Source organism: Bufo bufo, chromosome 10 (assembly GCF_905171765.1).
Source record: "Bufo bufo chromosome 10, aBufBuf1.1, whole genome shotgun sequence".
Taxonomy (NCBI): Eukaryota; Metazoa; Chordata; class Amphibia; order Anura; family Bufonidae; genus Bufo; species Bufo bufo.
The window spans coordinates 105088042-105232220 of NC_053398.1; the positions used below are offsets into that span (position 1 = coordinate 105088042).

The 144179-nt window shown below is 43.8% G+C and overlaps 1 protein-coding gene across 1 annotated transcript; it reads right to left on the reverse strand.

The window, feature by feature from the left end:
• Positions 1-27342: 27342 nt before the first annotated feature.
• On the reverse strand, positions 27343-84590 carry LOC120980071 (5-hydroxytryptamine receptor 3A-like). Its single transcript, XM_040408939.1, has 11 exons — positions 84512-84590; positions 81995-82144; positions 81776-81817; positions 71425-71570; positions 68065-68109; positions 65819-65928; positions 49692-49864; positions 45377-45537; positions 39588-39795; positions 29144-29353; positions 27343-27623 (listed from the first exon to the last, which is right to left on the reverse strand). The coding sequence occupies exons 1-11, from the start codon at positions 84588-84590 to the stop codon at positions 27343-27345; spliced, it is 1605 nt and encodes a 534-aa protein (XP_040264873.1).
• Positions 84591-144179: the final 59589 nt, after the last annotated feature.

Consider the following 144179-nt stretch of genomic DNA (forward strand, 5'->3'; position numbering starts at 1 on the left):
CCCCCAAATTAATACAGACCTCCAGAACGAGATTCCATAATTAATACAAACCTCCAGACAAACCACAAAATTAACACAGACTTTTAGACAAACCCAACAGTTAATACAGAATGCCAGACCAGACCCCAAAATTTATCCAGATCCCAGATAAGTCCCTAAATTCATATAGACCCCAAGTCAGCCCCAAATTCATCCGGACCCCAAATCAGCCCCAAAATTTATGTAGACCCCCAAATCATCCATTAAATTTATACAGATCAGCCCACAAATGTATACAGATGGCAAATTTATACAGACCCCCAGATCAGACCGCACATTTATAAAGATCTGCCTACAAAATTATATAGACCCCCCCGATCAGACCCCCAAATCAGACCCCTGTCGCTCCCTCAAACAAAACCTCACTCTTCAGTCCACTAAATGCAGTCCTCAGACCAGAAAAAAAATATATACTCACCGCTCTGCTCCTTCTCCAGTTACCACTGCTCCTGGTTCATGTCCTATATTGCACTGTGTCCTGACGTCACACAGCCAAACCAAAATGAAGCTATCTACCGCATAGTCAGAAGGGTGGCGTCAGACTATAAAGGTAGAAATATGACCACTGAGCAACAGCTGAGAAAAGGGAAATGGTCATTAAGCCTATCAACACTGAATAAAGAGAAATCAAGGAGGCAGTTTGATTCCTCCACGGCTCAGCCAGTCTCTCTGATCTCCTGACACCAGTCACCTGAGAGACCGTGACACCCCATCCTCCACAGCATCTCCTCTGATACACTGAGCACCCCCATCCTCCACAGTATCTCCCCTCATACACTGCGCATCCCCATCTTTCACAGTATTGTAAGGGTCAGCCCCTAGAATAACTGTTCTTTGCACAGATATCTACAATATGGTGCTACATAGACTGTAATGACTTATTTCAGCCACTAGAGGCCACTGTGGCTCTGAGAATGAGGAAGCTGAACTTTTTCTGAGCTACACAAGAGGTAGGAGGAGCCAAAAGTTCCCAGGGTTTGAGTCCTGGCTAGAGGTGGGAGTGCCCTGAGAGCTGTGAGAGGATGGCTGTTATGTTAGGAGCCAAGTAAAGGCTAGTGATGGGACATGGAGCCTGACTGATCGAGTCCTGAGAATCTGGCTGTGCTGGAGACAGGCTAAGATAAACTCTGATGAAGTGCTGCAGCTGTGACCCAGAGAAAGAGACTGCACTGTGTGTTCCAGAGTGGGACCGTGTATAGAGACCAGCCGGATCCTTCCTGCCAGAGCTAAAGATCTGCATCTGCTGTAACCAGAGAGAGAAAGACAGACAAGCAAGCGACCGGACCTGGAGCCAGACTGCACCTTATTGGATCCAAGAGAATCTGCAGAACTGTGAGTGGCACCGGTGCTTATATGTGATAGGTTATAGAGTCAGGGACTTAGTCAGTGCGCTGCAGAAGCGTCCCCTGGGTAGCAGGGCTAGATAGGGGTATACTAGCTGAGTGTAGCCTGGACTCTTATGTGTATACTGTGGAACGCATTTATTCTAACTCGTGTTCATGTAATCTGTGTAAACCTGTTTATACCGTTAATGCAATTTTCCGGCAGTTACATCTGGTTCTTTAATAAAGCTGGTTTTTGCTTCAGTCTCCTTGTCCGCTGTACTGTACTTGAATCCTGCTTGGCGGTCTCTCCCTCCTCTGACCGCTACAGTATCAGCCCTCATACACTGAGCACCCCCATCCTCCACAGTATCAACCCTCATACACTGAGCATCCCATAGTATCAGCCCATTATACAGTACATTGAGTACCGCAGTGTGACTCACCCGTGCGTGCTGCAGCTGAAACTCCACTATGGACTGCTGCTGCTCGCACAGTCCCTCCAGCATGTGCAAGGTGGAGTTCCACCTGGTGGGCACGTCGCATATGAGGCGGTGAGCGGGAAGGCCGAAGTTAAGCTGTAGAGCAGACAGCCGAGCGGCAGCAGGATGAGAACGCCAGAAGCGCGCACAGACGGCCTGCACTTTATGCAGCAGCTCAGACATGTCGGGGTAGTTGTGAATGAATTTCAGCATTACCAAATTCAGCACATGCGCCAGGCAAGGGATGTGCGTCAAACCGGCTAGTCCCAGAGCTGCAACGATATTTCGCCCATTGTCGCACACCACCAGGCCGGGCTTGAGGCTCACTGGCAGCAACCACTCGTCGGTCTGTTGTTCTATACCCCGCCACAACTCCTGCGCAGTGTGGGGCCTGTCCCCCATACACATTAGTTTCAGAACGGCCTGCTGACATTTACCCCTGGCTGTGGTGAAGTTAGTGGTGAAGGTCTGTCGCTGACCGGATGAGGAGGCCGGTCACAAACATCGCAGGTAAGTATAATGCTTCTAAAAATTGCTAAGTAACCATGGCGACCAGGACTGCAGAAGCGTCCTGGTTGCCATGGTTACCGATCGGAGCCCCAGCGATTAAACTGGGACTCCGATCGGAACTCTCCGCTGCCACCAATAATGGGGGAAGGTGATTTTAATTAGGGGGGGGAGAGGGGAGGCCGCACTGGCCACTAATGATGGGGGGGTGATTTTAATTAGGGGGGGGAGAGGGGAGGCCGCACTGGCCACCAATGATGGGGGAAGGTGATTTTAATTAGGGGGGGGGGAGAGGGGAGGCCGCACTGGCCACGAATGATGGGGGAAGGTGATTTTAATTAGGTGGGGGGGAGAGGGTAGGCCGCACTGGCCACCAATGAATATAATACTGGGGAGGGAGGGAGGGGGGCCGCACTGGCCACCAATGAGTTAAATACAGGGGAGGGGGGTCTGCCCCCTCCTGCCTGGCAGCACCTGATCTCTTACAGGGGGCTATGATACGCACAATTAACCTCTCAGGTGCGGCACCTGAGGGGTTAATTGTGCGGATCACAGCCCCCTGTAAGAGATCGGGTGCTGCCAGGCAGCAGGGGGCAGTCATGTACACAGTTCTTAGTATATTCTAACTTGAAGCGTCTCCATCACCATGGGAACGCCTCTGTGTTAGAAAAAACTGTCGGATTTGAGTTTTCACGAAGTGAAAACTCAGCTCTGAAAAAGCTTTTATGCGATCCGTCTGTGTGAAAGTAGCCTACGGCCACGGATCACGGACGCGGATGCCAATCTTGTGTGCATCCGTGTTTTTTCACGGACCCATTGACTTGAATGGGTCCGTGAACCGTTGTCCGTCCAAAAAATAGGACAGGTCATATTTTTTTGACGGACAGGAAACACGGATCACGGCCGCGGATGAACAACGGTGCATTTTCCGAGTTTTCTACGGACCTATTAAAAGTCAATGGGTCCGCAGAAAATCACGAAAAACGGAACAACGGCCACGGATGCACACAACGGTCGTGTGCATGAGGCCATAGCAAGACTGTCCTAGGGTACATTTGCAATACCAGTAGGAGGTTCTATCTGTATATCTCCAACAGAGTGAATAGAATCAGGCAGTCTACACACCCAGATGAGTGGTTCTATGTATCTACAGAGCAAAACCCTGCAGATTATGCCACTAGGCCTACTCAAGCAGCATGCCTTCAGAACTCTATATGGTTCTCAGGCCCATGCTTTCTGTACCAACCACACTGTGAGCAGAAAGACACTGCTAATGTTTTTCCACTCATAGAGCCTGAAGCTGACCCTGAAATCAGATTTGAAATTACAAGCTTCAGCACCAAAGCTTCTGAAGCCACACTTCACTCACATTGCTTTGATAGATTTTCTTGCTAGAAGATATTAGTTAAGACCCTAGCCAGACTCATCCATGTCGCTAAAACCTTCCGGAGGGAAACCAGCAGCAATCAGGTCAGAAGGTGGGAAAGTTTCCATGAACAAGTCAATCTAGAAGAACTTGCTCAGGCAAAGTCTGTTATAATCTCTTCTGTTCAAAACAAACATTTCCAGAAGGAAATTGACTGCATTAAAAAACAAAAGACATTCCCAAAACTAAGCCGTCTTAGGAAGCTTAGCCCCTTTTTAGACAAAAATGGGTTGTTGAGAGTAGGTGGACGTTTGTCTCTTGCAGAACTTTCAGAGGAAGAGAAACAGCCTGTCATTATACCTTATGATCACCACATTGCGACACTGCTTGTTAGGTACTATCATGAACAAGTAGTTCACCAAGGGAGACACATCACAGAGGGTGCTATTAGATCCGCAGGTTTCTGGATTCTTGGTGGCAAACACTTGGTATCAGCTGTTATACACAAATGTGTCATCTGTCGCAAGCTGCGAGGAAGGTTACAAAGTCAAAAGATTGCAGAGCTACCAGAGGACAGAGTAATTGCTCAACCACCTTTCACCAATGTGGGCTTAGATGTATTTGGTCCGTGGTCTGTTTTAACCCGCCGCACTAGAGGAGGCAGCGCAGACAGTAAACGATGGGCAGTCCTTTTCACTTGTTTGTCCACCCGAGCTGTACACATAGAGCTACTTGAAACCATGTCAACATCAAGCTTTATTAATGCCTTGAGGAGATTCTTCTCAATTTGTGGCCCAGCAAAACTGCTCCGTTCTGACAGAGGAACAAACTTTGTAGGAGCCTGCAAGGAACTTAACATTTGTGCCAGCGAATCACAATTGCAAGACTTTCTTCAAGACAGAGGATGTACATGGGTCTTTAATCCTCCACACTCCTCACCCATGGGTGGTGTCTGGGAGAGACTTATAGGTTTTGCCAGGCGAATCTTGGACGCTATGTTGCTACAAACTAAAACTGCTCACTTGACCCATGAGACTTTAAGCACCTTTATGGCAGAGGTTACAGCTATTATGAATGCCAGGCCTATAGTTCCTGTGTCCTCAGACCCAGATACACCTATGGTCCTTACTCCAGCAATGTTGTTGACTCAAAAGGTGAACTCTTTGTCTGCTCCATTCGGAACCATAAGTACAACACAAGTTCATGCTAAACAATGGAAGCAAGTACAATGCTTGGCAGACACCTTTTGGAAAAGATGGAAGAGGGAGTATCTGTCAAATCTGCAACGCCGTAGGAAATGGACTGAGGATCGCCCAAATGTTAAAGTGGGTGATGTTTTTCTGTTGAAGGACAGCCAAGAGAGCAGGAACGAGTGGCCTGTAGGACTTATTGTCAATGCTCTACCAAGCAGGGATGGCAATGTTAAGAAGGTGGAGGTCAAGATTGCAAAGAATGGGACTTCCAAAATGTATATTAGACCTATAACTGACCTCAGAGTTTTAGTTTCAGATTAGCTAGGATTCCATTTCCTGTTTATATGTTTTTTTCTGCATAGCAGTAGTTATTTAGGTAGTTACATAATAAATTATGCCAGACAGGGAGTGTTCTGCCCATTTTGTGCATAATAAATGTATGTAATGTGCTGTAAAGATTATACTGAAATGTTATGTTTGACGTTGCTGCCATCTAGTGGTTAAAGTTAGTTTCTACTTTGCCAGAACTTTACAGGAAGTGTATTTTTCTCAGAGTCAGAGGCAGTAACCTTTAACCTGAAACTGTATTTCCTCCATTTCATGACTGCTCCTGGATCTAGCAGGCTGCATGCAGAGGAGCTCTTGATCTATTCCTGGACTTATGATGGAATTGTCTGTGAGTACTCTCACTGATGGAGTGAGGCTGCTGTATTATGTTTAATGTATTGACACATATGTTTTGTTTATGCTTATATTGTAGTTTTACAAAGTTATTCAGAAAAAGAATACATACAGATCTGATGTCTCACGTTTCTTGACTTCTGAATTATTGTTAAGCTGTCTGACTAGTGTTATACAACAGTTCAATAACGCGAAGCAGAACAGTGACAGTCACTTATGCTTTTCTAATCCCAGATGTGCAGTATAGTAGAGGGTTTTTTCACCCCAGTAACCAAAAAGCCATATTTCTGGCCTAAATGTGACAGTGACTTATGCTTGTCTAATCCCAGATGTGCAGTATATTAGAGGGTTTTTTCACCCCAGTAACCAAAAAGCCGTATTTCTGGCCTAAATGTGACAGTCACTTATGCATGTGTAATCCCAGATGTACAGTGTATTAGAGGGTTTTTTCACCCCAGTAACCAAAAAGATGTATTTCTGGCCTAAATGTGACAGTCACTTATGCACGTGTAATCACAGATGTGCAGTATATTAGAGGGTTTTTTCACCCCAGTATGCCAAAGCCGTATTTCTGGCCTAAATATGACAATCACTTATGCACGTGTAATCCCAGATGTGCACTATATTTAACAGATGTATTCTTTTAACCCCAGTAAGCAAAAAGCTGTATTTTTGGACTTGCAGACATGCAGATAGCCTGTGCTGGTGCACTATCGTTGCATAAAATGGCTGCCGATTATGCATTGATATTGACAAACTGAAGAAAAAAAAGTTTGTTTTCAGTAGTAGTTGGCTCAGGGCAGGCTTAAAAAAATTGTGCACTGCACCCACAAAATACATTTGCTGTAGATCGCTGAGTACAAAAAACAGTTCTTGATAAGATTTCTCTCTGATCTCTCCCTCACAGCAGCTGCAGCCTCTCCCTACACTAATCCGAGCAGAGTGACGGGCGGCGCTACGTGACTCCAGCTTAAATAGAGGCTGGGTCACATGCTGCAGTTGGCCAATCACAGCCATGCCAACAGTAGGCATGGCTGTGATGGCCTTTTGGGGCAAGTAGTATGACGCTTGTTGATTGGCTGCTTTGCAGCCTTTCAAAAAGTGCCATAAAAATCGCCGAACACCGAACCCGAACTTTTACGTAAATGTTCGGGTTCGGGTCCGGGTGCCGAAAACCCTAAAGTTCGGTATGAACCCGAACTTTACAGTTCGGGTTCGCTCAAATCTACTCTATACATATTTATTTTTTTGCAATATTTGCAACAAATGTAAGCTTATGTATATATTCAGAAATTTTGAAGAAGGTTATGCAACTGAAAATGTATCTGCATCTGAATGTGGTTCTTTTGGCAGCAAGCGTTTGATTTTCTGCTAGCCCCACTGAGATGAATAGGACAGTCACAGAAATGTTGGCAACAAATACTTTGGATGAACGTGTCCTACTTGTATACCTCAGGTGGTGATTTAGTATAATGATTTTAATGGTGTCTTGAGGCTAAATATTTATATAAAGTATAGAAAAGAAATATAAATACACATTTCAGGTATAAACTTAATGACTCACAAGTACTGTTTTCCTATAAATGTATACATTTTGCAGAACACATATAGAATTTGCCTGTACATTATGTCACATTTTTGAAACTTTTTAATTTGACCCTAGCGTCCCCTGGGGATTCCCTTATGAACTGAAGTTAATGTATTGTATGTAACTAGTATGCCAAGTGTGAATTATCTCATAGTCAATACTATAGAGCCCATAATGATTTGTAACAATAAATATAAAAGAAAAACAATAACAGCGATAAAAACATTTACCTATTAAAAAGTGTACCTATGTAAACCTGATGGACCTGTATATAACACTATTAACCTATTGAAGTTCTCACAAGGGTTGTTATTCAGCTTTCCTGGACTGCAGGCATGAAGAGGAGAGGGCATATACTCTTACAAAATTAGGCAGCATTAGCATTCAGAAGTCAGAGATAACCCAGGTGACATTCTGAGGACACCTATCCCCCCAGTGTCTACCCCTCTTATACTGGGCACCCCCATCCTCCACAGTATCTCCCCTCATACACTGAGCCCCCCCAGTACCTCCCCTCCTACACAGAGCACCCACATCTCCCCCAGTATCTCCCCTCATACACTGAGCACCCCCATCTCCCCTAGTGTCTACCCCTTATACACTGAGCACCCCCACAGTATAACCCAGAGATAACCCGGGTAATATGCTGCACCTATGGAAAATTTAAGGTGTGTCTTCAATTATAAAACAACTTTTCATAAATGGTGAATGTGGATAAAAGAAACTTTGCAATATACTGTATCTTATTAAAGAAACAGGCTTCCATTTGCTTTTATCAGGCTGCTTTGCTGTTTCCTGTTTTTAACATTGAAGTCTATGTAGGGAGGAGGTTGCTTGATGAAAGATGAAGAAAATGCCGGTTCTTAGCTCTGCTACACTTAGCACTTTTGACTCTCCTATACCTTTTTTTCCCCTTTTATTTTAACAACCCAAAACACATCAATTCAACAATATAAAAGTCCATATTACAAATTGGTAAATATTATTTGTCTTATCCCAGATACCAACCCACCACCCTTAGGGAGAGGGAGGGGGACGGAAAAAAAAGGACTTCCAGCCCTAGAGTAACCATTTTTTCCATATTTCATCAAGTTTTTCTGATTTTTTGATATAGCACTCAGTCACCCGTTCCAGTTCAATCAAGTTAACGACTGCTTCTCGCCACTGTCCCACTGTCGGAGGATCTTCCTTTACCCATTTCCTAAGTGTAAGGGGTCTAGCTTGAAATAGTACTTTACTCAGTACCAGTCGTGTCTCTTTGTTTAACTTCAGATGTTCAGTTGCCCCTAATATGCACATTACTGGATCTTCAAATATTTTAACCTTCAAAAATACTAATACTGTCTTTGCTATTTCTGTCCAATATCTAAACAGTCTAGGGCATCTCCAAATACAGTGTATTAAGTCTGCTTTCTCTCCCCTACATTTTGGGCACTTGTCTGTAGCTCTCACGCCCATTCTCTTTAACATCCAAGGGGATCGATGTAGTCTATGCGCTATAAAAAACTGTGATATCTTATGTGAACCCCTATCCGACACCATAGCATAGCTTCTAAGTGCATCTTTCCATTTCTCTTCTGTAAAAGATTGTAGTTCTTTTTTCCCATTTTTTTCCGGCAAGTATTGTAATCCATTTTCTCTTTCCCTCCATCAAAATCCTATATCTTTTTGCAGTTGTTCCTCCTTTTTCTCCTCTATTGGTAAATTTATGTAATCTATCAGATTTTTCCCTTCTATATTTGTCTACCTGCACCACTGTCCTCAACGCATTCTTAAGCTGGAAGTATTTATAGATATCCTTTTGGGGGATCCCAAACTCCCTAGCCAGTGTATTAAAGTCCTTCAATTCTTCTTCCTCAAATATCTGGCCTAGATACTTCATCCCCTTTTTTTCCCAATCTATATACGTCCTAATCGTTTGCAATTCCTTTAAATTGACATTTTTCCAAATAGGTGTATAGTGCAAGAAACCTTTAATCTCTAATATTTTTTTAACTTCCACCCATATATACTCCAGTGAATTTAATATTCTATTTGCTATAGTATTTTTCCCTAATGTGCCTGATTCCAATACCTCTAAGTGATTCCATTCCTCTCTCCAACCCAATTAGTTTACTTCCTGCCTTCCCACTAAGCCGTTCAAGCTACCTTTTATCTGGCCGTATTGTATTGTTAAGTAGTAGAAAAACCAGTTCGGAACAGCTAATCCACCCTCTCTTACTGGGAGCTGAAGCACTTCTTTTTTTATCCTAGGGATAGCGCCTTTCCAAATAAAATCCCCCATTAGGCTATCAAGTAACTTAAAAATATTCTGCGGTAATCTCAATGGGGCATTTTGTAGAACATAGAGTATTTTTGGGAGGAAAACCATTTTTTATTAGATTTACCCGACCCTGTATTGACAGCGGCAATCTTTTCCAAATATGTATTTTGGTTCTAAGTTCTTTTATTACGGGGAGTACATTTAGTTTTTCATATTCTTCTATATTTCCGGAGATTTGTATACCTAAATATTTAAAACTTTCATGTTTTTCAAGCACATGCACCCTTGAATCTCCCTGTGATTGCACATCTCCTAATATCATCATATGGGATTTCCCCCAATTAATATTTAAACCAGAAAAAAAACAAACGTATCTATTATATCTATTACTCTATTAAACTGATCCACAGACTCTCCTATATCTAGTAGGATAAGGCTCTACCACTGTTCAGAGTGAAGTAATAAATCATTGACTAGCTGGCTGCAGCCTACTTATCCCTCTTCCTCTCTCCATAGACTTTTATTTCCCAAAAGGTAATTATATTCCAATAGAAGGGTTAAAGGGGTTCTCCAAGACATGAACTGTGGATGTCATCTCCTTAACCACCTCCGGACCGCTGTACGCACAGACGCGTCCTGGAGGTGGTTGATTCATTCCGAGTGGACGCATATACGCGTCATCTCGCGAGACGCGAGATTTCCTGTGAACGCGCGCACACAGGCGCGCGCGCTCACAGGAACGGAAGGTAAGAGAGTTGATCTCCAGCCTGCCAGCGGCGATCGTTCGCTGGCAGGCTGGAGATGTGTTTTTTTTAACCCCTAACAGGTATATTAGACGCTGTTTTGATAACAGCGTCTAATATACCTGCTACCTGGTCCTCTGGTGGTCCCATTTGTTTGGATCGACCACCAGAGGACACAGGTAGCTCAGTAAAGTCCCACCAAGCACCACTACACTACACTACACCCCCCCCCCCGTCACTTATTAACCCCTTATTAGCCCCTGATCACCCCTAATCACCCCTGATCACCCCATATAGACTCCCTGATCACCCCCCTGTCATTGAATACCCCCCTGTCATTGATCAACCCCCTGTAAAGCTCCATTCAGATGTCCGCATGATTTTTACGGATCCACTGATAGATGGATCGGATCCGCAAAACGCATCCGGACGTCTGAATGAAGCCTTACAGGGTCATGATCAATGACTGTGGTTATCACCCCATATAGACTCCCTGATCACCCCCCTGTCATTGATCACCCCCCTGTCATTGATTACCCCCCTGTAAAGCTCCATTCAGACGTCCGCATGATTTTTACGGATCCACTGATAGATGGATCGGATCCGCAAAACGCATCCGGACGTCTGAATGAAGCCTTACAGGGGCATGATCAATGACTGTGGTGATCACCCCATATAGACTCCCTGATCACCCCCCTGTAAAGCTCCATTCAGATGTCCGCATGATTTTTACGGATCCACTGATAGATGGATCGGATCCGCAAAACGCATCCGGACGTCTGAATGAAGCCTTACAGGGGCATGATCAATGACTGTGGTTATCACCCCATATAGACTCCCTGATCACCCCCCTGTCATTGATCACCCCCCTGTCATTGATCACCCCCCTGTAAAGCTCCATTCAGACGTCCGCATGATTTTTACGGATCCACTGATAGATGGATCGGATCCGCAAAACGCATCCGGACGTCTGAATGAAGCCTTACAGGGGCATGATCAATGACTGTGGTGATCACCCCATATAGACTCCCTGATCACCCCCCTGTAAAGCTCCATTCAGATGTCCGCATGATTTTTACGGATCCACTGATAGATGGATCGGATCCGCAAAACGCATCCGGACGTCTGAATGAAGCCTTACAGGGGCATGATCAATGACTGTGGTTATCACCCCATATAGACTCCCTGATCACCCCCCTGTCATTGATCACCCCCCTGTCATTGATTACCCCCCTGTAAAGCTCCATTCAGACGTCCGCATGATTTTTACGGATCCACTGATAGATGGATCGGATCCGCAAAACGCATCCGGACGTCTGAATGAAGCCTTACAGGGGCATGATCAATGACTGTGGTGATCACCCCATATAGACTCCCTGATCACCCCCCTGTCATTGATTACCCCCCTGTCATTGATCACCCCCCCTGTCATTGATCACCCCCCCTGTCATTGATCACCCCCCCTGTCATTGATCACCCCCCCTGTCATTGATCACCCCCCCTGTCATTGATCACCCCCCCTGTCATTGATCACCCCCCTGTCATTGATCACCCCCCCTGTCATTGATCACCCCCCCTGTCATTGATCACCCCCCCTGTCATTGATCACCCCCCTGTCATTGATCAACCCCCTGTCATTGATCAACCCCCCTGTCATTGATCACCCCCCTGTAAGGCTCCATTCAGACATTTTTTTGGCCCAAGTTAGCGGAATTATTATTTTTTTTTCTTACAAAGTCTCATATTCCACTAACTTGTGACAAAAAATTAAATCTCACATGAACTCACCATACCCCTCACGGAATCCAAATGCGTAAAATTTTTTAGACATTTATATTCCAGACTTCTTCTCACGCTTTAGGGCCCCTAGAATGCCAGGGCAGTATAAATACCCCACATGTGACCCCATTTCGGAAAGAAGACACCCCCAGGTATTCCGTGAGGGGCATATTGAGTCCATGAAAGATTGAAATTTTTGTCCCAAGTTAGCGGAACGGGAGACTTTGTGAGAAAAAAATAAAAAATATCAATTTCCGCTAACTTGTGCCAAAAAAAAAAAATTTCTATGAACTCGCCATGCCCCTCATTGAATACCTTGGGGTGTCTTCTTTCCATAATGGGGTCACATGTGGGGTATTTATACTGCCCTGGCATTCTAGGGGCCCCAAAGCGTGAGAAGAAGTCTGGTATCCAAATGTCTAAAAATGCCCTCCTAAATGGAATTTGGGCCCATTTGCGCATCTAGGCTGCAAAAAAGTGTCACACATCTGGTATCTCCGTACTCAGGAGAAGGTGGGGAATGTGTTTTGGGGTGTCATTTTACATATACCCATGCTGGGTGAGATAAATATCTTGGTCAAATGCCAACTTTGTATAAAAAAATGGGAAAAGTTGTCTTTTGCCAAGATATTTCTCTCACCCAGCATGGGTATATGTAAAAAGACACCCCAAAACACATTCCCCACCTTCTCCTGAATACGGCGATACCAGATGTGTGACACTTTTTTGCAGCCTAGGTGGGCAAAGGGGCCCATATTCCAAAGAGCACCTTTCGGATTTCACTGGTCATTTACCTACTTACCACACATTAGGGCCCCTGGAAAATGCCAGGGCAGTATAACTACCCCACAAGTGACCCCATTTTGGAAAGAAGACACCCCAAGGTATTCCGTGAGGGGCATGGCGAGTTCCTAGAATTTTTTATTTTTTGTCACAAGTTAGTGGAAAATGATGATTTTTTTTTTTTTTTTTTTTTTTCAAACAAAGTCTCATATTCCACTAACTTGTGACAAAAAATAAAAACTTCCATGAACTCACTATGCCCATCAGCGAATACCTTGGGGTCTATTCTTTCCAAAATGGGGTCACTTGTGGGGTAGGTATAATGCCCTGGTATTTTAGGGGCCCATATGTGTGGTAAGGAGTTTGAAATCAAATTCTGTAAAAAATGACGAGTGAAATCCGAAAGGTGCTCTTTGGAATATGGGCCCCTTTGCCCACCTAGGCTGCAAAAAAGTGTCACACATCTGGTATCTCCGTACTCAGGAGAAGGTGGGGAATGTGTTTTGGGGTGTCATTTTACATATACCCATGCTGGGTGAGATAAATATCTTGGTCAAATGCCAACTTTGTATAAAAAAATGGGAAAAGTTGTCTTTTGCCAAGATATTTCTCTCACCCAGCATGGGTATATGTAAAAAGACACCCCAAAACACATTCCCCAACTTCTCCCGAGTACGGAGATACCAGATGTGTGACACTTTTTTGCAGCCTAGGTGGGCAAAGGGGCCCATATTCCAAAGAGCACCTTTCGGATTTCACTGGTCATTTACCTACTTACCACACATTAGGGCCCCTGGAAAATGCCAGGGCAGTATAACTACCCCACAAGTGACCCCATTTTGGAAAGAAGACACCCCAAGGTATTCCGTGAGGGGCATGGCGAGTTCCTAGAATTTTTTATTTTTTGTCACAAGTTAGTGGAAAATGATGATTTTTTTTTTTTTTTTTTTTTTCATACAAAGTCTCATATTCCACTAACTTGTGACAAAAAATAAAAACTTCCATGAACTCACTATGCCCATCAGCGAATACCTTGGGGTCTCTTCTTTCCAAAATGGGGTCACTTGTGGGGTAGTTATACTGCCCTGGCATTCTAGGGGCCCAAAGGTGTGGTAAGGAGTTTGAAATCAAATTCTGTAAAAAATGACGAGTGAAATCCGAAAGGTGCTCTTTGGAATATGGGCCCCTTTGCCCACCTAGGCTGCAAAAAAGTGTCACACATCTGGTATCTCCGTACTCGGGAGAAGTTGGGGAATGTGTTTTGGGGTGTCTTTTTACATATACCCATGCTGGGTGAGAGAAATATCTTGGCAAAAGACAACTTTTCCCATTTTTTTATACAAAGTTGGCATTTGACCAAGATATTTATCTCACCCAGCATGGGTATATGTAAAATGACACCCCAAAACACATTCCCCAACTTCTACTGAATACGGAGATACCAGATGTGTGACACTTTTTTGCAGCCTAGGTGGGCAAAGGGGCCCACATTCCAAAGAGCACCTTTCGGATTTCACTCGTCATTTTTTACAGAATTTGATTTCAAACTCCTTACCACACATTTGGGCCCCTAGAATGCCAGGGCAGTATAACTACCCCACAAGTGACCCCATTTTGGAAAGAAGAGACCCCAAGGTATTTCGTGATGGGCATAGTGAGTTCATGGAAGTTTTTATTTTTTGTCACAAGTTAGTGGAATATGAGACTTTGTAAGAAAAAAAAATCAAAAAAAAAAATCATCATTTTCCGCTAACTTGTGACAAAAAATAAAAAGTTCTATGAACTCACTATGCCCATCAGCGAATACCTTAGGGTGTGTACTTTCCGAAATGGGGTCATTTGTGGGGTGTTTGTACTGTCTGGGCATTGTAGAACCTCAGGAAACATGACAGGTGCTCAGAAAGTCAGAGCTGCTTCAAAAAGCGGAAATTCACATTTTTGTACCATAGTTTGTAAACGCTATAACTTTTACCCAAAGCATTTTTTTTTTACCCAAACATTTTTTTTTTATCAAAGACATGTAGAACAATAAATTTAGAGCTAAATTTATATATGGATGTCGTTTTTTTTGCAAAATTTTACAACTGAAAGTGAAAAATGTCATTTTTTTGCAAAAAAATCGTTAAATTTCGATTAATAACAAAAAAAGTAAAAATGTCAGCAGCAATGAAATACCACCAAATGAAAGCTCTATTAGTGAGAAGAAAAGGAGGTAAAATTCATTTGGGTGGTAAGTTGCATGACCGAGCAATAAACGGTGAAAGTAGTGTAGGTCAGAAGTGTAAAAAGTGGCCTGGTCTTTCAGGGTGTTTAAGCACTGGGGGCTGAGGTGGTTAAAGTTGGTACCTGCTCCTGAGCAGAGTGAGCGCTATAGCCACTGGTTGCCTGCTGTTTCACACAGCAGATACTGGGGCTATTGTCTAGACTCTAGGCTATGCTCCCAGGACTGGAACAGCTCCCCCTAGTGGTGATTGATTCCCTGTGTCAAGGCTCCATAGGTACACAGCAAATCTCTTATAAACTGCAATGCTAATTGATTGCAGTCTATGAGAGGAGCTGTCTATTGATAATATGTTCAAGTTTCCTTGAGGATCTTTTAAAAAGTATTAAAAAAAAGAATTAAAAGGTTTAAAACATCCCTCATAAAATATAAACATCATAGCCTTTGCCATTTACCAAAACGCTTGTACTATTAAAATATAAAAATATTTATCCCATATGAGGAATGACACAGAACAAAACATACAATGCAACAGCTCTCTGCAAACCAAATAAAGCACAAAAATGAATATATTGCTAATGCTATGCTTATAAATTAGAGATGCTTGGCAAATCATTTTGTACAAAATTATTTGCGTCCGTCTGCCGCACATACTTTATTTGGTTTGCAGAGAGCTGTTGCATTGTATGTTTTGTTCTGTGTTGTGTTTTCAGCCACGTGCACCTGCGCATTGGGATGTGCTGACTGACCCCCTTTTTTTCTTTGCAATATGAGGAATGACGTAATGGAAAAGAAAATCAAAATGGCTTTTTCAACCTCCCCACAAAAAATTGAATAAAAAGTGACCACAAAGTCGTACACACCCCAAAATGAAAAGTACAGATCCCCCCTCCCAAACAAATGAGCCCTCACACAACTAGACATAAAAATAAACAGTTATGGGGGTAAGAATATGGTAATGAAACACAAGAAAAACAATACAAATGTGGTATTGTTGTAATCATACTGACCCAGAGAATGAAGGTAACAGGTCAGTTTACAAAGTAGGGATGCTGTAAAAAGAAAACCGTGGTGGAACTGTTTTCTATTTGCAATTTCACCCCATTTGGAAAAAAAAATCAGCTTCTCACTACATTCTATGAAGTATTAAATTGTGACATTATAAAGTGCAACTTGTCCTGTAAAAAAAAAAATAACTGATACATCTATGTGAATGGAAAAATAAAAAAGTTATGGCTCAGGAAAGGCAGGGAGTAAAAAATGAAAACACAAAATTGCAATATTGCCATGTCCTCAAAGGGTTAACAACCTGGCACAAGAAAAGGGACACAATAAAATAACAAAATACTATAAATATTACTCAATAACTATCTCCAGGATAGATCATCAATCTCTAATCAGTAGCGGTACGCCTCCCACCAACCCCGCCGATCAGCTGTTTGAAGGGCCAAAGCTCTCAGGCGACCAGGGCCTCTGATAGGCTGCAGGCACTAGCCCGGCAGCCTATCAGAGGCCGGCACAGGTGGCGTGATGACGCCTGAGCCCTGAGCCGTACAGCACGGGACACAGGCCGGAAGAGGCCTGCATCACATCGCTGCCAAGGAGGTAAGTATAAGTGTTTTTTTTTTGTCAATACTGGTGGCTACTGGCACATGATGGGGGGCTCTGGCTACTGGCACATGATCGGGGGGGCCTATGGCTACTAGGACATAATGGGGGGGCCCTATGGCTACTGGCACATTATAGGGGGGGCCTATGGCTACTGGCCCATTATAGGGGGGCCTATGGCTACTGGCACATGTTGATGGGGGGGCTCAGGCTACTGGCACATGATAGGGGGGCCTATGGCTACTGGCACATGATAAGGGGGGCTCTGGCTACTGGCACATGATAGGGGGGGCTCTGGCTACTGGCACATTATAGGGGGCCCTATGGCTACTGGCACATGATAGGGGGGCCTATGGCTACTGGCACATGTTGATGGGGGGCTCAGGCTACTGGCACATGATAGGGGGGCCTATGGCTACTGGCACATGTTGATTGAGGGGCTCAGGCTACTGGCACATGATAGGGGGTGCTCTGGCTACTGGCACATGATAGGGGGGCTATGGCTACTGGCACATGATAGGGGGGGCCTATGGCTACTTGCACATGATGGGGGGCTCAGGCTACTGGCACATGATGGGGGCTCAGGCTACTGGCACATGATAGGGGGAGCCTATGGCTACTGGCACATGTTGATGAGGGGGCTCGAGCTACTGGCACATGATAGGGGGGGCTCAGGCTACTGGCACATGATAGGGGGGCCTATGGCTACTGGCACATGATATAGGGGGGGCTTTGGCTACTGGCACATGATATAGGGGGGCTCTGGCTACTGGCACATGATATAGGGGGGACTCTGGCTACTGGCACATGATATAGGGGGTCTCTGGCTACTGGCACATGATCGGGGGAGGCTCTGGCTACTGGTACATAATCGGGGGGGATCTGGCTACTGGAACATGATAGGGGGCTCTGGCTACTGGCACATGATAGGGGGTCTCTGGCTACTGGCACATGATATAGGGGGGGGGCTCTGGCTACTGGCACATGATATAGGGGGGTCTCTGGCTACTGGCACATGATATAGAGGAGCCTATGGCTACTGGCACATGATGGTGGGGGCTCAGGTTACTGGCACATGATAGGGGGGCCTATGGCTACTGGCACATGTTGATTGGGGGGCTCAGGGTACTGGCACATGATAGGGGGGGGGCTCAGGCTACTGGCACATGATAGGGGGGGCCTATGGCTACTGGCACATAATGGGGGGGCTCTGGCTACTGGCACATTATTGGTGGGCACTATAGGGGCATCTACTGAGGCCACAAAGAACGGTTATTTTATATGGGGCTCTGTATAGGGGCATTTTATACTGGTACACATTATGGTGGGCACTATGGGGAAGGTGGGAGAGGAGTACTATGGGGTCATCTACAGGGGCACTGAGAAGGGGTATTTTATACTTACAAATTTTGGGGGACACTGAGGGCATCTACTGGGGCACTATATATGGGGCATTTTATACTGGTACATTGTGGGGGGCACTAGGAGGGAGGGGGGAGAGGAGCACTATGGGGGCATTTACTGGGGGCACTATATAGGGGTATTTTATACTGGCACATTATGGGGCACTATGGGGACATTAGCTCAACTGGGGCATTACAAGGGGGTATTTTTTGCACTGTCACATTATAAGGAGAATTATTTCTACTGGGGGGGTATTATGGTGGGCTTTATTACTCCCCCATGGTATGAGCCCCCTAGTAGCAGCACCTATACACATATAGCCTACACTGTGCCACACAATATACAGTTTTTTCTGTAAAAGTCATCAAGTGTCATGGGGGGGGGGGCCCTTATTGTTTTTCGCCCCGGGGCTCCATTTCACCTAGAGCCGGCCCTGTCCACCACCATGGCCACAGTGTACCAATCTGACTTGGCATTATTCATATATCTAGATAGGGTAATGTCCTAATCGATTAGTAGAATTTCTACCAGCAGTTTTACTTCTGGTTAATTTTTTTCCCTCTTGGAGATCCTTATTCTCCTGGGGGTCAGGAGTATTCTCATCTTCCTTTTCATCTCCAGTGTCATCTAGGGAGAAAGCTACAATTGGTAAAAAGTTAGGAGCTGTGGCTACTGGCATCCATGAATCTGTGCTCACCATGTTCTGTAAGTTTGATAGAAATCATATAATTTCTGAGGGGCTTTAATTTAAAAAAGAGAACATGTGCTAAACGTCTCATGATCCATATTTCTATCCAGGCTGGAACGCTTGGTTGAGAATCAAACAGCATTAACATGTAGGAACAATTAACATGCAGAACCACTTGTATTGATCACCATGACCGCTAGACAAACAAGGCAGAATATCCCTGTACTATGTGAGACACAGAAAGGCACCAAAAGAAAAAAATTAAAGGGGTGGGCTTTATTACTCCCCCATGGTATGAGCCCCCTAGTGGCAGCACCAGCCTCTCCCTGCTCTGCTATCCCTCTGCCCCTTCTCCAAATCCTTATTATGAAATCTTTCTCATTAGGATAAAACAAGGGGTTGGAATAAGGGGTTGTGTCTGACAGGAAATGATCTTAGACAGTATACAGAGTCACAAGCAATACCACTCCTGAGACATCTGTTTTACAAAATAATTGTGGGAAGAAAGGGATGCAAATGAGTTCTTAATAAGCTCTGTCTCTGAAGCCACCGGATTTAAGGCAGCTATCCTATATGTCAATGTTCGACTCTTTAAAGGGAACCTGTCACCGGGATTTTGGGTATAGAGCTGAGGACATGGGTTGCTAGATGGCCGCGAGCACATCCGCAATACCCAGTCCCCATAGCTCTGTGTGCTTTTATTGTGTAAATTAAACAATTTGATACATATGCAAATTAACCTTAGATGAGTCCTGTCCCTGACTCATCTCACATACAGGACTCATCTTAGATTAATTTGCATATGTATCAAATCGTTTTTTTTACACAATAAAAGCACACAGAGCTATGGGGTCTGGATATTGCGGATGTGCTAGCGGCTATCTAGCAACCCATGTCCTCAGCTCTATACACAAAATCCCGGTGACAGGTTTCCTTTAAATAGGCCTTGAGACATGACTTCGATATTAAATAAGCCATCTGCAGACAGTTGTTTCAGGGTGATTGCCCCTTATCATTGCAGAGCAGAGAGTACTGGGTTAACTGAGTTAGAGGCCTAGGTCAGGATTTGGTGGTACTCTATTATTCCTACTCTAAGGTCCCTTTCACACAAGCGAGTTTTCCGCTCAGGTGCAATGAGTGACGTGAACGCATTGCACCCGCACTGAATCCTGACCCATTTATTTCAAAATTAACAACTGAACGCAATCGCAGACAAAACTGACTGAACTTGCTTGCAAAATGGTGCGAGTTTCACTGAACGCACCCTGAACGCATCCGGAGCCAATCCGTATCGTTCGTGTTGAAGAGGCCTAAGTCTAAGAATAAATTTACATCTGGGCTTTACGAGTTGGGGGTATGTACACAGTTGAGTTCATTCATAAACTTCTAGTAGGAGTAATTTAAAACCTACTTTTAATGATCTAAAATAAAACCTTGTTCTTTCAATACTAAAGTGAGAGTGGTATATAATACAAGGAGCCAGCAGGGATCCATAGCTTTATGCTCTGGTTTACAGGTAGCGTCAGAAAGGGGTTAGTTTCTTACATAGACCTAGTGCCCTAAGCAAGATATAGGCGGAGCACCCACCCTGATAAAGGTGACCACTGATCTGGCGCTGTAAACTCTTCCTGGACTTAGCGCTGTATGGCGCAGGGCAAGGACTGTTTGTTTATATTTTTACACTGCTAGGCAGAGGCTTCCACCTAGCAGTGTTGACTGTGAAGTCACCGGAACTAATGGACGGGCTTTACCGCTGCCCTAGCCTGTTGCCCATTAGTGCTAGTGAGTCCGTCACCTGGCTCACTGCTAGGCGGAAACATCCGCCTAGCAGAGGCCCGTTAAATCACCGGATCTAACAAAAAAAGCCCATTAGAGGACGAAATGCTCAGATGCTCATATCAGAGGGGCTGGCTGGGTGAAAAAGTACAACCCCTTTAACTAATAACTTGGCTCTTCTAGTGTAACAAGGAAAGTGTGGAGAAAGAATAGAAAGAAATAATTGAGAGAAAGCAGTTTGAGGGAGTGAGGGGCTGGGACACAGTGCTTAATAATACAGCTGCTGCAGAACCTCATTCTTTGTGTTTTGCTCTACAAAACCAGCCACCTGCAAGAAAAAAATATTATTTTTTATCATTTGAATAGTCTCAGGTTTCTACATATTATTATGATCGCCAGCACAGCACCACAATAGCATTCTGCTGCTGGGAAATTGCACTTTTTTTTCGGTGCATCATATCTGTCTGGTGTTATTAAAAGCGTTGCATTATAGCAAAAGCAATAGCGTAATTTTTAGACCAGTGAAATTAAATGCACTTTACACTGTAGTCACAAATATTACTGCCTTTCCTGCATCATTATATTTTTGATGTGGTGGGGATAATAATCGTATTACAGGTTTGCAACGTGGGTTTTACAGTAGAGAGAAAACAAAATTTTTGAATGCAACCAACACAGTATTAAAATTTTACACAAGCCTTTTCTGCATCTTTATATTGTTTTTGTTGGAATAAGGGGTTGTGTCTGACAGGAAATGATCTTAGACAGTATACAGAGTCACAAGCAAGTATTTTTTCTAGCGTAACAGGGACAGGGTAGGGAAAGAATAGAAATAAATAAATAGAGAGGCCTTGATCAGGGAAAGCATTTTGAGGGAGTGAGGGGCTGGTCACAGTACTTAATAATACAGCTGCTGCAGAAGCTTATTCTTGCTTTTCTGCTCTACAAAGCCAGACACCTGGAAGAATAGATATATCTATTTTTTTTCATTCACAGATTGACAGCAGTTTTTTTCCAGGAGAATAATCACATAGCAAGTTTGCAATTTGTGTTTTGCAGTAGGGAGTGGTCTTTTTTTAAGCTGCGTTTTCAGACGCAAATAACACAGTAGTCAAATCTTACATTAGCCTTTCCTGCATTGTTATATTGGTGTTGTAGGGTAGAATAATGGCATTACAAGTTTGCAATGTGTTTTTGGCAGTAGAGAAAGGAGAAACAGAGGTTTTAAAGGCAAATAAGACTGTAGGCAGAAAAATAACTGGTGTCAATACTGTATTATTGCCAAAGTAAATTGTCAATAACAGTATTCACTGTGTTTGTAGAAGGGGAAGCACATTTAATTACGCTGCACATAATGTCCCTCTTCCTTCTTTTCAAAAGTTGGGAGGTATACCAACCCTACATCTGTTGATCCAAATGTCTACCATGCTTAGGAAAGCAAATGATTGTATTTATTTAGTTATACTATAGAAATAATTAGTAGACATTTATAATGGTGATAAAATGGCTAGACATGTATAAAACATTCAGAGGGTGGTATCTGATTGGTTGCTATGGGCAACTAAGCCAGTTTTTCGTTACACCAATTTTGATAAATATCCCCCTCAGTGTTTTGTTGTATCATCTGTTGTTAACCAGGTAATACAGGTGATGGTGTCAGAGGAGACTTGTTAGGTTCACATGTTATTACATAAAGCCTTCTAGCTTACTGAAAAATGTAAAACTGCTGTACTTTTCCACCATGGTATCCACTCAACTGATGGAACAAGGGCAGGTCTGACCTGTCAGACTCCGCTTCAGATATGTAGGAGGGTGTCTAGCCTGCTTGGAGAACAGCACATATGGAATTGAATGGTTAGTTGGAAAAGGAGAATATCATGAATAATAAAAATATGGAAGGAAAGGAACTGGGCTTAGGGGGAAATTGATTGTCCATCCAATAGCTATCATGCTTAACTTCAAGGAGCAATGGAGACGGATTGCATTCATTAGGGGTTGTCTAGTTTAGAAAACCCCTTTTAATGGCAGTGTGAGAAAATAGAGGGGGGTCCCTTGTTCGAGAGCCTTATTTATTAGCCATTGTACCATTGTTTGTAAGATAGACAAGAAGATGGGTGTCTCATTGCATTTGGAAATTGTAGGGTTCACTTTCTTTCTTCTTCAGTTCGCCAACTCAGTTTTCAGTGTTGGAGACCACAAACCTATTTCTAAGCAGTTAAAATTCCTTGAAGGGGAGGGGTGTGTAAACAATGTATTTCTTGGACTATTCTTTGTATAGTCAGGTGGATTCCGGAGCGGTTACAATATGCTCCAGGCTCTAAAGGAATAGTTAAAAACTGACAGATCATTACCATGTCTGAGGCACTGAGTCATGATTGAGCCTTCTGACATAAGATCTATGTATCTGGATGTCTTCTTAATTTAATACAGTACCTCATAATGCACCAATACATTAAAATTAGTGCTCCATGAAATCAATGAAACCCAACAGAGAAAGGAATTTTAAATTGTACTTATAAAGTATGGGTTGGTAGTGCATATGTAGAGGAGAACTTTTCCATGAGGCTCACATTGTTGTTTCATGGGTTACTGATGATAATTGCATGGTTTATGACGCCAGACATTCAAATCAATTCATCTTTTATCCGTATTCTCTCAATTCCTTGCACTGCGGCACCATTTCACTCTGTATTTGGATAGGACTTATTGCATTTAGGGATTGTGATGGGGGTGTACGAAACAAAATTTTTATGATCTTCTGGATCTTCTTGGTCTATAGGAAACATGTTAACAGAACCTAAGAATACTGTAATGGCTGCCATTGGAGGTTGTAACTCAGTCTAGAGCTGTGATGGCTAACCTCCGGCACTCCAGCTGTGATAAAACTACAACTCCTGAGATGCACACTTGCATAGCTGTTCTCAGAACTCCTTAGAAATGAATGGAGCATGTTGGGAGTGGTAGTTTCACCACAACTGGAGTGCCGGAGGTTAGCGATCACTGGTCTAGAGGAACACAATAACACACAAAGGACAGACCATTAAAGGACATCCTTTAAGGGCATCATCATGTGGATAGTCGAGCTTGACCCTTCAAGCATGTACTCTAGTAGTGTTGTAGCAAGGAGTTGTACACGTAGTTACATACAATGAGAATAAGAAGACTCCAATTACATAAACCTTTTCTTAAAGGGGTTATCCCATGATTAATAAAAAAATATAAAATAAAACAGACATCATATAATATACATGACAATATCTTTCTAACAAGGCTAGAACTTGTCCTGTACCTCTCATGGATCCAGAGCTCCCCTCATTCCTTGCTCCATTTGCTCTGCCATATCTATTTAATCTGGCAGCTCATGGGCGTGTCCTTACTCAGAGGGATGTAGTTTTAGCTGCAGTTCTATCCCTATCACAGCTCAGGGGTCGTGTTCTTTCGGCTATATCTCCCTGTAAGTGTCACAGCTTCTAGCAGTAGACCATGCTGCTGGCAGGTGAATGTTGGAAATGAGCATTAGCGTCCAGCTCAACAATGTAACTGAGGTGGACAGAGAAATAAGGAAGAAAGCAAACTGTAGGTGGCGCTCTACAGATAGATTTTATTGAATTAGTGGCTATACTAAATTTGTAATTGCATGCAATTACAAACATATTCACATCCAGGGTCTGGTTTTAAAAATGTAGAATATTTTTCACAGGACAACCCCTTTCAATCAGAATTGTAATATAAACAGTAGCCTTTAAGATGTAATATTTGCTCACTGTAAACACATTTCTTACATTTCTTTTTAGTTAGCACTTGGAATCCATTACATGCCTTGTATTACAGTAGTATTGTATTTGTAGTAGTAAGGACATATTGTATCTCTTGTAACAGTCAAATTGAAAAAATATACTGTACTTCCACAATTAGTCATATCTCACCCCCTACCCTTAGTGTGTGCTTCTTCCTCTCATGCAAGACCACCACCAGAGTGGTAAAGAGGCTAAACTGCTGCAAGGCCGGTGATTGTGTCTATGGCTCGATTAGAGCTCACAGCTTTCCTCCTGCTAAGCCCAAACCCTACTCACTGTGCTGCAGATCCTCCCTTATACTCCCTTATACTGCTCTGCTTCCCGCTGCTCCAGCAAGGCTTTTTTACTCCAGGACCTGCTCAGCTATGCCGTCTGACCTTCTACAACCCCTCAATGCCCACTGAAATCCTGTACAAAACTCTTCACAGGCTAAGGGGGCATCATTATTGAGTAAGTGCACAAGTACTGAGTGGGGGGCACTAAGTTGGCAACAATCCTGGCAGAACTTTTTCTCTCTGTGGGGGCTCTATTACTCATAATTGGCAACTTTAGGATGTTGTCCTCCAGAGGTCCTTGGGCTCCACATAACCATGTCCCTTTCCATCAGACCACACACCATTTCCACACTGATGTGCCATGTCCTCTGTACATTGATTCAGTTCCAGGGTTAACTCTAATGATGCAACGTGCCGGTGCCTCATACAGTTAAAGTTCATGGAGGCCTGCTTTTTGGGATAAATCAACCCTACATTTGGTTCTCTGGAAATTTGCCATCTCATCCCTGTGGTCTCTTCTTTTCCAGGAATCTCCTAGATGATGGGTATCATTAATGTGTGAAATTGTCATGGCTGTATGTGAGCAACAAGAGCATACACATTAAATAGAGCTACTGACCGGACCCAAACTAGGGAGGATAAAGGGTGACCCCTGTCAGACCCTCAAAGCTCTCCCTATGCTGCTAAGCACATGCCCGGATCCAAATGGTGGAACGAGGCATGCCCGCGTACCTAAAACTGATGACCACTGTAACCCCTACAATAGTGGAAGGGGCACGGCCACCGGTGCCCTGCTCAGTATATGGACGGCCCCGGGGTCGCCTCGGATCCAGTCAGAAAACAAACAGAAACACTTCAATGTCTGCACACTTAGCTGAAGGAGCTGCAGCAGCCGTGAAGACAGATCCAAAGACAGCTGGCAATATCCGGAGTACTTGCTGCAGCAGAACACAGGTCCAGTGAAATGATAGCCCACAAGTGAAGATACTCAAGCAAGAGATACAACTCAAATGAGAAATATAATCCGCTCCCTACAAAGGAGGAGGGGTGATTTAAAGGCAGAGAGATCAAACAGAGGAGGAACAGCTGGAAGGAAGGAAACAGAAAGTAAAGACCTCATCACAGGGGCGGAGAAACAGAGCAGTGAGAACTCCTCCAAGCTCTAGTAGTGACATCATCACAGGGGTGGAGAAACAGAGCTGTGAGAACGTCTCAAAGCTCTGGTAGTGACAGAAATAGAAAGTTAGAGGCACTAAGGAGCAACTGTGAGGAGCACGAAGGAGCAACTATTATTGCATGGGGCACTTTGAGGACATCAAACTTTACACAAATGAGTTGTGGTCAGAAGACATTGTCACGGTTGTCTGGGTCGGATAGAGAAGAGAAAGTAAACAGCTCCAATCAGAAGAAATCACTGGTGAGTCACTGGATTTTACTGTACTGTATGCACTTATGTATGGTCTACTACAGTATGATTATGCTCCGCTACATCCTGGCCACATCCTCAAAGCACCATGACCATGATGTGCCTGGAACGAGTGAACCCATCCTTAGCAGATTTAGCAATTTCCATTTGATTCAATAGCGTCAGAGCATTCTAGAGTGTTAAGGGATAAGGGAAAATTTATGAAAGCAAATCTGTCAGTCTTTCTGTCTGTTTTAGTATATATTAGCGTTTTCCATTATGTTACAATTCTGGACTATCTTTACCTAGAACTGTGCCTTGTGTTGACCCCCTGTAACTCCTTCTGAAAATGTAAAAATAGTGCACAGTATATTGACAACTATGACATAAGAGTCCAAACTTGCATAGACAACTTTTCAAATGAACTTCCTCAATGTATAAGGACCTGTTATGGACTGGGATCGTCATTTCTCTCAGGATGCATACAGTACATTTCCTTGACAGGCAATTACATAGCGTTTTTGCCCTCATAATGACAATAACAAGAATACAACACTCTATATTGTGCATTTAATACATTGTTTTAATCAGATTTTGATAATAAATATTTAGCAGTGATTTTTTTTTTAGAACTATGTACATTTAAGGATTAGCAACTGCAGCGATCCCCTGAGGAGCCTGTGGAGAGGATGAGATTGGTAGTAGCCCTGATGTTGTGTCACGGTGTACTCCCTGGGGATCGGCACAGTGGAAAGGAGGTTTAAAGCATCAGGGCAGAAGTAAAAGTCTCTTTTTAATTATTAAAAAGTATACATTCTGGTACATCCAACAGTAGTAAGTACAGAGTGCAGTTTCTGTCACCAGATGATAAGGTATGATGGAACTTGTGGATATAGGTGTCCACTAGGCAATACAGGCTTGGGGGTAGTCTGGGCTGGATGTCGTTTAAGTGGATGGGTGTCCGAACTGTATTTCCCTCACCTGCAGCAGGGCCTGTAACGCTGCAATTTGCTGGTCACTCTGCTGACTAACTGTGGCTTCTATGATGGAAGCTATTTCAGTTCTAGGAATCTCTCTGGAGTCGTGGTCTCACAGGAGAACTGGATGTGGTCCCTTGAAAAAGGATCTCAAGCATGTGCTTCTTTCCTCTTCTCTGTCTAGACTGGAATTATCCCTTCTAGCAGGAAATCGGACCAGCACACTCCTACCAAGTGAGGAGGAATAGGGTGGTTAACCCAGTCTCTGCCAACCATACCTCTGCTGGTGTACAGAACAGAATATAACTTTAATAACACATAACATTAACACACACATGATTGCAGAGAACCCCAGGTCTGGAGACAGCATGGATACTGTAGACTCATAAGCCTGTAGTAGCTTCAAAAGTAAGAAGAGTGTTCTCTTGCTCTGTGGTAATCTCTGTCATGAAGCCCAGACTATGATGACAACTAAAAACATAATAATTACAATCAGCAAATAGACTATAAAGACAAGCCTGTCTACCACGGCTGCAGCAAAATGCCAATCGGACTTGACATCCTTCTGTTCCTTTGAGTACTTAATTTCCTTGCGGATCTTGAGGACTTGTTCCAATAATCTCCTTAACAGGTTCACCTCCACAGGAATTCTTATATCACTTTGTGTGGACATTTTACTCATCTTGATAGTCGTGCATGTTTTAGTTTTCCTATCATCTCTATTATCTGAAAGAAAGAATGATACGTAAGACCCTGTTCATTTTGGGAGTATACCTTGCCTCTGACACATACCGTACAGTGGCATCCATTAGCAATTAGCCACAATACAAAAATATATACCATACTTTTATTTTAAAGTGGTCCTCTATAGTCTGCTGCACTTAAAGAGGACCTTTCACTAGTTTAAAAACTAAAAACTAACTATATCAGTGGGCAGAGCGGCGCCCAGGGGTCCCCCTGCACTTACTAGTATGTCTGGGCGCCGCTCCGTTCGCCCGGTATAGGCTCCGGTGTGTGCAGCTCCCTCTTTTGTACGGGGCAGAGTTTTTGTATTAGGGTTGTCCCTTGCTGCAGCGCTGGCCAATCGTAGCGCACAGCTCATAGCCTGGGACACACCGGAGCCTATACCGGGCGAACGGAGCGGCGCCCAGACATACTAGTAAGTGCAAGGGGACCCCTGGGCGCCGCTCTTCCCACTGATATAGTTAGTTTTTAAACTAGTGAAAAGTCCTCTTTAACTATACAGTAGGCTTTTGTCAGGTGAATTTTTTATGGTTACATTTGGCGTTGATGCAAGGAGCTTTCCTATCACATACACCAAATGTGTTCACCTGTTCGCCTTACCTGGAATATTATAACGAGTGTTGAGTGAAGCGCGCTTCAGATCCAAGATCCGGACTTGCGTAGTTCAAAACTTTGTTGGAATGCTGTATAGAGACCCTTCTCCGCACAACATTCAAATGTATGGGCTCCGCCGAGGTGAAATTCGTTATCTCCAAAGTCTTGCGCGACTTCAGTAAAGAACTTTGGTCTTTGATTGCACAACTTGAAACCCATTTTAAAACAGCAATCCTGAGTTGGCTTTGGTACCAAAGCCGACTTCGCAGGGATGTAACAATCGCAGTCGCAGAGGGTGCGACCGTGTCCGGCGCTCATCATATGCAGTCCAGGCCTCCAGCATCAGGTTCCGGTGCTGCCCTACTAGAATTAGTCACAAATTAAGCAGATGGGTGGAGCCTAACCAATGTTAGTCAGGCCCCACCCACCCATTTAATTTGTGGAGTCCCTGTAGCTCAGGACTATGGCGATATAGAAAAACTGCGTGCCACCATATGGTGCCCCTATATGGCATCATATTAGAGAGGTGCCTCTGTAGTACAGCATCATAAGATAGATAAAAGTCTGTATGGCTTTGTAAAAAAAAAGACAGCATTCAGAGGTGCTGTAGAGACTCCTGTGAGTACTACGATATATTATGCCTCCATAAAACAAGGTGGTTGTAGGAATCACAATAGAGCTGGGGACTATAAAAGTGGTTTGAGGAACATATGGCTTCAAAAGGATGAGATCCCTGATACTAGGCCTCTATTATGCGAATAAGGACCAGCCCCTTCCCTCTTTTCCGTTAGCAGCCATTTATATTTTGCATAGCTGGTGATCTCGACTTTCCCTATTTTAGGCTCTCATTGAAGGATAACTATAAGTTATACATCTTATGGAAAACTCACTTTAATATTTGGACTCACCATTTTCCGCAGACTCTACATAAACCAGGTTATCATTTGTGTTTTTTTCCAGTTTGAAGAACAGAACACGTGCTAGATGTTTCAAGACCCAGATTCTTATCCAAGGTGGGATTTCGTATTGGTTTTCAGATAACATTAACATATAGGCTGTTGCAATTGAGGTGAGTATACTGCCTACCATGACTCCAAGGCACACGCAGCAGAAAATACCTGTTAAAAGCCCAAAAAAACAACATAATAATATGTAAAATCAAAAAAGAAGGTACACATCTGTATATACATTATGCTTCGAACTCCATTTGGTACTGTCCACATGCAGGTATAAATTCTAGTTGCAGCATGACGCATTGATTTTGCAATGTCACATTCCACATGTCCAATGAGGTGACCACATTGTCTTGCACCAGGTATTGTATAGCACAGGCAGAATTCACAGCCAATGCACCTTTTGGAACTTATTCCTTTACTTTATGTAGGGTTTTGACCTTTTCATGTTTTTAATTTTCTGAAAAACTATTTAAATAATATCTACTGTGGTATTTACTGTTCCTACACCCACCCAGCTTCTTCTCTAGTCTACTTCCTGTCAGTGCAAACAGTCGACACTGACATTTATATTGTCTTAGTTATCAAAACCCTTGTCTACTGCCGTCCATGCATCTTTTATCTTGGAGACCAATTATTTTAAGAGATGTTTTCAACATTTCTAAAGAAATGCAATATTTTTTTTGTATAATGAAACCCTATGCCTCCTGTAGGGGTGCAACAAGTAACAAAGGGCCCGCTGTCTCTTGACCACCGTCCAGAGGAAGTGAAAATTTTGGTCTCTAGTCAGTTTTCTTCCCTTTCACTGCTTTTTAGGGATTTGCATTAATTTATCTTCTACCTTTTCTGTTCTTTTTCTGAACATTTTATAGATCCTGATAACCTATCCAAAAGTATGTCTTCTTACATAGAAACATAGAAACATAGAATGTCGGCAGATAAGAACCATTTGGCCCATCTGCCGATTTTTTATGTTACAATTTCTGTCTAACGTACATTGAATAAAGAATTTTCTATTTATCTATATGGAGGAGCCTTAGGTCAATTTTTTGTGTGGATTAGTGGAGGCTCATCTCAGTTCTACTTTAATGACCCGGTGTTAAATTTTGGTGGGTGTTTATGTAAAGTCCTGTCTAAAGCCCACGCTCCAGGAAGATATAAGTGAGGGACATGAACATGTGGAGTCACTGTGGGTAGAAATACACGGAGGCAAAAACAATAATAAATTACTAATAGGAGTTTATTATATACCACCTAATATACTAGAGTCCACCTGAAAATCTACTACTAAACGAGATAGACAAGGCGGCAAATCATAATGAGGTGGTTATTATGGGGGACTTCAAATACCCAGATATAGACTGGGAAACTGAAACCTGTACATTTCATAAAGGAAACAGGTTCTTAGCAATAACCAAAGACAATTACTTTTCCCAACTGGTTCAGGTCCTGACTAGATGGACGGCCATACTGGACTTAGAATTAACCAATAGGCCTGACAGAACAATAGATGTGCAGGTCGGGGACACCTGGGAAATAGTGACCATAAAGTAATAACCTTCCAATTGTCATTCAAAAGAGTGTTTCTTCAGGGAGGAACAAAAATACCAAACTTACCAAACCTCAAAAGCAAAATTTGACTAGCTAAGAGAGGCCATTGGCCTGACTATCTGGGACAATGTCCTCATAAATAAAAATGAAGCCACAAAATGGGATATTTTTAAAACCATCCTGAACTCCAATTGTGATAGGTACATACCTTCTGGGAATAAAAGGATAAGGAACAAGAAAAAAAACAACAACCAACCCTTTACAGAGTGATGGGGAAGGGGGGGGGGGGTCAGTGTTGAGGAGAAAGCAAAGCTATTAAATATTTTTTCCCCCCACTGTATTCACTGAGTAAAATAAACTGTCAGATGATATGCAGAATTTAAATGTAAATAAAAGTAAATTCTACATTAAAAGTAACCTGTCTGACAAAGGAAGAAGTGCGCCGGCATCTTAAAAAGATTAAAATAGACAAATTGCCAGGACCTGTTGGCAAGGGCGTAGCTAAGTGCTCTTGGCCCCTGGTGCAAGAGTTCTGCTTGGGCCACGCTTCCCTTTGTGGCAAATGGCAGGGGAGCTCAAAGTATTCCTGCTGCCTGAGGCAAAAATTGAAACAGCACCCCCCCTATGCCTAATTCTTTGGGCCCCCCTGAGGCTCCTGGACCCAGTAGCGACTGCTACCTCTGTATCCCCTATAGCTACGTCCCTGCCTGTTGGCATACACTGCCGTAACCTAAGAGAATTAAGTAATGTCATAGACAGGGAGTGTTCCACAGGATTGGAGCTTAGCAAATGTGGTACCAGTATTCAAAAAGGGGTCTAAAACAGAGGCCAGAAACTGTAATCTGGTAAAATTTACATCTGTTGTGGGTAAACTGTTTGAAGGTTTTCTATCTTGGAGTACCTCAATGAAAATAGGCAAATAAATGCCATATCAGCATGACTTCAAGAGGTATCAGTCATGTCAAACTAATTTAATTAGTTTCTATGAGGAGGTAAGTTCTAGACTTGACAGTGGTGAATCAATGGATGTCGTATATCTGGACTTCTCCAAAGCATTTGACACTGTATCGCATAAAAGGTTAGTATATAAAATGAGAATGCTCGGACTGGGGGAAAATATCTGTATGTGGGTAAGTAACTGGCTCAGTGATAGAAAACAGAGGGTGATTATTAACGGTACACACTCAGATTGGGTCACTGAGGGGTCCTATTCAATATATTTATTAATGATCTTGTAGAAGGCTTGCACAGTAAAATATAAATTTTTGCAGATGACACCAAACTGTGTAAAGTAATTAACACGGAAGAGGACAGTATACTGTATATATACTGCAGAGGACAGTATACTGTATATATATACTACAGAGGACAGTATACTGTATATATACTACAGATGGATCTGGATAGATTGGATTCTTGGGCACATAAGTGGCAGATGAGGTTTAACACTGACAAATGTAAGGTTATGCACATGGGAAGGAATAATGCAAGTCACCCGTACATACTAAATGGTAAAAAACTGGGTAACACTGACATGTAAAAGGACTTAGGAAGTTAAGTGGACAGCAAACTAAGCTGTAGAAACCAGTGTCAGGCAGCTGCTGCCAAGGCCTATAAGATAATGCATCAAAAGGGGCATAGATCCCGTGATGAGAACATAGTCCTACCACTTTACTAATCACTAGTCAGACCACATATGGAGTACTGTGTACAGTTCTGGGCTCCCGTGAACAAGGCAGACATAGCAGAGCTGGAGAGGGTTCAGAGGAGGGCAACTAAAGTAATTACGGGACTGCGGGGACTACAGTACCCAGAAAGATTGTCAAAATTAGGGTTATTCAATTTAGAAAAAAAGACAGGGGAGATCTAATAACAATGTCAAAATATATCAGGCGCCAGTACAGAGATCTCTCCCATCATCTATTTATCCCCAGGACTGTGACTGGGACGAGGGGACATCCTCTGCGTCTGGAGGAAAGAAGGTTTGTACACAAACATAGAAGAGGATTCTTTACGGTAAGAGCAGTGAGACTATGGAACTCTCTGCCTGAGGAGGGGGTGATGGGGAGTTCACTAAAAGAGTTTAAGAGCGGCCTGGATGTATTTCTGGAGTGTAATAATATTACAGGCTATAGCTACTAGAGAGGGGTCGTTGATCCAGGGAGTTATTCTCATGCCTGATGGAATTCGAGAAGAAATGTTTCCCCCCTAAAGTGCAGAAAATTAGTTTCTACCTCAGTTTTTTTTTGCCTTCATCTGGATTAATTTGCAGGATAACAGGCCGAACTGGATGGACAGAAGTCTTTTTTCAGCCTTACAAACTATGTTACTATGTTACTTATACCATGAAGAGGTTTTCACAAGGGAATGTCACACTGGTCTTACTCCCAAGATTATGGTGAGGGATGGCATAATGTATGATAGCTGGACCCCTCTAGACTTAATATCAGATATACTAACAGCTCAGCATTACATTGATTTAGTCACGGAACCAGTGGTACAGCCATTTCTCTAAAGTGTCCCAGGAGTTGTTTTTTAACAGGATAATGTCAGGCTACTGTGGATAGCCTGCATGACCTAAAAATGCTACCACCTGCATGACCTAAAAGTGCTACCATGGCCTGCAGTGTCTCCAGACTGGTTTCCCATTGAGCACATCTGGTAAGCCAAAATTACGAGGTGAGTGACACTTGAGCTACCGTGCTATTCTCTCTGCAGCCGGTGTTTCCCCCAGAAATGCCGCTGCCTGGTATTGTGGGTGAGTGTCCAGCCTGATCTCACCGGTTGTGGATATTAAACATTACACATTCTGGTTGAATACCGGCGCTGGCACCGAGAGGGATAAAGAATCATACATATATACAGGACCCTCACTAACAATTTCCCAATGTATAATATCAAAGTCTCTACCTGTGTACGTGGACGGTCGTTCAGTGGTTTAGTCCTAATGTTTCAAGTAGCGCTAACAGTTCGTCCAGAACACTTCTGGCTCTACTCACACTTTGCGCGCTGCTCCGGCTGGCAGCTAGTGCATGCGTGGAGGAGCCTGCAGGGATGAGTCCAGGAGCTTCTTCGTGTGACGTCACAGCTTTACTCTGGATGCCTCCAAGGGACAGTTTTCCATCCAACGCATTTCTGAACCTACGGGTTCCTTCGCCAGGGTAGGTTCAGAAACACGTTGGATGGAAAACTGTCCCTTGGAGGCATCCAGAGTAAAGCTGTGACATCACACGAAGACGCTCCTAGATTCATCCCTGCAGGCTCCTCCACGTGTGTGCTAGCTGCCGGTCGGAGCAGCGCGAAGTGTGAGTAGAGCCAGAAGTGTTCTGGACAAACTGTTAGCGCTACTTGGGACATTAGGACTAAACCACTGAACGATTGTCCACGTACACAGGTAGAGACTTTGATATTATACATTGGGGGATTGTTAGTGAGGGTCCTGTATATATGTATGATTCTTTATCCCTCTCTGTGCAAGCGCCGGTATTCAACCAGAATGTGTAACGTTTGACATCTGGTAAGCCATTGGGCGACAATTGCAAATGGAGCTCCTAGCAGTGGATCTTGATCATTTGTGTGCCCAAGGGCATTCAGCGTTTTCAGAACATTTCTTAGACAACCACTAATAACCTCACTGTTGAATGCCAGGGTGTGTAAGTGCTTGTATTTCTGCGTGTGGCTCTTATATTCACTGAATAAATGGATGTTTTGAATATTTGGTTTCCATTTTTTAATCAGTTGCATATCATTAACATGTCTATTCGTCCTGTGATTCCCATAAATCCATGACTGTTCCTTTTTGATGTTCCAATTTCAATGTTGAGGAGGATGTATATACATAATTTGATAGATTATATTAAAGGGGTTGTCCCACAAAAAATATTCTACAGTTTTCAAACCAGCATCTGGATCTAAATACTTTTGTAATTGCATGTAATCAAATAGCCTTAGCATAGCCACTGAGCTATTCAATAAAATGTATCTCTATAGCTCCACCTGCTGTTTGTTTTTTTCTTATTTCTTTGTCCTGCTCATTGAGATGGCCGCACATACTCAGTTTCATCCTACAACTGCCTCCTGAGCTGTGATAGGGAGAGCTGAGACACACCCCCTGAGCTGTGATAGGGAGAGCTGAGACACACACCCTTAGTTGCAGCAGAACAGACACTCCCCTTGAGCTTTCAGCTTGATATAAATCTAGCAGAGCAATGAATGGGGAGATCTCTGGATCCATGTGAGGTACAGGGCTGGTTCTAGCTTTGTTAGGAAGAGATTGTCATGTACTATATGATGTCTGATATTAATTTTTTACATTAGTCATGGGATAACCCCTTTAACCCCTTAGGGACCCATGACGTACCGGTACGGCATGGATCCCGAGTCCTTAAGGACCCATGACATACCGGTACATCACGTATAGTTCCGATCACCGCCGCCTGGTGGGCGGTGATCGGAACCTGGTGCCTGCTCAAATCATTGAGCAGGCACCTAGGCTAAATGCCCGGGGGGGTCCCGTCAATTCAGACCTGCGGTTTGCGGCTTTTTATTGTGCGGCGGCGGCTGGCGGAGGTGCCATCGGGTCTCCATCGGGCTGTGGGGGGGGACCCGATGGCATGGAAGGCAGCGCGATGCCTTCCTGAGGCATCTGCGCTGCCTTCCGGCGACGAGCCTGTGAGATCCAGCCCCCTGGATCTCACAGGCCGGAAGCTGTATGAGTAATACACACAGTATTACTCATACAGCCAATGCATTCCAATACAGAAGTATTGGAATGCATTGTAAAGGATTAGACCCCCAAAAGTTCAAGTCCCAAAGTTGGTCAAAAAATAAAGGGAAAAAAAAAGTTGAAAAAATAAAGTTTTCCCCCCCAAAAATTTAAAGTTTCAAGTAAAAATAAACAAAAACTTCATTTTCCCCAAATAAAGTTAAAAAAAAATTGGTAAAAAATAGGGGGGAAAAAAAGTATACATATTAGGTATCGCCGTGTCCGTATCGACCGGCTCTATAAACATATCACATGTCCTAACCCCTCAGATGAACACCGTAAAAAATAAAAAATAAAAACTGTGCTAAATAAACAATTTTTTTGTCACCTTACATCACAAAAAGTACAACAGCAAGCAATCAAAAAGGCGTTTGCCCACCAAAATAGTACCAATCTAACCGTCACCTCATCCCGCAAAAAATGAGCCCCTACCTGAGACAATCGCCAAAAAAAAAAAAAACTATGGCTCAGAATATGGAGACACTAAAACATGATTTTTTTAGTTTGAAAAAAGCGGTTATTGTGTAAAACTTACATAAATAAAAAAAGTATACATATTTGGTATCGCCGCGTTTGTATCGACCGGCTCTATAAAAATCTCACATGACCTAACCCCTCAGATGAACACCGTAAAAAAATAAAAAATAAAAACTGTGCTAAATAAACCATTTTTTGTCACCTTACATCACAAAAAGTGTAATAGCAAGCGATCAAAAAGTCACACGCACCCCAAAATAGTGCCAATAAAACCGGCATCTCATCCCGCAAAAATCATACCCTACCCAAGGTAATCGCGCAAAAACTGAAAAAATTATGGCTCTCAGACTATGGAAACACTAAAACATGATTTTTTTTGCTTCAAAAATTAATCATTGTGTAAAACTTACATAAATAAAAAAAAGTATACATATTAAGTATCGCCGCGTCCGTATCGACCGGCTATATAAAAATATCACATGACCTAACCCCTCAGATGAACACCGTAAAAAATGTAAAATAAAAACTGTGCTAAATAAACCATTTTTTGTCACCTTACATCACAAAAAGTGTAATAGCAAGCGATCAAAAAGTCACACGCACCCAAAAATAGTGCCAATAAAACCGTCATCTCATCCCACAAAAATCATACCTAAGTTAATCGCCCAAAAACTGAAAAAATTATGGCTCTCAGACTATGGAAGCATTAAAACATGATTTTTTTTGCTTCAAAAATGAAATCATTGTGTAAAACTTACATAAATAAAAAAAAGTATACATATTAGGTATCGCCGCATCCGTGACAACCTGGTCTATAAAAATATCACATGATCTAACCTGTCAGATGAATGTTGTAAATAACAAAAAATAAAAACGGTGCCAAAACAGCTATTTCTTGTTATCTTGCCTCACAAAAAGTGTAATATAGAGCAACCAAAAATCACATGTACCCTAAACTAGTACCAACAATACTGCCACCGTATCCTGTAGTTTCTAAAATGGGGCCATTTTTTGGGAGTTTCTACTCTAGGGGTGCATCAGGGGGGCTTCAAATGGGACAAGGTGTCAAAAAAAACAGTCCAGCAAAATCTACCTTCCAAAAACTGTATGGAATTCCTTTCCTTCTGCACCCTGCCGTGTGCCCATACAGCTGATTACGACCACATATGGGGTGTTTAAATAAATATTGAGTTTTGTTTGGCTGTTAACCCTTGCTTTGTTACTGGGAAAAATGGATTAAAATGGAAAATTTGCCCAAAAATTTTAATTCTGAAATTTCATCTCCATTTGCCAATAACTCTTGTGGAACACCTAAAGGGTTAACGACGTTTGTGAAATCAGTTTTAAATACCTTGAGGGGTGTAGTTTCTTAGATGGGGTCACTTTTATGGAGTTTCTACTCTAGGGGTGCATCAGGGGGGCTTCAAATGGGACATGGTGTAAAAAAAAACTGTCCAGCAAAACCTGCCTTCCAAAAACCGTATGGCATTCCTTTCCTTCTGCGCCCTGCCGTGTGCCCGTACAGCGGTTTATGACCACATATGGGGTGTTTCTGTAAACTACAGAATCAGAGCCATAAATATTGAGTTTGGTTTGGCTGTTAACCCTTGCTTTGTAACTGGAAAAAAATTATTAAAATGGAAAATCGGCCAAAAAAGTGAAATTTTGAAATTGTATCTCTATATATTCCATTAATTCTTGTGGAACACCTAAAGGGTTAACAACGTTCGTAAAATCAGTTTTGAATACCTTGAGGGGTGTAGTTTCTAGAATGGGGTCATTTTTGGGTGGTTTCTATTATGTAAGCCTCGCAAAGTGACTTCAGACCTGAACTGGTCCCTAAAAATTGGGTTTTTGAAAATTTCAGAAAATTTTCAAGATTTGCTTCTAAACTTCTAAGCTTTGTAACATCCCCAAAAAAATAAAATATCATTCCCAAAATGATCCAAACATGAAGTAGACATATGGGGAATGTAAAGTAATAACTATTTTTGGAGGTATTACTATGTATTATAGAAGTAGAGAAATTGAAACTTGGAAATTTGCAAATTTTTCCAAATTTTTGGTAAATTTGGTATTTTTTTATGCAAAAAAATTAACTTTTTTGACCCAATTTTAGCAGTGTCATGAAGTACAATATGTGACGAAAAAACTATCTCAGAACGGCCTGGGTAAGTAAAATCGTTTTAACGTTATCAGCACTTAAAGTGACACTGGTCAGATTTGCAAAAAATGGCCAAGTCCTTAAGGTGAAATAGGGCTGAGTCCTTAAGGGGTTAAAGGGATTCTGTCATCAGAAATGAGCCCTATAAGCTAAACATATGGCGATGTCCCTTGTAAAACACAGAATCCTAAAGTGAGTTTATCAAATGCCCCTGTGTCTCTATATTCATAAAAAAGCGGTTTATATCACCTGTCAATCACTTCAAAATGTGTCCAAGGGGACGTCTTATGGTGAAAGGTGCCCGGCTGCAGCTATGTCGTTTAGGTGCCCAGCGCCGCCTTCTGAGCTGAAATCGCCGCCCTCCCTTTCATGCGATCCGCCTACCTCACGTCATCACTGCCTCTCTAACCACCGCTCGCTTCATCCAGATCCCGCGAGCTTTGAACCAGGCTGTAGGAGGTTGGATGGCTGGGATGGGCTGTAATAGGGCAGTCAGTGGAGGTTCGAGCAAAGTGCGCCGGCCGGCGCATGCGCACTTCGCTATACGAGGCCGCTGCCAGTAGTCCGCACGGGCGCATCAGGATATACCTAGTGCGCACTCGCAGGATCTGGATGAAGCGAGCGGTGGTTAGAGAGGCAGTGATGACGTGAGGTAGGCGGATCGCATGAAAGGGAGGGCGGTGATTTCAGCTCAGAAGGCGGCTCTGGGCACCTAAACGACATGGCTGCAGCCGGGCACCTTTCACCATTAGACGTCCCCTTGGACACATTTTGAAGTGATTGACAGGTGATATAAACCTTTTTTATGAATATAGAGCCACAGGGGCATTTGATAAACTCACTTTAGGATTCTGTGTTTTACAAGGGACATCGCCATATGTTTAGCTTATAGGGCTCATTTCTGATGACAGAATCCCTTTAAGGTGAAATAGGGCTGAGTCCTTAAGGGGTTAAAAAGGAACTTTCACCACTCCTGACATGTCTGTTTTATTAGCTCCATGCATTCCCCATGTAATAACAATTCTGGAGCATCTGTTCTTATGGCTCTATGTTGTGCCGTTCCTTTATTATTTCTACTATAAGTTAGTAATGAATTGTTATCAGTCTGCAGTAAGGGTACAGAGGGTGGTAACCATTTGGGGGGGGGGGGGTGTACATTTACAGATTCACTCTATCCAATCAGTGCTGCCATTTTCAGAAAGTGCAAGTACACACCCCAACTTGTTACCTCCCGTCTGTACCCTTACTGCAGACTGCTAACAATTAAGTTATAACTTCTATAACAAAAAATAGAGGAATGGCGCAACATAGAGCCATAAGAATTATTATTACACAGGGAATGCATGACACTATTAAAACTGGCATGTCAGTAGTGGTGAAAGGTCCTCTTTAAGATCTCAGAACATTACATTCATTTTATAACTTGAAAACAGACGACATACCAAGGATCGGAGTGTTGTTGGAGGTGGGGAGCATGTTGTTTAGAATCAGCAGAAGCACGGAGAATCCCAACACCAATGTAATTTTGAAGCCAATTCTCTCTCCGGTTTCTATTTGAATAAACATACTAGCAATGTCCAATATCACCATGAAACATGCTGGGATGATGAGGTTTATGATGTAAACCACAGGAGATCTTTTTATTTTTATCTATAGAAATGGAAATGAGATTGAAAATGTAGTTAGCCATATACAGTCCTGATCAAAAGTTTAAGACCACTTGAAAAATGGCAAAAAATCATATTTAGCATGGCTGGACCTTAACAAGGTTCCAAGTAGAGCTTCAACATGCAACAAGAAGAAATGGGATTGAGACAAAACATTTTTTGAGCATTCAATTTAATGAAAACAACGAATAAACTGAAACAGGCTGTTTTTCAGCTGATCAAAAGTTTAGGACCACACCTCCAAAAAAAAATCTAACCCCCCCCAAAACAGAAATCCAACTTCCAAACATGAACTCAGTAATGAGTAGCTCCGCCGTTATTGTTTATCACTTCCAAAATTTGTTTCGGCATGCTTGATGCAAGCGTTTCCATGAGGTGAGTGGGAACATTTCTCCAAGTGGTGAAGATGGCCGCACGAAGGAACTGTTGTCCATTTTTGTAAACTTCCCTTGCCATCCATCCCCAAAGGTTCTCAATTGGATTTAGATCAGGGGAACACGCAGGATGGGCCAAAAGAGTGATGGTATTCTCCTGGAAGAAGTCCCTTGTCCTGCGGGCATTGTGTACTGTAGCGTTGTCCTGTTGAAAAACCCAGTCGTTACCACACAGACGAGGGCCCTCAGTCATGAGGAATGCTCTCTGCAACATCTGGACATAGCCAGCGGCCGTTTGACGCCCCTGCACTTCCTGAAGCTCCATTGTTCCACTGAAGGAAAAAGCACCCCAGACCATTATGGTGCCCCCTCCACTGTGCCGCGTAGAAAACATTTCAGGTGGGATCTGCTTGTCATGCCAGTAACGTTGGAAACCATCAAGACCATCAAGGTTAAATTTTTTCTCATCAGAGAATAAAACTTTCTTCCACCTTTGAATGTCCCATGTTTGGTGCTCTCTTGCAAAGTCCAAACAAGCAGTTCTGTGGCGTTCAAGGAGACGAGGTCTTTGAAGATGTTTTTTGTTTTTGAAGCCCTTCAGTCTCAGATGCCGTCTGATGGTTATGGGGCTGCAGTCAGCACCAGTAAGGGCCTTAATTTGGGTCGAGGATCTTTCAGTGTCTTGACGGACAGCCAATTGGATCCTCCGGCTCAGTGCTGATGACATTTTTTTGGGTCTTCCACTTGACTTTTTTGTTCCATAACCCTCAGGATTATTTAAGAAATGCCAAATGACTGTCTTACTGCGTCCCACCTCAGCAGCGATGGCGCGCTGTGAGAGACCCTGCTTATGCAGTTCAACAACCTGACCACGTTCAAAAAGGGAGAGTTTTTTTGCCTTTGCCATCACAACGTGTGACTACCTGACAGAAAATGACAATGAATCCACATCTTTGCACAGATTTGGCCTTTTAAAGGCATGTGGTCCTAAAATTTTGATCAGCTTAAAAACAGCCTGTTTCAGTTTAATCGTTATTTTCAATTAATTTATTGCTCAAAAAATGTTTTGTCTCACTCTCATTTCTTCTTGTTGCATGTTGAAGCTCCACTTGGAACCTTGTTAAGATACAACAATGTAAAATATGATTTTTTGCCATTTTTCAAGTGGTCTTAAACTTTTGATCAGGACTGTACTACTTGAAATGGTAATGAAATAAAATGATCATAGTTAAAGGAGTTTTGCAGCTTTTTCTTACTGATGACCTATCCTCTGGATATATCATCAGCATCTTATCGGCGGGGATCTGACACCCGGGACCCCCGGCAATCCGCTTTTTCAGAAGGCAGCGATGCTGGCAGTAGCACCGCAGCCTTCGCACTGTTTCCCACAGGCCCAGTCATGTAATGACTAGTATCACTGGCTTGGGCACTGCTAAGCCCTATTGAAGTGAACGGCGCTTAGCTGTGTCCAGGCCAGTGATACAGGTCGTGTTGTCACTGAGCCTGTGGGAAACAATGAGAAGGCCATGGCGCTACTGCCAGCATCGCTGCCTCCTGAAACAGCTGATCGGCGGGGTGTCACGGCCTATGGTGTGTGCTGGGACACTGTTGCTACACTTGCGGTTACCGTGTTGCTGTGATAGCATGCGGTGGCAGTGTCTCGGCCTTCTGGGTGATTGCCGTGACATGGTTGCCACGCATGTTGTTGCCTGTGGCAACATGTGGTTTTGTTTGCTTGTGTGTGCACTTCCCCTTTAAGTGGCTTCCTTCCTCTGTCTGGTGTTGGAAGGGTTAACTCCCTTACTAGTGTTTTGTGAACACTGGGTTTTTGTGTGTGTGGGTGTGGCTGCCTGAAGCTGGGGGGTACTCCAGCCATGGTGTATGCTGGAGCTATCCTCCTGGACTTCATATTCCATCTGTCCAGTGAGGGCCACCCTTGTGGTCATAGATGTTTTTATGGTGTCTCACGTTTATTGCAGCTATGGTTTATTGCAGACCTGTCAGAAGAACAGAAAAAAAAATTCAAAACAAAAACTGATTTTTTATTTTGAGCATCCGTTGTGCCCATTTTGCGTCCGTTATTTTCAGTTCCATTATAGATCTGTTATTTTAGACAGGAAAAAAAGCCCTTCATGGAGGACTATTTCTCCCTTCTAAAATAACGGATCTCTGAAGGAACTGACAAACGCAGATGCAAAATGAGAACAATGGATGCTCAAAATAAATAATCTGTTTTTTATTTTTTATATTTTTTTTCTGTTCTTTTGACGGATCAGAAGAATGGAAAACTAAACAGTAATGTTAACCCGACTTTATGGGGACATGTCAAGTATTCCTGTTAGCCACTCTCCTTATCACCAAATTTGTTAACTACAGTGTTGATAAGTATGCTGTCTTGACATGTCTGTTTTAAGAACTACTCTCATTCCTCTTGAAATGGCAATTCTGACAAATCTATGATGTGACCTTCATCCTTTATTCCTGCTAGAAGTTTGTGAATGAATTGCTAGCAGTGTGGGTGCTACCAGTTGGGGGCATCCCTGCACAGTCTGACACAGGCAGCAATGATTGGATAGTGTCAGAAGATGCAGCCCCCCCCAACTGGTAACACCCAGATGGTCCTTTATTGCAGACTACTTGCAATTCATTCATAAACTTCTAGTAGGAATAATAAAGGAACAACACAATATAGAGTCATAATAGATGCTCCAGAATTGCTATTACAAGTGGGACGCAAGGAAGTTGTCAAAACAGACAAGTCTTTGTCACGTTCCAGAAGACAGGCAGACCATCGGAACGTCTTGCAGACATGACAAGACAGGTAACAGCCGAAGAACCAACAGAAAACTTTATTACACATGTAATAAAGAAACATGACAATAGTGCAGGGCAAGCAGGATAGGCAATATTGGTAGCCCTACCACTGAACCAAGGGCACCGGTAGACTAGAGGCAAAACCCAGAGGGCGGAGAGCCAGTCAGCCCCGTTCTTCACAAAGCTCCTTGTGGTGGGGGTGAACTTGGCTGAGGGCTCAATGGTCGCACTTCCAGCATGGTCCCGGTACACTTTGCCGCTACCTGCTTGCACCAGTGGACCAGGCAGCAACAGAAGGGCTGGAAGTCTGGAACCCAAACAAACTGCACAGGACATGGATCAGACAAGACAAACGAGAACCAGACACACAAGTAGACGCCTGGACCCCATGTGGAACGGAAGCTCGGTGGTCACAGGCAAAGCTGCACACAGATTTGATGTCCTCCCTCCGGAGAACCCAGGAGCCCTCTCACGAAGGCAGTACATACACAGGACAGGAACAGACGCTGTAAGGCACTGCCAGGCAAGACATGGAACAGACTGGATCAGAAGCAGCAGAGCACTAGCAGGCTCTTAGAAGCAGTTGAGCACTGCCAGGTTATCAGAATCAGTTGAGCACTGCCAGGCTAAACATGGAACAGAGTGGATCAGAAGCAGCAGAGCACTAGCAGGCTCTTAGAAGCAGTAGAGCACTACCAGGCTCTTAGAAGCAGTTGAGCACTGCCAGGTTATCAGAAGCAGTTGAGCACTGCCAGGCTATACATGGAACAGACAGGATCAAGACACAAAACAGGTACAGAAGTTCAGGCAAGGCATGGACAAGGATACAACAACAATGCTATTGCTTTACCATGCGACAGCACACAGAAGGGCAGATGCAGCAAGAGGCTACACCCAGCAAGGCACAAGGCAGAACTGACCCCAAGCCCCACAGCTCACAGATAGGACTGCCGAGAAAGAACCTTATAACCCCACCTTGCTACCTTAGCAGCTAGGAAAAAACACAACAGGACACAATAAATGTTGGGTGAGAGTCGGTCAAAGCTTTATTAATAATTATTTTGTTATAAACCAACTTTTTTTATCTCCAAACCAACGTAACAACTCTGGGTCTCAAGAAGCGGCATGCCCCACAGACTCCCTCTGTGGGCAAGTCCGCCTTCTTCTCCGTCATGATTTAGATTACTGACCTCTGCTGTGACTTAATGGCAAGAATACCTATAAATTTACATCAAGAAAAACCATCAAAAACCAACACACCATAACAAAACAGGGCGGGAGGGAGGGGCGCTAAAATCGAGGTGCCGAAGAGGAAGGTACAGCCGTCCCTTGGGTCCCTTATTTAACTGCCCAGCCCCTACCATCTAAGCCTCCAATCAGGAACAGGGGGGGGGGGGGTCACATGGGCGTGCAGTACCACCCTAAACTTTCCTGTCCTGCTCTGCCGGCCCACCCCTACCAGATCAAACCACTAGCCTAGCTGCTAACCAGGTTTCTTAACCCTAAAGATCCCTAACTCTCGTCAGTCCAGGCCGCCTTCATTTAACCCTCGGCGCCCACTAAAATAGCTGCATAAGGAGGGCACCTGATAAGCCACACCCAGGACCAGACCAGGGAATGTTAACCCCACCAGAACCAAAGAACAAACAATACAAGTATCAGTTCAGAAAGTCATAGAATGCTGCAGTCAGCACGCCCCAAACAACAACCAGCATGTACAGGATAAACTGTAGCCAGTACGAGGTACAGGCAGCCAACCTACACAACAAGGAGTGACAGAACCGCACACAGCATCCATACACAGACCCTGTTCACACTCAAGGCCACAGCCAGCACACATCACAGAACCAGCATACATGGGAACACTCACAGCTAGTAGTACACAAAGTGCATGCAGCCAGCCTGCATGGCACCGGTGACAGGAACAACAGACAAATAGAAGTGGGGAGACACAACACAGGAAACAGTTCACACATAACACCGCAGCCAGCACATAGCCCCAAGCAACCAGCATACACAGGAGTCAGCCTGCAGCTAGTACGCAAGAGAGTCTGCAGCCAGGCTGCACGGCCACAACTATCACAGTGAACTGCACCGTGACAACCTTTTAGTGGTATGTAACCTGCTTGTTGACAGAGATTAGAACATTTTTCTACAGTGCTCAAAGTAAACACAAGTTAAAACATATGAAGATATATTTACAATATTCTAGATTTTACATTTATTGACTGTATAATCAATGCTTGTCAAAGGTGGAGCTCATCTTAGCGGGTTGAGGTAGATCACACCTTTATGGTGCATGGTTTTATATACATGTGTCACTTGTGTTCCTGTGAGATGTGGACATTGCAATGAAGCTATCATCTAGTCTCTTACCTTATATTTAACTGTACTGTAAACGTCGCCATTAAGTGTGAAATTGTCCTCATTCACAGTGATATCCAACAAAGACCAATCCCCTTTACTGACAAAAATTTCATGTGAGTTTTCATTGACCGAACTGGAATTAGATTTTGGATGCATAATGACATCAACAACTAAGAATAAACACAACACAAAAGTAATGTAAGTCCTATGTGCTCACTCCGTGTACTTATACACATGGCATAGCATATAGTGAAGACGTGTTATGTAGCTGGAACATTGTCATATAAAATTACGAGATCTCATAAACAAAGTCCGACTGGCCCACCAGAATACCAGAGGAATACAGGTTCTGTTGCAATGATGGGCCCCAAGGGTCTAGCAGAAGACAACCTTATACGCAGCTGATTTGAAGCCAATCACTTACCACTAGGCTCTAATTCTTATGGAATGATCCCCAGTTAGGCCACATGTAAATGACTGTATCCATTTTGTGGTCCGCAGAATACGGATAATGGGTCTGTGCATGCCACATACTTACCTGCTCTTTGCTGCTGGGTTCCAGGTCCTTTGCTCCCCCACTGCCTCTCTCTACTCAACATATCAACAGCGGTTTGATGCCGCTGCAGCCAATGACTGGCCGCAGCGGTGATCTGCTCCTCTTGCATCATGTCAATGGGCCATGTGATGCAAGGGGGAGGGGCCACCGCTGTAGCCAGTCATTGGTTGCAGCAGTGTCAAACCGGATGTTGATACGCTGGGAGCAGAAGAAGGCAGTGTGCAGAGGACTGAAGTAGCTGGAACCCAGCAGCAGGAAGCAAGTATGATTCACTCTGCAGGTCCAGACACGTAAAGGAGGCCTGCTCAAAAGACTCCCCAAAGATGAACAGCCCCTTTAACCTGAGCTGGATAAAGGTTGGGGAAGGCCACTTAGAAAAATTTGGTGGTGCCTCATGTTAGCCAGAAAAATGCTGGGTTCCATAGCAATCTTTGATAGTCCCCTTATTAACATAGACGGAGTCCCCAAAGCTAATACTGCCCCCCACAATATAGTGCCACTCATATAGTGTCACGAAATCATAACAGTTATAAGAAAAAAGCACATCCTTTTGAATTCTATGGTTTTACATATCAGGACATAAAAATCAAATAAAAAATGTGATCTTACTTTGATGATTACTGTGTGTGTATGACTGTGTGTCTACTGGTGGACGAGGTCAGTCACAGCAGCCAGACTTGGGTCCGAGTTCAACTGCTGTGTCTGTCATCCTTTATAGCCCAGGCCTCAACCCCTGGCCTGTGTGCTCCCCTGCTCAGCTCAGTAGTGCAATGATGTCACTGGTTAGTGCCCACTGCTGGGGAGAGCATAACTGTACTAAGGGAACGGGCTAGGTATAGAGTATTACTTTTTTACTAGGAGTCAGCATTATTGTAAGAGAAGACCTAAGAGACCAAACACCACTGTAAGGGGACCACTAAGGGTCAAAACTACTATATGGTGCCTAACTACTGTGTGGGGCACTAAAAGTGGGGAAGTTGCCAGGAGTGGGGGAGGCACCTTTAAAAAATTTGCTATGGGGTCTAGTCTTTTTTATTTATGCCCCTCACACAGGACATCATACAATGTTCCAAAAAAAAACAAAAGACTTTGGTTAAAATGCACATTGTGTTCTGTGCAATCTGAGGTCTCTCTCCCTACTTTTTGAAACATTTTAGTACAGTCCTGATCAAAGTTTAAGACCACTTGAAAAATGGCAAAAAAAATCATATTTATTAAATAATGAGAGAGAAGAAGAAATGAATCGCACATCCACTGCTAATGCTATGATCTCAACCCTGCATTCCTGCAGGAGACAGCACTGGATGGCGTGCTGTTTGGCCACTGGGTCCCACCGCCGGCCGGGATGGCGCCACAGCGCTGGCGGTCCGCGTGTAGCGCCGCGCCAATTTAGGTTAGGACCCACTCATAGAGCAACCTTGGCGTGGTGAGTGGGCTTATTGCCTTTTGATCAAAACTGTACACACATTTAGCTGTAGCATGGAGGTAGTACACCATGCGCTATTCAGTGCTGTCTCCTGCAGGAATGCAGGGATGAGATCATAGCATTAGCAGTGGATGTGCGATTCATTTCTTCTTCTCTCTCATTATTTAATACTTAGAACTCTGTCCCTGGATCTGCACTCCTTCCACTAGCCAGGTGATTTTAATTAGCCTAGCATTTAGTAGTAGGGGTTAAATTAGCCTATCATGCTCTCAGTTGGAGTTCCTGTGAGCTTCAGAGCAGGTGAGCCTTGACAACTGTTCACATGGTGCGGTGCTGCATGGGGGCCGCTGTGCTGTTTTCCTGGCTGGTTGGTGGGACCCAGAGCTAGGTTTGGCATGGTCAAGCAGCAGGGGTGCTGTTTGGCCACTGGGTCCCGCCGCCGGCCGGGATGGCGCCACAGCGCTGGCGGTCGCCGTGTAGCGCCGCACCAATTTTAGGTTAGGACCCACTCATAGAGGCAACCTTGGCGTGGTGAGTGGGCTTATTGCCTTTTGATCAAAATGTACACAAATGCCTCATTTAGCATGTAGCATGGAGGTAGTACACATGCGCTATTCAGTGCTGTCTCCTGCAGGAATGCAGGGATGAGATCATAGCATTAGCAGTGGATGTGCGATTCATTTCTTCTTCTCTCTCATTATTTAATAAAAAATCATATTTAGCATGGCTGGATCTTAACAAGGTTCCAAGTAGAACTTCAGCATGCAACAAGAAGAAATGGGATTGAGACAAAACAATTGAGCATTCAATTAATTTTAATGAAAACATCGAAATACCTGCAACAGGCTGTATTTCCAGCTAATCAAAAGTTTAGGCCCACCCTCCAAAAAAAAAACTAAATCCCTCCCAAAACAGAAATCCAACTCCAAACATGAACTCAGTAATGAGTAGCTTCCGCCGTTATATGTTTATCCACTTCCACAATTTGTTTCGGCATGCTTGATGCAAGTGTTTCCATGAGGTGAGTGGGAACATTTCTCCAAGTGGTGAAGATGGCCGCACGAAGGCCATCTACTGTCTGGAACTGTTGTCCATTTTTGTAAAACTTCCCTTGGCCATCCATCCCTTAAGGTTCTCAATTGGATTTAGATCAGGGGAACACGCAGGATAGGCCAAAAGAGTGATGTTATTCTCCTGGAAGAAGTCCTTGTCCTGCGGGCATTGTGTACTGTAGTGTTGTCCTGTTTAAAAAACCCAGTCGTTACCACTACAGACGAGGGCCCTCAGTCATGAGGATGCTCTCTGCAACATTCAGGACATAGCCAGCGGCCGTTTGACGCCCCTGCACTTCCTGAAGCTCCATTGTTCCACTAAGGAAAAAGCACCCCAGACCATTATGGCGCCCCCTCCACTGTGGCACGTAGAAAACATCTCAGGTGGGATCTGCTTGTCATGCCAGTAACGTTGGAAACCATCAGGACCATCAAGGTTACATTTTTTCTCATCAGAGAATAAAACATTTCTTCACCTTTGAATGTCCCATGTTTGGTGCTCTCTTGCAAAGTCCAAACGAAACAGTTCTGTGGCGTTTCAAGGAGACGAAGTCTTTGAAGATGTTTTTTGTTTTTGAAGCCTTCAGTTCTCAAGATGCCGTCTGATGGGTTTTGGGGCTGCAGTCAGCACCAGTATAGGGCATTAATTTGGGTCGAGGATCATTCAGTGTCTTGACGGACAGCCAATTGGATCCTCCAGCTCAGGGCTGATGAAATTTTTTTGGGTCTTCCACTTGACTTTTTTGTTCCATAACCCTCAGGATCATTTAAGAAATTCCAAATGACGATGGCGCGCTGTGAGAGACCCTGCTTATGCAGTTCAACAACCCGACCACGTTCAAAAAGGGAGAGTTTTTTTGCCTTTGCCATCACAATGTGTGACTACCTGACAGAAAATGACAATAAATCCACAACTTTGCACAGATTTGGCCTTTTAAAGGCATGTTGTCCTAAAATTTTGATCAGCTTAAAAAGAGCCTGTTTCAGTTGAATCGTTATTTTCAAATAATTGAATGCTCAAAAAATGTTTTGCCTCACTCTCATTTCTTCTTGTTGCATGTTGAAGCTCTACTTGGAACCTTGTTAAGATCCAACAATGTAAAATAAGATTTTTTGCCATTTTTCAAGTGGTCTTAAACTTTTGATTAGGACTGTATGTTTTGGAAAAAGTATGACATTCGACCGGAATGCTATATTTTTTTTGATGCATTGATACTCAAAACTGGTATAACTATTGATTTTATATAAAATTAAAATTTGAAATTAGAATTTTTAAAAAAGGAAATGTACCTGTATGAATATAAGGACCAAAGCTCAAACTACAGGTCTGGACATCAAAAGGGAACTTGGTGACATTTAGCTTGCAGGAACTGACGATTCTTAGTGGCTTTGGATTTTCTATTTTGCCATTATTGGAAACACTGAAGTATGGGATGACTGGAGTGTTGTTGTCATATTCTGTCCTGGAAAAGTAATTGGCAAAGGCATTTAAATTAGTAACTTGTATGCTACATAATTGGACACGACCTATGCCTGTGGGTCGTGACTCTTAGAGGTCCGCATGCAGTTGTCAGTAGACGTTTTGTTGTCACGCAGCTGTGAGTGTTTGGCTCACGCTGCGGTTGCCGCTGGCAACATGGTGATCTTGGCAGTGTAGCAGCCTGAGCTTGTTGCTGGGCTGCTCACTGTCTATGCATGCGGTTGCCTATGGCATTTGTGTTTATATGTGTGCACTTTCCTGTTAGGTGTGCACGGGGTTTATGTGTGTCTGCACTTCCCCCTTTAGTGGCTTCCACTACCCTGTTTGGTGATGGACGGGTTAAACTCCTTTCCTATGAGTGTGGTGTGGTGTGGCATGCTTGCCCTATTTAGTTCCTGCTGGAAGCCAGAAGTCTGAGGGGTACTCCAGGCATGTTGCTGGAGTCATCCTCCTGGTAGCCTTATGCCATCTCTCCTGTGAGGGCCACCCTTGCGGTCATAAAGTATGTCGTGGTGATGTTATGCTTTATGTTGGTGTTATTCTTACTGCAGCTATGGATCTGGGATCCTGTGTGTTTATGTGTGTGTGCTGTGTCCATTTATGTTTGGTGTGGACAGCAGCTTGTGAGCACGGGATCCAGTCAGTGTTTCTGTGGCAGGTAGGGGTGGAAGTCCTTCACTCTCCTGCCATATCTATATGCTGTATCTGTTCCCCATTCCTTGCAGCTCGGTCTGTGAGACTCCTGTTCCTCCATCTCTAGGAGGAACAGGTCGTCTTACCCTGCTCCTAGTTCAGGGCCACTCTGAGGGCTAATAGGGACCCCGGGTTCCAGAGTATGAGCCCTCCTACAATCAGGGTCGGCTCATACAGCTAGGAGACAGGGTCAGAGTTAGGGACGCTGTAGGAGGTGACCTGCTCCCTAATCCTGTTGTTCTGGCCTAGCAGCTTCATTTTCCTTTAACATCGCACGGCTGAGGGTTTTCCCCATCCTCAGCCGTGACACATAATCATGGATGGATGAGGAAAGTGATTGCTTACTTAGTGCTTGCTTTTGCAATAGTGGTGAGGTTTGGTGCAGCATTACTACTGATACTTAGGAATATAGCCTTATCAGAGTGCCATAGAAAAAAAACAGAGCATCACATCATAGGAAAGAATTGGACAGCCCGTGTTGCTCTAGAACATACGTGTAAGGAATCTGAACATGTGCAGCATACAGTATATGCTTTTTATTACCAATATAATAGTACCACCACATTGCAAAAAACGGATGGCATACGGATGTCATCCGTTGTTTTTTTTTTGTGGATCTGCAATTTGCGGACCGCAAAACACATACGGTCATGTGCATGTAGCCTAACAGGACAGGAAAGTGTTCTTTATATATGATGAAATTTCAGAAAGCTTGTGGATCCTTCAGTTGGGGGGAGTGGCAGGGGAGTTCTCGCTCCACTGATCTGATATTGATAGTCTATCCATAAAGGCTATGTACACCTTGGGGGCAAATTTGTTTTTATTATTATTGCATTGTACTCATTTTGAGCTAAAAAACGTTTTTTAATTGGTCTTCATTCAAATTATGGAGCCCTTTTTTCTATACAGAGCTGAGATTCTCTAGTAGCAGCCTCTGGATTTTCAGTTGGGGAGCTGACAGGCTCCTTATCTCTCCTCTCTAACATTATAAACGCTCATTATAGCTCAGTTCCTATGTTACTGATAAATAATTGTTTAGGACCTCTTATTAGTTTAGAGAGAAGGTTTATTAGATGACCAGTAGAGTTGAGCCGACACCTGGATGTTTGGGTTCGGCAGGTTCAGCCGAACTTGAAAAAAAAGTTCGGTTTCGGGACCCGAACTTGACCCCGAACCCGAAACCCATTGAATTCAATAGGGACCCGAACTTTTGGGCACTAAAATGGCTCTAAAATAGTCCTGGAAAGGGCTAGAGGGCTGCAAAAGGCATCAAAATGTGCTTAAGAGCATGACAACTGTTCTGCAAACAAATGTGGATAGGGAAATGACTTAAAATAAGATAAAATACAGAAAAATTAAAAATAATCTGGATCTAGGAGTAGGAGGTTAAGGAGGCGGTGGATGGGTGGATGTGGCGGTGTAGGTTGAGGAATAGGTAGCCAACACTGATTTGTATTATTTTTTATTTTTAAATTGGGGTATCCCCCAAAATATTGGGACATATAACAAAATAAAACAAAGAATAAGTGCACTTGAGTACAAGAATGGATGGTTGAGGCTGGTATAAATGTCTATTCTGCACAAGGTACGGACAAGTCCTATGGGATCCATGCCTGGTTTAATTTAATAAACGTAAGCTTGTCCACATAGGCTGCGGCCATGCTCTCTGCCATGCTAAACAAACGTTCACACTATACACTGGCTGCAGGGCAGGTCAGCACCTTCAAGGCTGACAAAGCTTTTCCACATTTTGGCCATGCTAACCTTGCCTTCTCAGGTGCTGGTGGTGCCCCAGCTGCGTTGGCGACCTCCTCCTCCTCTGCCTTCGCCTTGTGCTTCCACTGTGCCCCCGCTGTCAGGTGGGAATGCCATCATCAGCGTGCGCTTGTAGTCGCGCATCTTCCGATCAGTAACACATGTTTTCACTAAATTTAGTTCCCTGTCAGCAATGCAGAGCAGGGGTTCATTCACGGCAAAAGGGGGTTCATGTCACCCAGCAATAGAACAGAGGATTTTGAGAGATTTGGGCCCCTGTCACCCAGGCAGAGCAGGGGTTCATTCACGGCAAAAGGGGGTTCTTGTCACCCGGCAATAAAACAGGATTTTGAGAGATTTAGGCCCCTGTCACCCAGGCACAGCAGGGGTTCATTCACGGAAAATTGGGGTTCATGTCACCCAGCAATACAACAGAGGATTTTGAGAGATTTAGGCCCCTGTCACCCAGGCACAGCAGGGGTTCATTCACGGCAAAAGGAGGTTCTTGTCACCCAGCAATACAACAGAGGATTTTGAGAGATTAAGGCCCCTGTCACCCAGGCACAGCAGGGGTTCATTCACGGCAAAAGGGGGTTCATGTCACCCAGCAATACAACAGAGGATTTTAAGAGATTTAGGCCCCTGTCACCCAGGCACAGCAGGGGTTTGTATACGCCAAAAATGGTAAAATGTCACCCGACAATTGAAAATAATAATTTTTTCAATTTAGGGCACTAAAATTGGCACTTTTAATTAAAATGGCTCTAAAATAGTCCTTGAAAAAGCCAAAGGGATGTAAAAGGCAGTAAAATGTGCTTAAGAGCATGGCAACTGCTCTGCAAACAAATGTGGATAGGGAAATAACTTAAAATGAAATAAAATAACTAAAAATTACAAATTATTAACCTGCAACTCAGAGAAGGAGGAGGATATGGAGTCGGAGGTTGAGGAGGCAGTGAATGTGGTGTTGTAGGTGGAGGCCGCAATGGAGGAGGAGGAGGTAGCCAACAATGTTTTTTTTTTTTTATTGGGGTAGGTAGCCCCCAAAATATTGGGACAAATAAAAAAACAAAAACAAAGAATCATTGCACTTGACTTGAGTACAAGAATGTATGTTTGATGGTGGTATAAATGTCTATTCTGCACAAGGTAGAGACAAGTCTTGTGGGATCCAAGCCTGGTTCATTTTAATGAACTGACGCCTCCTGCCGTGCTAAATACACGTTCAGAGAGTACACTGGCTGCAGGGCAGGCCAGCACCTCCAAGGCATACAGGGCAAGCTCTGGCCATGTGGACAATTTGGAGACCCAGAAGTTCAATGGGGCAGAATGTAGTCGCTCATGTGTGCCAGGCTGCCCAGAGGTAAGGACAAGCTGTCCTCTGTGGGAGGCGTATCGTCTGCGTCCTCCGTATCCCCCCAGTATCCCCCCAACCACGCACCAGTGATAGGCCCGAGCTGCGTTGGATGCCACCCCGCTGTGAACATGCTTCATCCCCATCCTCCTCCTCCTCGTCCTCCAGTAGTGGGCCCTGGCTGGCCAAATTTGTACCTGGCCTCTGCTGTTGCAAAAATCCTCTTTCTGAGCCACTTCTAAAAGACTGGCCTAAAAGTGTTAGAGATGACCCCTCTTCCTCCTCCTCATCCTGGGCCACATACTCTTCCATCATCGCCCTAAATGTTTTCTCCAGGAAACATAGAAGTGGTATTGTAAAGCTGATAACGGCGTCATCGCCACTGGCCATGTTGGTGGAGTACTCGAAACAGCGTAACAGGGCACACAGGTCTCACATGGAGGCCCAGTCATTGGTGGTGAAGTGATGCTGTTCCACAGTGCGACTCACCCGTGCGTGCTGCAGCTGAAACTCCACTATGGCCTGCTGCTGCTCGCACAGTCTCTCCAGCATGTGCAAGGTGGAGTTCCACCTTGTGGGCACGTCGCATATGAGGCGGAGAGCGGGAAGGCCAAAGTTACGCTGTAGAGCAGACAGCCGAGCGGCGGCAGGATGAGAATGCCGGAAGCGTGCACAGACGGCCCGCACTTTATGCAGCAGCTCAGACATGTCGGGGTAGTTGTGAATGAATTTCTGCACCACCAAATTCAGCACATGCGCCAGGCAAGGGATGTGCGTCAAACCGGCTAGTCCCAGAGCTGCAACGAGATTTCGCCCATTATCGCACACCACCAGGCCGGGCTTGAGGCTCATTGGCAGCAACCACTAGTCGGTCTGTTGTTCTATACCCCGCCACAACTCCTGCGCGGTGTGGGGCCTGTCCCCCGAAAACACCTTAGTTTCAGAACGGCCTGCTAACGTTTACCCCTGGCTGTGCTGAAGTTGGTGGTGAAGGTCTGTCGCTGACCGGATGAGGAGGTGGTAGAAGAGGAGGAGGAAGCCGAGTAGGAAGAGGAGGCAACAGAAGGCAAAGAATGATGCCCTGCGATCCTTGGCGGCGGAAGGACGTGCTCCAAACAGCTCTCCGCCTGGGGCCCAGCCGCCACTACATTTACCCAGTGTGCAGTTAGGGAGATATAGCTTCCCTGGCCGTGCTTACTGTTCCACGTATCTGTGGTTAGGTGGACCTTGCCACAGATGGCGTTGCGCAGTGCACACTTGATTTTATCCGATACTTGGTTGTGCAGGGAGGGCACAGCTCTCCTGGAGAAATAGTGACGGCTGGGAATGATCTACTGTGGGACAACAAGCAACATGAGCTGTTTGAAGCTGAATGACAGCATTTCAAAGGCCAGCAGTTTAGAAATGCTGGCATTCAGGGCCAGGGATCGAGGGTGGCTAGGTGGGAATTTACGCTTTCTCTCAAAGGTTTGTGAGATGGAGAGCTGAACGCTTCCGTGTGACATGGTGGAGATGCTTGGTGACGGAGGTGGTGTTGTTGGTGGCACATCCTCTGTTTGCAGGGCGGCAGGTGCCAACGTTCCTCCAGAGGCGGAGGAAGAGGCCGAGGCAGCAGCAGAAGAGGGAGCAGGAGGGGCCTGAGCCCTTTCTTGGTTTTGAAGGTGCTTACTCCAGTCTCCCATGTAGATGTCTGGTCATGCAGGTTGTGCTAAGGTTCAGAACGTTAATGCCTCGCTTTAGGCTCTGATGGCACAGCGTGCAAACCACTTTGGTCTTGTCGTCAGCACATTGTGTGAAGAAGTGCCATGCCAGGGAACTCCTTGAAGCTGCCTTTGGTGTGCTCGGTCCCTGGTGACGGTGGCCAGTAGCAGGCGAACTGTTTTGGCGATGGCTGCTCTGCTTTTGCACCCTGCTCCCACTTTTGCTACGCTGTTGGCTCGGTCTCACCACTGCCTCTTCCTCCAAACTCTGAAAGTCAGTGGCACGACCTTCATTCCATGTGGGGTCTAGGACCTCATCGTCCCCTGCATCTTCTTCCACCCAGTCTTCCTCCCTGACCTCCTTTTCGGTCTGCACACTGCAGAAAGACGCAGCAGTTGGCACCTGTGTTTCGTCATCATCAGAGACGTGCTGAGGTGGTCTTCCCATGTCCTCATCAGGAAACTTAAGTGGTTGTGCGTCAGTGCATTCTATGTCTTCCACCCCCGGGGAAGGGCTAGGTGGATGCCCTTGGGAAACCCTGCCAGCAGAGTCTTTAAACAGCATAAGAGACTGCTGCATGACTTGAGGCTCAGACAGGTTCCCCGATATGCACGGGGGTGATATGACAGACTGATGGGCATGGGTATCAGGCGCCACCTGTGCGCTTTCTGCAGAAGACTGGGTGGGAGATAATGTGAACGTGCTGGATCCACTGTCGGCCACCCAATTGACTAGCGCCTGTACTTGCTCAGGCCTTACCATCCTTAGAACGGCATTAGGCCCGACCAAATATCGCTGTAGATTCTGGTGGCTACTGGGACCTGAGGTAGTAGGTTCAGTAGGATGTGTAGCTGTGGCAGAACGGCCACGTCCTCTCCCTGCAACAGAGGCTCCACCAACACCACGACCATGACCGCATCCCTTATTAGATGTTTTCCTCATAGTTAGCGTTTCCAAAGCAAAGTAAAAAGTGGTTAAGTCTGTTAAAAATAATTAACCGCCAATAAAAACCCTGATGTAGGGTATTGCACTCAAATATTTTTTTTTAAACTCTATATGACAGCGGTATTTGTGGCCTAAATGTGACACTCACTTATGCACGTGTAATCCTAGATATTCAGTATATCAGAGGCTTTTTTCACCCCAGTAACCAAAAAGCCGTATTTATGGCCTAAATGTGACAGTCACTTATGCACGTGTAATCCCAGATGTGCAATATATTAGAGGCTTTTTTCACCCCAGTAACCAAAAACATGTATTTCTAGCCTAAATGTGACAGTCACTTATGCAGGTGTAATCCCAGATGTGCAGTATATTAGAGGGGTTTTTCACCCCAGTAACCAAAAAGCCGTATTTCTGGCCAAAATGTGACAGTCACTTATGCACGTGTAATCCCAGATGTGCAGTATATTGGAGGGTTTTTTCACCCTAACCAAAAAGCTGTATTTCTGTCCTAAATGTGACAGTCACTTATGCTTGTCTAATCCCAGATGTGCAGTATATTAGAGGGTTTTTTCACCCTAACCAAAAAGCTGTATTTCTGTCCTAAATGTGACAGTCACTTATGCTTGTCTAATCCCAGATGTGCAGTATATCAGAGGCTTTTTTCACCCCAGTATGCCAAAGCCGTATTTCTGTCCTAAATGTGACAGTCACTTATACTTTTCTAATCCCAGATGTGCAGTATATCAGAGTCTTTTTTTACCCCAGTATGCAAAATCCGTATTTCTGGCCTAATTGTGACAGTCACTTATGCAGGTGTAATCCCAGATGTGCAGTATATTAGAGGGTTTTTTCACCCCAGTAACCAAAAAGCCGTATTTCTGGCCAAAATGTGACAGTCACTTATGCTCGTCTAATCCCAGATGTGCAGTATATTAGAGGGTTTTTTCACCCCAGTATGCCAAAGCCGTATTTCTGGCCTAAATGTGACAGTCACCTATGCACGTGTAATCCCAGATGTGCAGTATATTGGAGGGTTTTTTCACCCTAACCAAAAAGCTGTATTTCTTTCCTAAATGGGACAGTCACTTATGCTTGTCTAATCCCAGATGTGCAGTATATCAGAGGCTTTTTTCACCCCAGTATGCAAAATCTGTATTTATGGCCTAAATGTGACAGTCAATTATGCACGTGTAATCCCAGATGTGCAGTATATGAGAGGCTTTTTTCACCCCAGTATGCCAAAGCCGTATTTATGCTGCAGAAGAAGAAAGAAGATGAACCTTTGGATGGCGCTGTCAGCAGGAGTCGGAAGCAGGTAGGTATTGGTAACAATACTTTTTTATTTTCAGTCAACGCGTTTCAGGGGCGGAGAGCCCCCTTCATCAGGACAGTATATAATATAAAACAACATTCACATGTGGCGGTTATTTAAACTAAAAAAAAAAGGCGCGTGAGGCCAAACAAAGGTGGAGCAAGGGGAGGGGGGGGGGGGCGGGGAGTGGGTGTGTATCTAAAACTATAGAGAATTGTAGCCGGGCACTCAGCTGTTTGCTGATCCTTTGGACATATATATAGAATGGATCCGATTTGTTTTTGAAACAAGAAAGTAGAGTAATTATATATTACGTTGCTCTGGGACATAGCAATACTGTGTGGTTTAAAAATGGGCCGTATTTAGATTGGTTGTGGATGGATCAGTCTAGTTTTAATGATTTTTTGGGTGATTGGAGAATTCGGCATAAAATAGTATAAAGCATGGTGGTAGAAAATACATATATATAATGGGACACCTAAACCCAAAATTATATATATATATATATATATAAAAATATAAAAATATACATATATATAGTATATAGAAAATACAGCAACACATATATATATAAAAAGGGAAATAAAACAAAATTATATACATGACAATATACATCTCATGTATAATTAATGGATAAAATGTAATAGATGGTACAGGTGGTAGTATAAAGCATGGTGGTTATGTTGATTATAGAGAAAAGCATGTATAAAATATGTATATCTAGATAGATGAATAAATTATACTATATATTATCATGAATATATGTGTGTGCATTCATATACACAAAATTTTTCCATGTATGTATATCAGCACACACATGAAATTCCACCATGATTTATATGAGTATATATAAAAATCCTACTGTACATAAAAATCCATGTATTGGTAGATAAAATGGGGGGTGGGGGGGGGAAAGGGAGGGGGGGTTTTGTTAGCTGATATGATTAAAAAGTTAGTGGGTAAGGGTTTTTTTTTTTTTTTTGGGGGGGTTGGATGGGGGAGAGCAATATCAGGAGATTAACCTGAGTGGAATCCGAGGGGGGGAAAAAAGAAAAATAGCTACTGATACAATGTTGTAGTTATTTCCTAAGGCTGTATCAATTGTCCATCCTAGACACAGTTTCACAATTGTAGCTAGCAGGGATTTTCTTGGCAGTGATGTGGGACTACAGATGTTTGTTGAATAAAGATAGGATTAGGGATGTGAATCAGAGGCCGCCCTTAGCCCCGGTCAGGTCCAACATTCAGAAGGGAGTATAAATATAGTAACCTAAAATATAGTAACCTAAAATATTATAGAGTGTTCTGTTCTATGGGGCCCTTGAGTGGGAGGATCTGCAGCCCATTGTCTGGTGTTTTTATTTCTATCTGACACGAAGTGCAAAAAAGTTTCTGAATAAACAAAGATCAAAGATGGAATACTTCTCTCAGCGGGTACAGCAGCGCGAATCCCTGGTGTCCCGCTACACTACCAAGAATTCAAATCTGACTTCCCAAGTGGACAAATCGAATGTGAATATAATAGGTCAATCTCCTATAGACACCAACAGGATGCTTGAGCTCTTTAAAGAACTTGAGGACAATTTCAAAAGCGAACTATTGCACTCTATAGACATCATGTTCCTGAAAATATATCTGCAAGAAAATATTTCACCTAGAGGCTTACGTATAAATATCCCTCCTACTTTCCAAGATGATCCAGTGTTCACCTATGAGTGGAACAACTATCTAGATCAGTGTGCAGCCGGCTTGATTAAAATCATCATAGATAAAAGAGTAAAAACTGCAGACACTTACACTAAAGGCATTGAGAAAAATATATCCTCCCTGCGCAGCTTCTCCCGTCACCCCGATTTTTCTGTTATCAATCATAACCTTACCAACAGGCTTTACCAAAACGAACAGAACATCATAGCTAATAAATCCAATAAATTACAGAGGGACAGACTAGACAAAGAATAAAATAAATACAGATTAAGCAGGATCACAGAGCATGATACTCATCACCAGGCCACCGACAGGGGCATAGGGGGACAGACCAACACACCAGCTATTACATACCAGCAGGGACCGTCACAGCACGCCAACACCAGATCGCGGTCCTTCATCAACAACCGCTATAAGAAGAATAACGTTCCCAACCAACAGCATGACAAAGGTGATATGAGGACGGATTCATGCCGCCCCCACCACATTGCCCGCAAAAACCCATCCTCCATATCTCACCCCTTGGCTGCCAATACTCCTTCTAGCAGTCCCCACTCCTTCCACATCACACACCACCCCAGTCCCCACCAGCGGCCACCTCTCCATACGGATGATCACCATCCCCACCCTGCAGTACCCAGCAATCTCATACCGTCCAGTACCCTGCCGACACCCATGCTTACCTCAGCAGCTTCTTCTCACACACACTCCAGCCATCACACACCACCCCACGTCCTGCCGACTCTCATGTCCACCCCAGCCACATGTCAGCAACAACACTCCAGCATACACATGCCACCCAGTTCCTTGTCGGCACTCCTGCCCACCCCAGCAGTTCTTCAGCCCACACAGTCCCCTCCCCAGACAGAAACCAACGCAAATGATGATTTTATAGAGAAATTTAGGGCACTAAAAACCAAATATTTTGAACATAAAAACCGATCACGACTCTCACTAATAGATCCCCCGTCCCAAGTACCAACTAATCTCCTAGAGGCTTCCAATCACAGCCTCACCCAAGAGCCCCTGGTGCCTTGGCCGGCCCCCCACCCTCTGCCCACCATACACACCAATCCGCTCTCCCCCACCCCCCGTACACCCACACTTTCCACAGATAGTCCCACCACAGACATCTCTTCACTGTGTAACCTCACCACGCATGACACATCACCATTGACAACCACAGCTAAAAATCAGGTCATTACAATAGACAACTCACATTCTGGCCCCTCCGCGCTAGTACCTTTTTTAGGGCATGCCAAAACCACCCCACCTCCTGTCAGTCTGGCCCAGCCTCCTCTACACCCCCCACACCACCAAAAAGCTGCTCACCAGATCACACAATACTTCAGACCAATCCCTGGAAAAAGAAAACTAGAACACGAGGCTGTAGAGGAGGCACCCAAAAAAGGAAAATCGTCCAGGCATTAGAAAAAAATAAACATGCCACCACCTCCACCATAAAAATCTTTAATCTTTCTTCCCACATACTGACTGCAACAGAAACTAAAGTCCTTGAGAAGGGACTATCTTTCTGCCCCCTCAATACTGTTAATCCCTTTGAGTTGTTCTTAGACATACAGAAATTTAGGCGAAATCTCACAATCAAAAGGCATTTTGAGGTTGAACATATCAAATTCCCCCCCAAAGAAAAAATAGACCAACCAATGGAGACAGAATTATCCTCATTTACACACCAAGACGTTAGACCAAAGTCCAATTTCTTTCCCCTTCATAGTCAGGGACACCATATCCCCACTTTTTTTGACCTTATATCTTCTGATATCAAAAAAATGACTACCATACCAATCATGCCCAATAGAAAAGATAATCTTAGTAAACCGGAAAAAAATGCCCTGAAAAAACTCTGTGAAAATGAAAATATAATTATCCGCCCAGCAGATAAAGGGGGTGGGATAGTCATCCAAGATTTTGCGGATTATGAGAAGGAGGCAAAAAATATCCTCAATGACACGACCTATTACGAAAAAGTGTCAGAAAATCCCTTTCCAGGTATCAATAAGGATCTCATAAAAATAATAAAGGACGCCCATGATAGAAATTATATAAACAAAAAAGAAAAAAACTTCCTAATGCCAAGAGCCCCGTGCACCCCCTATTTCTATCACCTTCCCAAGATACACAAAAATTCAACACACCCGCCTGGCAGACCAATTGTGTCAAACACGAAATGCGCCACAAGTAACCTATCACACTACCTAGATCTTTTCCTGCAACCATATGTACGCACACTACCCAGTTATCTTCACGATTCTAGTCAGCTAATTCGGGAACTAAAAGACATCACCTGGAAAGATTCATACGCACTATTCACTATGGACGTCACAGCCCTCTATTCTAATATTCAACACAACCTGGGCATACAGTGTATAAAAACCGTTTTAGAGGGAGATCCCACCCTAAAACCACCCCAAGTAACTTTTCTTATAGACAGTCTCCGCTTCATTTTAGAGAACAACTTTTTTATCTATAATAGCGTAATATACCATCAACGCAGAGGTACCGCTATGGGGACGAAAGTAGCGCCATCTTTCGCAAATCTTTTCATGGGGGAATTTGAAAGGTTACACATTCAAAACACTACACCCCGTATCCAATAACTCGTATACTACAAAAGGTACATTGATGATGTCTTCATCATATGGGACGGTGATGAGAATACTGCTTTACAGTTCTGCAATAATATAAGCAATACAGGTTGGGGAATTAAATTCACCCCGAAATACAGTAAAAGTGAGATCGAATTTTTAGACATCATTATCTCCACCCAAAATAATCAACTGGCCACTCAAACATACTTCAAATCCATCGACACAAATAGTTATATCAATTTTTCAAGTTTCCATAATAAAAAATGGTTGGAAAACATTCCATATAGCCAATACAAACGAATCCGGCGAAACTGTACCCTTGATAATGTTTTTAAAAACCAGGCAAAAATTCTCAAAAAACGTTTTATCGAGAAAGGCTACCCAAGGAAACTTATAAAAAACGCCTACAGTAGAACCATCACTGACACACAAGCAACCTGTCTACAGCCCGCAAACAGAGAAGGGACACATACAGAAATGAATATAAACTTTGTCACACAGTTCAATACATCAAACAATAATATACGTACAATTTTTTCAAAATACTGGCATATCCTATTACAGGATCCATACCTCGTCAAACACCTGCCCCCCAAACCTAGAATGATCTACAGGAGAGCCCCGACGGTTAAGAACCTACTCGCGCCCAGTAAGCCGAAACAACATAAAAAAGCCAGCTCGGCTGGACCACAGTTACCCCCCAAAAAACTAGGCAGCTACAAATGTGGAAAGAGTCGGTGCCTATGCTGCAAAACCATAACCAATAAATGCACACACTTTTCGTCCAATAAGAATGGGACCACCTTTATGATAAAACACCATCTGACATGCCAGTCTAGTTACATAATTTATTTAATCGAGTGTAGCTGCGGGCTCCAATACATAGGCCGCACCACCCTGGAGTTACACTGCAGGCTAAATCAACATAGGCACAACATCCAAAAACATTATCAAAAACATAGCCTCTCCAGACATTGTGCCTCAACATCAGTTAAAGAAAAACATCCCATCAAGATCACACCAATTGATTTCATACCAGAAAACCCATACAATCGGTTCAGTACATTACAACGACGAGAAGTCTATTGGATGTATCAATTAGATACCCTTGCGCCCCAAGGGCTGAATGAAATAAACGAGACCATCCTCTAATATAAACATTCTCAAAGGACATCTCCTCGTTGCCTGGTAGTCCGCCTTGAACATTAAAAGATCCTCCCACTCAAGGGCCCCATAGAACAGAACACTCTATAATATTTTAGGTTACTATATTTTAGGTTACTATATTTATACTCCCTTCTGAATGTTGGACCTGACCGGGGCTAAGGGCGGCCTCTGATTCACATCCCTAATCGTATCTTTATGCAACAAACATCTGTAGTCCCACATCACTGCCAAGAAAATCCCTGCTAGCTACAATTGTGAAACTGTGTCTAGGATGGACAATTGATACAGCCTTAGGAAATAACTACAACATTGTATCAGTAGCTATTTTTCTTTTTTTCCCCCTCGGATTCCACTCAGGTTAATCTCCTGATATTGCTCTCCCCCATCCAACCCCCAAAAAAAAAAAAAAAAAAACCCTTACCCACTAACTTTTTAATCATATCAGCTAACAAAACCCCCCTCCTTTCCCCCCCCCCCCCACCCCCCATTTTATCTACCAATACATGGATTTTTATGTACAGTAGGATTTTTATATATATTCATATAAATCATGGTGGAATTTCATGTGTGTGCTGATATACATACATGGAAAAATTTTGTGTATATGAATGCACACACATATATTCATGATAATATATAGTATAATTTATTCATCTATCTAGATATACATATTTTATACATGCTTTTATCTATAATCAACATAACCACCATGCTTTATACTACCACCTGTACCATTTATTACATTTTATCCATTAATTATACATGAGATGTATATTGTCATGTATATAATTTTGTTTTATTTCCCTTTTTATATATATACAGTATATGTGTTGCTGTATTTTCTATATATATATATATATATAATTTTGGGTTTAGGTGTCCCATTATATATATGTATTTTCTACCACCATGCTTTATACTATTTTATGCCGAATTCTCCATTCACCCAAAAAATCATTAAAACTAGACTGATCCATCCACAACCAATCTAAATACGGCCCATTTTTAAACCACACAGTATTGCTATGTCCCAGAGCAACGTAATATATAATTACTCTACTTTCTTGTTTCAAAAACAAATCGGATCCATTCTATATATATGTCCAAAGGATCAGCAAACAGCTGAGTGCCCGGCTACAATTCTCTATAGTTTTAGATACACACCCACCCCCCCCCCCCCCCCCCCCTCCCCTTGCTCCACCTTTGTTTGGCCTCACGCGCCTTTTTTTTTTAGTTTAAATAACCGCCACATGTGAATGTTGTTTTATATTATATACTGTCCTGATGAAGGGGGCTCTCCGCCCCTGAAACGCGTTGACTGAAAATAAAAAAGTATTGTTACCAATACCTACCTGCTTCCGACTCCTGCTGACAGCGCCATCCAAAGGTTCATCTTCTTTCTTCTTCTGCAACTTACTTCTCCCCGACGAATGCCTCCAAGGCACGGGGCTGGAACCTAGGCAGCAGCGCAGGCACCCCGCACGCTGATCGGGAAAATCAGCACAAGCTTCATATAGGTGTTGTGACTCTTCACAACATCTTCTGGTAAGAGTTTTTTATCTATCTCTTGCACCTATTACGAGACAATACCACACATGAGGCGCTGCCTCCTATCTCTCTTTTATCTCCAAAGCCGTATTTATGGCCTAAATGTGACAGTCACTTATGCACGTGTAATCCCAGATGTGCAATATATTAGAGGCTTTTTTCACCCAAGTAACCAAAAAGCCGTATTTCTGGCCTAAATTTGACAGTCACTTATGCTTGTCTAATCCCAGATGTGCAATATATTAGAGTGTTTTTTCACCCTAACCAAAAAGCTGTATTTCTGTCCTAAATGTGACAGTCACTTATGCACGTGTAATCCCAGATGTGCAGTATATTAGAGGGTTTTTTCACCCCAGTATGCCAAAGCTGTATTTCTGGACTTGCAGACATGCAGATAGCCTGTGCTGGTGCACTATCGTTGCATAAAATGGCTGCCGATCATGTATTGATATTGACTAACTGAAGAAGAAAAAGTTCGTTTTCAGTAGTAGTTGGCTCAGGGCAGGCTTAAAAAAATTGTGCACTGCACCCACAAAACACATTTGCTGTAGATCGCTGAGTACAAAAAACAGTTCTTGATAAGATTTCTCCCTGATCTCTCCCTCACAGCAGCTGCAGCCTCTCCCTACACTAATCCGAGCAGAGTGACGTGACTCCAGCTTAAATAGAGGCTGGGTCACATGCTGCAGTTGGCCAATTACAGCCATGCCAATAGTAGGCATGGCTGTGATGGCCTTTTGGGGCAAGTAGTATGATGCTTGTTGATTGGCTGCTGTGCAGCCTTTCAAAAAGCACCATAAAAATCACTGAACACCGAACCCGAACCCGAACTTTTACGTAAATGTTCGGGTTCGGTCCGGGTGCCGAAAACCCTAAAGTTCGGTACGAACCCGAACTTTACAGTTCGGGTTCGCTCAACTCTAATGACCATCACAAAGTGAAAGTACCAGTCACACAGCTAGAAAAACAGTTAAACCTTTGTGCCAGAACGGCGCAATATTTTTGATAAAGGTCAATTGAAAATATGTGTTTTAGCCAAAAATTAGTAAATTGTAATCATAAACAAAAATTGTCTCTGAAGGTGTACATAGCCTTTAAGATATACTCTGTAAAACCCATTTCTATTTTTTGAATCGCACTTACATTTCATAGATGTAGAGGTCAGGCACCCAAAAATTCATGTCAGGAACTAAGATATCACTGATGTCACAGTAGTCTTTTGGGTCCCAGTTTATGAACTCGTTCTTCCATACCTGTGGTACAAACATAGTATGGTAAATGTAGCATAGCTGTAGTAAAGGGCACCAGGTGACTCCCTTTTATTACATATATTACTACCATTACCTAGAAGGATTCGATCTGGGAAACTCCCCATCGACGCTGGTTTCGTGAAACCCACTTTGAGAGCCACTATACAACACAATTAATCAAAGGCACCACAGTGAAACTTGCTGTCCAAATTAGCTAGTAACAGTTTGTCAAGCTACATGTAGAACATTGAAGCAGCATAAGGATTTCTTAATTAAAGAGGTTTTTTGGGATTTTCATATTGATGGCTTATCCTCATTATGGGCTTTTATATATATATATATATATATATATATATATATATATATATATATATATATAAAAATGTTATATCCTTATCATATGAGATGAGCAGGGGTCCGCCTCCCAGTACCTCTGGCGATGAGCTGATTAAGGAAGCTGCAGTGCTCACTGAAGCTCCGATGAGGGCTGCAGCCTTCTCTCAGCTTACCAAACACAGCACCGTCCATTTGATAGTGGCTGTGGTTGGTATTACAGCTCCGCCCCATTCACTTTAATGAGACCAAGCTGTGACTAGGCCACGTGACCAATGTAATTGACGTCACATGGTCTAGGAAGAGGCCTAAGCACTCATGGAGCGCTTCTGCCTCTTCATACTGTAGATCAGTCCGGGTGCTGCAATGCGGACCATCAATATGAAAATCCTGGAAAACTCCTTTAAATCAGACTGCTACCTAGCAAAAGTAGTATAAAATGGCAGTCACTCAAATGAACGACCAGTCATGTAACAGAGGGATGGCTCAAGCCTGCTAGGTTCCCTCTATGATGTCCATATTCCATAACAGGTTATATGGACAGGAGGTGTGTTCATGCCTAAAATGAACTTTACTTCAAAGGCCCAACACAGCTTTAATGGCTGCTCAGTTATGTGACAGCCTTGTGAGGGAGGTAAGCATGGACAGACAGGCCATAAACCCTACAGGTAAATTTCTTGGTGGGCTTATGCCCAGTGGGCCGCCTGAGCTCTTCTCACTGCCACCGTCCAGGTACATAATGATCTGAGGCTCTCAGCAGTAATTAACGCTGGGAACTTCAAGTACTTATGTACCTGGCTGGCATCTGCAGATTTCCTCCTGAGTTCAACTGTATGGCTGTCCACAGGACCGCGATGCAGTTGAATACTGCGGGAGGCCGCGGGCCACCACGGTGCAACATCTGTGGACTGCACCAAAGACGGCGACTTGGAACTGCACTCAGGTATTTTATGCTTTTTCTTCTTTCCTTGGCCACTTGGGGAGCAAACTACTGGGATAACTATAGGGGTCATTACTAGGGGAAGTCCAGGCACTAAGGCTTGGTGCTGTAGCCTGCATCTCATGTCGTAAGCCCCCTGCTCCATGTCTTAATTAGAGGCAATTGTGCTTTGCTGTGGTATTTGGTTCTGCCGGGATGGTATTTTGTGGTACACTATGGTAATACTGGCCCCACCTACTTGTGTTGCCCCTTCTTGTGTCAATTTGGACCCTCCTACAACATCGTGCTACTTTTTATTTTTTCTAGGATCACTTTAAAGAGGACCTTTCACTAGTTTAAAAACTAAAAACTAACTATATCAGTGGGCAGAGCAGCGCCCAGGGGTCCCCCTGCACTTACTAGTATGTCTGGGCGCCGCTCTGTTCGCCCGGTATAGGCTCCGGTGTCTGCGCTCCCTCTGTTGTACTGGAGTGATTTCTTGTATGAGGCGTGTCCCTTGCTGCAGCGCTGGCCAATCGTAGCGCACAGCTCATAGCCTGGGAGTCCCAGAGGGAGTAACAGAGGGAGCTGCAGACACCGGAGCCTATACCGGGCGAACGGAGCGGCGCCCAGACATACTAGTAAGTGCAGGGGGACCCCTGGGCGCTGCTCTGCCCACTGATATAGTTAGTTTTTAGTTTTTAAACTAGTGAAAGGTCCTCTTTAAGTTCCCAGTCTACCCCTGGAGAGAAGCCATTATATACATTTTATTCAAGTATCCAATATATAGTGGACCCTCAGCTCAGCATTCCTAAAAAAACATATATTACATAAGGCAAATCACAGATGAATACAGTGATGTTTGTCACTTTGTATGTCACTCTTACCATGTTAAACCAGATATAGGTGGTCAAAATCTGCAAGCTTGTGTCCTAAAATACAATAAATTGAAGATAAATTAAGTTGTGACTAAAGAAGATGGCATAATCTTCAGTCCTCCATATCTCAATACCAGGAGCAGCCACTACTCTTCAGTAAGCTGATTGGCGAGGTAGCCAGGAGTTAGATCCCTGTCTGATATTGATTGCCTATATCTAAAGTGTAGGCCATCAATATTTGAGTCCCAAAAAGTTCCTTTGAAGTCCATCATGACCAGGTTGTTGGCTCTCTATATTATATTTTATAGAAATGATGGAAACAGACACATGAACTCCCATAGAGTATATTGGAGAAGTATTAAAGGCAGGGGACCCCTGTTCTCCTGATAGGTTAAGGGTCTAGAGATACAATCTCCTTATTGGATATTTGTGGCGTATTCTACAGATATAATTAGTGTTGAGCGAATCGAAGTTCACGAAGTGGACTTCAATCTGAATTTCAGGAAAAATTTGATTTGCCACAAAGCCAAATTTCCTTGTGCTTTGAGTTTGCCGTGGCCATCTTGATTGAAGATCCTGCATGAAATCTCGTGCGCAGTCATGTATGACGTCATCATGCGGGCCAGTGTGATGACGTCATCACGCACCAAGCGAGATTTTACGCTGGATCTTCAATCAAGATGGCCATGATGAACTCTTTGCGATCAAATGGATAAGGTGAGTACTTTTTTTTTAACAGATTAACCCCTGACAGCCCTCAATGGTCATCTCAGAGGCTACAATCACCAATGAAAGCGGCATCTGAGGGGCTCATTGCACCCGCTTCTCACAAAGAAATGCACTTTGTGATAAAGTAATTTATCACAAAGCGAATTTCCTTATGAAATTTGGCGAAGCAGGCAAATCAAATTTTTGAGTTCACTTTATGGCACATTTATTAAGACTTAAAGGGAACCTGTCATTGGGATTTTCTGTATAGAGCTGAGGACATGGGTTGCTAAATGTCCGCTAGCACATCCAGAATACCCAGTCCCCATAGCTCTGTGTGCTTTTATTTTTGTAAAAAAAACTATTTGATCCATATGCAAATTACCCTGAGATGAGTCCTGTACGTGCGTGGCGGTGCTGGGCTCCTTCACGCTGGACTCATCTCACGTACAGGACTCATCTCAGGGTAATTTGCATATGAATCAAATCATTTTTTTTACACAATAAAAGCACACAGAGCTATGGGGACTGGGTATTGCGGATGTGCTAGCGGCCATCTAGCAACCCATGTCCTCAGCTCTATACACAAAATCCCGGTGACAGGTTCCCTTTAATAACCCCTTTAGGCTACTTTCACACCTGCGTTTAGGTGCGGATCCGTCTGGTATCTGCACAGACGGATCCGCACCTATAATGCAAACGCTTGTATCCGTTCAGAACGGATCCGTTTGCATTATTATGAACACAAAAAAAAAAAATTTTTTATTTTTTTTGTTCATGATAATGCAAACGGATCCGTTTTGACTTACATTGAAAGTCAATGAGAGGCGGATCCGCTTTCAATTGCACCATATTGGGTCAGTAAAAACGGATCCGTCCCCATTGACTTACATTGTAAGTCAGGACGTATCCGTTTGGCTCAGTTTCGTCAGACGGACATCAAAACGCTACAAGCAGCCTCCAGAGCGGAATGGAGGCTGAACGGAGGCAAACTGATGCATTCTGAACGGATCCTTATCCATTCAGAATGCATTGGGGCTAAACTGATCCGTTTTGGGCCGCTTGTGAGAGCCTTGGAACAGATCTCACAGGCGGACCCAGAAACGGCAGTGTGAAAGTAGCCTTAGCCGAAGTTATGTAGACATGGCATATCCACTGCCGATTCTAAATGTAAGCCAGCTTCCTTGCTGTCTTACAGTTAGACCATTTATATGCCTAGAAAATGATAAATAGGCCCGTCCCCTTCCCCACACCCCCTTTTTTGGACCTGGTGTGAGCGGGGAAGAAGTGGCAACATGATGTGCAACAGAATCTGCACCAGATATATCCCACAAAAGTCCAGTGTATTTGTGTATTTTGACTAGTTGACATCTACTTGTTTTCTAGTCCATATGATTTTAAAAAAAAATTTGAACATCGAATTTGTACAGTAGATTAGGACCACCAATTAGCCAATCCTATCTGTGGCTCTCATCTACTATATACTGTATAAGGTTGCTAAATCTCCTTAATATGTTTTTGGCCATATAGGTCCCTAATTTCTCAAATCACAATCTATGCCTGGGTAGAACGTTAAAAGGAAAATAATAAATCTTTATTACGTGTATTTCTTAAAATGAACAAGCACAGAGCTGACTTAGGTCTCCTGCACGCAACTGTATAGTTTTGCGGTCCGTTTTAAACAGATCCTTTTTTCAGTTTTTTTGTTTCAGTAGTGTTTCCGTTCCGCTTCCGTTCTGTTTTGCCGTTCCATTTTTCTGTTTGGTTTCCGCTTGTGATCCATTTTTTGCAGATCGAAAACGGAAGCATACAATAATGTTTAAACAGTAAGTACATAAAAAAATTCGGCTGGGCATAACATTTTCAATAGATGGCTCCGCAAAAACGGAACGGATACGGAAGACATACGGGCAATAATAGGACATGTTCTATCTTTGATCGGAACGGAAATACGGAAACGGAATGCATACGGAGTACCTTCCGTTGGTTTTGAGGACCCATTGAAGTGAATGGGCTAACAGGTGTAACCTTATAGGGGGGGGGGGGAATTTGAGGAGTGGAGATCATACGGATGTCTGCCTTCACCTGCCGTCTCTCGGTAGTGATAAATGAGAGAGCAAAAGAATATATATACACCCCTCTCCCTAAGGCCTCACAATTGAAATGTGGCACTGTTAGAAATATATTAGCCACAGTGCCGCTATTATCAAAGATCTCAGCACTTCATCGTTCGTACAGCAATACGCTGCTGTGTTGAGAAATACCCTCAGGGACAATTCCCTAAGAAAAAATAAATAAAAAGGCTATGTGTAGCGGCCTCGTTTCATATGGTCGCGTACATGGATAACGTTTTGGTTTTGCGCCTTTGCGCCTTTCTAAACCCATTTCTAGATGCTATTCCCGCCATCATAGTGCCGGGATGCTGTTGCACTGTGCACTACAATGTGCAGCGTGTCTATGCTATATATTCCTACTACCTACCTCCTTGTTGTTACCTGCTCCTGATGAAATGCGGGTTTACCACCGCATAAAAAAACGTGTAGAGCAGGCCATTGTTGAGCGGGAATAGCATCTAGAAATACATATAAGGTCGCTAAACTCTTCTACACAGGAACTGATTTGAGCCTGATCACCAAAGTAGACAAAAAAAAAACCACTCACCAGATTGACGATTGTATACAGTTTAAGGTCTACTTCAACATGGGAAACAGTCCGCCAGTGCTTCACAGGCCGCAAATCAGAATTTTGAGGACTCAGAAGGTTGGCTACATTTTGGTAGCTGCAGTTGTTTTGACAGTGGCAAGAACCTGGAAAAACATGATATTCTATATTCAGAATCTTCATAATATTTTATAGCAATACCGAAGAAGAGCAAAGAGGTGGAACCGTGTGATGGTGAGTTTGACAGCTTTAGTATGTGAACTACTTAAATGGTATTCTAAGAGATGAGCTGCGAAAGTACAGTATATAGCGGTGAATAAACTAATAGCTGAACCAGTATAGATTCATTGAAAACGGATTGTGCCTCACCAACACGCTTGAGACGGTAAGGGCCAATCTGGATGTTGGTCATGCAGCCCATGTGATATATCTGGATTTTGCAAAAGCAGACGATGCTGTACCACACAAGGGCCTTGTACTCAAGCTACAAGTGCAGGGACTAGGGGACAATATTTGCACACGGGTAAAGAATTGGTTTCGGGACAGAAAACAAAGAGTTGTTATGAATGGCACAAGCTCAAAATGGGCAGAGGGGAACCACAAGGAGGTTTCCATCCTCCCTTCATTGACAAATCCGGCGCCTGCGCCATTCAACATAATCCTCGCGCCTGCACACTCCATTACCCATTATGGGTAGAGCGTTTAATGCTCATGCGCCGGCCGTTACCTCCTATCTTGCAGCAGTTTACTTCCGCCGGCTAAATCGGGAGGTATGGGCCGGCGCATGCGCATTAAATGCTCTGCTGGCTCTGCCCATAATGGGTAATGGAGTGCGCAGGCGCGAGGATTATGTTGAATGGCGCAGGCGCCGGATTTGTCAATGACGGGAGGATGGAATCTGAAGAACCCAGGGGCGGTGAAAGGGGAGGGGTTTTATTTGAACAGCGCCGTGGGGCCTGGGCACCGGCCGCATAAACGCCGCCCCCGGGCACCTTTAGAAGCTAATTAGCATATGGAATAAAAGCGTTTTTAAGAGAAAATAGGCGATGGACTGCAATATGAAAGGTAAGATTATAATATGGGGAATATAATGGATATCATGATGTTTGTGGTGTATAATGGTCATTTTAGGTGAAAGACTCCCTTTAAAGGTATTTGCAGAATGTCATTCTATGCTATGTATGCATATTGCTGTAATTCCTATAACAGGCTGGTAAACCACCACTTCACATCAGCCACCACTAGGTGGTGCTGTTACTAAAGATATATAACAGGATGCAGGAAGGGTGAGGAAGATGATGAAAGCCAGTCAAAACCAGATGAAGCTATGAAGTAAAGTGCAGCAAAGGCTGAGATTCAGCTACCCCTCTGAGGTGTGCACAGACCAAGGGTAGGCCTCAAAAGAGGAATAACAGATACCCAGAGTGTTGAGGAGCATAAGGAGAGACTAGTGGAGACGAGAGTGTTACCTCAGCCTATAGACTCCATTAGCACCCAATGTGAGACACTCAGAGCCGCATTCCTCTATGGACAGTGTGGACAATACTTATGGACATTGTGAGTAAGCCAGGAAGGGAAGATATCTGTATAATGGCCATGTGAAGCAGCTTATTGATATATACTCCATACCTGGAAGATAGTCAGCCAGACGTTACAAGAGCCTGAGTGTGAACAGAGTCTATACCGCACCAAGAGCCTGTCACTAGGATTACCAGTAAGGGTCGATTCACACGTCTGCAAAATGTGTCCGCATCTATTCCGCAATTTTGCGGAACGGCTGCGGACCCATTTTCAATGTCCGCATCCGCACTTCCGTTCTGCTGCCCCGCAAAAAAATAGAACATCCTATAAGAAAAGGCATTTATATCATAGTGCCGGCCATGTGCAGTCCGCAAAATGCCGGTGTTTTGTGCAAAACAGTTGTGGACGTGTTAATGGACCCTAAATGTTACAGTTCTTTATAAGAACGGACTCCTCTTTATTTCTACACCACCTTTGCACCCTAGGGTGCTGGCGTCACGGACCTGCACCTTCCCTGCACCTAAAGCCCTGTACCATCAAGGGCTCCTCAACCAACACCTGGGCCAATGTTTCTTCTACCGCTGATGTTAAAGGGGATGTACAATGTCAGAAAACATATCATGTGACACTATTTCTAAGGCCTCATGCACACAACCGTTGTTGTGTTCCGTTCCGCAAAATGGGGTTCCGTTGTTCCGTGATCTGTTTCCGTTTTTGTTTCCGTGTGTCATCCTTTATTTTTGGAGGATCACCAGACATGAAGGAAAGTAAAAAAAAATCTAAGACAAGTTTGCCATACAAATGATAGGAAAAAAACAGACGCGGACGACAATCTTGTGTGCCTCTGTGTTTTTTAGCGGTCCCATTGACTTGAATGGGTCCGCGAACCGTTTTCCGCGAAAATAATAGGACAGGTTGTATTTTTTTGACGGACTGGAACCACGGATCACGGACGCGGATGACAAACGGTGCATTAGCCGAGTTTTCAACGGACCCATTGAAAGTCAATGGGTCCGCAGAAAATCATGAAAAACGGCACAACGGACACGGAATAAAACAACGGTCGTGTGCATGAGGCCTAAGAAAGTAGGTCCATTTTACTATTCCCAGACAACCCTTTTAGCACAAGTTGCGTCTTCAAAATCTTTTCCCATGATGCTTGTTTTTTATGTCCTCCTGTCGGATGGGGATCTCAACACAATGGGGGGAATTTATCATGAGGAGAATATTTGAAGTCAGCTTTGCTGGAGTCTGTATTAGAGAACTTTGTGCCACATTTATCAAATGTCACAGGTTGTTTGATAAATTTGGCTTGTCCTTAAACCTAACACTTCTGTCTAGAGAAGCTCCTCCAGTTTTCCTCCTCCACCCTCCTCCTGGAGTGAGCTTACGACTTTTTTGTGACTTTTTAAAAAAGTCTGAATGATAAATCCGGAGTGAAACTCATTAACATAGCTAACCACACCCACTTTTCTACCCATATTACTGGAGTGAGTGGTGTACAAATGCAAAGTCGCAAAAATTTGCGCAAGTGTAAAAAAGTCACAAATTTTTGCGCAAGCGCTTAAATTTTGCTCAAGCAAGTTCAAAAAAGTTGCAAAAGCCCTATTTTGCAACTTTTTGATGCCAGAATTCTGGAGTAATGAAATGATAAATTAGGGCCAATGTTCTCAATGACGTCATTCTTCTGAAGAACCACCACTCTCACATTAGGGTCCATTCACACGTCCGTAGTGTATTGCGGATCCGCAATAAACCCGGCTGGCACCCCATAGAACTGCCTATTCTTGTCCGCAATTTCGGACAAGAATAGGACATGTTCTATTTTTTTCCGGAGCTGCCGACCGTAAGTTCAGGGACGCGCTCCGGATAATAGAGGGATAGAGTCCGCACCCGTTCCATATAATTGGGGAACGGGTGCGGACACATTCCACGGACGTGTGAATGGACCCTAAGAAAAACCTGCCTGAACCACTTCATGGAAGTAGAAAATTGGCCAATTCATTTTTTTACTTTGCTTATGTAACTACAGAACTTTTAAAATGAGGGTTTTGATTTACTTAAAGGAAAAAAATATTACATACTGTGGAAAAAAGTATACAGAGGAGGCAACTGCACTAAAAGAAGTCACAACGGCATTTAAAAACAAAACCAGGTTTTATAACTTTCTGGGGTAGGGGGAATTGTAAATCCCACCACCACCACCTTTGTGTCTCACATTCTCAATTTTCTAAATATGTGTTAGCTGTCACTGAATGACTACACTCTGGTTTACATTCGGGGCAGCAGCCCTGTACATAGGTAGTTAGTCCTGCCCACAGGTAAAAAGTGGATACAATTTTATCTAGTCACGCAATGCTCTGCTTTCAAACGACCGTGGAATAAGCCGCAAACCGCGTATCCGTAAAACACGGGCGCAGGCCATGTGCAACCCGCATTGCAGTGCAGACCCGTTGACTTAGAAAAAAGATATGACATCAGACACAGACCCAGAAACACGCGGAAGCCCTCCCCTGTGTTTCTGGGTCTGTGCCCCTGCCGCAAAAGATAGACCATATCCAATCTTTCGCTGCATGAAGTCAATGGGTCCGTACCGCAATGTGTGGTGCACACGGCCGATGCCCATGTTTTGCGGATCCACAGTTTGGCACGACCGTCACACGTTTGTGTGAATACAGCCTGAAACTGCCTGGACTCTGGACTGATACATTGTAACAAACCATCAGAGAGAATTTTGCAACTGCGGTTAAACTTTACAGAGGTGCATAATGAATTATTTATACACGTATGTACAGTGTCCACATGTATGTACAGTGTCCACTCAACCATATGTCCTCTATTATTGTGTATTTGTCACACTCAGGGCCTGGTATTAGCGGGGTGCATAGTCGGCAATTGCCCAGGGCCCTCGTTTCTTATAAAGATACTGGATCCCCAGGAGCAAACTAAGGCTCCCCAGTATTATTTTAGCTATGTTTAGTGGTATTATTGGTAGTCAGGGGTGTAACAAGTAACCCTAGGGTCACGCACTGCCAGACAACTGGCATAAATACTTGAATACATCCCCCCCCCCCCATAAAGCTCTATCCCTTATACTTCTCTTCACATAGTACATAATACAACTGGATACCAACAACCGCCACAAGAGGGAGCACCGTGCACAGGGATTTTTACAGCTACCGCTGAACTCAATGGAATCTGTAAGATCTCTTTGCTTAGAGCTTCCTTAGAGACAGTTTCAGAAAAATACCCTGGTTTTATGTAGGCAACGTGAGGAGCTCAGGGCTGGGCTCCCCTCACTACGGCTGTATAGCAGTGGTGAGTAAAGCATAACACCCAGTGATGTCACAGTATAGGAATAATGCATGTAGTGATATCACAGGACAGGCCGGTACTGCAAACTGTGATGTCACAGTACAGAAATAATGCACATAGTGATGTCACAGTACAGGTATAATCTGGCTTTTCTCTGTCGTCCAGAACAGGTTAGTGGGTTTTTTATTTTTACTCGCACACCATGCCCCCAGCCATCCCGTTTTGTTTTTTCAGGGCCCCATACAACCCCTTTAAGTTATCTCTGACCAAAAGATATAATTTAGCCCGACAGCTATCACTCCCAATCCTCCCTCATACATGTGCATGCTCGCCGAGGAGCATTGTAAGTGTTCTCTGTAGGACATGCCTACCTCTGGCAACAATATATCTCCATGAAATCAAAAGATCTCTGAAATCCATCATTTCCCACAAGTCCTTATGTCCCCTGTCATCACGCTGCCTTGGAGATAATCTGCTTCCTGTACAGCAGTAATGTAAAGTGTAGGATAACTCTGAAGGTGCATTTACACAAGGCGAGGAAGTAGCCGATTGTTGGGAAGGAAACGTTCCCCTTACAACAGTCGTCTGTTCGTTAAGTGGAGGTGAAGAGCTACATTTACATGCAGCGATCACTTCCACAGTATGAGGACAACTCTTACAAAATCATTGCTCCAGGCAGCAGAGTGCTGTTTAGACCGCGCAATCTGCTGCCGGGAAAGATGACGGAGGTGTCCACACCAACGATCATTTCACCCGATGAACGAGTGTTCTCGCTCGTTCACCGGCGTGATCGGCAGCACCTTTAGACGGGAGTGTAAATCCAGCCTTTAGGTCCCGATTCAGGACCTTCATCTTTCCCATGATCACTGCTAGAGAAGAACAATATTGTGCTCTACTGTAATTTGTAATGACATACCAAAATAATTTTAAAAAAGCCCAAAAAAAAAGTTCTCTATAGTATCCCTTTAAGTGCCAATAAAGACGGGTGGGGATTAGTGAATAGTGTTGATCACGAATATTCTAATTGCAAATTTTTATCGTGAATAATTTAGAATAGTGGAGATTTGTTTTTAATCAGTACACATGATCCCTCCCTGCTTCTAGCTTGTGGGCCAATGAGAAGGCTGGAATATCTTTGACTTTAGCAGTAGTGTTAATTGCGAATTTTTGTAATGCGAATTTTTATCGCACATTTTTCAATTGCTGATTTCCGCAATCAAGAAAATAATGACTGGAGATAACGAATACTCGAATTCGCGAATATATGGCGAATATTCGCCCAAATATTCGCAAAATATCACAAATTCGAATATTGCCCCTGCCGCTTATCACTATTAGTGAAAACATTATTGTCAGAGGAGGATCCTCTGGTGCTCCGGTGGGTCAGTCCAACACTGGCGGTGGTATATGTATAGTCCTGCAGAAATATACTTGAAATAAAAGAGTGCATGTAGTGTTCTAAAATATATATTGTGTTAAAGGGGTTTCTGTCACCAGATTTAACCCTATTAAGCTAGCTGACATTAGCGATGTGCTAATGTCAGCTAAACCTAACTAGCCTATTCCTACTTTTATCTATGCCCCCGTTACGCCAAAATCCTAACTTGTATAATATGCTAATTAGCCCCTAGGAGCGGAGAGGGGGGCGGGGGGTGTCCTGCTCCTAGAGGCGCAAAAGTGAGACGGAACCTCTAGGAGCAGAAAAAACGCCCCGGCCACCCGCCCCCCCCCCCCCCCCCCCCGCTCCTAGAGGCTAATTAGATATTATTAACATTCTATTTCTGGCGTAAGGGGGGCATCAGATAAAAGTAGGAAAGGCTAGTTAGGTTTAGCTGACATTAGCACATCGCTAATGTCAGCTAGCTTAATAGGGTTAAATCTGGTGACAGAATCCCCTTAATACACATAGGGTGGGCCCTCAGAATCATTTCCCCTAGTGGGCCCAAGGGACTTCAGTTCAACCTTGGCCACCGCCTATACTGATTCACCCTCAAGCTCAGTACAAAATGTACAGTACAACTGTTGTATGTATAATTGCCTATGTACTGTACAGCGTTAGTTTAAAGAAACCTAACTTATCCATCTAGTTAGGAGACAATGGAAATTATAGTAATAAGGTAACTTATGCCTGATTTATTACATCTACCTATGGTCTCTAACATTTCTGTTTTCATATGGGAGTAGAAGGTTCAAATTAATATATACCATGATCTGAAACTATAAGCAAGGTAATATACCATGTTCTGAAACTATAAGCAAGGTCTAAGACCTAGATAAGCCGGCAGCATGGGCAAGAACGTGGCAGATGAATTTTAATGTTGATAGATGTAAAGTCATGCACCTAGGTCACAGTAAACGTATAAGTCCATATACTGAGCTCATTTGCATCCCTTTCCTCCCAGAATTCCAGAGGAGCATGTATGGCCTATAAGTCTCCTCACACTGATTAAGGCGCTCTCTCCCTAAGGAGAAATAGTACTCCCCTAACCCTGACAGACCTCTTACCCAGTCAAGCCAGTACTCTCTGCTCTGCACTGATGCAATCACCCCGAAACAGCTGTCTGCAGATGAGGTGCTGGCTTATTTAATATCCAAGTCATGTCTCACGGCTTAGTTAAAGAGCTGAACATTGACTTATAGGATAGCTGCCTTACATCTGGTGGCATTAGAGGCACAGCTTGTTCAGAGCTCATTTGCATCCCCTTCGGTTCATATACTGTAATGGAATAAAACTGGGGACAACAGAACAAGAAAAGGACTTGAGTTCTCTGGTAACAAGTAAGCTTAGTAACAGTACTCAATGTCAGGCAGCAGCTGGAAAAGCAAAGAAGATGTTAGGGTCTATAAAAAGAAAGATAAAAATCCTGTGATTCCAATGTAATATTACCCCTTTAAAAATCCTTATTAAGGCTACATTTTAAATATGGGATTCAGTTTTGGGCTCCATATACTATAAAGGATATAGGAGAGGTAAAAAGGGTTCAGAGACGGGAGACAAAATTATGAAACGGGATGGAAGGTCTCCCTTATAATGAGGGGCTTAAAAATTTGGCTTGGAAAAAAAGATCCAGAGGACGTGTGGAGAAGAAGCAATTTAGACATCATTATAGGAAAGTATTCTTTACAGTTAAAGCAGTCATATTATGAAATGGCAGCATTTAAAATGGGGTGAGATGCTTCTCTAATAGTAAACAGCATGGAGGGTTATAACTAATCTAACAATTAATGGTGTGTAATTACTCTGAGAAAGGTTGAGCTTGATGGACCTGAGTCTTATTTCGATCTACGTAACTATGTAACCTTGTGCCTGGACAGTGTAAGGCAATGGGGAGGAATATTAGAATAATAACATTAACAAAAGTGATCCCAAATATTAAAAGTTGAATCTCAAGGCTGGTGGGATGCCATCAATAATCTTACATGCCCCCCATTAATGGACAGACTAGATGGGCCAAATGGTTCTTATCTGCCGACACATTCTATTATAACATATGTTCTATAGAAAACTTACCTAGCAGAATGACTGCAAGAGGCAGTATAGTTCTGTAAAGAGACATCCTAACGCGCCTGTCAGTGTCTTAGACCTCACATCTCAGTTTGTGCTCAAGCGTTATATATATATATATTATATCAGTGGGAGGGACTGAAATTGACTATGAAAGCCTTTAAAGTGGAAAAACCTGTTTAAAAGGAAGAAATCTTGTGACTATGGCAATCAGGTCAAACCCATTTTTCGTCTATGGTAACAGTATTTGCTTCAAGATTTATCAGTACTTTTTGATAGTTGAAGTTTGCACATTTTTTATTTTTATATTTAAACAGTAACTAAACTTTTAAATACATTTTTGTGAACGTGTCCCTAATGCCCTAATAACAGTTTGTGTAATATGCTTTATTAATGCTTTCTGTATTTTTACTATGCTTTTCCCTAAAGCGCATGTTTCGTTGTGATCTTAAAATCTACTTTTCAGTACACTGCTGACTTGTCACCGGTGTACGGAGTCCGGAGTACACATGGGATTATAGATTATACTATCCTAGGCACCAGAAACCCATTACCATAAAATTAAAATAGACACATGGACACATTATATAATGGATAAAAATAGGCCACGGCCAACTTTATTAAAGAACAGCTTAATATTAAATAACCATAAAATTCCAATAATAATAAATAACAATCATAATAACCACTGATTAGGCCAGCCGTAAGCTCAACCTAAATACCTGAATCAACTCGTCCGCTTGCCACTTATTGGCGAGCAACCTTACCCAAAAGACCATGCCACCTAAGCAGGGGGCATGGGCCCCACCCCATCCAAAGATAATTCGATCATGGTCTGCAAATCCAAATTAAAAATATCCAGGCCAATCTCTGAAAGATGAATTTTATCCGAAAAATAAAGGCCGGGCAAACCTCCTTCCAAGTCCATGTGCCTTTAAGAAAAACCCCAAACTAGCGGCATAAAACGAGCCATGATCCTGTTCACGCGAATTCTAATTTTATCCAAAAACTTAAAATTCGCATGAGACAGCCAAAACAATCTCGGCACCATTTCCGAAAAAATCAGACGAGCGTCCGGAAACAACCGCCTGACTCTGACTAAGGTCCGTTTCATACTAAATGCCAACTCAATAGTGCCTACCTTACCTACGTCATTACCGCCTGCATGAAAAATAACAACATCCGGATCAGGATATAAAGAACACATCTCGAGGATTACATCTAACACCCCTTCCCAACGCAATCCTCTAACCCCGTTCCAAAAAATTCAAACATCATCTGTAGACCAGGAAAGGTTGTCACCGTATGATCTTCCTAATGCTCTTCTATGGGCCCAGTGCACGAAGGAATGGCCGATGATCCATACGGTGCTTCCTGTAAAAACTATAAAGAGAAACAAACAGCATTAAATAACCTGAAGTGACGGTCTGATATAGAGCTGAAAACGATTAGAAGACCACCTTCCCAACCTTTTAATCCGAGCCTTACTCATCCCCAAACGGGCCGCTGTAGTCGCAGCCCCAATCCTAAATGAATGTGATGTGATTTTAAAATCCTCCAGACCCAATTCCTTCAAGCATTTACTCAAAACTGCTCTGAATTGATACTGCATTACTGGAGAGGAATCAACATGAACAAAAAACAAACCCCCACCTGCCGGTCTACAATGCCAGTAGCGTAAGAGAATACTTACAAGGCAGATATCACCCGACTGGACTTTGCCCACTCGGATCCAAGAACCCTTACCCGCAGGATCCGTCTTTGAACGAGGAAGAAAAAACTAAATATAATTACTATGCACACTCACGTTCGACCAGGCCAAACCCGCATCAGATGTACCACTTTTAGGTAAGATCTCACCGACCCTGAACGCACCAAAAAACATGCATGCAAAGACTGAAGAAAAGAGCAACGACTCATAAGCATTATCGCAGATCAGCGAAATTACCTGACATAACGACGACAATAAACCGGGAGAAATAGGACACCTATTATCCGGAAAACAATTACCCACTTTGTAACCCTTCAGAACCTGCTTCACCATAAAGTAATCTAAAAACACAGGAACACCCAAAACTCTAAGAAAAAAGGACACGCCTGCCAAAACCCGCACCACAGTTGCATGCGCCAACTGCTCCTTAAAAAGATACAAACAAAAGGATAAGGCCGAACTTTCATCACCTACAAAAGGGGACCATCCCATAAACTTCACAAAACGGCACCACTTACCCCATGATCGGACATAATCTGACCAAGTAGCCGGGGCCAAAGACGACCTCAGATAGGACATACCTAGGACCAAATCAGATTCCAAAGATAAAGAGGACATTCCTCCCCCTCTAGGTCGGCCCCCCTTGCCAATGCGCGAAAAACCTGAAACTGAAAACAAGAGAGCGCGTCAGCAATAGAGTTATCCACACCCGGAATATGCCTAGCTTTAATCCAAATATTCAACTTTAAACACAACAATACTAAATGACGCAACAACTTAACAACTAATGAACACTTGGATGATAAACAGTTAATAGCAAACATAACCCCCTTGTTATCAGTGTGCAGAAATCCTCTTATTAGCAAAAAACTTACCCCATAAAACTAAAGGCACCACCACGGGAAACAATTCCAACAAAACAATATTTTTCGTCACCCCATTCTCAACCCATGATGGATGCCATTTCTCGGCACACCAATGACCTTTCCAATAAGCTCCAAAACCACAAGACCCTGCTGCATCTGTAAACAAATCCAACGCTGGAGCAGAGACAAAATCATCCTGCCAATACGAGCGACCATTAAACTGCTGAAAAAATTCCAACCACATTGACAAATCTTCTTTAACCTCCCAAGAAATATCTTGGCAAAAGACAACTTTTCCCATTTTTTTTATACAAAGTTGGCATTTGACCAAGATATTTCTCTCACCCAGCATGGGTATATGTAAAATGACACCCCAAAACACATTGCCCAACTTCTCCTGAGTACGGCAATACCACATGTGTGACACTTTTTTGCAGCCTAGGTGGGCAAAGGGGCCCACATTCCAAAGAGCACCTTTAGGATTTCACAGGTCATTTTTTACACATTTTGATTTCAAACTACTTACCACACATTAGGGCCCCTAGAATGCCAGGGCAGTATAACTACCCCACAAGTGACCCCATTTTGGAAAGAAGACACCCCAAGGTATTTCGTGATGGGCATAGTGAGTTCATGGAAGTTTTTATTTTTTGTCACAAGTTAGTGGAATATGAGACTTTGTAAGAAAAATAAATAAATAAATAAATAAATCATCAATTTCCGCTAACTTGTGACAAAAAATAAAAAATTCTAGGAACTCGCCATGCCCCTCACGGAATACCTTGGGGTGTCTTCTTTCCAAAATGGGGTCACTTGTGGGGTAGTTATACTGCCCTGGCATTCTAGGGGCCCTAATGTGTGGTAAGTAGTTTGAAATCAAAATGTGTAAAAAATGACCTGTGAAATCCTAAAGGTGCTCTTTGGAATGTGGGCCCCTTTGCCCACCTAGGTTGCAAAAAAGTGTCACACATGTGGTATTGCCGTACTCAGGAGAAGTTGGGCAATGTGTTTTGGGGTGTCATTTTACATATACCCATGCTGGGTGAGAGAAATATCTTGGTCAAATGCCAACTTTGTATAAAAAAATGGGAAAAGTTGTCTTTTGCCAAGATATTTCTCTCACCCAGCATGGGTATATGTAAAATGAGACCCCAAAACACATTGCCCAACTTCTCCTGAGTACGGCAATACCACATGTGTGACACTTTTTTGCAGCCTAGGTGGGCAAAGGGGCCTACATTCCAAAGAGCACCTTTCAGATTTCACCGGCCATTTTTTACAGATTTTGATTTCAAACTACTTCGCACGCATTTGGGCCCCTAAAATGCCAGGGCAGTATAACTACCCCACAAGTGACCCCATTTTGGAAAGAAGACACCCCAAGGTATTTCGTGATGGGCATAGTGAGTTCATGGAAGTTTTTATTTTTTGTCACAAGTTAGTGGAATATGAGACTTTGTAAGAAAAAAATAATAATAAAAAAATCATCATTTTCCACTAACTTGTGACAAAAAATAAAAAGTTCTATGAACTCACTATGCCCATCAGCGAATACCTTAGGGTGTCTACTTTCCGAAATGGGGTCATTTGTGGGGTGTTTGTACTGTCTGGCCATTGTAGAACCTCAGGAAACATTACAGGTGCTCAGAAAGTCAGAGCTGCTTCAAAAAGCGGAAATTCACATTTTTGTACCATAGTTTGTAAACGCTATAACTTTTACCCAAACCATTTTTCTTTTACCCAAACATTTTTTTTTATCAAAGACATGTAGAACAATAAATTTAGAGAAAAATTTATATATGGATGTCGTTTTTTTTGCAAAATTTTACAACTGAAAGTGAAAAATGTCATTTTTTTGCAAAAAAATCTTTCAATTTCGATTAATAACAAAAAAAGTAAAAATGTCAGCAGCAATGAAATACCACCAAATGAAAGCTCTATTAGTGAGAAGAAAAGGAGGTAAAATTCATTTGTGTGGTAAGTTGCATGACCGAGCAATAAACGGTGAAAGTAGTGTAGTGCAGAAGTGTAAAAAGTGGCCTGGTCATTAAGAGTGTTTAAGCTAAGGGGGCTGAGGTGGTTAAGTTATGTCTGATTTGAGCAAGAATTCATTGGGTTCCATGGTCATTTGTTCTGCACATATTGGCAGTGTGAGCCCTCCACCGGTACCTTCAAGAATGTAGAAGTGCAGGTGTCCTTTGTAAGAAGTGGCACCATAAGCTTGATGGTTGCTGGTGATACAAGGCATGACAATAGTTGAATGTAGAACTACACAATAGTTGAATGTTGCAGAACTTTACTGTTTTGTTCATGTCAGCAGTCCTCTACCCAAGACACGAGATGGTGCAATACTCCACAAGCATTCAAGTGTGAGTCTGTGGGAGGCTACCCCCAAAGCCTTCCATGCCTAGGTGTTTCTTGTGGAGCTGTATCAGACACTTCACATTGATCTGCTCTGCATACCTGAGGAACCTCATGAATGCTAGTTCACAACTTTTCATGTATTCTACAAGCAAACCTGCTCAGTCCACTGCACACAGTAGTATGGTCCCAAACCATTGAGCCCAACACCCAAAGGTACAAAAGATCCAAAAGATGCAGCAATCACCATAAAAACACTTGTCTTTATTTCTCTGTTAAAATGAAGCAGGTACAGGATGCATACATAAGATCTGACCCTATCTGGGTATAGGTATATTTACATAAAGCACAAATAAGCCTTGCGGACTGTGTACCAACTTGACCCAGATAATAATATCTCAATAAATATAACTTTTAATCTACACTGTTAAGGCTACTTTCACACCTGCGTTAGGTGCGGATCCGTCTGGTATCTGCACAGACGGATCCGCACCTATAATGCAAACGCTTGTATCCGTTCAGAACGGATCTGTTTGCATTACCACGAACAAAAAAAATAAAATAATAATAATTTTTTTTTTTTTTTTCATGATAATGCAAACGGATCCGTTTTGACTTTACATTGAAAGTCAATGGGGGACGGATCCGTTTGAAAATTGAGCCATATTGTGTCAACTTCAAACGGATCCGTCCCCATTGACTTACATTGTAAGTCTGGACGGATCCATTTGCCTCCGCACGGCCAGGCGGACACCCGAACGCTGCAAGCTGCGTTCAGGTGTCCGCCTGCTGAGCGGAGCGGAGGACAAACGGTGCCCAACTGATGCATTCTGAGCGGATCCGCATCCACTCAGAATGCATTAGGGCCGGACGGATCCGTTCGGGGCCGCTTGTGAGAGCCTTCAAACGGAGCTCACAAGCGGAGCCCCGAACGCTAGTGTGAAAGTAGCCTTAAACCGATTGTGTGAGACAAACAAAGAGGAACTCAAAATAAACTGTTCCCTGTCTTGGATGACTCGCATGTGCGTGTTTTATTTTCCCCAGCAGGGGTTTGCACTTTCCCTGCTGAGGTCACTACTTTGCTAATGACATATCACTCATTACCAGTTACTTCACTGGTTGCTGTATAGAGCTGAATTTGCTTCTAGATCATGTTATTATATGGTATCTAAATACCAATGACATGTCTCAAATTGACAGGTGAACAGAAAACCTAAAACCTAAGAACCGCCCCCCGACATGTTTCACCAGATAACCTGGCTTCCTCAGGGGTATTGAGCAGCAGTTAATTACAGTGATACCAAATACATATTATTTTTTTACTTTTTTTTTAACGTTTTACTACTTTTGTTCAATAAAACCCTTTTTTTTAAAAGGAAGAAAATCTTTTTGCATCGCTGTCTCCCAAGACTCATAACTTTTTAATTTTTCTTACTATGGAGTTGTGGGAGGGCTTTATTTTTGCGGGACGACTTGTAGTTTTCAGTGGTATCATTTTGGAGTAAATTATGCTTTTTAATTGCTTGCTATTACGTTAGCAATTCTGTCAAAAGCATACTTTTTTTTACTGGAATTTTATTTATTCAATAAATCTGTTTCCATGTCTATATCCATGTTTCAGTTGCTTGGTGTGCCAAATTGATGCTTTTAGCTAGTGCTAAATTGCTTGGGCTCTTTTGATAGGTGGGAGTTATAAGAACGAGTGCTCTTTTGGCACTTCTAGGTGACTACAAGTATTTTATGGCCACTGTTATGGCAGGTACAGTGTGGATATTTTTTATGTGGTAGGCAAAATGATATAGGCAAATTCATGTGGATGTTCTTATTGTTCAGGCAAGTCTCTGTACGCTTTCTCAGAGGAGAGCCAGGAGGAGGGAAGTGGCACTGATAGAATTGGTAATGGTTCATGGTGGCTGACCTCATTCCAACGCTCCCTGTGGCTGTGTAGTGAATGGAGGGGACATCTTTTCTTCCCTTTGGGCACACCCTGGAGCTCCTGCCTGGTGTTAGGTGGGGTGACCTAGGTGTTAGGTAGATGGGTGCAAGACTGGACTGTGAGATGGGGAAACAGCTCTCATTGTCTGAACACTATTTGTATAGATTAAATTAAACGATCTAGACTGAGATTCTGCTGTTTGGCCACAAGATGCTGCTGTTTCCAAAACACAGCTAACAGAGGCTGCTATATTTCCATATTCATGAGAGGTGGAGTTTCAGAGCCTGGAGAAGAAAAGGAAGCATCCATCTTAGAGGAAGCTGAGACTGAGGAACTGTGTGAGCAGAGGATCCGACGGCATCCAGGTGTGGGAGTATGCCTCAGTGACCAGAGCTGCAGCTAAGTGAAGCTGATTGTGTCCAAGACCCTGATCCTGTCCAGAGTAACGAGCATTGCTTCCAGGAACGCTGGTGAGAGCTGAGGAGCAAAGCTACATACACTGCGGTACCGCATGCTTTTTGGCACCTAGGGACTGAGACCAGGCCTGTAGTTAGCTAGTTAGGATCTCTATTTGTGTCAGGCCACAAGTGTTACTACTGTTCATTGCAAGGACTCCATAACTTAAAGTGACATTTCACATTGGAGAGCTGATAAACTTCCCCACAAACTTAAGCCAGGCTGGCGTTTTGTTTAGAAGGAATACTCAGGCACATGCTAGAGGACCAGTTATGGGAGGAGGAATACTGTAGAGCTTTGTAAGATAGTAAGCTGCTGTGCTGCACCGCAGGCTAGCCCGTACCCACCACCAGATAAGGTGTGGCCGTTTAGTTGTGCCAGCCAGTAGGTAAATTACCGCGCTTTCCTCCTTCATCCATCGGAGGGCGCCGTTCTGTGCAGCACAAGGGTCTCAACCTTTGGGCTGGGTAAATGTAAATTTATTGTATGTTCCCAGCATTTGTGGTTGTGTTTATTGCCATATTTAACCCCTTAAGGACTTAGGACCTACCGGTACGCCAATGTTTGCCGAGTCCTAAGGACTCAGGACATACCGGTACGTCCTAAGTTTAAAATTACATTGCGGCGCGGCGGGGGTTAATAGGAACAGGATGCCCGCTGAAATCATTCAGCGGGCATCCTGTCAACAACGCCGGGGGGGGGGTCATGTGGGGGTCAATTCAGACCTGCGGTTTGTGACTTTTACCTGCGGTTGCGGCGGCGGGCGGTGCCATCGGGTCTCCATTCGGCTGTGGGGGGGACCCGATGGCATGGAAGGCAGCGCGATGTCTAAGGAAGGCATCGCGCTGCCTTCCGGTGACGAGCCTGTGAGATCCTGCCCCCTGGATCTCACAGGCCGGAAGCTGTATGAGTAATACTCACTGTATTACTCATACAGCCAATGCATTCCAATACAGAAGTATTGGAACGCATTGTAAACGATCAGACCCCCAAAAGTTCAAGTCCCAAAGTGGGACAAAAAATAAAGTGAAAAAAAAACTTTAAAAAATAAAGTTTTCCCCCCAAAAAATTACAAGTTTCAAGTAAAAATAAACAAAAACGTAAATTTCCCCAAATAAGGTAAAAAAAGTTGGTAAAAAATAGGGGGGAAAAAAGTATACATATTAGGTATCGCCGCATCCGTATCGACCGACTCTATAAACATATCACATGACCTAACCCCTCAGATGAACACCGTAAAAAAATAAAAATAAAAACTGTGCTAAATAAACCATTTTTTTTGTCCCCTTCCCATCACAACAGCAAGCGATCAAAAAGGCGTTTGCCCACCAAAATAGTACCAATCTAACCGTCACCTCATCCCGCAAAAAATGAGCCCCTACCTGAGACAATCACCCAAAAAATAAAAAAAAGTATACATATTTGGTATCACCGCGTTCGTATCGACTGGCTCTATAAAAATCTCACATGACCTAACCCCTCAGATGAACACTGTAAAAAATAAAAAATAAAAACTGTGCTAAATAAACCATTTTTTGTCACCTTACATCACAAAAAGTGTAATAGCAAACGATCAAAAAGTCACATGCACCCCAAAATAGTGCCAATCAAACCATCATATCATCCCACAAAAAATTAGACCTTATCTAAGATAATCGCCCAAAACTGAAAAAACTATGGCTCTCAGAATATGGAGACACTAAAACCTGATTATTTTTTTTGTTTCAAAAATGATATTATTGTGTAAAACTTACATAAATAAATAAAAGTATACATATTAGGTATCGCCGCGTCTGTATCGACCGGCTCTATATAAATATCACATGACCTAACCCCTCAGATGAACACCGTAAATTTTTTAAAATAAAAACTGTGCTAAATAAACCATTTTTTGTCACCTTACATCACAACAAAGTAATAGCAAGCGATCAAAAAGTCGCACGCACCCCAAAATAGTGCCAATAAAATCGTCATCTCATCCCGCAAAAATCATACCCTACCCAAGGTAATCGCCCAAAAACTGAAAAAATTATGGCTCTCAGACTATGGAAACACTAAAACATGATTTTTTTGGCTTCAAAAAAGAAATCATTGTGTAAAACTTACATAAATAAAAAAAAGTATACATATTAGGTATTGCCGCATCCGTGACAACCTGGTCTATAAAAATATCACATGATCTAACCTGTCAGATGAATGTTGTAAATAACAAAAAATAAAAACGGTGCCAAAACAGCTATTTCTTGTTATCTTGCCTCACAAAAAGTGTAATATAGAGCAACCAAAAATCATATGTACCCTAAACTAGTACCAACAATACTACCACCCTATTCGTTAGTTTCTAAAATGGGGCCACTTTTTTGGAGTTTCTACTCTAGGGGTGCATAAGGGGGGCTTCAAATGGGACATGGTGTCAAAAAAAACAGTCCAGCAAAATCTGCCTTCCAAAAAACCGTATGGCATTCCTTTCCTTCTGCGCCCTGCCGTGTGCCCGTACAGCTGTTTACGACCACATATGGGGTGTTTCTGTAAACTACAGAATCAGGGCCATAAATATTGATTTTGGTTTTGGCTGTTAACCCTTGCTTTGTTACTGGGAAAAATGGATTAAAAAAGAAAAATTTGCCAAAAATCTTAATTCTAAAATTTCATCTCCATTTGCCAATAACTCTTGTGGAACACCTAAAGGGTTAAAGATGTTTGTAAAATCTGTTTTGAATACCTTGAGGGGTGTAGTTTCTTAGATGGGGGTCACTTTTATGGAGTTTCTACTCTAGGGTTGCATCAGGGGGGCTTCAAATGGGACATGGTGTAAAAAAAAAACAGTCCAGCAAAATCTGCCTTCCAAAAACCGTATGGCATTCCTTTTCTTCTGCGCCCTGCCGTGTGCCCATACAGTAGTTTACGACCACATATGGGGTGTTTCTGTAAAGTACAGAATCAGGGCCATAAATATTGAGTTTGGTTTGGCTGTTAACCCTTGCTTTTGTAACTGGAAAAAAATTATTAAAATGGAAAATCACCTAAAAGGGTTAACAAAGTTTATAAAATCAGTTTTGAATACCTTGAGGGGGGTAGTTTATAGAATGGGGTCATTTTTGGGTGGTTTCTATTATATAAGCCTCGCAAAGTAACTTCAGACGTGAACTGGTCCCTAAAAATTGGGTTTTTGAATATTTCAGAAAAATTTCAAGATTTGCTTCTAAATTTCTAAGCCTTGTAACATCCCCAAAAAATAAAATATAACTCCCAAAATGATCCAAACATGTAGACATATGGGTAATGTAAAGTAATAACTATTTTTGGAGGTATTACTATGTATTCTAGAAGTAGAGAAAGTAAAACTTGGAAATTTGCCATTTTTTAAAATTTTTAGGTAAATTTGGTATTTTTTTATAAGTAAAAATGAATTTTTTTTACTTCATTTTACCAGTGTCATGAAGTACTATATGTGATGAAAAAAACAATCTCAGAATGGCCTGGATAAGTCAAAGCGTTTTAAAGTTATTAGCACTTAAAGTGACACTGGTCAGATTTGCAAAAAATGGCCAAGTCCGTAAGGTGAAATAGGGCCGAGTCCTTAAGGGGTTAAGTAAAATTCTGTTTTGGCAAAACCTGGTGTTGGGGTTGCTTTCCTCGTTCGTGACTTCACTGTATCCTGGGGTGTCCACCCCGGTACACGGCTTACAGCTTGGCGTAGTCGGCAGGATACAGCGACCGTTATGGAAGGCAACGCGGTGGGAGACCTTCCCCGGCGCCAATGGCTCCGGTCCAGGACCCAGCTCAGGGTGCACCAGTGCAAGCTCAACTTGCCACAACACCGCTGATACAGCTTGCCCCCACCATGCCCGCCCCAGTAGGGTACATCCCCATGGGGGCGCTGTTGCATCATCTGCCAAAATTTGATGGTAAAAACATAACGTTGCAGGAGTGGACTGAAAGGGTGCGAAGTGTGGTTAGAATGTGTATTCTGACCCCCGAGCTGCGGACAGAGGTTGCGTTGGGGGCTCTAGAGGGTGATGTCAGACAGACAGTGATGGTAAGGCCCGAAACCGAGAGTAACACCCTAGAGAAAATATTCTTCCTACTAGAGAGAGCCCAGGGGAAGTAGTGCAGTTGCGGAGCCACTTCTTCAACCGACCACAGCAAGAGGGCGAGACCCTGATTCAGTACTCCAATGCCCTTCAGGAGACATTAAATGAAATACAGCGGCGAGAACCAGAGGCCATGGGAGCTTTCCGGGAGGTGGACCGGCTACTACGAGACCAGTTCATAGTAGGGCTCTTTAACAACGTCTTACAGGACAAATTGCAAGAGATGACCTGGATGAGGGCCAACATGATATTCTACAGCGTCTTCCTAGCCACCGTGGAGAGAGAGGCAGAGCACATGCCTGTGGCGGCGAGAGTAGTGAGTAGCACCCATGCTACAAGGGACCGGTCGGGGTCTGAAGACTCAGAGTCCTTAAGGATGTGGTCCAGGCCCTGCGGACAGAATTGAGAGAACTTTGGCTGGAAGTGTCCCAGATGAAGGCAGGATCACCCTGGCTTCCGCAAATGACCCCCAGCACCCCGCGCCACTCCACCCAGGATAACTCAGGTGCGGGGGCTCATCAAAAGAGGGCCCTCTCCTGGGCTTGTAGACAGTACGGCCATATAGCCAGAGAGTGGCCAGAACAGATGAAGTCTGAGCCGACGTTAAACTTCCGACCGCCGCAGTAGCTGGGCGTCCTGCGACTGTCCCCTAGAAGCTAAGCCCTTTGTGTGAGGAACACAACCTGTATGCCAGCAGCCCTGTTATGAAAGCCAAGTTGGAAGACCAGAAGGTACGCTGCCTAGTTATTACAAGGTCGGAATGCACCCTTATGTCTCTGGAGTTCTTCGAAAGACACTTTGGACATATGATGGAGCCAGAAGACGCGAGCGTCATCAGGCTGACAGCTGCCAATAACAGGGAGTTGGATGTCCGAAGAATAGTCTGGATGCGGGTCCGACTGTTTGGGCAAGACGTTGGCAAGAAGGGGGTCGTGCTGGTGGACCATTCGTCCCGGAGAGGAATGGATGTGACACTAGTTATGAATGTGCTGAGAGACCTAGACCATCAACTCTATGCCAAAGAAGGGCCGAAGTATTGGCACGGGCCACCACACACCGGCCCAACCCAGAAGGTTCTACAGCAGATGGTGAGGAGCTGTAGTCTGCGAAAGAGCAACATGTCCGGTCAGCCCATTGGAAAACATAAAGGTGCCGCGGAGGACCCCGGTGAAGATCCCACCTTGACAAGAACAAATATTGATGCTGCCGGTGGGGGCTGGACAACAGCTAAATGGACTGGAGGTCCTGATCAAGCCCGCTTACCAAGAGAAAACGCAGACGCGCCCACTGGTAGCCTGGGCCCTTGCTATTGTGAAGGATGGATGTGTGCCTATACGCTGCCTCAACATTGAAGACTGCGAGTTAACCGTTCCTGGGAATACCTTGCTGGCCAAAGTTTATATGTCCGAAGGGGACATCCCTCGACAAAGGGGCTTCACACTAAAGCCAGATAGGATATCAGCCTGGACTTATGCTGTAGAGATCCATCAAAGGAAGACCCCGACAGCGAAGTGGAACAGTCGAGTGATCATGGCCTAGATGGGGGTGGACTGCAAGATCCTGACTCCAGGACAACAGAAGTTGCTGGAAGACACCCTTTGGGAATTTCAGGAGGTGTTCTCGAGACATGATGAGGACTTTGGCTGTGCTTCCACCATCGAGCACGAAATGCCCACCGGCGATGCTGCACCGATCAGGAACGTTACCGGCAAATCCCGCCTAAAATGACATGGTGGCTAGCATGTTAGAAAACCGGGTGATTCAGGAGAGTTAAAGTCCTTGGGCTGCTCCAATAGTCTCCAGTTCTGCATGGATTATCGGAAGCTGAATGCCCAGACCGTCCGGGATGCCTAGCCCCTTCCACAGATTGAGGAATCGTTGTCCGCCCTGAGTCATGCAAAGTTCTTCTCAACTCTTGACCTGGACAATGGGTATTGGCAGGTGCCGGTGGCCAAGAAGGACAAAGAGAAGATGGCCTTCATCCTACCTATTGTATACTACGAGTTCAACCAGATGCCATTCGGCCTTTCCAATGCCCAAGGAACATTCCAGCACTGTCTGGGGGATCTCAACTTTGAGTTGGTATTGATATACCTGGATGACATAGTAGTGTCTGGGGCCTCCTTTGAGGATCTCCTCCAGAAGCTGCGACAGGTCCTAGGACGGCTGCGAGACCATGGGCTCAAGATCAAGCCTAAGAAGTGCCAAATGTTTCAACAGCAGATAGAGTATTTGGGATATTTGGTCACCCAGGAGGGAGTAAAGCCAGTCTCCAACAAGATGGAGGCCGTCCAGAAGTGGCCCCAGCCGAGCACACTACGAGAGGTGCGGGCGTTCGTGGGACTAGCCGGCTACCACAGGAGGTTTATACTCAAATTTGCTCATTTGGTGGGCCCTTTAAACGAGTTATCAAGGGGCACTGCGGGGGGGGGGGGGCTGAAGAATCGTCCGATCGAGTGGGACCCCGGCAACCAGAGGCCTTTGAAGCAGTGAAGGAGGCGCTGATTGAGTACCCCGATTCTAGCTTATGCGCGGTTCAACACCCCCTTATTCCTGCTGTACACTGACGGAAGTCTACATGGTCTGGGGGCCGTGTTATTCCAAGTCTAGGATGGACGCGAGAGAGTCATTGCCTATGGCAGTCGGTCTCTGAGGGAGTCAGAGCTCAACCTTGACAACTATAGCTCCTTTAAATTGGAACTACTGGCACTGGTGTGGGCCATGACCGAAAGGTTCGCAGAGTACCTGACATTTGCAGAGGTGACCATGATGATGGACAACAACCCGTTAGCACATCTGGAGAATGTCAAGCTTGGTGCGCTTGAGCAGAGGTGGTTGGCTCGCCTTTCTAAGTACCAATACCACATCAAGTTCCGGTCAGGTAGAGAGAACGGCAACACCGACACACTCTCCCGAGTCCCTGTAGGGTTGTCGGCTCAGAATGCCGATGAACTGCTAGAGGACACTGAAACTCCTGACCTTGGTCGATTACCCATGATCCAGGACATGGCACATTCAAATGGGGTGGTGTCCGGGATGCAAATGGTGTTGGGAAAGATGTTGGCTGATTGGGAGAGGGTCCAGAATGGTTGCCCGGACCTGTTGAAAGTGAAAGAATGGGTCCGGGCCAAGATCTGGCCTCGGCCTGAAGAGCGGGCCCGCCTGACTCCAGAGGGCCAAAATTTGGCCATAAAAGTATGCGGTGGCTGTACCCACCAGAGACCAGATGGCAGAGGTCGGTCGCTGAAGCGGTCTGCAAACACTTTATACAGGTGTTTGGGTGTCCACGGAGGATACATTCGGACCAGGGTGTGTGTTTTTAGGGTACTCTAATGAATGAGCTGTACCAACTGTATGGGATTGAATGTTCCCTCACCAACCCGTATCACCCCCAGGGAAACGGGGCATGCAAGCAGTTCAACCGCACCTTGCTCCAGATGCTGCGGACTCTGGAGGACAGCCAAAAGACATGGTGGCCCGAGTATCTACCTGAACTGATGTGGGCGCCTATAACAACAGGGTACACAGAACCACCGGATACTCCACACATATGCTCATGTTTGGGAGAGCCAGACAGGAGATTGAAGATCTCCACATGCCCTATCTGATGGAGCCACCACCAAGAAATACCACTGCATGTGTGCAAGAGGCACCCCTGCGGTTGAGAGTGATCCATCCACAAGGTTGTTGGGGAGCGCCTGGGACAAGTGGCACACCATAACCAAAGACCAGTGTAGAGAGATGGGTTATGAATGAAGTGATGGTCAAAGTCAAGCGGCTGTCTGGGAAGTTGGATGGGTTGTAGGAGGCAGTCCCATACATGGTGAAGAGGAGGGTAGACCCCTGTCATCCCGGTCTACAAGGTAGAGCTAATAGGGACTGGGGGACCCTCACAAAACTTTCACCGTAACATGTTGAGGTGTTATAATTTTTATGAGCCAGTGTGCGTGGAGCGAAATGCCTCCTCCTGCTCAGAGTACAGAGAAATCCCCTTAGAGGAGGTAGGAGAAAATGGTAGGTTGTCCCTGCCCCGGTTACCCACAGAGACTCCATCCGTGGCAGGTTTTCCAACCCAGGGGAAAGTGTGAGCAGTCAGCAGCTCCTCCCCCATTAGATGTGCCTGACCATCCCCAGTGCTTCTGAGCCTATCACTCTATGAAGGTCAACGAGGCTCAATGCTGGTGTGCCCCCACAGCGTTATGCCCATGATGAGTTTGTATGGGGAGGGTTGCCGAGGATGACAACCTTTATTGGAGTGGCATGTAAGATGGGGAAACAGCCCTCATTGTCTGAACTCTATATGTATAGATTAAATTAATTAACTGGACTGACATTCTGTTGTTTGGCCAAAGATGCCGCTGTTTCCAAACACACGCTAACAGGCTGCATATGTTTCCATATTCATGAGAGGTGGAGTTTTAGAGCCTGGAGAAGAAAAGAAAGCAGCCATCTTAGAGGAAGCTGAGACTGAGGAACTGTGTGAGAAGAGGATCCGACGGATCCAGGTGTGGGAGCATACCTCAGTGACCAGAGCAGCAACTAAGTGAAGCTGATCGTGTCCAAGACCCTGATCCTGTCCAGAGGAACGAGGATTGCTTCCAGGAACGTTGGTGAGAGCTGAGGACCAAAACTACATACACTGCTTGTTGGAGGGGCATATTTCAGTCCCGAGTCATCAGCGGATGCAGAGCAGACCCGGGTTGGAAGATCGTGCAAACACCTCACACCACAGTGTTGGTGACTAGAGACTGAGACCAGGCCTGTAGTTAGCTAGATAGGGTCTCTATTTGTGTCAGGCCACAAGTGTGCTATTGTTCATTAAAGGACTCCATAATTTAAAGGGACATTTCACACTGGAGAACTGATAAACTTCTCCACAAACTTAAGCAGGCGCTTTGCTCAGGAGGAATACTCAGGCATGTGCTGTTAGACCAGTTATGGGAGGGGAATACTGTAGAGCTTTGTAAGATTGTAAGCTATTGTGCTGCACCACAGACTAGCCCGTACCACACACCCATACGTGGTTTCTTGTTCTTTAGGGTAAAATCAAGTAAGGTGTGGCAGTTTAGTTGTGCCCGCCAGTAGATAAAGTACCGCACTTTCCTCCTGCATCCATCGAAGGGTGCCGTGCTGTGTAGCACAAGGGTCTCAGCCTTTGGGCTGGGTGTATGTAATTTATTGTATGTTCCCACCATTTGTGGTTGTGTTTATTGCCACATTTGAGTAAAATTCTATTTTTGGCAAAAGCTGGTGTTGGGGTTGCTTTCCTTCGTTCACGACTTCACTGTATCCTGGGGAGCCCAACCCGGTACACGGCTTACAGGACTCCATCATGGAGTAGGCAATGCAATGGTGGAAGCAGTGCAGATGTTGGGTGCAATGCAATAAGGTGGCCAGTGTAGAAATTAACAAATCCAACAAGCTTTACCAAGGTATTCTTGGCAAAATACACATTGTGAGGATAAGTTCAGTCCTCTCCAGGGTGCACACCTAATCTTTCCAAACCTGTACTGTATATGTATAAGCAGGCTGTGTAGTAGCTATCTCTGAGTATCTCTCTATGTCCAGGCAACTTCCCAAAATGACCAAAAGCTTGCAAGGCTCTCACAAAATCAGACTGCAATTCCCCAGGATGTAGGGTGCAGAAACGTAAACGGAATGACCAGTCCATTATAGAAGTGTGGTGGATGCCAAAGCAATATACTGTCTCCATAAGCAGTAAAGTCCGTTGCCATAAACAAGCTATTACCTTACTAACTGTCCTTGCACTAATCCTTATGGTCCTAAACAGTCTTTAAATTATTTTGATTCTTTCTCTCAGACATTTGCAACGGATTTTTGTAGCATTGCACAGGCCCTTGCAGCTTCCCAATTCTAAGGATAGAACTGATCATGAGCTTCCGTCCCAGTGAGGACAGATAAATTAGAAAAAGAGCAAACAGCAGGTGGCGCTATACAGATGGATTTCATTGAATAACTCAGTAGCTATGCACAAATTTTTAATTACATGCAATTACAAAAGTATTCAGATACAAGTGCTGATTTGAAAACTGTAGAATATTTTTCATGGGACAACCCTTTAAAAAGTAGCAGCACTCCTAGGCATTTAAGTTGACCAAAAATGGTCATTTAGTCACCTATACATACACCAGATAATTCACTGCTATCCTGCACTAACTGCAGTCTAGGAGGAAAAAAAGGGGTGCTGGAGTCACAGAAGATCAGGCTGAGAAGGTATGTAGCCAGCTGTATATCTCTGAGGGCGTGATAATGTAAGTTTAACACAACACAAGGAAACTTCATAACACTAGTATTATTTTGTTGAAAGGATGAATAAGAAGATAAAACAGTTTTTTTTTAGGGCTGAGAGAATATGAGGACCCTTACCCAACCAAACCAGAGCACCAGGGACCACATTTGGACTTCTAGAAAATAATGTGGCTGCCAAAGGAGTGATGGATCCAAAAGCGTGAATTACCACTTCTTCACATGATCCTTTTCACACTGCCCTGTTGTTAAGAGCGGGAGTGGATTTTGCACCGTTAGGCCCTGGCACCTAATATGCTAATGAGTAGCAAAGTACAGGGAGAAGGAGACTGTCCAATCACTGCAGACCGCTGCACAGCCAGGGGGAAGAGTACTCCCTTACATATCCTGTTCTCATGAGATTTGGTACACAGAGCGTCTTCTCCTTGGCTGTGAAGCAATCAGCAGCGATTGGACAGCGTCACAGACAGTGAGAAGAATACACCCACTGAGGAAAGCTGAGGTCTCCTCCTCCCTGTACCTTTGATACCCATTAGCAAATTTGGGTCCAGAACAGGGGGGGGGGGGGGGGGGGCCCCATAGCGGCCCAACAAGGGGCCAATCTGAAAAAAACTAAAAAACAAAGCGCAATGGTATCTGCTGTAGGTCTGAAAGCATTAGTTTTGGAAAAGCAACTTGACAGATCCTCTTTAAATAGCCCTTTGATCGTCACCCTTTAACCCCTGTACAGGGAACTGGACTCTGCTGCAGGGGAACCTCCGGGTAGCTACCTTTTCAGATTAGTCTTTGTTCAGCTGACCCACAGGAGTCACGATACACTGGTGCGTAGCACCGAGGGATCAGGCAAAATTATAGCACATATTTGTAGGAACTAGCAAGCTAGATAACCTATTGCTCAGGCACCCTTCCAGGGGCGGATTGGCCACAGACCTTACAGGGAAATTTCACAGTGAGCTCACGGCGGCAGTGGAAGTGTTTGGGAATGTATTTTGTGCTGCTGGCAGGTATTTTGTGTTGGACTGTGGTATTTGGCTCTGTTGGGGTGGTATAATGTGCACAATATGGTATTGCTGGCCCTGCCTTCCATCAATTTGGACCCAACTAAAAAACGGGGCCCACTTTTAGTATTTTTTCCAGTCCACCCCTTTACCCACCCACAGGGGAAGGTGCCTTATAACGTCCAATGGAGGTTAACCATAGGTTGGACAGATTAGGGCACAAATGCAGTGGCCTTTCAAGAGGTCAGGAGAGCACAACACACCCTATGGCAGAGATAGACAAGAAGAAGAACAGGCCGCATAGATGGAAGGAGTCTTCCCACCGTGAAGATGACAAAGGACACCTGCGGCACAGACCTTTGGAACTAATGCAGGATCAAGTTAGTATTCCACAGGGAGCAGCGGGAAGCCATCAGGCATTGACCACCAGTGTAACATGGGCCAAAAGTTCTTCTGATCTGCTATTAAAGCTATGAATTATCCAATAGATTTGTAATTTGATGTGTCTTTTTATGTAGAGGAGCATAAAAGAGTCATCCAAATGAATTGAAAGCTTCCCTGATGCCACTAAATGTCATCAAATAATCAGCCTATGCTCATCTCTTTCTTCCCTGCCGTTCTCTGCACCACAGCTCAGGTCCTCCTCCTGGTGTTTTTGTACAGTGTTGCATCGATGTCGCAAAGGTTTATGACACAAGACCGCTAAAACAGTGATGTTTTTGTAGCGATCACATCCCATATACCTGTACGTGACCACTGCAACCTTCCACACATCCAGTGTTGTGTAGTATTGTCAGTTGCGTATCATTTTGGTGCATTTTTTGCAGTGAATTGGTGTATGTATATTTTTCATCTGCACAATGTATCATTTTGTGTAAGATGTTCTTGTGGTGCATGCGGTCCGCGCCGCCATCCTCCATTGTACACATTTTTTGCTGGGGATTGCCGTTGTCTGCGGACCGCATGTGGATGAATTGCTCCCCGGTTATAGACACGGTACAGTGTTTGGGTTTTGGAGCATTTCCACCCGTTTAGGCCACTGTTTTCAGTGAGTTTTTGTCTTTATGTGTATGGAATGTGCTACTTTATTTTGTTGGTAACATTATTTTGCACCTGGTAGCTTCTGTGTCCCATGGTCTGTTGTGGGTGCGGCTCACAGCTTTATCCTACCTCACAGTGCATTGGTGATACCACTATGGAGGCAGGTGAGAGTCTGGCTGTGAGTTGGTTTCTAGCACTGTTCAGACCCTGTTCACACACCACGGGTAGGTTAGTGGTAGGACCCCATGCGTGCTGAGACACCGTGATGTGGTGCATGAGGGCTCCGATATGTTCCTGACTGGAAGATATTGGCAAAGTTCTCAGCTTTTAACATCGGCCTGAGGAATTAGCTAGTATTGTCAGTTGCGTATCATTTTGGTGCACTTTTTTCAAGTGTATGTGTTATGTATATTTTTTTCATCTGCACAATGTATCATTTTGTGTAAGATGTTCTTGTGGTGCATGCGGTCCGCGCCGGCATCCTCCAATTGTACGCATTTTTTTGCTGGGGATTGCCGTTATCTGCGGACCGCATGCGGAGGAATTGCTCCCCCGGTTATAGACACGCTACAGTGTTTGGGTTTGGAGCATTTTCACCCGTTTAGGCCACTTTTTCTGTGAGTTATTTATTTTTATTTTTTTCTTCCACACAAACCACCACGAGATGGACCACAGTGGTGGGGCTAAATCGAGGAAGTAAAAACAGGTGAGTATAGGCTGATTATTTCTTTTATAACAGCTATCGGCATCGAGGAAGTTTTGAATCTATTTGGACTTCCCCTCTAAAATACCCGTGACATACCTTTCATGAATAGCGTTTAGGTAACTGAAATATACAATGTGTTAAGTCTTCTGTATTATGAAAGCATACAATGCAAAGAAATGCTCCAACTAATCTCCAGCCATGCAGGACTGTGTATTTCTAAGGTAGCAAGTCTGTTTTTCACTTTACCACATGACTAAAGTTAAAAAAATAAAGCATTTTTATTCTATCTATCTATCTATCTATCTATCTATCTATGAAAAAATTAGAGCAGCAAAGTACACAGTCTCATGGTGGTGTTCTAGCAGCTGAGGACGTGATCATAGATAGATATTAAATACATAGATATTAGATAGATAGATTGATACTTATGTTTTTGTGCATTAACCCCTTAAGGACCCTTGCCGTACATGTACGTCACAGCTGGATGAGACTTAAGGACCAGCGACTTACATGTACGGGGGGCTGATCAGCCAATCAGGGGCACGGAGCCATCAGTCACTGACAGCAAGGTCCCTGCTGCATACGCCGCATCACTATCTGTTTAAAACCAGTGAAATAACAATTTTGAAAATTGCAAATTTTTAAAATTTTTGGTGAATTTGTTTTTTTTTTTATAAATAAAAATGAAAAAATTTTGACTCAAATTTACCAGTGTCATGGCCTGGTCCTTAAGGTAAAAAATGGCAGGGTCCTGAAGGGGTTAAGTAGTGTGCTGCTACTTGTAGTCTACGCATTGTGCAGCGTACACCTGTGTCACTTTTGTATATATTTTGGAGGAGTTGGTTTAATTTTCTTTTGTGTTTATATGTGGGGGAGTGGAGTGCCCTGTGACCCTTGCGCCCATCGACCTGGTGCTTTTAAATCAGAGTATCTCGTAGCTGGATTCTACTTTGCCCAGAAACTTGTAGGCCAAAAGCCCAGGAGAGGCATGTGTTAGAGTAAGTCCCGTCTGTTAGAAGCCACCTTGTCGCTGGTAAATGGGCCCGGCATATTTTTGATCAATAATATACGAAGAGCTTCTACTTTCATATAGTATAGTATAGCAGTAACGCAGTTTACTTCTTCATATATCACCGTTTACCTGTGTCTTTGTGCATTAAGCGGTGTGCTGTAGTTCTACGCATTGTGTTGCAGCCACGGTAGCGTGCACCTATGTTCGTTGTTATATATATTTTGGAGATAGCAGAAGACAGACAAATAGTAGCAGTTACCAGTTCGTTAATAGTTTCATGTTTATTGTATTCAAATTTTTTAGGATATTTATATATATTTATATTATATTATCTTTATATTTTTTATGTATGTGTTACCCTCTCTTAATGTACAGCATGGATTTAATGGTGCTTTCAAATATATAATAATGATAGATAGATAGATAGATAGATACTGTAGATAGATAGATATGGATACATACATACATACATACATAGAAAGATGATAGATAAGTTTGAGATAGCTATAGATAGACAGATATATTAATATGAGCTATAGATAGATAGATAAACACATTGTTGTTTTTTTTTGTTGATTTGAGGCTTTGGTTAAAATACTTTTTCTTAATATTCAAATTAGGCCTTTAGTGCAACTAGGACATCACCATTGCTCTAGTTGCACCCATGCCCCAGTTCTTTCTGTGGCCAGCCCCTCCCTGGCTGCTTTGATTGACAGGACCTGGCAGTAAGAAGACAGAGAGGGAGGGTGTGACCACAGAAAGGAGTGGAGCTTGTGTGCAAGAAGAGCAATGGTAATGCCCTCATTCTCTCTATGTCCCTTCTCAATTAAATGTTTGGGACTGGTAAAAATGTATTGTATTGTATGTCTATGTTGATTAAACATATCACAGGCAGTTTCTCCTTTATATACTTTCAAGGGCACCATAAAACATATACTACGTAAGTTGAATCACATATTAAATGGTGTTTAGTCCTGTGGGTATGACTCCTGAGTTAAACGATGCACAAAAAAATCACCTTTTTCCTGTCATGTTTTAGGGGTCAACAGAACCCCTGAACATATCACGAACATACAAAAACCAGGCAAACGGATCAGAGAAGACAACATGAGACTTTATTAAACATGACCAAACACGAAAGGCATTATTCTGGATAAACAGGCAAGGTAAACAGTGGCAGATGGTCACTACTGGACCTAATGCACCGGATTGACTTAGGGCCAACCTCTAAGGCCGTTATCTAAGTGAACCCTTAATCTTCATAGTTCCCCTGAGGATGGGGATAGACTTTCCCGAGGGTTCACCAGGTTGCTACTTCCTGGGATGGTCCCAGTGCACTTGGCCGGAACCTGCAAGACAATTGACGCCAGTGAATAACACCGGTGGTCCAGGCACAAAAGCAAAACAGGAACGGGAACCCAAACAACCAGAACTTAGGACACAGTTCAGACATAAACCACACACTGAACGTAAACAGGACATAAGGTGAACACAGGCAGACAAAGACAGATGCCTGGAACCCATGCGGAATGGATGCTTGGCGGTCACAGACAAGTTGCTCAGACATGAGACAGGCAGATACCTGGACCCCATGTGGAATGGATGCATGACCGTCACAGACAGAGCTGCTCAGACATGGGACAGGAAGATGCCTGGACCCCATGCGGAACGGATGCATGGAGGTACCAGACAGAGCTGCACAGACATGACACTGGAACCCATGCAGAACGGATGTATGGCGTTTCCAGTCAGACAAGGCTAAAGACACAGAGACATGGTGACATCAATGAATTACCAGGTGACCACACAGATCAGGGTAAAATGGCAAACACCCAGGACAGGAGCATATACAGTGCCTTGCAAAATGTAGAGGGAATTCAGGTGGGCGTATGTATAGATATATATGTGTATCTGCCCCTTCATTGATATATATATATATATATCAATCTGTATATATATTGGCCCCTTATATGGCCAATAGGGATATATATTCCCTGTATGGCCATATACAGTGGGATGCGAAAGTTTGGGCAACCTTGTTAATCGTCATGATTTTCCTGTATAAATCGTTGGTTGTTACGATAAAAAATGTCAGTTAAATATATCATATAGGAGACACACACAGTGATATTTGAAAAGTGAAATGAAGTTTATTGGATTTACAGAAAGTGTGCTATAATTGTTTAAACAAAATTAGGCAGGTGCATAAATTTGGGTACCACAAAAAATAAATGAAATCTCTATTTAGTAGATCCTCCTTTTGCAGAAATTACAGCCTCTAAACGCTTCCTGTAGGTTCCAATGAGAGTCTGGATTCTGGTTGAAGGTATTTTGGACCATTCCTCTTTACAAAACATCTTTAGTTCATTCAGGTTTGATGGCTTCCGAGCATAGACAGCTCTCTTTAAGTCACACCACAGATTTTCAATTATATTCAGGTCTGGGGACTGAGATGGCCATTCCAGAACGTTGTACTTGTTCCTCTGCATAAATGCCTTAGTGGATTTTGAGCAGTCTTTAGGTTCGTTGTTTTGTTGAAAGATCCAGCCCCGGCACATCTTTAGCTTTGTCACTGATTCCTGGACATTAGTCTCCAGGATCTGCTGATACTGAGTGGAATCCATGCGTCCCTCAACTTTGACAAGATTCCCAGTCCCTGCACTGGCCACACAGACCCACAGCATGATGGAACCACCACCATATTTTACTGTAGGTAGCAGGTGTTTTTCTTGGAATGCTGTGTACTTTTTCCTCCATGCATAACGCCCCTTGTTATGGCCAAATAACTCAGTTTTAGTTTCATCAGTCCACAGCACCTTATTCCAAAATGAAGCTGGGTTGTCCAAATGTGCTTTAGCCCACCTCAAGCGGCACTTTTTGTGCTGTGGGCGGAGAAAAGGCTTCCTCTGCATCACTCTCGCATATGTAAAGTGCGCCGAATGGTTGAACGATGCACAGTGACTCCATCTGCAGCAAGATGATGTTGTAGGTCTTTGGTGCTGGTCTGTGGGTTGACTCTGACTGTTCTCACCATTCGTAGCTTCTGTCTATCCGAGATTTTTCTTGGTCTGCCACTTCAAGCCTTAACTTGAACTGAGCCTGTGGTCTTCCATTTCCTCAATATGTTCCTAACTGTGGAAACAGACAGCTGAAATCTCTGAGACAGCTTTCTGTATCCTTCCCCTAAACCATGATGGTGAACAATCTTTGTCTTCAGGTCATTTGAGAGTTGTTTTGAGACCCCCATGTTGCTACTCGTCAGAAAAAATTTAAAGAGGAGGGAAACTTACAATTGACCCCCATAAATACTCTTTCTCAAAATTGGATTCACCTGTGTATGTAGGTCAGAGGTCACTGAGCTTACCAAGACAATTTGAGTTCCAATAATTAGTTCTAAAGGTTTTGAAATCAATAAAATGACAACAGTGCCCTAAATTTATGGACCTGCCTAATTTTGTTTAAACAATTATAAACTTGTTTAAACTTCATTTCACTTCTCAAATATCACTGTGTGTGTCTCCTACATGATATATTTAACTGACATTTTTTATCGTAAGAACCAACGATTTATACAGGAAAATCATGACGATTAACAAGGTTGCCCAAACTTTCGCATCCCACTGTATATACAAACCGGATTCAAAAAAAGTTGGGACACTAAACAAATTGTGAATAAAAACTGAATGCAATGATGTGGAGATGGCAAATGTCAATATTTTATTTGTAATAGAACGTAGATGACAGATCAAACGTTTAATCCAAGTAAATGTATAATTTTAAAGGAAAAATACGTTGATTCAAAATTTCACGGTGTCAACAAATCCCAAAGAAGTAGCAATAAGAGGCTGGAAAAAGTAAATTTGAGCATAACGAAAAGCTGGAAGACCAATTAACACTAATTAGGTCAATTGGCAACATGATTGGGTATAAAAAGAGCTTCTCAGAGTGGCAGTGTCTCTCAGAAGCCAAGATGGGTAGAGGATCACCAATTCCCACAATGTTGCGCAGAAAGATAGTGGAGCAATATCAAAGACTTTGCATCTATCATCATCAACTGTGCATAACATCATCCGAAGATTCAGAGAATCTGGAACAATCTCTGTGCGTAAGGGTCAAGGCCGTAAAACCATACTGGATGCCCGTGATCTCCGGGCCCTTAAACGACACTGCACCACAAACAGGAATGCTACTGTAAAGGAAATCACAGAATGGGCTCAGGAATACTTCCAGAAACCATTGTCAGTGAACACAATCCACCGTGCCATCCGCCGTTGCCAGCTGAAACTCTACAGTGCCATTTCTAAGCAAGATCCACAAGCTCAGGCATTTTCACTGGGCCAGGGATCATTTAAAATGGAGTGTGGCAAAATGGAAGACTGTTCTGTGGTCAGACAAGTCATGATTCAAAGTTCTTTTTGGAAATCTGGGACGCCATGTCATCCGGACCAAAGAGGACAAGGACAACCCAAGTTGTTATCAACGCTCGGTTCAGAAGCCTGCATCTCTGATGGTATGGGGTTGCATGAGTGTGTGTGGCATGGGCAGCTTGCATGTCTGGAAAGGCACCATCAATGCAGAAAAATATATTCAGGTTCTAGAACAACATATGCTCCCATCCAGACGTCATCTCTTTCAGGGAAGACCCTGCATTTTTCAACAAGATAATGCCAGACCACATTCTGCATCAATCACAACATCATGGCTGCGTAGGAGAAGGATCCCGGTACTGAAATGGCCAGTCTGCAGTCCAGATCTTTCACCTATAGAGAACATTTGGCGCATCATAAAGAGGAAGGTGCAACAAAGAAGGCCCAAAACGATTGAACAGTTAGAGGCCTGTATTAGACAAGAATGGGAGAGCATTCCTATTTCAAAACTTGAGAAACTGGTCTCCTCGGTCCCCAGACGTCTGTTGAGTGTTGTAAGAAGAAGGGGAGATGCCACACAGTGGTGAAAATGGCCTTGTCCCAACTTTTTGGGGATTTGTTGACACCATGAAATTCTGATTCAACATATTTTCCCCTTAAAATGGTACATTTTCTCAGTTTAAACTTTTGTTCCGTGATTTATGTTCTATTCTGAATAAAATATTAGAAGTTGGCACCTCCACATCATTGCATTCAGTTTTTATTCACGATTTGTATAGTGTCCCAACTTTTTGGGAATCCGGTTTGTATATATTGGCCCTGTATGGCCAATGGGAACATATGTATGTCCCCTTTATGTGATATATGCCCCAGGTATATATGTGAGTATATATATGGATATGTGTGTATGGCCCTGTATTTATACACATGTCTATATATACTTATGTTAATGCATGTGTATATATAATATATACAGATATGCTCCAATTATCTGTGTATATGTATGTATACTTATAAAATGCGGCCAACATGTCCCCCAGCGCGGGTGCCCCCCCTGGAATGTGCCTGCAGGAGGGGACGACGACAACTGGACAATTATGTCCAGTTTCGGCCACTTCAAAGGACAGAGAATCATTATAGATCCTCTGCCCTTTGATAGCATTTCCGGCAAGGGTGGAGATGCTTTACATAACAGGGACAGGGGAACAAAGATCCTCTGCCCCTGTGTGTGACATACCACCGGCGCTGTAATTACAGCGCCAGAGGTATGCGGGCGCTTCACAGGCGGGAGATTCAAATCTTCCCCCGCCTGGAAACACGCGCCGGGATGCGCGGGCTGGTGCGGTGATGTCATATCACCATTCCAGCCCACCTGTACTCGGAGGTAGGCGTGCGCGCACACCTGCAGGACGAGAGTGAACGCCGCAGGGTTTAAATACCCCAGCGGCACTGCGCTCAAGAGAAAAGTGAATCCCGACCCACCTCCCAGAAAACCCCCAGAAGAGACCGCAGGCAGAGCTGTGCTGCACTAGAGAAGAACCCGACCTTGCCCCAGTCAGCCCCATGGAGGAAAGGAAGAGCTGAGGAGGCAGACTGCGCTGTGTTAGAGGCAGGAGAACAGGAAGAGCGCAGGCAGCGCTCAGGAGGAGGAGGGAGGCAGAGGACCCCACCAGCCCCAGACAGGAGGGGGGGGGGAGAAGGAAAGCGCAGGCAGCCCCTGAACCCTGGAATGGCTAAGTATCGCTTTCCCTGCCCTGCCTCCTCCTTAACCCCTGCTGCCCTGTACCCCAGCATAACCCCTGATCTCACTGCCCAGCAGCCCCTGCAATAATTCCCCTTAACCCCTGCACAGTGTTAACCCTTTCCTACCCCTGCCTATTAACCCATTCAACCCCTGCTGCCCTGCATTTCTGCCACCAAACACCCCTCCCCTGCTGTACCCCGGTACTGCATCTGTGTTAACCCTTGCAGTGCCACCATAAACCCTGAGTTAACCCACCAACCCTGGGTTAACCCTTTTTAGATTAACCCTTGCAGTGTGCATTGCTGGTATTGGTGCTAACACTTGCTTTGCTGGTATTGATAGGAACAGCCTATAGAGTCAGGTGGGTGGGCTGCTGCTATGTATGTGTGTAAGTGGAATGTTTAGGTAGAGTGTGGGGTGGAATTGTGTAAGATATTGTACTGTGTGTAGTGTAGTTGGTGTAATATTATATTGCCGTGTTGTATTGTTGTATTGCTGTACTGTGGTGTGTGCGTCTATATGTATATATGTTTATAACCATTGATATATATAAATATATATAGATATAGCGTAATAGTGGACTGTAGACGTGTTATTGTGTGTAATAAATTCCTTTTATTGTTCATAACACAGTGTATAGTCTTTTATAGTATCCGCCATAATAGTAATGCGCCGCATGTAGTTCAGGGAAAAAGTGTAAGTGCAACAGAGTTAGTCTTATTTAAGGTATAAATAGGCGGAGTCATCAATAGACGACTCACGCCTATTTATGAATATTAATTATTGAGATTAACACAAAATATCAATAATTAATATTTCCTTTAACGCAAAAGTATTCTCCCCCCTTGACTTTTTTCGTATTTTGTTACATTACAGCCTTAAATTCAATGTTTTGTTAATCTAAATTGGTGAAGTGAAATGAGAAAAATATATAAATAAAAACTATTTTAGAAATAGAAAACTGAAAATTTGCATGTGCGTATGTATTCCTTTGTTAGGAAGCCCATAAAAAGCTCTGGTGCAACCAATTACCTTCAGAAGTCACATAATTAGTGAAATGATGTCCACCAGTGTGAAATCTAAGTGTCACATGATCTGTCATTACATATACACACCTTTTTTGAAAGGCCCCAAAGGCTGCAACACCTAAGCAAGAGTCATCACTAACCAAACACTGCCATGAAGACCAAGGAACTCTCCAAACAAGTAAGGGACAATGTTGTTGAGAAGTACAAGTCAGAGTTAGGTTATAAAAAAATATCCAAATCTTTGATGATCCCCAGGGGTAGCATCAAATCTATTATAACCAAATGGAAAGAACGTGGCACAACAGCAAACCTGCCAAGAGACGGCCGCCCACCAAAACTCATGGACCGGGCAAGGAGGGCATTAATCAGAGAGGCAGCACAGAGACCTAAGGTAACCCTGGAGGAGCTGCAGAGTTCCACAGCAGAGACTGGAGTATCTGTACATAGGACAACAATAAGGCCTCATGCACACGACCGTTGTGTGTTTTGCGTTCTGGAAATTGCGGATCTGGAAAACACGGATGGCGTCCATGTGCGTTCCACAATTTGCGGAACGGCACGGACATTCATTGATATAACTGCCTATTCTTGTCCACAAAACGGACATGAATAGGACAGGTTGTATTTTTTTTGAGGACCATGGAACGGAGCAAAGGATGCGGACAGCACACGGAGTGCTGTCCGCATCTTTTGCGGCCCCATTAAAGTGAATGGGTCCTCATCCAAGCTGCAAATACTGCGGCTCGGATACGGACCAAAACAATGGTCGTGTGCATGAGGACTAAGCCGTACGCTCCATAGAGTTGGGCTTTATGGCAGAGTGGCCAGAAGAAAGCCCTTTCAGATAAAAACAAAAAGGCACGTTATGAGTTTGCGAAAAGGCATGTTGGAGACTCCCAAAATGTATGGAGGAAGGTGCTCTGGTCTGATGAGACTAAAATTTTACTTTTCGGCCATCAAAGAAAACGCTATGTCTGGCGCAAACCCAACACATCACATTACCCAAAGAACACCACCCCCACAGTGAAACATGGTGGTGGCAGCATCATGCTGTGGGGAAATGGGAATTTGGTATCTGATATTACTGTAGGGGAAAGCTTAAGATCTATTAATCACCAGTCAGTGTGGTTTACTATAAGTACAGTGACTGAGTCACACCACACAAAAACAAAAGTTTTAGATTTTAGAAAAACAGAATTTTCTAAAATTCGATTAGTGGTATATGAGTCCCTATCAGATTGGAACAGTTTCAATTGAGTCCAGAAAAAATGGGACTACTTAAAAGTGGCACTATTGAAGGCAACAGATAATTGCATTATGCTTGTCAGTAAAAGCAAAAAAAGGAAGAGACCACTGTGGTACTCAGCAGAAGTGGCCAAAATCATTAAAAACAAAAAGATAGCATTTAGTAATTATAAAAAAAAAATATGAGGATGACAGGAAAATTTATAAGATTAGGCAGAGAGAGGCCAAGCAAGTAATAAGAGCTTCTAACGCACAGGCAGAAGAGAAATGAGCTCAGTCAGTGAAAAAAGGCGATAAGACATTCTTCAGATACATAAATGAAAAAAGGAAACTATGGGGCTCTTTCACACTTGCGTTGTCCGGATCCGTCGTGCACTCCATTTGCCGGAGGTGCCCGCCGGATCCATAACAACGCAAGTGAACTGAAAGCATTTGAAGACGGATCCGTCTTCAAAATGCGTTCAGTGTTACTATGGCACCCAGGACGCTATTAAAGTCCTGGCTGCCATAGTAGTAGTGGGGAGCGAGGGAGCAGTATACTTACCGTCCGTGCGGCTCCCAGGGCGCTCCAGAATGACGTCAGAGTGCCCCATGCGCATGGATGACGTGATCCATGTGATCACGTCACCCATGCGCGTGGGGCGCCCTGACGTCACTCTGAAGTGCCCTGGGAGCCGCACGGACGGTAAGTATACTGCTCCTCCGCTCCCCACTACACTTTACCATGGCAACCAGGACTTTAGCGTCCTTGCAGCCATGGTAACCATTCAGAAAAAGCTAAACAACGTTTAGCTCAAGGCCGGATCCGGATTAATGCCTTTCAATGGGCATTAATTCCGGATCCGGCCTTGCGGCAAGTGTTCAGGATTTTTGACCGGAGCAAAAAGCGCAGCATACTGCGGTATTTTCTCCGGCCAAAAAACGCTCCGGTCCGGAACTGAAGACATCCTGATGCATCCTGAACGGATTTCTCTCCATTCAGAATGCATGGGGATAATCCTGATCAGGATTCTTCCGGCATAGAGCCCCGACGACGAAACTCTATGCCGGAAAAGAACAACGCAAGTGCGAAAGAGCCCTAAAACAAGGAATTACCTAATTAAAACAAAAGAAGCAAGGTATATGGAAAAGATAAAGAACTAGCTGACTGCCTCAATGAATACTTCTGATCAGTTTTTACAAAGGAAAATGAAGGAAAAGGACCTCAGTTAGGAAGGAAGACTAATGAATCTTTTGATGCATGTGTCTTTACAGAGGAAGAGGCAGGGCCGGACTGGGGATAAAAACCAGCCCTGGAAAAAGTTGCATAACAGCCCCACAGCATTGCGTCATTATTTACTTGTTTATAATAGGAGAAAGCATTCATTTTAAAACACGTGTGTAAACACGAATATGAACTTTGCCCCACGATAGCTCTTTTGTAGAACCCCCATAAAAGCTTACAATTACTTGGCTCGGCCCTTGGGGATCTCGGACACCACTTCAACACTTTGGCCGGGAGCTCGGCAGAGCTGATGTTGTGCTTTATCCTAATGAGAAAGATTTCATAATAAGGTTTTGGAGAAGGGGCAGAGGGATAGCAGAGCAGGGAGAGGCTGGTGCTGCTACTAGGGGGTCATACCATGGGGGAGTAATAAAGCCCACCATAATGCCCCCCCCAGTAGTAATAATTCTCCTTATAATGTGCAAAACATACCCCTTTGTAATGCCCCCAGTTGAGCTAATGTTCCCATAATGTGCCAATATAAAATACCCCTTCTCAGTGCCCCCGTAGATAACCCCCATAGTGCTCCTCCCCCCTTCCCCATAGTACCCACCATAATGTGTCCCAGTATAAAATGCCCCTATACAGAGCCCCCATATAAAATACCCCTTCTTTTTAGCCTCAGTAGATGCCCCTATAGTGCCCCCCAATAATCTGCCAGTAAGATGTGCCCCCATAGATGCCCCCAATCATGTGCCAGTATCAAGAGCCCCCCCACCATCATGTGCCAGTAGCCAGAGCCCCCCATATCATGTGCCCGTAGCCAGAGTGCCCCAATATCATGTGCCAGTAGCCAGAGTGCCCCCATATCATGTGCCAGTAGCCCCCCATATCATGTGCCAGTAGCCCCCCCATATCATGTGCCAGTAGCCAGAGTGCCCCCATATCATGTGCCAGTAGCCCCCCATATCATGTGCCAGTAGCCCCCCTTATCATGTGCCAGTAGCACCCCCTTCTCATGTGCCAGTAGCCCCCCTTATGTGCCAGTAGCCGCCCCTTATGTGCCAGTAGCCCCCCTTATGTGCCAGTAGTCCCCCTTATCATGTGCCAGTAGCCCCCCTTATCATGTACCAGTATCCCCCCTTATGTGCCAATAGCCCCCTTATGTGCCAGTAGTCCCCCTTATGTGCCAGTAGCCCCCCTTATGTGCCAGTAGCCCCCCTTATGGGTCAGTAGCCCCCCTTATCATGTGCCAGTAGCTCCCCTTATCATGTGCCAGTAGCCCCCTTATCATGTGCCAGCCCAGTAGTCCCCCCTTATCATGTACCAGCCCAGTAGTCCCCCCTTATCATGTGCCAGCCCAGTAGTCCCCCCTTATCATGTGCCAGCCCAGTAGTCCCTTCTTATCATGTGCCAGCCCAGTAGTCCCCCCTTATCATGTGCCAGCCCATTAGTCCCCCCTTATCATGTGCCAGCCCAGTAGTCCCCCCTTATCATGTGCCAGCCCAGTAGTCCCCCCTTATCATGTGCCAGCCCAGTAGTCCCCCCTTATCATGTGCGAGGCCAGTAGCCCCCCTTATCATGTGCCAGCCCAGCCCAGTAGTCCCCCCTTATCATGTGCCAGCCCAGTATTGTACCTATATAAAAAAAAAGAAAACACTTATACTTACCTCCAGCGATGTGATGCTCTTCCGGCCTGTGTCCCTCGCTATATGGCTCAGGCGACGCGATGACGTCATCGCGCCGCCTGCACCGGCCTCTGATAGGCTGCCAGCACTAGGCCGGCAGCCTATCAGAGGAACAGGAGGGGACACACCTCTCCCTCCTCTGCCGCAGCACAGGCATCTGTATTGCCGTCCTGAGGACGGCAATACAGATGACTATGGAGATGAGCGCTTCCACAATGGAGGCGCTCATCTCCTGCTCTGCCCTGCCACCGGCCGCGGCCACCCCCACTTGTCACCAGGGCCGCGGCCTTGCGGCATTCAGGCCTGCCGGCCTACCGGGAAATTTCCCGGTATCCCAGCAGGACAGTCCGGCCCTGGGAAGAGGTTCTAAGTTAGCTGTCTAAAATTAATACTAATAAGTCACAGGGGCCTGATGGGATACACCCAAAGCTATTAAAAGAGCTTAGCGGTGAACTAGCAAAACCATTAACAGATTTATTTAACCAATCACTAGTAACAGGAGTCGTCCCAAAAGATTGGAAATTAGCAAATATTGTGCCCATTCACAAGAAAGGTAGTAGGGAGGAATCGGGCAACTATAGGCCAGTAAGCCTGACATCAATAGTGGGGAAATTAATGGAAACCATACTTAAGGAGAGGATTGTGGAACATCTAAAATATCATGGATTGAAAGATGAAAAACAGCATGGGTTTACTTCAGGGAGATCATGTCAAACTAATCTTATAGATTTTTTTGATTGGGTGACTAAAATAATAGATGGCAGAGGTGCAGTAGACATCGCTTATCTAGACTTTAGTAAGGCTTTTGATACTATCCCACATAGAATGCTTATCAATAAATTGCAGTCTTTGTGCTTGGACTCCCATATTGTTGAATGGATTAGGCAGTGGCTGAGGGACAGGCAACAGAGGGTTGTAGTCAATGGAGTATATTCAGACCAAGGTCTTGTTACCAGTGGGGTACCTCAGGGATCTGTTCTGGGACCCATATTGTTTAATATCTTTATCAGCGAAATTGCAGAAGGCCTCGAAGGTAAGGTGTGTCTTTTTGCTGATGACACAAAGATTTGTAACAGGGTTGATGTTCCTGGAGGGATACACCAAATGGAAAAGGATTTAGGAAAACTAGAGGAATGGTCAAAAATCTGGCAACTAAAATTTTATGTTGATAAGTGCAAGATAATGCACCTGGGGCGTAAAAACCCGAGAGCAGAATATAAAATCAATGATACAGTCCTAACCTCAGTATCTGAGGAAAGGGATTTAGGGATCATTATTTCGGAAGACTTAAAGGTAGGCAGACAATGTCATAGAGCTGCAGGAAATGCTAGCAGAATGCTTGGGTGTATAGGGAGAGGCATTACCAGTAGAAAGAGGGAGGTGCTCATGCCGCTCTACAGAGCACTAGTGAGACCTCATTTGGAGTATTGTGCTCAGTACTGGAGACCATATCTCCAGAAGGATATTGATACTTTGGAGAGAGTTCAGAGAAGAGCTACTAAACTGCTACATGGATTGCAGGATAAAACTTACCAGGAAAGATTAAAGGACCTTAACATGTATAGCTTGGAAGAAAGACGAGACAGAGGGGATATGATAGAAACTTTTAATTACATAAAAGAAATCAACAAGGTAAAAGAGGAGAGAATATTTAAAAGAAGAAAAACTGCTACAAGAGGACATAGTTTTAAATTAGAGGGGCAAAGGTTTAAAAGTAATATCAGGAAGTATTAGTTTACTGAGAGAGTAGTGGATGCATGGAATAGCCTTCCTGCAGAAGTGGTAGCTGCAAATACAGTGAAGGAGTTTAAGCATGCATGGGATAGGCATAAGGCCATCCTTCATATAAGATAGGGCCAAGGGCTATTCATAGTATTCAGTATATTGGGCAGACTAGATGGGCCAAATGGTTCTTATCTGCCGACACATTCTGTTTCTATGTTTTTCAGCAGCTGGGACTTGGAAACTGGTCAGAGTTGAGGGAAAGATGGATGGTGCTAAATACAGGGATATTTTTTTAGCAAAACCTGTACCACTCTGTGTGTGATTTGTGGCTAGGATGGAGGTTCATCTTCCAGCAGAACAATTACCCCAAATACACTGCTAAAGCAACACTTGCAGTTTTGCAAGGAGGAATGGGCAAAAATCCCAGTGGTAAGATGTGGGAAGCTTATAGAGACTTATCTAAAGCGACTTGGAGCTGTGATTGCCACAAAAGGTGGCTCTACAAAGTATTGACTTTAGGGGGGTGAATAGTTATGCACATTGACTTTTTCTGTTATTTTGTCCTATTTGTTGTTTGCTTCACAATAAAAAATAAAAAAACATCTTCAAAGTTGTGAGCATGTTCTGGAAATTAAATGATGAAAATCCTCAAACAATCCATGTTAATTCCAGGTTGTGAGGCACCAAAATACGAAAAAAGTCAAGGGGGGGGGGGTTGAATACTTTTACAAGACACTGTATCCTGCACACAGCTAAGGCCTCTTTCACACTTGCGTTGTTGGGATCCGGCGTGTACTCCATTTGCCGGAGGTGCCTGCCGGATCCGGAAAAACGCAAGTGTACTGAAAGCATTTGAAGACGGAGCCGTCTTCCAAATGCTTTCAGTGTTACTATGGCACCCAGGACGCTATTAAAGTCCTGGTTGCCATAGTAGGAGCGGGGAGCGGGGGAGCGGTATACTTACAGTCCGTGCGGCTCCCCGGGCGCTCCAGAATGACGTCAGAGCGCCCCATGCGCATGGATGACGTGATCCATGCGATCACGTGATCCATGCGCTTGGGGCGCCCTGACGTCACTCTGGAGCGCCCGGGGAGCCGCACGGACTGTAAGTACACTGCTCCCCCGCTCCCCACTACACTTACCATGGCTGCCAGGACTTTAGCGTCCCGGCAGCCATGGTAACCATTCAGAAAAAGCTAAATGTCGGCTCCGGCAATGCGCCGAAACGACGTTTAGCTTAAGGCCGGATCCGGATCAATGCTTTCCAATGGGCATTAATTCCGGATCCGGCCTTGCGGCAAGTGTTCCGGATTTTTGGCCGGAGCAAAAAGCGCAGCATGCTGCGGTATTTTCTCCAGCCAACAAACGTTTCGTACCGGAACTGAAGACATCCTGATGCATCCTGAACGGATTTCTCTCCATTCAGAATGCATTAGGATAATCCTGATCAGGATTCTTCCGGCATAGAGCCCCGACGACGGAACTCTATGCCGGAAGACAATAACGCAAGTGTGAAAGAGCCCTAAGGCCTCTTTCACACTTGCGTTGTTGGGATCCGGCATGCACTTCCGTTGCCGGAGGTGCCTGCCGGATCCGTAACAACGCAAGTGTACTGAAAGCATTTGAAGACGGAACCGTCTTCCAAATGCTTTCAGTGTTACTATGGCACCCAGGACGCTATTAAAGTCCTGGTTGCCATAGTAGGAGCGGGGAGCGGGGGAGCGGTATACTTACAGTCCGTGCGGCTCCCCGGGCGCTCCAGAATGACGTCAGAGCGCCCCATGCGCATGGATGACGTGATCCATGTGATCACGTGATCCATGCGCTTGGGGCGCCCTGACGTCACTCTGGAGCGCCCGGGGAGCCGCACGGACGGTAAGTATGCTGCTCCCCTGCTCCCCGCTACACTTACCATGGCTGTCAGGACTTTAGCGTCCCGGTAGCCATGGTAACTATTCAGAAAAAGCTAAACGTCGGGTCCGGCAATGCGCCGAAACGACGTTTAGCTTAAGGCCGGATCCGGATCAATGCCTTTCAATGGGCATTAGTTCCGGATCCGGCCTTGCGGCAAGTCTTCAGGATTTTTGGCCGGAGCAAAAAGCGCAGCATGCTGCGGTATTTTCTCCGGCCAAAAAACATTCCGTACCGGAACTGAAGACATCCTGATGCATCCTGAACGGATTACTCTCCATTCAGAATGCATTAGGATAATCCTGATCAGTATTCTTCCGGCATAGAGTCCCGACGACGGAACTCTATGCCGGAAGACAATAACGCAAGTGTGAAAGAGCCCTTAGGCTACTTTCACACTTGCGTTTTTCTTTTCCGGCATAGAGTTCCGTCACAGGGGCTCTATACCGGAAAAGAACTGATCAGGTATGTCCCCATGCATTCTGAATGGAGAGTAATCCGTTCAGTTTGCATCAGGATGTCTTCAGTTCAGTCGTTTTGACTGATCAGGCAAAAGATAAAACCGTAGCATGCTACGGTTTTATCTCCGGCTAAAAAAACTGAAGACTTGCCTGAATGCCGGCATTTTTTCCCATAGGAATGTATTAGTGCCGGATCCGGCATTCAGAATACCGGAATGCCGGATCCGTCCTTCCGGTATGCGCATGCTCAGACTGAAAAAAAGGTGAAAAAATAAATGCCGGATCCGTTTTTGCCGGATGACACCGGAAAGACGGATCCGGCACTTCAATGCATTTTTTCGACTGGTCAGGCATTTTTAAGACTGATCAGGATCCTGATCAGTCTTACTAATGCCATCAGTTAGCATACATTTTGCCTGATCCGGCAGGCAGTTCCGGCGACGGAACTGCTTGCCGAATCTCTCTGCCGCAAGTGTGAAAGTAGCCTAAGCTAGTGACAGACCTCCTCAGGCACACAACTCACAGGTCTATATAGCTGGTTAATGAGAGCGCCTGACCACCCGGTAATCAAGCACACTGACCACAGAATACAGTAGCCAGCAAGCACTACCAGCAACTAGCATACATTGGAAACACCCCGAGCCACTACACAATATTGAAGCCAGCCAGCAATGGGCGAATCTCTAATGAGGTGAGGTGAGGCAGCTGCCTCAGGTGGCGCTATCTAGTGAAAATCTGAGGACGGCGATCCTAAACAGTACTTTACAGTGACAGTGCAGTACAGTATGCACTGTTACTGTGGTAAAAGACTTGCCCCGAGCTCAGGATGTGCTGCGCGCATAGTGTGCTGCTCTAATAACTATTGAGGGGCGGCACGTCCTCCTGACAGCGGCCCGCACTATATGCCCGCCTTTCTTGTTCAGATCACAGAGAGCGCAGTATTGATATGCACTCTCTGTGTCAGACTCATTAATGATGTGCTGCTTGGCGCACTGCTCTATTGTGGAGCTTCATCTATGATCTCTCTACTCTGCTTCTCACTCTGTTTCCTGCGCAGGTGCTGGGTGAGCGGCGTCTTGAGTGAGGAAGCATGTGCCACAATACTAGTCCCCCTGTGCTGAGTCCAGTCCAGTGGTTATACCTGTAGTAGCACCACCCCCATCTCCTCATCTCCCCCATCTTTAGCACCTGTTGGTGTTGGCCAGGGCAGTCTTTAACGCGGGGCAAAAGGGGCAGCTGCCCTGGGCCCAGTTGCTCCTGGGGGACCCAAGCCAGTTGACTCTTGAGCCCCGCTGGTCACTGCCCACAAATTCAATGACATCTATGAACCGGAGGACCGGGAAGCGGTGGAAGCTCTATACTCACCTCTTCCTGGTCCTCGGCTCTCCGCTGTGAAGGCTGCACACATGTGAGGTCATGCTGTGACCTCACGCTGTGCGCGCCAGTTCACAACACAGCAGACTGAAGAGGAGGAAGACCGAGCGCGGGCGGTGAGGAGCGGCGGCGTCCAGAGCAGGAAAGGTAAGTGTTTTTTTAAATTTTACTTATGAGGCTGATGGAGGCACTAGGGGCTGAAGAGAGGCATATGGGGGCTGAAGAGAGGCATATGGGGGCTGAAGAGAGGCATATGGGGCTGAAGAGAGGCATATGGGGCTGAAGAGAGGCATATGGGGGCTGATATGAGGCATATGGGGGCTGATATGTGGCATATGGGGGCTGACATGAGGCATATGGGGGCTGATGAGAGGCATGGGGCTCTTATCTGAGGTCTGATTGGGGGTCATTCACATTGGGATATGAGCTGAGGTCTGATTGGGGGTCTGATCTGAGGTCTTATTGGGGTCTTAGTAACATTGGGGGTCTGATTGGTGGATTGACCTGAGGTGCGTCTTATGGGCCGGTGCATTTTATAGGGCGAAAATTACGGTACTTGCTTGTTCCTCCTCCAGACCTCCCCTGCCTTTTGCATACGCCACGCGCCGTGACGTCACGCGGAGGCACTGCAAGGCTAGGGTGAGCCGAGCCCCGGTCTCCTTCCTGAACTGCAGAGCGGTGCCCACTTCCAGCCCTGAGCCCAGCTGCCCAGAGCACTGATCCTGAGCCTGCTGGAGTATTTAGAACTGTAAGTATTACAGCTATATTATATATATTGCTTGTTTTATGTGAGTAAGGGTGCTGGGTGGTTGGAGAAGGGGGAGGGGTTAGTAGTACAGTACTATCTGCACATTGTAAATAAAAAAAGTATTCTGCAAAATACTATATATTTGTGTCAGAAGTTGTGCTTTTTTAATTTTTAGAATAATGATACAGCCATTTTATTGGATACTTTTGTGCTGATTCTTTTTTTCCCCACTTTATTAAGTGACACTATAGTCACCAGAACCACAACAGCTAAACGTAGTAGTTCTGGTGTCTAAAGCATGTCTCTGCAAGCTTTTTAATGTAAACACTGCCTTTTCAGAAAAAAAGGCAGCATTTAAATTACTGCCAAGGAACACTTCTAGTGCCACTCATCAGATGGGCACTAGAGGTGCTTCCTAGTCCAGTGTTGCACAATGTGGCATTCACGCTAAACACTCCTCATAGAAATGCATTGATTCAAAGCATCTCCTTGAAGCCACGCATGCGCAATAGCCTCCCAATGCTTCCCTATGGGAAAACAGTGGGTTAGCTATGATATACTCACACACTGCACATACCTGTGACTTATATTGCCGTAGAGCTTGCGATACTCACACACTGCACTTTTCTATGCATTTTATTGCTGAGGTGATCTGTGATGTATGAAGGCAGGATCCAGGGGGCCCAAGTAAATTCTTGCCAGTGGTGGATCCAGAGGGAAGGGGGGGGGGCAACGGGGCAATTGCCCCCCCCCCCGAGCTGGCGGCGGCGGGGCACAGGGAGATGAGCGCTTCCACTGATGATAAACCAATGCTTCTGGACAATGTCCCTCATCTTATTACTTAGTTCATTGTACGTAGTAACTACAGGGACCCCCCGAAAGTCCTATCTTGTAATTGGAATCTATCAATATTTTTGTCCATGTACACTTGGGTCTGTCTAAAATTGTCCACCATTTTTAGTAGATCCAACCATTGTCTGATAGGTTCGCACCTATCTCATAAACAGAGCCAGCAAAGTCCCGGAGGGCGCACCGCGAATGCGCGGCTGGCCTCCATTAATTTCTATGGGGCTGCTGAAAATAGCTGAACACTGGCTTGGCTATTTCTATCGACCCCATATAAATGAATGGGAGCGATGGCCACGCAAGCGCGTGCGTTCCAAATCATTTCTATGTGGATACTGAAAATAGCTGAGCGCGTAGCTAGGCTATTTTCGCCGGCCGGACCTGACACCGCCAGCCACCACTTTGCCGGTCTTGTGTTAGGCTTCATTTTAGAGATAGGTGCCGGTCCCAGAGGCGTGACCCTCACCTATTAGACAATGGGGACACATCCTAGCGATATGCCCCCATTGTCTAAGATTGGAATAACCCTTTAAGCATGCTCCTAGGATGTGCACTATCAAACCATAAGGCCATATTTTTGTCTGTTGGTTTCACATGTAAATTTGTCTTAAGGATACCATTGTGTATTGTAATATCCGTGTCCAAAAAATTTATATTCTCCTTAGAGAATTTCAGGGTGAATTGAATATCTGAATCAAAAATGGATTAAATTATAACAATTCAGTTTCAGTCCCTGTCCAGATTAAAAAGACATCACTTACTGTATGGATCTTCATCACCTCATGTCTGAAGTGGTGGGATACATACATAGACATCGCCCCCATTCTAGCCAACACTTTATTAGCGTATGTTGGTGCGACATTTAACCCCATGCCCGTCCCACTAATTTGCAGAAAAAAATAATCTGCAAAAAGGAAATAATTACATGAAAGAACCAAATTCAAAAGACAGAATACATCCTGACATTCGTTAAAAAAAATTCAGATGTGCTCAAGGCCTGAATAACTGTATTTATTCCTACATCATGTTTAATTGATGTAAGCAAGCTAACAATCCAAAATGGCTCCCTGTGGTATATAGGTAGCTGTCATTCATTAAAAAAATCGGTCGTATCCTGAATATGTGAAGTTTAGTGTTGATCGAGCATGCTCGGCACAAGGCAGTATTCGGCCGAATACCGCATGTGCTCGAGCGCAATGCTCGAGTCTCCTCCCCACACGTTTCTTGGCTCCTACGCAGCCAATAAACGTGCAGGTAAGTACTGCCCTCACTGTAATGCCGTAGCCATGTTGGTTACTGGCATTACAGTGATTGGCTGGCCGTAACGCGTCCTCGGGTGCTATATAGCACCCGATGTCACGTGGTTCGGCTCAGACTTAGTCAGGGACAGCTGTGCTGAGGAAGGGGCAGACAGTGTATGGAGTGATATAGAAATAATTTTATTAGAAAAACCTTTCCGAGACCCAAATGTCCTTTTAAGGACTATTGTGTGTGGCAGCAGCAATATATATTTTTAGCACAACTTGCGCTAAATTGCTAAAACTTTACAAACCCAAAAGTCCTTTTAAGGACTATTGTGTGTGGCAGCAGCAATATCTATTTTTAGCGCAAACTGCGCTAAATAGCTAAAACTTTACAGATATAAAAGTCCTTTTAAGGACTATTGTGTGTGGCAGCAATATCTATTTTTAGCGCATCCTGCGCTAAATAGCATGCAATAGTTAGGCCGCTGCAGACAGCGACATTAGCTGCGCCACACCTCCAGTGTAAAGTGTGCGCATCTAAAAATTATCTGGGACATCCAGTGTACTTTTTCCGTAGACGGTGTCCGCTGTGGACAGTGACATTAGCTGCGCCACATCTCCTGTGAAAAGTGTGCGCATCCAAAAAATATCTGTGACATACAGTGTACTTTTTCCGTAGATAGTGTCCGCTTCTGACAGTGACATTACCAGTGCCACATCTGCAGTGTAACATGTGCGCTTAAAACATTTATCTGTGACATACAGTGTACTTTTTCAATAGACAGTGTCCGCTTCTGACAGTGACATTACCAGTGCCACATCTGCAGTGTAACATGTGCGCTTAAAAAATGTATCTGTGACACACAGTGTACTTTTTCAATAAACAGTGTCCGCTTCTGACAGTGACATTACCAGTGCCACATCTCGAGTGTAACGTGTGCGCATAAAATTTTTATCTGTGACATACAGTGTACTTTTTCCGTAGACGCTGCAGACAGTGACATTACCGGTGGTACCTCTCCTGTATAACGTTTCCTCATCCAAAACACCTGTGACATTCCCTGTAATTTTTTTATTAGACACTGGTGACAGCATTGACATTATCTGCAGGATATCTCCTGTGTGAAGTTTCCACATCCCAAATACCTTTTTAAATTTGTTTGCGCATACACTTCCAAATCCTACGCTACTGTATGTGTGACATACTTTCAAGCATATACAACATGTAATATGAAGAAGGCGAGCAGAGTCTGTGGCCCTGGGTGCGTTGAAACTGTGCCTGCTGCCAGAGCACAAGAAAAACAATCATCCACGATACCTAGCTTCATGTCCCAGTTTGCAGGGCGTCGCAGGACACCACTTTTGAAGTCAGACCAATGCAACCAGGTGGTCGGTTGGATTGCAACAGATGATGCTTACACTCGGTTAAGCACCACCCTGTCTTCGACCAAGTCCAGTCTCAGTAGCCAAGAGTCTGCTCAACACAATCCTCACCCTGATCCTCCTTCCTCCCACCATGGAGAGTCTGGGCAAACAAGTGATCCTACACTCGGATATTCAGAGGACCTCTTTTCAGTGCCATTCCTTGATTTGGTCCTCTTGCCAAGAACGCTTGAAGAGGGACAGATCTTGTGCCCTGATTCCCAAACTCTTGAGCATCCACAGTCACAAGAAGATGACGGTGGGGAAAGGCAATTACTGTTTAATGAGGTGGATGATGATGAGACACAGTTGCCAATAAGTCAACGGCAATTACTGTCTCAAGAGGTTGATGAAGAGGATGAGACACAGTTGTAAATCACTGAAGTTGTGGTTAGGTCAACAAGTCAGGAGGATGAGCAGAGTGAGGAAGTGGAAGAGGATGTGGTGGACGATGAAGTCACTGACCCAACCTGGGAAGGTGGAAAGCCGAGCGAGGACAGCAGTACAGAGGGGGAAGGATCTGCAGCACCGCAACAGGCTGGAATAGGCAGTGAGGTGACAAAAGGGAGAAGGTGGGCCACACCAAACAGGCCCGCAACTGTTCCACGGAGCACCCCTTTGTGGAAATCTCCCTTGCCAAGGGGTAGGTGTTCCGCAGTATGGCGTTTTTTTGAGGAAAGTGCGGACGACAAAAGAATAATTGTTTGCAACCTGTGCTGTACCAAAATGAGCCAGGGCGTGAACACTAGCAACCTCACCACCACCAGCATGATCCGCCACATGGCATCCAAGCACCATAAGTGGGACGAACACCTGGGTCCACACCTCTTCCCCTGTGTTACTTGCTGGCCAATCCCCTGTCGAAGGCGCAGGCCCAGATGCCTCCCATTCTGCACCTGTACCTTTGCAAGCACCATCAGCAACCACATCCATTCTGTGTCCCAGCGCAGCGTCCAAATGTCCTTACCTCAGGCCTTTGAACGCAAGCACAAATACCCAGTTACGGCAGGCGCAGCACTATGAAGTGCCTTTTGCGCTGTGACATTAGAAGAATTTTGATATCTCTGACCTTTTAGTCTAACCAGACTGTTTATTACTCTGTAATTCCTCTAGCGCCGTTCTATGGAAACAGTAGGTTTAAAGAGCACACCAAATGCTTCAAATAACTTCTTTATTAACTTCAACTTTTCTTCATATATAACACTGCCGCCTCCGCAGCAGATAGTCCATGTACAAAACAAGTGTTGAATAAAGTATCATAAATATGATTTATGATCTCTCTGAGAGGTATATCTGAGGTTAACCAATAGTTCACTTGCTCTACTTGGTTTGCAGTTTGCTCTATACAATTGCTTATGATCTGGTATGAGCAGTTAACATTTGTATGCAAGTTGTTTAGATTGTATGATTGTATGGCTGTAATTTGTATGTGAACTTTGTAGTTTGCAATTGGTGGAACTGTAAGTAAACATACATATAACCAGTTCAGTATACAGCTCTAATCACTATATTAACAGTAGGAACATTACATAACTGTTTTAAATACCTATTTTGGCCTCTCTGCTTCCATAAAACACAGCTCTTAGTGGAGTGTGTGTCTGTTCAGCTCCTCTCTCTGGTGAATTTCCCACACAAGCTGTGTGTGAGGCTGGCTGTAATTGGTCAAAACTCCTGGACTGTGTGAGGTTAGATAGGATTGGTCAAGACTCCTGCTTAGCAACAACAGTTTAACTCTATGCTTTCTGTTGTGTCTGCTGTGTCAATGAGCTTACTTTACATCAATATAATGAATCTTAAAGGCATATTATATTTTCTAAATTTTAGTGCAATATAGTGAGCACTCAATATCTGCTGCTATACGTCAGGTTCAATTTATATATTATTTATTATGTCACACTACAGCATATTTTATACAAGATTAAAACAATATGTTAATAAAATACCGCTTATTAAAAATTAACAAGAAGTATCACTGCTAAATATCAATGTGAGTCATTATTATATATCAATAAAATTCGAACTTGTTAAGAATATAAATATAGAATATAAATATAGAAAAACCCTTATTATTACTTTATATGCGCTGCGCCTGTATTGCGCTACAAAGTCGCAGTCTTATATCTATGCTGAGAGGAGAGGCTCACAGTTCCAGGCGGTATCTTCGTGAGTTTACTATTCAATATTACTCACTTTTTTGGGGTCCAGCTTGTGTGTATCAGTCCGTGGTGGCGTCCCACCACAGGTTAGTGCACTCACCGGATTTCTTTATAGCGCTGTAGGTTAGCTTCCACTTGCTCCAATCTGCAGTCTCGTTATGGTAGATGAAATACCTGCTTTCAATTGACTCCTATACGCCCCACGTGTAGTTGGCGTCCTGTGTTTTACCACCAATCCACGAGGTTAGGGCGTCAGGGAGTCCTCGCTTGTAGATATGTTCGAGGCTCCTATGTTTGAGTCAAGAGTTTTGCTAATTACCGTCTATGCGGTTATGTCCATAACTCTGCGTACTGGTGATTCCGGTGTGGTGAAGTGTCTCCTTCAGTGTATGGATCCCGTCCTGCTATACGCGTTTCAAGGTCTCTGACCTCTTCCTCAGTAGCTGGTCCTGGGATCCATCTTTGCTTCCTTATATATCCTGAAACAGGTTACACCTCTTTCTCTTAATTAGGGTTTTACTCCAGAATTTAGCTTGGAATAAAATGCTTTTGGAGTCATTCCACATACTGTTTAATAGAATATCTCTACTACACATATATATATACATATATCGTATACTTTAGATAAATCTAGCTCATATGTATAATATAGTTCTGCAATGAATAACATTCTATATAAAAAAATTCTATATAAAAAATTTTTATAAAAATTTTTATTATCATAAACATTTCAATAAACATAAAATTATAAAATTATAAAAATTATAAAAATTCGATATAGGTTTTGTAGATTTATTAAAGGTTTTTCTAAAAGAGTTTTTTAAAAAAATGTTAAAATATTAATTTAATTAAAATATTAATATATATTCGAGATTATTTTAAATTCATCTGTGATTCATATTTCACAAATATTGAATTCACAAATATGAATCACAGATGAATTTAAAATAATCTCGAATATATATTAATATTTTAATTAAATTAATATTTTAACATTTTTTTAAAAAACTCTTTTAGAAAAACCTTTAATAAATCTACAAAACCTATATCGAATTTTTATAATTTTTATAATTTTATAATTTTATGTTTATTGAAATGTTTATGATAATAAAAATTTTTATAAAAATTTTTTATATAGAATTTTTTTATATAGAATGTTATTCATTGCAGAACTATATTATACATATGAGCTAGATTTATCTAAAGTATACGATATATGTATATATATATGTGTAGTAGAGATATTCTATTAAACAGTATGTGGAATGACTCCAAAAGCATTTTATTCCAAGCTAAATTCTGGAGTAAAACCCTAATTAAGAGAAAGAGGTGTAACCTGTTTCAGGATATATAAGGAAGCAAAGATGGATCCCAGGACCAGCTACTGAGGAAGAGGTCAGAGACCTTGAAACGCGTATAGCAGGACGGGATCCATACACTGAAGGAGACACTTCACCACACCGGAATCACCAGTACGCAGAGTTATGGACATAACCGCATAGACGGTAATTAGCAAAACTCTTGACTCAAACATAGGAGCCTCGAACATATCTACAAGCGAGGACTCCCTGACGCCCTAACCTCGTGGATTGTTGGTAAAACACAGGACGCCAACTACACGTGGGGCGTATAGGAGTCAATTGAAAGCAGGTATTTCATCTACCATAACGAGACTGCAGATTGGAGCAAGTGGAAGCTAACCTACAGCGCTATAAAGAAATCCGGTGAGTGCACTAACCTGTGGTGGGACGCCACCACGGACTGATACACACAAGCTGGACCCCAAAAAAGTGAGTAATATTGAATAGTAAACTCACGAAGATACCGCCTGGAACTGTGAGCCTCTCCTCTCAGCATAGATATAAGACTGAGACTTTGTAGCGCAATACAGGCGCAGCGCATATAAAGTAATAATAAGGGTTTTTCTATATTTATATTCTATATTTATATTCTTAACAAGTTCGAATTTTATTGATATATAATAATGACTCACATTGATATTTAGCAGTGATACTTCTTGTTAATTTTTAATAAGCGGTATTTTATTAACATATTGTTTTAATCTTGTATAAAATATGCTGTAGTGTGACATAATAAATAATATATAAATTGAACCTGACGTATAGCAGCAGATATTGAGTGCTCACTATATTGCACTAAAATTTTCAAACTCCACACTGTGGTCAGGGTGAACCACACCTTAGTTTGAGCACCTGCCTTAGCTGACTGAAGGGTGAGCCACTATAAACTTTACTATATTATATTTTCTGCTGCTGTGAACACAATATATAATTGTTACATGACATCCAAAAACATGAAGCCTCAGTAAATAACTCTGCTTTTGTCTTTAACATATAAACATAGGAACTGTATTAAGGTTATTGGCCGGTCTAGCTGTATACACATATAAGCTATATTAGCAACCTAGGACAGGTCTCAGCTGGCCAGCTACACTCCCACCAAAATTACCTATAATTCTATGTTCTTAGTGGTAGGACTTGAACATTAATTTGAGGAATTTTCCATCAGTTTCTCAACCTCCAAGTGTCTTTTATCACTCTCAAGTAGAACAACTAACTTCTGTATAGGACGTACCAACTTGAGTGGAGTAGTGAAACGTTTTCCTTTTTTGTCAAGTTTTGAGTCTCCTATTTGTAACAACACTCTCCTTGCTAGTTTGTCTTCATCCTTTTGAACTTCTATAACTTTGTCCAATTTCCATTGACTTCTAGGTAAATCTTCTTCTTTCACTAACACTATGTCACCAACTTGGACATTTCTTCTGGGTGTTTGCCATTTACTTCTTAGCATTAGATTGGCTAAGTACTCTTTTCTCCATCTATTCCAAAACTGTTCTAATAGATATTGAACTTTTCGCCATCTCCTTTTAGCATATAAATCCTCTTTGGTGAACTTGCCAGGTGGTGGCTGTATGTAATCAGACTTAAGGTGAAGTAGATGGTTGGGAGTTAAAGGGTCCAAACTTGTTGGATCATTGATATTATCAACTGTAAGTGGACGACTGTTAACAATAGACATTACTTCATAGAATAGGGTCCTAAGTGAAGCATCATCTATTCTTCCGGCGTTCTTTTTCAACACTGAACTTAACATATTTCGTACAGTTGTGATTTGTCTTTCCCAAACTCCTCCTGTATGGCTTGCATGTAGAGCATTCATGTGAAAATCACACTGTTTCTCTAACAAATACTTACCTTTAGTTACCTTTTCTTTATCGATCTCTTTTAGAGCTTTCTTCAATTCATTCTTCACTCTGACAAAATTAGATCCTTGGTCAGATCTAAGCTCTCTGACAGTACCTCTAATGGCTATGAAACATCTAAAGGCGTTGATAAATGCGTCAGTTGACATATCTTCTAACATTTCCAGGTGAATTGCTCTGGAGCTTAGACATGTAAATATTAGTCCATATCTATTGTACTACTTGCAGTTTTGTTTGGTGATGAATGGGCCAAAACAATCCATTCCGCTATAAAGAAATGGTGGTGATGGGTTTGCACGATCTGACGGTAAATCTGCGATTCTATGTTCTTGGGTAGGTCTACGTGCCTTTCTGCAGACTACACATTTGCTTATATACTTTGCTATAACTTTGATTCCTTTCATTATCCAGTAACCACCTTCTCTCAAACAGCTTTGGGTAAAGCTTCTTTCCTGGTGCAAGGATTTGTTGTGGTAGTGATCAATAATCAATCTTGTGAAGGTAGAATTTTTGGATAGAATTGCTGAATGCTTCACTCTGCTAGGTAACGATGCATTTTCCAGTCTCCCTCCCACCTTCAGTATACTATCCTGCAGAACAAGATTAAGCTTGTACAATGGGTGGTTGTTTGGAAGCTTTTTAGGTTCTTGACTAAGTCTCTTCAACTCTTCACTGTAGAATCTTTGTTGAATGAGTCTTATGACTGTTTCTTCAGCTTTCATTCTTTCTTCTACATTCAACAATTCCTTCTTTCTGATTCACTTTTCCAGACGTTGAATTCGAGCTACTACATTTATGACCGTATTATGTTTTGAACATCTGGCTAGTCTTTCAAGTATGTCATCTTGACACTTAGCAGCAGTGCTCAATGTTTGTACAACCTTTACTTCTGGATCACCCATAGACAATTCTGGGTAACCTTTACCGGGCATGATTTCCTTTTCCCAAAGGAACTCTGGGCCTGTGAACCAATTTTTCAATTCTGTTACATTCAGGCCTCTTGAAGCATGATCTGCTGGGTTATGCTTTGTGTCAATGTGATGCCAATGTTCCAGATTTGTTATTTCCCGAATTTTCTCAACTATGTTGGCGACAAAGATATGGAATCTTCGAGCTTCGTTGTTTATGTATCCTAGGACAACTTGTGAGTCTGTCCAAAAATATTCTTCATCTATTTTTTATTCCAATTCTTCTCTCAGAAACTTGCTTACTGATGCTGAAACTACTGCTGCTGTCAGTTCAAGTCTTGGTATTGTCTGAATATTGGTAGGTGCAACTCTGGCCTTTCCCATAAAAAGGGAACAGCGTATCTTTTTTTCTCCTATCACTCTGTTGTAGGAGCACTGACCATAACCATAACTACTGGCATCTGAAAAGTGATGAAGTTCTATTTTCTTGTACTTTCCGAAATCATGAGGTACAAAACATCTGGGTATCCGAACTTCTCTCAAGTTTTGCAAGTCTCTTATCCAACTCTCCCACCTTGGCCTCAAATTTTCAGGTATGGGTTCATCCCATCCTAACTTCTGTCTGCATAATTCTTGCAGTATTTCTCTTGCTTTGAGTATCACTGGGGCCAAGAATCCTAATGGATCATATATAGAAGCCACTGCGGAAAGAATGGTACGTTTAGTGGCAACTTTCTCTTCAATAGATACTTCAAAGAAGAACTTGTGATTCTCTACATTCCATCCCAATCCAAGTATGTTTTGAACTGGAAGATGATCATAATTGAGATCTACATTCTTCATTGTTGCTGAGTCACTGATGGATTCCAGTACCTCTCTGTTGTTTGAGATAAATTTGTGAAGGCGCAGGTTTCCTCTTGCGCATAACTCTTGGCTTTCTTTCACTAGTTTGATTGCAGATTCTGTGGACTCTAGACTTATGAGACCATCATCTACATAAAAGTTTTTCTTCAGAAAATTTGCTGCTGATGGGCAATCCTTTTCATTCTGATTGGCCAGGTACTTCATACCATAATTGGCGCAACCTGGAGACGATGCTGCTCCAAACAAGTGTACTTTCATTCTGTATTCTGCTGGCTCTGAATCTGTATCTCTGTCCTCCCACCATAGAAACCTCAGGAAATCTCTATCTTCATTCTTCACGTGAAACTGGTGGAATATCTTTTCAACGTCACACATGACCGCTACAGGATACTTTCTGAATCTACAGAGTACTCTAGGCAGAGTGTTTGTAAGATCTGGTCCTTTTAGTAGATGATCGTTCAATGCAACACCATTGTATTTTGCTGAGCAATCAAATACCACTCTAATCTTATCTGTTTTCTTTGAGTGGTAAACACCTTGATGTGGGATGTACCACACTTCTCCTTCTTTAGGTTGGTTATTAACTTTCTCTGCATGTCCTTCTTCAAGGATGCCTTCCATGAATTTCAAATAATCATTCTTGAGCTTGGGATCTCTTCCCATCCATTTCTTCAAACATTTCAATCTTGCTAGGACATGATTTCTGTTATTTGGCAGATGAGGTCGCTCTCTAAAAGGTAAGGGCATTTCAAGATGACCTTGTTGATTCTGCTGAAAACTTTCTTCTAGAGTGTATACGAACTTTATGTCTTCTTGGGATACACTCTTTTCTTTAGAACTTCTATATGCAAATTTCGGATTCAAGGATCTTGATTACTTGTGCTGGACTAATAGTTGGTAACTCTTGGACAGATAGTCGATGACACAATCCTGTCATCTGTCTTTAGTTTGCGATCTGCTGTTTTCCTCCAACAACACCCCATCCTAGATCAGTTTGAACAGCGTAGGGTTCACCCTCTCCTCCTGTGATTACATTTTGTGGTACCAAGGCTTCGGGACAATTGTACCCTATCAACAGTCCAACACCAAACTCCTTCAGTGGGGACGTTTCATGAGATATGACAGATAGGTGCTCCCATTTATTGGCTGTTTCACAGGTAGGTATGCAATCTCGATCTAGAAGTATATCGTCTTTTGTATAAGCTGGAGGTAGATTCAATGTGCAGTTTGAATGAAGTCCTCTAACTCTCAGTCCTTTGACCCTTTGACTGTTCACTAATGTGTCTCTCCCTGTCATTGTGGCGAGTTTAAGCTTCACTGGTTCTGTAGTCACTTGTAATTTCTTGCAGATTTCTTGATCAATGAAGGTGACGTCAGTCTGGGCATCCAGTAGCGCATAGGCGTATACCTTCTTGTTCCTCCTTTTAGGATTTGAAATGTAAACTGGTACAACCATTGATGTTCCGTTGCTTTCTCCTTCCCTCACTCTGAAAGAGAATACCGATACATTCTTTCCTTCCTTAGTATCTTTAGGTATTGAGTATTTTTCCTTCTTTGTACGTTCTTCATGTAGTGGTGTAGGATGGCGTCCTTTGCAAAAGCTGCATGTGGCCTTTTTCTTACACTCCCTTAGTAACATGGCCTTTTCTTAGACATTCGAAACACAGTTGGTTATCCAGTACAAATTTTTTATTTTCTTCTGAGGACTTCTCCTTCAGTTGTTGGCACTTGTGTATGGAGTGGTTCTCTCCACAGAACATACATTTGAAGGTAGTCTGAAGATTTGTCGGTTCTGTCTCTCTACTGATCCCAGTAGTGACTTTGAACTTGCTCTCGTAGGTATCTGTACCTTTAGCTGCTGTGTTGGTGGCAAAGCTAGTTGCTGTTGCACGTTGCTCTTGCTAGTTGCTCTTCTCTCTTGCAGGCCTTTTTTCTAAGGATTTTAAGACGTAAGATGATGTTACTGGATTACATGCTATCAGTGCTTCCTTATTGACAAACTCAGAGAAGTCTTTTAAACTTGGGAAGTTCTAGCCTAGATCTAACTCTTCAGTCACATAGTGATTCCATCTAGAAGCCACTTCTTCAGGTAGCTTGATTAGCATCCTGTGGTTTTCTAGATAGTCGTTCAGAACTTCTAGACCTTGAACATGTGGGATGGCATTGCTGCATGCTTGCAGGAAGTCACCATATTTTTGGAGTCTGAAGTGTTCTTTAGGATCTATTTTAGGCCAGTTATTCAGTTTCTCTCTAAAGGCTCTTTGTACTAAGAAAGGATGACCATATCTTGCATTCAATATTTCCTAAGCTTGCTTGTAGGCTTCTTCGTCTTTTCTATAGAAGTTACTTTCAAGAACTTCCTTGGCTTCTCCACCAACAAATCTCTGAAGGTAGAATAACTTGTCAACTGGACTGAAGCAATGATGCTCAATCTCAAAACTTGCCTTCCACTTGAACTTCAGAATGTCTCCTAAAAAAATACAGTAGGTTCCGGAACGGGAAGTCTAGCTAGGACTTTTCTCTGTTGTCTTGCTGGGACAATGGTTGTAACACTCTCCTGAGCATTGCCATGATATCTATGAATAGAATCATCCTGTTTTATTTTCTCCCTTAGTTCTGAATTAGGTGAGTCCCTTTCTTTATCTTTTCTGGTAGAGGTAGAGGGTAAATTCACACACCCTTTTCCTGACACTGGACTAGGCCTATCTCTGTTTTTCTGAGCAGAGATGGAAGGATAATAACTTATTTCTTCACGACATGCTGGAGATTCCCTTACATCCTCCTGGGCGTATGAAGAAAAGTAGGAGTCTGTTTCTTCACTTGGTACAGATTGGAACCTATGACTACTTTGATTTATAACCTCTTCGTGTATTCTGAGTCTGGCTTCTATAATCTTAACTTCTTTCTGCCTTTCCAGACTTTTCATCTGTTGGCGCTGTGCCTCCATTTCCGCTTCCATTTGATGGCGCTGTGCTTCCATTTGATAGTGCGGTGCCTTGATGTGAGCTTCCATCTCAATTTCTGCTCTCTTGACAGCAAGTTGTTCAGCTTATTCCTTTCTTTTGGCTGAAGTACTTGAGGACTGTGATATGTGGGTGGCACTTCTGCTAGCGAAGGAAGTCCCACTTGAGATTGTGGTTCCCCCTAAGGACCTAGCATAATCTCTCTTAAAAAGCTCATTCATTCTCTTTCTTGCTTTATCTTCATCATAGTTTACTGCAGATGAAAGTTCTCTCATGAGCTTTACTAAATATTTAGTGACCGCAGTACATGTGTCCATGTTCCTTACAATATCCTGCGAAGGTGTCGTAGATGACCGCAGGTTGACATATGCTGCCATAAGCTCTGATTCAGATTCTTCTACCGTCTCTACTATGTCACTATGTTTTAGCTTTCTACGAATGTCTTTAATGTATGACTTCCAACTATCATGCATCCGGGCAAACTTTTTCTCTTTCAGTGCTGCTTCTTGCTCCAAAATTTCCAGCATTTTTGGGGTCGGTTTTCTAGCATGTGATGAACGTCTTAGTTCATTTGTTTGGGCTAGATTTGTTTGAGAAAAGACTAGTGCTGCATTAGACTCTTCTAACTCAGACAGGTTCTCTTGCTCTTCACCTTCTACCCTATCTATCTTTGTATCCTCTAACAGTGGCATGGTAATACTAGGCTTAGAAGTTTTACTTTAAATGCTATAACATTCAATACAAATAATAAGATGCCTTTCACTTTAAATGCAATACTGACAAATGCAGAAATAAATGACTTTCACTTTAAATGCAATACTGACAAAATGGCAAAATAAATGACTTTCACTTTAAATGTAACAGAGTCCCTGTATTACAAACTGTCCTTTGTCTTTTATTCCTGAACACGAAAATGTCACTTTATACCAAAATCTATGTACAATGATAATAAGGAAAGCTCTGTCCTTATTCTGAAGAGCAGGAAAAAATGTCTGTCTTAAAGGAGACGTGTCTTTTCTTGATGATGCTCTGCAATGACTTGCGATGCTTTGTGATGATTTGCAATGCAGTCCCCAGCCGCCACTATTTTTCAAGGTGTGCCGGCACCGCCTTACACCAACATGTTTCCCATAACATCACACGTGTCCTGACCAACGCAGTTACTGGGAAGGTCCACTTAACCACGGACACATGGACAAGTGCATTTGGCCAGGGGCGCTACATTTCTCTGACGGCACACTGGGTGAACGTTGTGGAGGCCGCGGGCGAGTCGTACCCTGGGATGGCACAGGAGCTACCGACGCCTGGGATTGCGGGCCCTACGTCAATCAGGGTTTCCGCCAGCACCTACGTTAGTGGCTCCAAACCCCACTTCTCCTCCTCCGCCTCCTCCACTTCCACCTCTGAATTCTCATCTTGCAGCACCAGTCAGCCATCAGTCGGTAGCTGGAAGCAGTGTAGCACTGCAGTGGGAAAGCGTCAACAGGCCGTGCTGAAGCTGATATGCTTAGGGGACAAACAGAACACCGCCGCAGAGCTGTGGCAGCGAATAAGAGACCAAACTGAGCTGTGGCTCTTGCCACACAACCTAGAACCAGGCATGGTTGTGTCTGATAATGGCTATAACTTGGTGGCGGCTTTGGAGCTCGGCAAGCTCACACACATCCCATGTCTAGCCCATGTCTTAAACTTAGTGGTTCAGCGGTTTCTCAAAACCTACCCCAATTTGCCTGAGCTACTGGTGGAGGTGCGCTAGGGGGGTTTACAAGTCATTGACAGCTTCTGGCGATCTTTCAATGCTGCAGCAGCGCTGGAAATTGCCAGCTCACCGGCTGTTGTGCGATGTGAGCACGCGCTTGAACTCGACGTTCCACATGTTGGCCAGGCTTTGTGAGCAGCAGAGGGCAGCAGTGGAATTCCAGCTGCAACATGGTCATCGTCTTTCCAGTCAGCTTCCGCTATTCACAAGCGAGGAGTGGACATGGATGTCTGACCTCTGTGAGGTTTTAAGAAACTTTGAGGAATCAACACAGATGCTGAGCGGCAATAACGCTATTATCAGCGTAACCATCCCACTTCTGTATCTACTGAAACGCTCGCTGCTCACAATTAGGGCTCATGCACACGACTGTATGCCCTCCGAGACATACGGTCTGTGAGCGGGCTATATGTCCTGGAGCGGCATACATCATGCGCACGGGAGCGCACAGCATCATAGGTTACTGATGATATGATATTATAAGTGCGGGACAATAGCCCCGCAGGCTGTGCGCTCCCATGCGCACGATGTATGCTGCTCCAGGACATATGGCCCGCTCACAGACCGTATATCTCGGAGAGCATACGGTCGTGTGCATGAGCCCTTAAGGACAACGCTTTGCATGTGGAAGAGGTGGAAATGGGGGAAGACATTACACAGCGTGATAGCCAGACCACCCTCAGTTCGTCTTCTCAGCGCGAATTGGACGATGAAGAGGAGGAGCAGGAGACGGTTGCCTCCGCTACAGAGGGTAGTACCCATGGAAGTTTAATTCCATCTGTTCTGCGTGGGTGGGCAGAAGAGGAGGAAGAGGATGAGGAGATTGAGAGTCATCCTCCTGATGAGGACAGCGAAGTCTTACCTGTTGGTACTCTGGCACACATGGCTGACTTCATGTTAGGCTGCCTTTCCCGTGACCCGCACGTTATACGCGCTACAAGGAGATCTTCTCATCTCTCATTCCTCTGGTGGCAGAGTCCGTAGTTCCTTGGGCAAACGAGGAGGGGAGACAAGGGGAACACACAGCAGTTCAAACAGAGGCAGGGCAACACTCTCTAAAGCCTGGGACAGTTTCATGACACCCCACCAGCACCCTCACCCTGATGCGCTGCCTACTGTCACAAGGAGAAATTTTGGAAGATGGTGAAGGAGTACATAGCAGACCGCCAGCGTCCTCAATGATCCCTCAGTGCCTTAAAACTAATGGGTGTCCAAGCTGAACACGTGGCACGAACTGGCGCTCTACGCCTTGGAGGTGCTCGCCTGTCCTGCCGCCAGCGTTTTGTCTGAGCGGGTATTTAGTGCTGCTGGTGGCATTATAACAGATAAGCGTATCCGCCTGTCAACAAAAAATTATGACAGGTTGACTCTTATAAAAATGAACAAGGCCTGGATTGTCACTTAGGGGTGGGAAGAGTGCAGCCCTGATTTCCACCCGCACCTCTGTCCCTACCTATTTGCACAGCCCGTCCTAACTGATGGCGTACAACTTGGTGGCGGTCCCTAGCTTACATACGTGCAAGGGCCTAAAGAGTGCTAGAGTAACACGTAAAAGAGTCAGGGAAGCAAAGGTCAAAGCAAGGAGGTCACGCAGGTACACAAGGGAAAACACAATAGCAAGGTCAACACAAACCGAAGTCAGAAGCCGAGAGGTCACGTCAATTCCAAGGAGGTAACAAGGTCGAGGTCAGAAACAAAGCCGAGGTCCAAACACAATAGCAAGGTAACAATAGGAACGCTGGTGAAGGTAGAAAGACCAATCACAGGCAACCTGTGGCCAGCAGGCTGCCAGTTTAAATAGCCCAGACTGGTGAGTTACATGACATGGCCAGCGTCATATGACTCGCATAAAACAGCCCAACATAGCCAAGTGCCGATCATCACTATCAGCACTCAGCTCTCCTGCTGATTGTTGTCTAGGGGACGAAGGATGCCGGCCACGCAGAGGAGGCATGAGCGGCCGGATCCTCCCGCCCTCTGGTCCCCATGGAGACGAGGACGCCGCCCGAGTCCTTGCTCCGCTATGCGCGCTAAATGCTGACCGCGAAGGAAGAGTGCGCCGCTGGATCCCCGTGACATGGATTGACCCTGACTTCTCGACTCCACCAGAGGAAAGCTGATGAACATAAAGGCACTTTAAATGTGTTGTTTATAATGTATTGAATACACTGTATTCCCATGCACCCCTTCCACCACACAAAAGGGTATATGGTTGAATCTTCCTTTTCTCATCCTCCTCCTCCTCCTCTTCCATCATATTAACATGCTTATTCGTCACATATAATGCTCTCACATATAATGTTTTACAGGGTCAGCTCACCAGCAGGCCCTCGCATATAATGTTTTACAGGGTCAGCTCACCTGCAGGCCCTCACCTACAACCTTTTCAACCTACAACCTACGTCACGCGCCTGCGCCGCTAACTTTATGAATGAAGCAGGCGGCGTGGGCGCATGACCTAGTGACTCACGCTGCCAGCGCCCGTCCTCCCGGCCTGCCTCCTTCCTTCTCTCTGCTATGAGCACTTGTAAGTACGGTATACAGGCGCTGATTACCCTGAACTTTTATATATTAACAATGCCTACAATTATAGATAAGATTATATACAGTGAGCGGGGCCCGTGTAGTAGAATACAGTCACTGCACGGGCCCTGCTGTCATTATAAAACCAGATGCGACCCCCACCTCCTGTATTTGGGGTCATTCACACCGCAGGGACACTATTATGGGGGGGATCTGTGGATGACAGCATAAGATGCTATATATGTGTCATCCACAGATCCCCCCCATAACAGTGTCATCCACAGATCCCCATAACAGTGCCATCCAGAGACCCCAATAAGAGCCATCCAGAGATCCCCCATAACAGTGTCACCCACAGATCCCCCATAACAGTGTCACCCACAGATCCCCCATAACAGTGTCACCCACAGACCCCAATAAGAGCCATCCAGAGATCCCCCATAACAGTGTCACCCACAGATCGCCCATAATTGTGTCATCCACAGACCACCATTAGTTTAAAACCCACCAAAAGCACACCTTTTGGTTCAATTTTTTTCTTCTTATTATTTTCCTCCTCAAAAACCTAGGTGCGTCTTATGGGCTGGTGCGTCTTATAGGGCGAAAAATACAGTAGTACATACTAGCCACCAATTTAAAGTGTAGCCCCAGCATATTAATGTACTCTATATATAGATTCCTTCTGCTTTCAAGCCAACCGAGGGATGCTGATTGAGGGAGGAGAGGATGGTATACAGCACTCCATGTCTCCATGCTCCATGTCCATTATTCCAAGTGGAGACAGAATACTACTGGCATTGTCAAAACAAAAAAAAAAACATTTAACATAGGGATGGTGTCACATATTGTGCAACTACATTCACACCTGTTCTATTTTTAGAGCAGAATATAGGAATCTATTACTCTGTAATGAAACTTACCGTAAAGAATCCTTTTCTATTTTTGTCTACAAACCTTCTTTCTTCCAGACGCAAAGGGTGTCCCCTCGTCACAGCCACAGTCCTGGGGATAAATAGATGATGGGAGAGATCTCTGTACTGACCCCTGATATATTTATACATAGTAATTAGATCTCCCCTCAGTCGTCTTTTTTAAAAAGTGAATAACTCTAAGGGTCCATTCACATATCCGTGTGTGTTTTGCGGATCCACGGATCAGCGGATCCGCAAAACACGGACAGCGGACCGCACATTGCCGGCACTAATAGAATATGCCTATTTTTGTCCGCAATTGCGGACAAGAATAGAACATGTTCTATTTTTTCGGGAACGGAATTGCGGACCCGGAAGTGCGGGTCCGCAATTCCATATCCGGGCAGCACATCGTGCAAAATGCAGAACGAAATTGCGGGCGTGTGAATGGGGCCTAATGTTGATAATCTTTCAGGATACTGTAGTTGCCCCATTCCAGTTTTTACTTTAGTTGCCCTCCTCTGAACCCTCTCCAGCTCTGCTATGTCTGCCTTGTTCATAGGAGCCCAGAACTGTACACAGTACTCCATGTGTGGTCTGACTAGCAATTTGTAAAGTGGTAGGACTATGTTATCATCACGGGCATCTATGCCCCTTCTGATGCAACCCATTATCTTATTGGCCTAGGCAGCAGCTGCCTGACACTGGTTTTTACTTCTTAGTTTGCTGTTTATTAAAATTCCTAGGTCCTTTTCCATGTCAGTGTTACCGAGTGTTTTACCAATTAGTATATATGAGTGATTTGCATTATTCCTTCCCATGTGCATAACCTTACATTTGTCAGTGTTAAACCTCATCGGCCACTTATCTGCCCAAGCCTCTAATATATGATAGAAACTTTTAAATACATAAAGGGAATCAACAAGGTAAAAGAGGAGAGAATATTTAAAAGAAGAAAAACTGCTACAAGAGGACATAGTTTTAAATTAGAGGGGCAAAGGTTTAAAAGTAATATCAGGAAGTATTACTTTACTGAGAGAGTAGTGGATGCATGGAATAGCCTTCCTGCAGAAGTGGTAGCTGCAAATACAGTGAAGGCGTTTAAGCATGCATGGGATAGGCTAAAGGCCATCCTTCATATAAGATAGGGCCAGGGGCTATCCATAGTATTCAGTATATTGGGCAGACTAGATGGGCCAAATGGTTCTTATCTGCCGACACATTCTATGTTTCTATGTTTCTAAACTATCCAGATACATCTGTAGCAGTATATTGTCCTCTTCAGTGTCAATTACTTTACATAGTTTAGTGTCATCTGCAAAAATTTATATTTTTAATATTTTACTGTGCAAGCCTTCTACAAGATCATTAATAAATGTATTGAAGAGAATAGGGCCCAATACTGACCCCTGAGGTACTCCACCAGTGACAGTGACCCAATCTGACTGTGTACCATTTATAACCACCCTCTGTTTTCTATCATTGAGCCAGTTACTTACCCACATACAGACATTTTCTCCCAGTCCAAGCATTCTCATGTTATATACTAACCTTTTATGTGGTACAGTGTCAAATGCTTTGGAGAACTCCAGATATACGACATCCATTGATTCACCACTGTCAAGTCTAGAACTTACTCCTCATAGAAACTGATTAAATTAGTTTGACATGACCGATCCCTAATGAAACCATGCTGATATGGTGTTATTTGCTTATTTTCATTGAGATCCTCCAAGATAGCATCTCTTAGAAAACCTTCAAACAGTTTACCCACAACAGATGTTAAATATAGTTTCAGGGCTCTGTTTTTGCATTCTTTTTGAATATTGGCACCACATGTGCTATGCGCCAATCCTGTGGAACACTCCCTGTCAGTATAGAGTCTGTAAATATCAGAAATAAGGGTCTGGCTATGACATTACTTAATTATCTTAGGATACGGGGGTGTATGCCATCTGGTCCTGGCGATTTGTCTATTTTAATCTTTTTAAGACGCCGCTGTACTTCTTTCTGGGTCAGACAGGGCACTTTTAATGGGGAATTTACTTTTACATTCTGCATTTTATTAGAAAGTTTATTTTCCTCAGTGAATACAGTGGAGAAAAAAATATTTTATAGCTTTGCTTTCTCCTTGTCGCTCTCTACAACTCCCCCCTCATTGCTCTGTAGAGGGCCGGCACCTTCAGGTTTATACTTTTTACCATTTATATAATTCTTAGTTTCTTTCTGCAGTGAGAACGGCCAGTCTTCTTCCAGCTAATCATATCATTATGCTCTGATCTCATGGGGCACACCTTGAAGAATAGTTTATGTTTCTTAACTTTGGTTTTACTATGAAAAAGAATTGACCTAAAATAAAAGGAAGAATGACTGAGTAGTTCTTGGGATTTTTGGTCTGTATTTTCAGTTTTTAGTGTTTATAAATATGTCAAATATGTAATATTGTTATAACTACAAGGAAATGTTCTGCCTGCCCTCCCTATATGCATGAATTTTGTTTTGATGAGCAGTGTGTCATGACTACTTTTTATCAACACATTTATGTAGAACATGCGGATGAAAAAATACTATGCAGAAAATAACAAATGATCATGGGGGTCAGTGTTTGTCAGCGTAGCATACAATCAGATCATAGAACAAGTAGAGATGAATGAATTTCTTGACTAAAAGTGTAACTGCCATACTGACCATTTTTGTAATATACTTGAATTACTGAAATCATAAATTTCTATTAGAAAAATAGCTCTAAAGTGGCCTATTTTGAGCATTAGTAATTCTCCTCTGTTTTCTGTTTACATAACATTAGAGACTTGCTAACACTGACTGTGTTATGTAAACAGAAGACAGATGACTTCGATTTACTGGCTGCATATACTGCTACCAACATCCAACCACCTACAGCTCCCCAGCTCCCGCAGCCACCTCTGCAGTTACCACAACCTATGCCTGATCAGAGTGGTCAGGATCCAGCGGCTGGTGCTGTTGGTGCTGGGGATGTCATAGCTCCCATGCGCCTTAGATCACAAAAGAATTTTCCCAAACCTGAACATATACCTCATCATGATGAGGACAGTGACCTTGAGGAACAGTTCCCTTTTATGACTGTAGGGGACACCTTGTTAAAGAAACCTATTGAAGTAGATGATATTAATAAGATTGTTAAACACTGCCCTAAACCCTCCTCATCTTCATCTGGGACATTTCATTATTTGAAGAGAGCTTGTAAAGGGAGATGTCTGATTTAGGAGGATATGCACCTTATAATAGATAGGATAGTTAGGCACAATTCCCCCTGGGATTGGAGTAAGGTCCCCTCTATAAGCACTATAGAGCCTCCGAATACGCCGGCTGGAAATTATAAATTAAATACTGAGGCAGGCATAGACACAATGTGGGAAGAAATTAAGTGTGAAATGGAGAGGCGTTTTCAGACTAGGTCCTCATTGCCAACTGCTGTAGCCTGTAAACAAAAATCAGGAGAGTCTGTTATAGACTTTTGGAAGAGGTTCAATGAAGTTTGGACTCTGGAGGCAGGAATGAGTATTTGGGATAATATGCATTCTATGCTGATTCAGACTTTCCTTACCAATCTGCAGCCACATCTCCAGCTTACTGTTAAACAAATGATCTCCGAATGGCCTAGTTATAATAAAGATCAATTCCAAAATAAGTTACTGGAGAAAGATACGGCGGGTTGTTTTGAAATAGTAAGACCTAAAGAGGCCCATTACCAAACTCAGGATATGAATTGTCCCTCAAATCAGCTCAATAGGGGAAGTGGCAGAAGAAGGGGTAGAGGGCCATGCTCTGGGAGAGGAGGGAATAATAGAAATCGTCCTGCAGGTTGCTTTAATTGTGGTAAGACTGACCACTGGATCAGTCGATGCCCTTACCCACTCAGGCAACATGCCCCAAATGATACCCAAGCTCAAGGCACCCAACCTTACCCACAAGCTCAGATCCGAGATCTTCCCCCACCACTGCCACAGCCCCAGAATAATACCCCTTGTTTTCCCTTAGCCTGGGGGCAGCAGACATCGCAATGAGGATGCCCGGGGGACAGTATCCCAGTATTCACTCTCATCACAAACCACTATAAGGAATCACCACTGATTGTGTTAACCATAGAGGGACGTCCTCTCCCTTTTCTTGTGGATTCAGGTGCTACTAGTAGTACTATATGTGAGAATTATTATAGTGGTCCAAGAGAGAATGCTGAGCCCTCTGTGGGAATTAATGGGATACTGACCAGATCTTATAAAACTCCTCCCCTTTCGATCCAACATCCATACCATCACCAGTCAATGTTCACACAGTTTTAGGATCATTCCAAATTGTCCTGTGAATTTATTAGGGAGAGATAAAGTTTGTTCTGTTAAAGTTGCAGTTGGGGATTAGCAAGACGGGACACCTAAATGTCACATCCTCAGTTATGCCCATTCATGTTCCAAAGGATAATTGTTTTTTATATTTGGAATGCCAACCTCAGGATTCTCTACTTGATCCGATACCTCCTGAGGTTTGGGCAAATACTGACCAAGATGTTGGCCTTATCTCTTGTACACCATATAAGGCAATGCTTAAGCCCGGCGCTGCACCTGTTTACATTAAACAATACCCCCTTTCCCCAGAAAAAGAAAAGGGGATTGAGTCTATGTTGTTGATGGAATTCCTAGAGGCAGGGGTTATTGAGGAAATTATCTCCCCCTATAATACACCTATCAACCTAGTGAGAAAGGCAGATAATACCTTTAGGTTTGTCCAGGATCTTAGAGCAGTAAATGCACAGATCATACCTATAGCCCCTGTGGTTCCAGACATACCATCTCTGCTATCAGCTATTCCTGCCCATGCAGAGTTTTTCTCTGTTATTGATTTAAAGAATGCATTTTTTTCTGTCCCAGTTGACAAAGAGACACGGCCACTTTTTGTCTTCACATTTAAATTTCGCCAGTATACTTGGTGTAAAATGCCTCAGGGCTATGTAGACTCCCCAGTAGTCTACTCCATTGTCCTCCAAGTTACACTGCGCCCTTGGACTGCCCCTCATGGTTCTGTCCTTCTAGAATATGTGGACGATCTCCTCATATGTAGTTCTACTCGAGAGGCCTGCCAGGCAGACTGTGTTAGTTTATTACTGTGGTTATGTAAATGTGGTCACAAAGTTTCTAGGAAGAAATTACAATGGTGTTTTGAAAGTGTTGAGTATTTGGGCTTTGTTCTCAGTAAAGGTGAGAGGAAAATCAGCCATGCCAGAATTACCTCCGTACTGGGTCTGCCCCGCCCACAAACCAAGAAAGACATGTTGACCTTTCTTGGCATGATTGGTTACTGCCGCCAATGGATTGCTGATTGTTCCTACTATGATAATATTCTGAGACAAGCCACTAATACTGAGATGCCTGACTTCATTAAATGGTCTGAGGAAATGTTACAAGCTTTTAGTCATTTGAAATGTGCAATGGTTCCAAGTCCTGGTTTGGGCCTACCCGACTATAGCGTGATGTTTCACTTATTTGCCAGGGATAATTGTAAAACCATGGCGGGAGTCCTGGCGCAAGATCATGGAGGCAAATTCCGCCCTGTTGCTTTTTTCTCAAAAGTGATTCCCGTACAGGTTCAGGGCATGCCTGCGTGTCTCAGGAGTTTGGCAGCCTGTGCTATGGTCACTGAGATAGCCACGCCTATCACCCTAGGTCATCCCACCACTCTGCATACCGCACACAATGTTCAGGCCCTATTGAGGAACATACATACGCAACATATGTCAGCACAAAGACTGAGTGGATATGAAGTTTTGTTGCTATCTAATCCTCAACTTCATATCAAATACTCAGCACCCACATTCGGTCCAATGGCTATACTGAATGCCCTACTTGGCTACAAGGGAGAGCAGGATGATTTGCCTCCTCCCCATGCATGTACTGAACTTATACATGAACATACCTCACCTAGGCCTGACTTACAGTCCACACCCTTTGAAGGAGCACCTGATATTTTTGTGAATGGATCCTGTTCTCGTCCTAATGACAACACTTATCATGCAGGATACGCTGTGGTTCAACTCCCTGATGTTGTACTGGAATCGAATCCTATACCTTTTCAGCCAGCCCAAGCAGCTGAACTGATTGCCCTCACTAGAGCTTGTTGTCTTTTTGAGGGGAGAAATGTAAATGTTTACACCGATTCCAAGTATACCTTTAGGGTTGTACATGATCATGCAGTAATCTAGCAGGGGAGAGGCTTCATAGCTGCAGATGGGAGACAAATCTCACATTCCACCCTAGTACATGATCTCCTGGCCGCCATCCAATTACCAAGCAAAGTTGCTATTATTCATTGTAAGGCACATACTGGTCTACAAACGCACATAGCTAAAGGGAATGCCCTAGCTGATCAGGCAGCAAAAGAGGCTGCTATTAGAACGGCAGCAACAGTTCAAATGCCCTCCCTAGTTCCACCCTTACTGACAATCTATTGCTCAGCCTCCAGGATTTGGCTACCAGTAGTGACAAAATAGAATGGCAGTCGGTAGGTGCAGTACAAGACCCTAATACGGGTCTTATCTGCAAAGAGGGGAAACCATGTATCCCAGTTGCAAGCGCCCCAATTTTAATTGCACAATATCATGGTCTTGGCCATAGGGGAGCAC

Bases quoted from the DNA above. Each gene is read 5' to 3' on its own strand.
- LOC120980071 (XM_040408939.1), bottom strand. From the start codon at position 84,590: ATGCCTTGTATCACCAGCAACCATCAAGCTTATGGTGCCACTTCTTAC. The intron at 45,538-49,691 runs GTACATTTCCTT...GTTTATTCTTAG, and splicing joins TGGTCCTTATATTCATACAG to TTGTTGATGTCATTATGCAT. The intron at 27,624-29,143 runs GTGAGTCCAAAT...TCTTTCTTTCAG, and splicing joins TGTAGAGTCTGCGGAAAATG to ATAATAGAGATGATAGGAAA.